General features: G+C 41.8%; 6 protein-coding genes across 9 annotated transcripts; 1 reads left to right on the top strand and 5 right to left on the bottom strand.

The window, feature by feature from the left end:
- Positions 1–3,478: 3,478 nt before the first annotated feature.
- Positions 3,479–6,453, bottom strand: LOC146493603 (C2 calcium-dependent domain-containing protein 4C-like). 2 transcript variants are annotated; one of them, XM_085148129.1, is made up of 3 exons: positions 5,997–6,453; positions 5,344–5,499; positions 3,479–4,191 (listed from the first exon to the last, which is right to left on the bottom strand). In XM_085148129.1, exon 3 carries the CDS (start codon positions 4,142–4,144, stop codon positions 3,569–3,571), a length of 576 nt encoding a protein of 191 aa, XP_085004255.1. In that variant the 5' UTR covers positions 4,145–4,191; positions 5,344–5,499; positions 5,997–6,453; the 3' UTR covers positions 3,479–3,568. The 2 variants fall into 2 exon arrangements, with proteins under 2 accessions (XP_085004255.1, XP_085004254.1); XM_085148128.1 differs by lacking the exon at positions 5,344–5,499 and having other exon boundaries at positions 5,997–6,255.
- A 2,847-nt stretch (positions 6,454–9,300) lies between these two features.
- ints3 (integrator complex subunit 3) lies at positions 9,301–26,619 on the bottom strand. Its single transcript, XM_085148121.1, has 28 exons — positions 26,297–26,619; positions 25,651–25,734; positions 20,980–21,063; positions 20,790–20,903; positions 20,474–20,558; positions 20,319–20,385; positions 20,063–20,204; positions 19,749–19,976; positions 18,199–18,390; positions 18,026–18,113; positions 17,841–17,920; positions 17,658–17,749; positions 17,467–17,573; positions 17,216–17,335; positions 15,861–15,990; positions 15,718–15,772; positions 15,498–15,601; positions 15,244–15,408; positions 15,006–15,159; positions 12,791–12,859; positions 12,636–12,711; positions 12,435–12,548; positions 12,312–12,360; positions 12,043–12,210; positions 10,732–10,832; positions 10,577–10,649; positions 10,345–10,501; positions 9,301–10,269 (listed from the first exon to the last, which is right to left on the bottom strand). Exons 1-28 carry the CDS (start codon positions 26,378–26,380, stop codon positions 10,192–10,194), a joined length of 3,060 nt encoding a protein of 1,019 aa, XP_085004247.1. The 5' UTR covers positions 26,381–26,619; the 3' UTR covers positions 9,301–10,191.
- A 2,635-nt stretch (positions 26,620–29,254) lies between these two features.
- npr1a (natriuretic peptide receptor 1a) lies at positions 29,255–60,741 on the bottom strand. Its single transcript, XM_085148120.1, has 22 exons — positions 60,408–60,741; positions 56,547–57,287; positions 52,671–52,861; positions 52,461–52,574; positions 52,191–52,350; positions 40,667–40,761; positions 39,183–39,318; positions 37,602–37,686; positions 36,368–36,488; positions 35,733–35,807; positions 35,570–35,647; positions 35,180–35,284; positions 34,253–34,324; positions 33,929–34,088; positions 33,688–33,843; positions 31,662–31,830; positions 31,163–31,309; positions 30,955–31,078; positions 30,535–30,603; positions 30,276–30,450; positions 30,063–30,161; positions 29,255–29,602 (listed from the first exon to the last, which is right to left on the bottom strand). The coding sequence occupies exons 2-22, from the start codon at positions 57,253–57,255 to the stop codon at positions 29,457–29,459; spliced, it is 3,186 nt and encodes a 1,061-aa protein (XP_085004246.1). The 5' UTR covers positions 57,256–57,287; positions 60,408–60,741; the 3' UTR covers positions 29,255–29,456.
- A 1,858-nt stretch (positions 60,742–62,599) lies between these two features.
- On the bottom strand, positions 62,600–73,552 carry LOC146493600 (uncharacterized). 2 transcript variants are annotated; one of them, XM_085148123.1, is made up of 2 exons: positions 70,954–73,552; positions 62,600–67,917 (listed from the first exon to the last, which is right to left on the bottom strand). In XM_085148123.1, exons 1-2 carry the CDS (start codon positions 71,246–71,248, stop codon positions 65,810–65,812), a joined length of 2,403 nt encoding a protein of 800 aa, XP_085004249.1. In that variant the 5' UTR covers positions 71,249–73,552; the 3' UTR covers positions 62,600–65,809. The 2 variants fall into 2 exon arrangements, with proteins under 2 accessions (XP_085004249.1, XP_085004250.1); XM_085148124.1 differs by having other exon boundaries at positions 62,600–67,867; positions 70,954–71,054.
- Positions 73,553–77,604: 4,052 nt separating this feature from the next.
- On the bottom strand, positions 77,605–87,885 carry LOC146493599 (uncharacterized). Its single transcript, XM_085148125.1, has 3 exons — positions 85,701–87,885; positions 83,034–83,102; positions 77,605–80,712 (listed from the first exon to the last, which is right to left on the bottom strand). Exons 1-3 carry the CDS (start codon positions 85,984–85,986, stop codon positions 79,244–79,246), a joined length of 1,824 nt encoding a protein of 607 aa, XP_085004251.1. The 5' UTR covers positions 85,987–87,885; the 3' UTR covers positions 77,605–79,243.
- Positions 87,886–88,552: 667 nt separating this feature from the next.
- On the top strand, positions 88,553–101,444 carry LOC146493598 (dynein axonemal intermediate chain 2-like). Of its 2 annotated transcripts, none has more exons than XM_085148127.1 (12): positions 88,553–88,868; positions 90,374–90,535; positions 93,796–93,917; positions 96,369–96,511; positions 96,590–96,703; positions 96,787–96,926; positions 96,998–97,120; positions 99,894–100,117; positions 100,403–100,538; positions 100,618–100,764; positions 100,844–101,056; positions 101,144–101,444. In XM_085148127.1, exons 1-12 carry the CDS (start codon positions 88,686–88,688, stop codon positions 101,204–101,206), a joined length of 1,770 nt encoding a protein of 589 aa, XP_085004253.1. In that variant the 5' UTR covers positions 88,553–88,685; the 3' UTR covers positions 101,207–101,444. The 2 variants fall into 2 exon arrangements, with proteins under 2 accessions (XP_085004253.1, XP_085004252.1); XM_085148126.1 differs by having other exon boundaries at positions 88,555–88,868; positions 100,844–101,065.
- The last annotated feature ends 20,126 nt before the right edge of the window (positions 101,445–121,570 follow it).

The raw sequence follows: 121,570 nt of genomic DNA, 5'->3' as shown, positions 1-121,570 counted from the left end.
GAGTGGATATTATGCTACTGTCCTTAGCACTGCTTTTTCGGGTTTACCTCTGACATGAGACAGAAAGCAGGTGATCTGAGAGGTCCGGATTTCTTATAATGTTGCCAATGATGCTCCATGATGCTCACATTATATGAATGTTAAAACTGCACCTTCATTCAAAGCAGTGTGTGTGTGGGGGGGGGGGGGGGTATTTAATTTTTTTAGGGCAGCTAATGAGACAGATTTCAGGTCTAAAAGCTTCAGATGGGAGTATAAACGTCATAGCTGTGCAGATGTCCCATCTGAAAAAGAAGAAGGATGTGCCAGACCAGTGGCTGGTCAGAGGATCCCTGGGACTTGATTCAATGCATTCAAAGTGCCTTTTAAACAGTCTGTGACCTGGAGAGTTAGGACCTTCACGACTAGGTACTACAAACTGATCGACATCCTGCAGTACATCAAGATCTTCATCAAAGACCACCATGTTCCCTCTGATGCCTCCATCCTGAGCTTCAAATGGGAAGCGAGGCACTTCCTGAATGAGAGCCAGGACAACGACAAGCAGTTCTTATTGAGTTGCATTGGTTACCCATAAAATATCGCATTGAATTTAAAATATTGTTGCTCACCTTTAAAATTATAAATAATTTAGCCCCTCGTTATCTTGTCGATCTTCTTGTCGACTGAAAATCTCCAGTTGCGAATCTTATCCAATTCTTTCTCTTTTCCCAGATATCACATCGGGGTCACCAAGATTTGTAGCGCATTCTTTTTATCTAAGGTGAAAGAGGGTTTCAGTCGCAATCCGAGTTTTCACTCATTTATTGCCTCAAGCAGCAAAATAATTCATGCTCTCGAGTTAGAAAGCCACAGTCTGCTGTAACCAACTTTTGGAAGAGAGATGCCCCTAACTTAGAGGTACACATATTTATAAAAGAGATGTGCTTCTACCCGATTGGTCAAAAACCACTGAGAAGGGCCGTGGTTTAGATTTTAGACCCCCTTATTGGCTCTCTTCTTCTCTTCCATCAAGTGCAGCTTCACCTAGGGATGGACCCCCCCCCCCCCCACACACACACACACACACACACACAGTCCTGCCTTCCCTAACCTGTTACACAGTTTCATGACCCTAAGCCAGCATCTATCTGTGAGAGCTTGTTTCTTGACCTTGCTCTAGTTCACTCCCGCATTTCTGCACACAGCTTTTTTTTTTTTTTTTTGTCAAAAATATAATCATGATTTTTTTTTTTTTTTTTAATTAAAGTTGATTCATCCTGATCACTTTCAGCTTTGTCTTTTAATTTTTGGACTCTCTAGAGGAGCTTTAAAAGGAGGCGCTCATCTGAAACAAGAATTTTCTTCTTTGCTGCCCCTCTCAAAGGCTTGTGTTTATTATCCATTTGACATCTTCTGATCCAAGAGTAGGAGAAACTGTGGTAAACTAAACTGTTCAGGGCAGACTGAAAATTTGGCTCACACGCTGACCTCGTTATTGGGACTGTGCTCATGTTTGATATCAACATCCCTTATTTGCCCTCACCCAGAGGTGGGTAATGGCAAATAAGGAGAACCAGAACTGGTCCACTTTAATACTTCTATCATAAAGGTCATGTGACGTGACCAAAAGCTCCAGAACAGCAGCAGTTTTTTGACTACTGAAAACAAACCCTTGCTGACTTTCTGACATCTACAGGAGAAACTAATGCACGTTGATCAAAAGCAGCATGAATAAAATAGAGTTCAGCTTAACAAAATGGAAAACATCAAAAAATCCCTACCCCTTACTGGAGTTAAAGCCATCACAGCCATTTTTAATCTATCTGGTGAAAATAATGATATAGTATTCCTCCAACACTGTTTTTTCTAGTCACAGAATTTACAATTACCTTTGACAGTAAATGTTTTGTAACTGGTAGTCTGGGATTTTATTACTCTTCCTGTTAAAAGAAAAATCGTACTTTGAGAAAAGAGAAGGTGTGGAAACTATCCAAGTTCAAACCAGATCTGTCCCTTCCTTTATTACCTCCAAATGAAAGAAGTTTAAATTTAAGCCAACAATTTTTATCTGTGTGCTGATTTTTTGACGTTGAAGCTGAACAGTAAAGTCTGCACTTTTAACAAAGGGCTTCTTTACATACTTCAGGGCTTGTTAGAGACTTAGAGCTTTTTGTCATTGTGCAGTTTCTTGCACAGCGAAATTGGGTAGCTGAACCACAAAGGTGCTAAAGTAAGAAGAAGAGAAACCAATATTCAACGAAGGCAGAAAATAAATAATTAAATAAATAGAATTAAATAAAAACAGTGCATATGTATACATATGTGAGTGGAACTATATACATGGTGTATGTGTAGGAAACATTGAAACAGACTGGGACCAAAATAATTGCACATGAGCCAAAAATATTGCACAGAACATGGAAAGACTGAGATGTTGCACATAGATGATCAACAGCAGTGTCAGGGTGGATGTGTTGGGGAAGTCTTTACACACTCTTAGTTTGCATTAAGAGTTCTGACAGCCCACGGGAAGAAGCTGTTCTTTAGTCTGTTGGTTTTGCACCTGATGGATCTGAGCCTTTTTCCAGAGGGCAGGATGTTGAAGAGGTGGTGGTTAGGATGGAGGTGGTCTCTGGAGAGACATCTTGAGCTGGCAATTAAGTCCAGGGAGGGGAGTGGACAGCCGATCACCTTCTCTGCAGTTCTGATGACCCTCTGTAGTCTCTTCTTGTCAGCTGTTGTGCAACCAGCGTACCACACAGGGATAGCGTGCACCAGCACACTCTCAATAGTGGCACGGTAGAAGGACACTAGGAGTTCAGTCTGCAGCCTGTTCCATCTCAGAACCCTCAAGAAATGGAGGCGCTGCTGGGATTTCTTTACTAGGGCTGATGTGTTTGTGGACCAGGATAGGTCCTCAGATATGTGGGTGCCGAGGAACTTAAAGGAGGACACCCTCTCCACATTGTTCAGGTGTTTGTTCTATGTTTGCAGAAATATCAAAGAGACCACCTATAACAACATTTTGGAAGGAAAGCACCATGTCGGCCTTTAAGCCTAGATCTTTGCAGACTCTGGTTCTAACCAGATTTAAAGGAATTTGTTAGAATATGATGATATGGATGTTTGGGTTTTCATACTGAACAAATCAAGAGTGTTTGTAGAATCATTTTGGTTATTGTTCAATTCTGGTTGTTGAATTAGAGGAAAAGGAAGTGTTTTCAATTTTTTTTTCATAAGTACCAGCAGTCCATTTGGAATGAGCCCCAGTAATGTCATTCAGGTTCAATTTAGACACTTTTTGATGGGTTTTTGTAATTTATTATTATCCTTTGCTGCTTGGATCATTTCATGTACACATTTGCCAAGTAAGGCTTGTGTACTCCAAGACAATTAAAAACCTCCACAGGAAGAGGAAATATTTCTCCCTGCTGAGAATTGTCACAATAAAAGCATAGAACAGTCTTCAGTAATCTTGTTCAGACACACAGGAAACTGTAATTCAAACATTTTATTAAAACAGCTTAAAACCAGCAGCAGTTTCAGATCTGCTCCACCTATCGGATGGGTGTGGTTGTATGTGACATCACTTGGGGGTAGTCCTTTGGATTGCAGGACTCAGAGCTTTTAGAGTAGCTACAGGTCTCTGGAGTGCCTTAATGACCTGCAGACCCAGAGTCCTCATTGGATGCAGGGATGCAGTCCTAGCATGCCTGCTAGGACTGGGACCAGGACCAAGGTCTGCTGGGTCAGATACAGTGTGGGGGTCTCCTTTGTTCCGATGAAACAGGGACTCCCGTCGCCGTGTGCAGGGGCTCACAGCCAACACATTGCGGAAACCGTAGGGCGTGGTCACCTTCGGCACGTGACACAGCGACATAGCTGCACGCGTGGTCAGGTCCATGTCTACATCCACAGATACTGCAGCAGCGGTAGTGTGAGGGTGAATGACTGGTAGGGTTGTGTGGAATCTGGGAGAGGACGCAGGGCTAGGTGGGTTCTCAGGGGGGCTCTCACTATCACCATCATGATGAGAAAGTAGTCTGGTCCGCTCCGGGGACACCGGATAAGGCCGCGGAGTGCAGGGTAGGAGAAAGAAACTCGGGATCTTTTCCGGGGTTAGAACCAGAGTCTGCAAAGATCTAGGCTTAAAGGCCGACATGGTGCTTTCCTTCCAAAATGTTGTTATAGGTGGTCTCTTTGATATTTCTGCAAAAATAGAACAAACACCTGAAAATGATTATGATGATCACATCTCCTTCCTGAGGCTGTGGGACAGGAAACTTTAAACTGGATGCATGCATACATTAAAGTTTCAGCTCTAATGTGCAGCCATCACCTTAGAAACAAATGGCAGACCTGAGCATGCTTAGATAAAATCATTCACAGCAATTCAGGTATTCCATTTTACCACTCTGGGGCATTTCCACTATTGGTGCCATTTTACAAAAAAAATTTATTTAAAAATTCTGGTCAAGCAGAAGACATTATGCTTTAGTAATTCTGTCCAGATTTTCCACGTGGGATTTATGCCAAATATCATCTAAGCTTTTTGAATGTACACATTTGGAAAATATTTTTCCAAGAGCTAAACTGTATTTTAAGCAAGTGTCATCGTAAAAAGGAATGCTTTATTTTCAAGTACAATGTAATCTCTATTTTGCATAACAGTGGTGACATCACATTAAATGACTGGCTAAATGACTTTTAACATTTCATGGTTTGGGAAAATAACCCTTTAATAATTTTCTCCCTTCAATCTCATCCCATCATCCATTCACACCATTTGAGAAAATTCTAATCCTGTAAGAGGTTTAAAACTATTAAATAAAATCACTATCAATTTTAGAAAAATGCATACTCAGAGCTGCAAACATTAATTTCTTGCAGAAATTTTTAAGTGTTCATTCACATGGACGGTCTTTCTGACCTTACATGTTTGGTGTACAAAATATTGATTTATGCATGCAGTGGAAAAAAGATTCACGCTTCATGCGATTCACATGAAGACCAGAAAATAATTTAACATGTTTATCAGCCATATGATCAATTTTATGATACAAAGCAGAAAAGTAGAGCCCAGCTTAACAGAGAGAGTTGATAACTGCTTTCACAATACTGTTATTTTCACCTGTGGTTTGGGTTTGTTTAAGCTGCCAGCGCAAAGCAAAGCTGGCTGTGTTAAACTTTGTAGTCACAACCTTCTGATGAACATGTTACTGGGAAAAATCTTAACTAATTCTTGGTCAGAACCATTTCATTTACAGCAGTTGTGTCCAACTCGATGCCTTGAGAGCTACTGTTCTGCAGCTTTTAGATGCATCCCTACTCTAACACAGCTGAATCAAATGGTTGAATTACCTCCTCAGCATGTCATCAAGTTTGGCAAAGGCCTGGTGTCATTCATTTGATTCAGGTGTGTCAGAACAAGGACGTGTCTAAAAGCTGCAGGACAGTAGTTCTCGAGGACTTGAGTTGGACACCCCGATCTACAGCAATTCTGAAGCTGCAGGGACGCTGAAAAAAAAAAAAAGAAAGAAAAAAAAAAAAAAGGGCAGATGTCTTAGCAAGCATCTCCCAATCTTTGGAACCACTAAACTGGACCTGACTGGGTTCACTCACCAAGGACTAAGCACACAAAGTTCATGAAAGCAATTAAACTTTGATTACAAATCATGTGCATTTCCTAGAGTGACTGAGAAGGTTTTAGAGGCACTGAAGGACTAGAATTTAGTTAGCTTTGGGCGCCAAGTGTCTCAAACCGTTTGTGTGATAAGTTAAACCTTTGTGATAACTTGAGCACACGCTCAACTTATCACACAGGAACTATTTAGAGGCTGTACTTCACAAAACGTGGTTGTGGAAGTCCTGCAGTCAAACATTTAAAAGCCTTGTAGACACTAAAGAGGTTTGAAGACTCTATATATACATAAAGTAGCTGAAGTCAAAGTTCTCACTTAGCAGAAACAGTCACATCAGAAGATCTCTGTATTACTCTGCCTGTTGCTGCTCACCTCATGGACAATATAACATTCAGGTGGGGGCAGCACATCCACACCTTCAGGCTTCCAGAACAACCTGAAAGTTTGTCTGCACACGCTCAACTTATCACACAGGGTTCACTCTCAGGTGTATTTCAGCAGCAGCCAATGACACCACACACCTGTTAAAGGTGTAGTCCACCTTAATTACAGTGGAATCATCTGATTTACGTGGCTCTCAATTTATTTATTTTTCTACTTTGTTTTCTTTTGGATGTCTGATGCTTTTAAAAAGACATTTTATTTTGTATCTTTTCTTTCTCACATTTTAGGAACCTTTACATGTTTATAATCTGTTTTCTCCTTCACTGATCTAAGAATTTGATTTTAGGAACAATCTTTTTCACTTTTTTTGTATCAATTAATATATCACAGACCGTTATAACCCTGTGACTTTTTGTTGGATTAAGGAGCTTTTTCCAACATTGATCCCATGTTTATGTTTCATTATTTAAGTTTCTTTCTGATAACACAGGATTTATGTTGCATGGTAAACAACTGCTTAGATATCACAAACAGGGTGGGGCCATGCTGACTTAACCATACTACATTCATATTCTTCAGGTTTCCAGATGAAGACCACCTCCATATTCCTCCTGCTTCATTTCATGTTTTTAAAGACATCTGGACATTTTCACTGACTTTTTTTTATACAGGGTATATCAAAAAGATTTACAATGTTCACAAGTGTTAAATGTGTCCCCTCCAGACACACAGCGTATGTCAATATGACAGTCAAACTCAGCCCATATGGTGAGCAGGTCTGCAGGTTTTTTGGCAAATAAGAAATCACTTTTTAGCGCAACACCAGGAACCATGTGAAACTCCATAATATGTTCTTTCAAGCTGTGTGTGTTTTAATGGTTACCGGTGAATTCAAGTACTTTGAAATCTGATGATTCTTTCTGATACACCCTGTATTTTTTCTTTATTTCAGAGGTCACATAACTTAAAAACCGCTTTAAAGTTTAAAGTAAAAACTTTGAACACTGGAGAATTCATGAAATGTAATGATCAGCTGACCACACCAGGCTTCATATTTAACCTACTCAGGGCAGTTTGTGATATGATGTTTAATCCTCATAATGTCCTCTCGATTTCCATGTACCTGTGGTCCTCAGGGGACAAAAATGTCCCCATTTCATTTGAGTGTTTTTTAAAGTATAAAGTATAAATTGTCAATCAATTCAGTGTTACACTTTAGTTTTACTTAAGACCAACACATTAACACAAAATTTACCCTACATTTTACATTTTAGGGCCACCCGACCTTGTTTACATGAAGTATACTCTGTTTTTGAGCGAAAACAAAATGAGACAATAAAATATTTAAATATTTATATTATTATGACTATCTGAATAACCACAGAGTGCTGTATGTTGATTTTTAGTGAGAATGTTTTTTTTAATCATTTACAAATTTTAAATGGCAGCACATAATCACACCTGTGGTCCTCAGGGGTCAAAAATGTCCCCATCTGGTTTGATTGATACTTAATTAATATGAAGTCGATTTTTCCCCCACTTTTAATTAAAACTTAATTCAAACATTTTGACACTATTTCTTTATTCCATTTCAAATTTATGTCTGATAAAACCTCATTTATACGAAATGTTTCAGGTGTTTTCAGGTAACAAAATAAATAAAACCATCAGTTATTGTGATTATCGTTTCACAACCAGAGTTTGTTGCTTTAACAGATTATCACAGACGGGTTTATGTCGAAGTTAATTTAGAAATCTGTTTTTAAACTACTTCAAGTTTTTTACCGGCAGCAAATAATCACATCTGTTGTCCTTTGGGCTCAAAATTTACCTCAACTGGTTTGACTATTTATAAAGCAGTAAGTATAAAATATCATTCATCTCTGTGTTTCAGTGTCTTATTCAACTTTATTCTGACTCATTACATGATATTTTTCTATGTTTTGGCATGGTAGGAACACCAGGGCATGGGTCTTAGTGAAGGCAAACTTTCATGAGAACAAAGGTGTGTCCATATTTGACACAAGTGCAGGAGGAAGCTCAGGTTTATTCCTCTGCACTGGTCCCATCATGGACAGCTTTCTTTTTCTGCAGTTGCAGGCCAAGGGCATATGAAGTAAACAAGTTGTTACTGGTGATTGTTTTCTTTTGGAAACCTTCTGCAATGTTAGGGACAACTTGCGTGCCCTGTCTGCAGGCCAGACGGTTTGCCATCGTACACTCCAAGTACAGCTGTACCTGGCATCACATACTGCCCATGTTTTTATCTCATTCAGTCTCTGTGTGCTCTAGTCTGGAGTTCTTACCTAGGTGTCCTTGGGCAAGTTACTGAACCCCAACTTGGTCTCTGATGCATCCATTGGCATTTGAAAATTAAAAAGCATAATACAAGCAGAATACATTGTATATAATGCTTTCAGTACTCGAGTAGAAAAGCCACTGAAGGAGTATGGGACCTGGCATATGTGCTTGGACTGTGATAGATTGTCTTTCTCTGTGATGCACGAGAGAGTCATGCATCGTCTGTCACTGGGAAGGATAGAAGACCAGATCAGTGTTTCCTCACATTACTGCAAATATTCCTGTCTCAGCTGACTCCTCTTTCTTGCTTGATCTTCATCATAATTGAAATGGAAGATGTGTAGTCCTCTGACACATCTATTTCAGTTTCACATTCTGAAAATTCAAGAAGCTTTAAGAAGCCCAGTCACTTTCTTTCCAAGCTCCTCAGACTACCATGTCCTGGATTCATGAGAACCTCCTTGAACATAGTTCAGATTCTTCATCACTTCCTTCCCTTCATAGCATTCTTCCACTTCTGCAGGAGGGTGATGTGCTTTTTCAGAGAAAGGGTAGCATGTAATCTAAATATTGGCAATATTTTCTTTATCTTCTAACCCTGGATCTTCCTGAAAGTGGATTATTCCTTCTCATTATACTAGAGGACAATATGTGCTTTGCTCAACATGGTAAAAAAAAAAAAAAAAGTATGCTCACAAGCCTCCAGTGCAATGGAGGCTTGTGAGCATACTTTGTGTATGTATTATTGTAGGGTCTACCTTACAATATGAAGCACCTTGATGCATCTGTTGTTGTGATTTGGCGCTGTAAAAATACAATTGAATTGAATGTGCACCTGCCTCCTCATTGGGCTGCCTGTTGTTGTTGTTGTGGTTGTTATGACCATTAAGCAAGACCATTAACCCCACACATCAGTGATTCAAGATCAAAGATGTTTGAAAGCAGTATGGTGTGAAAATATGGCCCTTTGCAACACTTTGTACTTTGGGCACCCGAGGACAACAGGTGTTGTAAACTCCAATAAAAACCCCATAAATAAAACAAATTACTTACAACTTATTCCAATCATGCATAGCATAGTACTGAATAACTGTTATTTTCAGACCATTTGATGAATAAAAAACACATTTTTGATAGCAAAAGATTTCTGCAGAGGACCAAAAATGTCCCAAGGACAACACATGGGTTAATTCTGTTAACTGTTCTGCTATTGGCTGAGTCCAGCTATAACAGAAACGCAATGACATCACTGCTCCTCACTGGCTGCTCCGTGCACTCACCGTTTTATTACCCAGCTTTAAGTCAGTTCACTTCTGAGCTGCTTCGTCTGTTCTGTTTTTTACCCTCCTGCATCTGATGAACGCCACGAAAAGGTGTTAAAAGGACCTTTGCTGCACACCCCATTCCCCTCCACCCTCTCCACCCCATCGAACTCCCAATAACAGACAGCTGAGTCTGAAACCAACCATCAGTTTTTATACAAAGAACTCATTGACATGACGGAGCTTTTACTGCAGGGAGCCAAACAGGAAGGAGGCGCTAAAAACAGCAAGAAGTGAGGATTTTTCCAAAAAAAAAAAAAAAAGTACAACCCATCCCCCCAAAAAAGGAAAAAAAATCATCATCATCATGTCTGCTGTTAAAATCAGTCTGAGTTCCTCCTTCCCCCAGTGCATTGTGGGAGATCAGCCACACACAGTGACCTTCGACTGCTGGTCTCCATGGAAACAGCACATTAAAAGTCAGTTCATCACATGGAGTTAAAGTTGGCAGCATCTCAGAGCTCCACCTCCCAGCAGCAGTCAGTGCATGTCATCAGGAAGAGACATGGTCTCTCCCAGTACGTGGAGCAGCTGGCATGTGAACTTGTTTGGAGGTTCCTTCAGTCACTGTCAGAGCCAACAGCTGATGATCCTTTCCGTTTCCTCTTTGGAGCTTTGGGCTTTGAGTCCTCCTCCTCCTGCAACAACATAACAAGATCAGAAACAGACCTGAACCAAAACAAGACTTGAACCTGTATAGGGGGGGTACATACAGAGCCGCTGCTGGATGCACTTTCTTCCTCGTTGTTGGTGGGTGGAGCGACTCCCTTCCTGGAACGAGGTGACGAGGCTGGAGCTTTACGGCGCGACTTTGGCGGCTTCGACTGAGAGTCCTCGTATTCCTCCGCCAGGGCGAACAGATCGCTGAACCTGACAGGGAAGATGTGACGTAAACAGCAGTGTTGTGATGTAATCGTTTGTGTGTGTCTGTGGGAGTAAATGTACCTCATCTTGTGGGCCTCATCACAGCTTGCTTGGACGTGCTGCAGAGCCTGAAGTATCGGAGTCTGAGTGAAGACTGACAGAGACATACAGACATTAGCACATTCAGGTCATCAGTAATTGGTTGACAATCGAGAACTGTGTGTGAGGGTACTGACAGTTGTTCTTGGTGTTGCTCAGACTCAGTCTGAGGTTGTCCATGTGCTCCAAGATCTGTTCCAGGGTCAGCTGAGCCAGTTTACTGCTCGAACTGCGCAGACTGAAGACAGAATAAAGTTAACAGAACTGACACTACAGACATAGAAATGAGCCTCAGAAGTACAGATGAACAGAGGAGGGGCATGTCCCAATTCAGGAGCTACATCCTTTAAAAGGCTGCATCTGAAGGCGTACAAGGCTGCCCCAATTCAAAGGTTTCAACAAATGTGTTCTCCTTTTACCTGAATTTGAAAACAAGTTGCAGGGGGGGGAGACAGTTGGACACTGCTAGCACAGGGCGCCCAAACAAACGCAAAGCAGGAGATGAAGCATTGCTGAATATGTTTCCAAACCAACTTTATTCTAAGCTAAAGACTAGAAAATATGGTGAAGCATATCTTCACGATATTATAGTGAACATTTTTCTTGTAAAACAAAGGGGGTCTAGCAAAAACAGTTTGGTTTCACTGACTTAATGCAGCTCAGGTTCCAATTGCTTACAGATATAAAGTATGTACATTTTTATTTTAATTTGTGTTTTAATCCTGCAACTTACCACACATTTGATTTCCTTTGTCTGAAAACGTTTTATATATTTTGAGGTAAGTTCATCAACAGCTGGTTTGTCCAACTTCAGGGCTCAAGGCCCGGTGTCCTGCAGGTTTTAGATATCACCCAGGGTCAACACACCTGAATCAAATGATTAGTTCATTACCAGGCCTCTGGAGAACTTCAAGACATGTTGAGGGGGTAATTTAGCCATTTAAATCAGCTGTGTTGGATCAAGGACACATCTGAAACCTGCAGGACACCGGCCTTCGAGGCCTGGGACTGGACACCCCTGATCTACAGCGTTACATCATATTTTATAAGGATGTTATGTTTTTGTATCATATAGCCACTTACTTGTGGCCTTGTGGTCTTTGAAGAACCCACTCTGCATGGGCCAAGTCCTGCAAGTGTGAAGCCCCTGATATGGGACACAGCTGAGGAGAGCCCCAAGAAGTACAGATGCAAAGAGGGGAGAGCCCGAGGCAGAACTGACAGTCCTCAGCTGTTTTTTTTTATGTCCTTATGTCATCGCCTTCAAATTGTCCTTTTTATCGTAATTTCTGTTTTTACGTTATCCTAACCTCTTTTGTCTTTGTTTCTCTTTCATCTATTTGTGCCCTCATCTGTTTTTCTTTTCTTACCTGTCTTTTTAGAGTTTTTCCCTCAACTCAGTCTCTTTCTACGTTAGTCACTTTTTGTGGTTAACTCTCTGTGCTTACCTCTGTCTCTTGCGGGGTTGGTTGTTGTTCTTGATCAGCTGGGCCTTTATGTTTTCTGCCAGAGTGTCGTCGTATTTGGTAGCCCAGTGTCTCAGGATGCTAGTGGTGAACTGGTCTTCTGGGTGACAGGGACGACTCAGGACCATTTTCACCATCTCTTCGCTGGGCCTGTCACAAAAACATGAAGGGATGTTAACAGGGACACAGAAACACAGCTCAAATGCGGAACAGAAACACATATGAAATGGGGTGTCTGCTATGTGTCATACTTTTCTCTGCGAAGCTGCAGCAGCAGGCAGGACAAGGCCTCGGGGTGCTCTGAACCATAAACAGAAAGGAGGGTTACAATCTTTCCTTTGCTTTGTGTCCCTGTCTATTGAGGATTTATTCACCTTTGTATTTGAGGTGCTGCAAGATGGGGATGATGGTTTCCAGGGGAATGCTGTGGGCCAGAAACAGCTGCCAGGTGCTATATTGCTCGAAGGTCTCCCACTCGAGTGACTGAACTGTGGAGATCGAGGACAAACAAGCAAATGAAGATGGACCATGGCCCGAAAAACTGAAGAGTCAGACTTTTAATCCGAGTTTCTCACTGAGGATGTTGAGCACAGAATCTTTCCGGAACATCACCAGGTTCCCCATCATCACGTGACACATCAGCTCCTGTAACTGCACACACACAAACACACACAGATGAGACATGGTTTCCCAGCCAGAGCAGCGGGCCCGCACCAATCAGGTTTATTACCTGTGTGGAGTCGATAACGGCGACGATCATGTTGAGTAGCTCGCCACTCCGCAGCGTCTCATCTGGAAACTGAACAAGAGCAGGGACCTTCATCAGAGTACTACATTTTCGGTGCTTACACACACAAACTACACCCTTTTTTGGCTCCTACCTTAAAGCACACTGTGTGCTATCGATCTTACGTGCTGCACAATAATGTTTAACATTGAGTATTTACTGTTATATTCCCATAGATCATCATGATGTTGTTTATTCTATTGCTCTCAACAGGTGATTGATATATGTATTTTTTGTCTGCTTATTTTGTTGGTTTTTGTTTTTTGCCCTTTATCCCCGTCCCTCTTCTCCGCTGTTTTTTTCCCCCTCTTTCTTTCTCCCTTTTCTTTTCCTCATTTAAGTCTGTCCCATATCTAGCAAGTGAAAATAAAAAATAAAATAAACAATAAAAGGTGAATCAAATAGACCATTACGGCAAGGCTGGGATGGTCTATTTGGTAAAGTAAATCCGTTGGGCATCTTTCTTTGCCTCTAGACAATAATTCTGATGGCAAAAGAGCCAAACGGGACAGGCAGACAAAAAAAAAAAAAAAGTACTACATTTTCACGTCACATAAAAATGTCATATTGCGATACCATTTCTATAGCGATGCCATACTTTTATGTTCCCTTGTCCCGAGACAAGCCCGGGCACGTCTGAGAACGAGTGACCCAAGACATGATGTTCCAGTTTGATGATGTTTAAGAGTTCAGTTAGTTTAATTATTGTTAAGCTGTTATGTTGTACTTTTACTGGCTAGGCTACTCTTGTATTTATGTTTGTCTTATGCTGGGTCACTACTATCGCACTCCTCTGTTTTAGTGATGGGATTTCCGGCTCGGTTGTTTTGTTGCTTTAATTAATTTATTATTAACAATAATATAAAATTATGCACAAAAGGAATTACTAACGTAAAACAAAGTGGGTTTATTTATATATGTTTATAATAAATATATGCGGTGGCCCCTAGAGACAAAGCACTACAAACTCCAAAACACATTTCTAGCATGAACTGAACTTCCAAAGCAGAGCTACTAGATCACTTAAATTACACAATTGAAAGCATGTGTGTATTGTTTGTGTATTTATACACAGGCACTCATATATATTCAAATAATTTAAAACAAATGTTCATTTACCTGTTATTACCACACACCAAATCCGGTCGTTGGTACTTGCTGGCTTGTGTAGCCACTAGGTAACAAAAGCTCAACACTATCCTGGAGCACTTCTGTTGTCTTTTGTACGTGTTTTGAATTTTTACGTGCTTTTGAGTTTTTACGTGATTTGGAGTTTTTACGTGCTTCGGAGTTTGTACGTGTTTTTACGTGCTTCGGAGTTTGTACGTGATTTGAAGTTTGTATGTGCTTTGTCTGTAGGGGCCACCGTAAACATACTTTTATTTATTCACTCCACATAAAATGTAATAAATAAATCATATAATACAAAAACCAACTATTCACATTTCAACTTTTAACTATTTAAATTTTCAGCTTTTTCCTTTTAAACAAATTTAAAATGAAACAACACAAAACACAGCAAACCACAACACAATTAAATATAAATTAAAATATGAAAACAAAAAGAAGATGCATATTCTCTGTCATATGGGCCTGCATGAATAAACTTTCTACATCCTTTATCATCTGCAACCGAAAATAGTTGTGGATGATTACTTTACCTTTCTAATGTGACGTTGTTGTCCCTGGCTCTCTTTCTCTCTCTCTCCCTCCCGCTCTGTTCCTGTGCTACTGAGTAACTACCGCCCCTCCCCCCTCTGCCCAGCATAAAGCACAAGGCTCGCGTGCGGAGTGAAGCGAAAAAAAGTGCGAGAGAGAGAGAGAGAGAGAAAAAACCCACGTGACGGCTCGCGATAAGGAGCCGGCTCCCGTCGTTCACTTCAAAGAGTCGGCTCTAAGAGCCATTTCGTTCGCGAACGACCCATCACTACTCTGTTTCAGTACAGTCAAACATTAAATCATACAGTGTGTCCCCAATGACAGCAGCTCATTGGAAAAGAAGGATGGAAGTTTCAGGAGCATTTTAAAGGACATGAAGGGAAAAAATAAGTTCCTGGAAGGATGCTCTTAAATCAGTACTTCTACTGTGTGAAGATTTTCTGGCTGGTCTCTTTTTTAGAGACTTTTTGTGGTGCAGGTAAGACTTGGGTAAGCCTACCTCAGAGTAAATTGAGGGTGTGAGGTAGCAGAGTAGCCGGACGTCGTCCTCCTGACAAGCCTTCATGTCCATCATCAGACAAGTGTGGAGGTCACCAAGTGCCGTCGCCTGAGCAAATGACTCGTACAACATCATCTTCCCATTTGCTGCTTTACTGTTGACAGACACAGACATGGAGTTTAACCACGTTTCTCCTATCAACATCTGTGACAGCAGCTTTTTTGTCACACCTGCTCACCTAGCCTTCAGGTAGTACAGCAGGTGATAACCGATCTTTGGCTGCTTCTGGTAAAGTTCAGCAAGCATGTCTAGCAGAACTGAGAAACCGCTGTTGTCCTCTTGCATGGTGACAAGGTTCCTGAAGATCAGACAAACGGGTTTACAAACCGACTCCTCCAGGGACCTACAGAGAAATATAGACGGGTCATCAGAGAGAGCCAGACATGAGTCAATAAGGAGAGAGAGAGGGGGACAGAGTCAGTCTGATCTTACTCCTCCGTGATCTCCTCCGGCAGGACTTCTCCTCTGAAATGATCTTTGAACAGTTCGGCCAAACAGGAAGCCAGAGCTGACATCTGCTCTGTGTCAAAGTCCTCCTGTAGGACAGAACACAACATTGTACCAACATCTCTTAACCCTGAAGCCCTGCAGCTGGCCACACTCTTTTCTGATAAGCCACGAATTACTCATTTAACTCAACAAGATAGCTCACCTCCAGGATGAGATCCACAATCTCCTGCATCACCTCACACTGAGTCTCTGTGTCACTGCAGAGGAAGTGTTGCTGTCAGTTAACAGGAAATGACCTTGATGTAACATCTAACCTGAGGATCTGAAAAAATACTGGACTTTCACCTGGTCTTCTGAATCTGCTGCACCTTCTCCTTCATGGTGTCATCTAATTGGTCAAGCCAGGGTGTGATATCAGCAGGCTCCTCAATCACAGCCTCTTTGATTGGATGAAATCTGAACTCCCTCTTTTTTCCTGAACAGTGATGGGAGGACAGGTGGTCAAATACTCTACTTCCTGTTTGGGGTGAATTGTTAGAAAGTTATAGTAAAACTTCCAAATTATGAATTGGAAATTGAATTTATATTTATAAACTCACAGCTCATATTTCGTCCCCAAACTGGAATACCACACCAGTTAAATCCAGGATAAAACAGGTTATTCTGGTTTCAAGTAGTTTCTAAACCATTTTAAACTATTTTATTCCAGGATACAATTTATTTCAATTAAACTTGTTTCATTGGTCCAACTCGTATTATTTTGTGTTTACTCCACTTTAAAATAATTTCATTCAGTTTTGTTCAGTCATTTTGACTTATTTGCATAGAAAAATATAACTGTTAAATTTAAACCCCATCATCTCTATTTCATGACTTAGTGTAGCTAGGTGGGGCTGCGATGGTAGTCCCAATCACCCCTTCACTGCAAACCGCCTCTCAATTTTACATACATCTTAGACACTGAGGGTTTTGCACGGTGCAAGCATTGATGGAAACTGCTGACAGTCTCTTGTTCATGTTGCATTTCTCTTATTGCTTCACATCTTCATCAGAATTCTAGGGCACGTTTTGAAACACTCCCATCCAAACATGTATGTGCAGTTACACGTTCGCTGTAGACTGAGAGTAGCAACTTCTTGTTGGCAGTTTTCAATGTCTGTATTTTGGCAAAAGTTATAATTACCAGATTCGGATCCACATTTACTTTCCTGATTCTCGTTATGAATTTTTTGTTTTTTAAATTACTTAAATCATAGAAGGTATGCAATACTGTACAACAGATTAATGGGACAGCAGTGGAGAGCCTTCAGAACTTGCCTTAGAGTCCTCTGGTTTAAAATATGTCTTCAACATTAAAGTAATCCAGTGACAATTGTCAGTATTTCTGCTGCACAACAAACAATAACTTAATAATTAATTCAGCAAATGTTATTTTTCAAATTGTAAACAAACACAGTTTAAAGCAGCATTTCTGTCATTGCCAGTGTAACTCAGTTTAACACAATAACCTGAAGTGTCCAACAAAGTGACCAATCCCATTAGGACCCTGTCCTCATTTGAGTTCCGCCTACAAACTGTCAAAAGTAAATTTACTCGCATGAGCAGGATTTTTCCCTGAACGCAGGGAGCTACCAGCGAGAGCGTGAAACTGTAACAGCGCGTGCAATCAAGTCATCTGAAGTTGTTTCTCCAGGTGTTACCTTTGTTGTTGACTTCCTCCTCATCGTCACTGAAAGTTGCTTCTGTGTTGTCGTAGCAACTCTCCTCCTTGTCCAACACATGATTGTCCATCTCCATGGAAACAGACTCCTCCATCTTTACTGCATAATTGAAAAGAATAAAGTGAAAGAGAGGGAAGAGGTTAATGTTTGTGTCTACTCACCTGTGTGTGTGTGTGTGTGTGTGTGTGTGTGTGTGTGTGTGTGTGTGTGTGTGTGTGTGTGTGTGTTACCTTCAGTAGGAGGTGATGGTGGGCTGCAGAACTCGGGGAATCTTTCTCTGAGCATTGACCGGAGCTCTCGGTCCAGCTTTGGGTTATCAAACAGTGGAGCGAGGTGACTGAAAGACAGATCAATAACCAATAATCAAAAATTATCCCTGTGATAGAGTGGTCAATGATCAATAAATATTGATGCCTCTTACGCCAGGACCCTCTTTTCCATAATGAAGTTTAGCGAGTTGAAGACACCCTGACGGACCTGAGACTCCAAAGGAGGGAAGAAATGAGGGATGATCTGAAGAGGGGAGAAAGCAGACCAGCAATAAGAGGAGAGAAATTAAAACCTGGTAAAGTCTGTCGTGTGTGTGTGTGTCTGTGTGTGTTACCCTGCACATGAAGTCCAACAGCGTTGCAGTGATGGCAGGATGAGGTTTCATGGAGTGATGCATCACCAGAATGGCTGGCTCTGAAACACATCATCACAGGTGAGTGCTGTTTTACCTGTCTGCCTAATGACATGATGACATCATCTCTGACCAACACCACTCTGGTGTAGCCTAAATTGTGTTACCTATGTTCATGATGCTGTCCTTCTCAGGGTTGAAGAACAGCCAATCATAAAAGAGAGCCAGCTTAGCATTGGAGGCCGCCACGTTTGACTGCAGTCACACAAATCAATTGATTATTAGTTATTGACCTATAACAATTCCTGCAGATTGACAGCCTGAAATCAGATCTCCTTACCGTGCAAGTGGTTAGCAGCCAGCCAATAATAGCCCAGCGTGGCAGGATATCAGAGCTCAGGACCTCATTGGATGGATGTACTACCCCGCAGATGTAGCGAATCAGATCACAGCGTAGTGATTGGCTCTCTGCTGTGGACAGGTACTGTCTCTGAAACCAGTCCTGGTACCGTTTCTGCTGCCCAAAACGCACCTGAGCAGAGATGGAGAAAGAGTCAAAATCAACTGAGTCACAGGTGGAGAAACACCCAAATCACAGCATTTAATAACGTGGTTGAGGTGAGAGTGCGAATGGCACCTTTGTCTGACCCGTTTACCTGCTGTATTTGTTTTGTTGGAGGCTTTTGCACTAGTGAGTATGACTGTCAGGCTCTAATACACATCTGAGCTTTTAAGAAATATCACAGCTCTTCTTTTGTGTAACCTGGTGAGCCACTCTCTCAGGGCCCTATATATATCCCTTTAGCTGACCTCCTGTGAACGCAGAAGGAGGGGGAAAAAGGCTGGAGTCCAGGTGATATTGGTGATGATGATTTGTTGCAATTGCCAGTGCTATTTGATCAGCATGGTGTTCCCTGATTCATCAGGATACTACATGTTTTTCTCCCTGGATGCTTTTGCAGGACCTGCTGTCTCTGTCAGGTGCTGACAGCCACCGTGCTGGAGGTGAAACGATCCTCCAGCTCCTCGTAGGACAGCACTGATAAATGCATCTCATCTTGAATGATCCAAATCAGACCAGAAACTTGGTTTTCTTGTCTCTGACAGAAACAGATGCTACAGATAAACCTGCAGCTAAACGGACTGTAATGGACTCTTAACTTAACTCGGCATGTGTTCAGGTCCCACTCACAGCAAGGGGCTAACACTGTTGGATCTTTCAGCTGCCTTTGACACAGTCGATTGTGGTATCCTGAGTGACAGCCTGCAATTGTGGGTGGACATCTCTGAGTCAGCTCTGGGCTCGTTCTCTTTCTGTCTCTCTCACAGGAGTTTATTTTCCTAATTTTCCCACTTTACCTTGTGATGTGTCCCAAGGTTTGATCTTAGGGCCCATGTTGCTTTTCCTGTATATGCTTACACAGGGACACATCTGAATGATTTTGAAGGCATCTTAAAGCATTGTTACGCAGATGACAGCTGCAGATGACATCCAGATGACATGCAGTTCAGAACCCAGAATTTAGCCAAGGTCTGTCTCCTTAAGAGCTCTCTTGTGTCTGTGAACTACTACATCATTACATAACTATTACACCTCTGAGGTCACCTGATCAGTGCTTGTCCAGTTTAAAGCTAAAACGAGACAGAGCTTTTCAGCTTTTGAATTCCATATTGTGGTACTAAAAGATCTGGTGGTGATAGTTTCAGTCATTATTAGTGAGACTTGAGAATGAGTGAAGAAGCATTTCTCCCACTGAAAACGTTATGCCCAGATGAACAGAATCAACTTCTGGAAATTAGTTATGTGGAGAACCACTCTAACATAATTAAATACAGAGAGGTACCCTCTTCTTAAAGATCATTACATTTATGAGCTAAAAGAGGCTTTACCCTGGAGGTCATGAACAGTAGTTTGGTCTCCATGTCTGGTGTGAGTCGACAGGCCAGAAACTTCCTGGAGGTCCGAGCCGTCAGTAGTTGGAGGACACCCGTGAACTGAGGGCTCAGGACTTGAGGATTGTGCAGCAGGTCTCTCCACAGCAGCTCCATCTCTGGGATCCGAGCAACATTTTGCAGCAGACGAACCAGATCTCTGCCGATGATTAGACAATCCATGAACTACAGACAGAGAGAGGTCATCAGTGTAAAGAGAAGGCGTTAAATACATAACAGACCACACCATACTTCCTTCCTCTCCTTATTACCTTCTCCCTCAGCATGCTGATGCAGAAGTCCACTTCTTTCTGGCGCAGAGGCAGCAAGTTCGGAGCTCCGTGGTCCACAATCAGGCGAAGGTAAGTGTAGACTGACATTGCTATGAGCATCCCACTCTTCAATACCCACTCTCTGGAGAGACACAAATAATCAGCTGCTGCACTATAAAAACCCACTCTGGGCTCTAACAGAGACAGAAAAAAAGCAGCTGATACTACAGTCTGAAAAAAAAACAGTGAATCATACTTCTGCTCGAGCAGGATGTCCAGGACACTCTCAGCCAGCCACAGGTTTTTGGTGGAGATGTCTCCGCCTGTGCAGAGAGAACAGTGACATTACAGTCAGAGCGAGTGGTGACAGGATTCATGGTTTCAGCTCAGGTAAAAATCCAAGTGTCTCACCTGCAATCTGTTTCAGCAGTGTCATGATGACGCCATCAGCTCCCATCACGCCACTCTTCACCAGCTCTCTGACCAGCCACACTAGCTGCACACACACCAGCACTTCATTAGTAACCACCACAGTCAGGTTCAGGTGAGATCCCACATTTAAGACCAGGACCTGAGGAGGGACGCTGCTGTCCTGTCCTCTCAGGACCTAACCTGGTCTGCCTCTGTTCCTTCACAATGGTAAACACAGGTCCCTGCTACCCAAAACACTTGTATATAACTGTGTGCAGTTGTCTTTGTGTGTGTGTGTCCACCTGTATTGGTTTACCTGTGTTCGGGGGACGTCTTGCAGTTTCAGGAACTTCTCCATCAAGATCTGGTTGATTTTAACCAGCACAACGTTCATCCCATCTCTGTTGACCAGTGCCAGGTCTCTGTAACACTATCACCACACATAGTGATGTTATCGTAATGTCAGAGTCACATCAGACATTACCCACAATGCTGCAGAAACTCACCCTCTGGGCCTGAGTCGGCTCTGTGAGGACCAGTGTGAAGAGACCCAAACACACCTCCTCATGCTGTTGCTGACCTTTACATGCCTACAGAACAGGTAAACAGGAAGTTAGACACAAATTACAAAAATATAGTCTTTTCATTTTCAGGTCTCAGAAAATCAGGAAGGTGTCTGGTTCCAGCTGTTAGACACAGAGTAGACTGAATGAAGTGATTCAGAATTGGAGCACATTAGAGAGACTAGAGATTAGATGTTTCCAGCTCTGACATCCAGAAGTATTTGGACAAGGACACATTTTTGTAGTTTAGTCTCTGCACACTACCACACTGAATTTCAAATCAAACTCTGCTTTAGTTAAAGGAGTATAATAAAAATATTGCAATAAGAAATTCCAGAAATTTTTTATTCACAGTTCCCTATTTTCAATTTCATGGAGAGACCTGTTCTTTTGTTATTCCATTAAGTTAATATAGATCTGGAGTCTATTCCAAGGATTGTATTTGTATTTTATAGTCACTGAAATTTTCTATATGAGGGTCAAAGAGATGTCAGTGTAAGTGAAGGAGGTCATTGTTAGGCTAAAATACCCAAATGAACCAGAGAGTAGGGCTGTGCGATATGACCAAATTCTCATATCCCGATATTAAGACATCTATCGTCCGATAACGATATAAATCACAAAAATGTAACATTTTCTGTAAATTCTGTTAATCTCGGGAAGCTCGACTTGCGTGAAGTGTTTCCAGCTGCGCGTCATGTACCTGGAGTCGAGTGTTTTAACCGACGTATGAAACGATACATTTTTAGACATAAGTTGTAACAGCCGCCGTTTTCTTAGTGAGTATTTATTACACAGCGTGCTGCCGGGAAAAGCCTGTTCTAACGTTTGAGTCTAAGGTTTATTTTTTAGCACCTGACGGCTCTTTTCTACTTCTCATCCGTAAACACTCTGCATCTTTCACGTGATTCAGTTTATTTTGAAAAGTCTCAACAGGATATTGAGCTTTATTGTGAAAGGTTTATGTGGAACAAGCGGACACGCGGTGGTTTTACCGTCGTTGTTGCTAACGACAACGCATAAAAACAAACGCTTGTCTGTCTGTAGTGTGGTTATATTAAATGTAAGAAAAAGAGAGAACTTTAAGAAATCAATATAGCCACTACAGTGGCCATCAAAACAATGAAAAAATATTGCCGTAAACAGTTTATTTTGCGACACCACGAAACAAACGATAGCGTAAAATGAAACGATAGACGTTTTTATATCGTCATCCAATATATATCGTTATATCGAACAGCCCTATCAGAGAGAGCTAAATCTTTAGACGTATCCAACAATCTGGTTCATTCTTAAAAAGACTGAATGCACCAAGCAGCAACAACAAACCAAGACCACGGATACATTAAAGAGCATGGTGATAGAATTATTTCCACAGTTCAGAAAAACCACCTTCTAACTAAGCCAGGAATAGTGTTAAGAAGGCAGGAGCATCATCAAGCATCAAGTCTACATTCAAGAGACAATCAAGAAACACTTTAATAACAGGAAACAAGGTTTGCACCTTGTTGAAAATCAAGAAGGTGTAAACCACTGGTGGTCATCTGATTAGACTTTGCCAGATAGCATCAAATACAGCCAGCACAGTTCTGGAAAAAAAATGAAACCAAGATGAACCTGTACCAGAACAATGGAAGAGAAAAGTTTGAAGAAGGAGAGGAACAGTTGATCTGAATCATCCACACAATCTTTGTGGACTGCTGATAGAAGCAGCAGGATAATGTGTGGAGTGTGGAGTGTGCAGCGCTGTACTCCATCACATTCTCACTGATGCTGCAGAACTGATCACACTTAGCTTCACAGAGGAGCTACAACTTACAATACAACTTTATTTATATAGCAAATATTAAAAACCAGCAGACACCAAAGTGCTTTACAATAGAAATAGGGAGATTAAGACACGATTAAATAAAAGACCATTAACAAAGTACCACATATGTCAGCAGGTTGAAGGCACTAATTATACAGGAATAAAAGGGAATATAAGAACAAACTTACTAAGAACAGATATAACTAAAAGATAAAGTACATAGATAAAAATGGAGCCCAATGTAAAATAGGGACACTAACTAGATGGAAAAGCTAGGTTAAATAAGTGAGTTTTTAAATGAGATTTAAAAGATAGAATGGAGTCTGACGCACGGATAGCGATGGGAAGGTTGTTCCACAGGTTAGGTGCAACAAGGGCAAAAGCAAGGTCACCCCTAGATTTAAGTCTAGATCTAGGCTGAACCAAGAGTAAGTGGGCTGAAAACCTGAGGGCTCACCCAGGGACATATGGACTAAGGAGATCGACAAGATAGCTAGGGGCTAAATTATTTATAATTTTAAAGGTGAGCAGCAATATTTTAAATTTGATACAATATGATGATGAGCCAAAGAAAACTCGAAAAACAAGCCAAGAATCGTGACATTCTTCATGTCCATCAAAGCAGCAGCTTTTCTGTGATTAAATACAAACTTCAATGCAGAGAGCTGAACCAGCAGCAGCAGCTGAAGGAGTTGCATGTTACAACAGCATGGAAGCAGCACATTACTTCTGAACACCACTGAGTACCGTCAGTCAGACTCTTTTCATTACAACTGATTACCACCCATGGTAATCATGCATGGGGTCATTATAGCAAGAGTCATGTCATCAATTGTATGTGACACAAATACAACACCGAAATGGAGGATATCGAGTTGATGGTGTAACTGCTGTTGGTTTTTATATGCAGCCATTTCCCTCTTTGCCAGGTTTCAAAGATGACACTTTCGATTTTTGAGAAAAACGAGGGATGGGTATTGTTTAAGTTTTATCTGATACCGGTGCCAACCCAGTACTTTTGAAACGGTGCCGGTGATTAAACGGTGCTCGGACCAGTGCTTAAAGAATGGAGAACACAAACTTTGCCCAAAAACCTCTCATGTTTAGCTGTTTTTTTGTAAAAAGATAACAATGTTAGCCTTTTCTGCAGCTATAGGGCATATATGGTATCACTTGGCTGGAAGCAGTGCTTAAACAATGGAAAAAACACAAACTTTGCCCAAAAACCTCTCATGTTTAGCTGTTTTTTTGTAAAAAGATAACAATGTTAGCCTTTTCTGCAGCTATAGGGCATATATGGTATCACTTGGCTGGAAGCAGTGCTTAAACAATGGAAAAAACACAAACTTTGTCCAAAAACCTCTCATGTTTAGCTGTTTTCCACTTTTTCTTTGGCCATTTTAGCCTTTTTGGCCAGGGTGAAGGGAGTATCTGCCAGCAAACAAGAAGACAGCCGCATGCAACTACGATGGTGTTTGCTAGTTTACCTTACATGCATTCATTTAATAACGTGGTTAGCCTACTCAAGGTGCAGAGAAGAACGGCTGCTGCTGCCATCATCATTCATCATCATTTCTGCTACACTGGCAGGGCTAGGGGCCAGGACTCTCCTCTTTGGGTTCTTGGAGGATGTTGCTAACTCCGGGTCCGATAACAGGCACCACACCCGCAGTAGATGTGCTCGGTGTGAGGTCTTGCAGCAAGCTATCAAATACGGCGCATTTCTCGGCTTTTAAAAAACGCTATGCGTCGCCAGGTGTTTCATCAAATTTGAGGTGTTACCTCCTTTGCACAGTATCACCTTAAAGCACTTGTTGCAGGCTGCTGAGTTTGCATCTTTTGCTGTGAAGTACAGCCAGACTTTTGACCGCTTCGCCTTGGGCATTTTTAATCTGTAGCTCTGCTCTAAAAGAACGTACGTACCTGGACCCGCCTACTATCCTTGCAAAGGTAAAATGATTGGCTAGAATCCAAAGTGTATGACATCTCAGGAAAAAAAAGCACCGAAATGTACGCTGCTTTTCGGTCTGGTTACTACCGCCGGTACCCATCCCTACTCTTGACTCACTGATTGACACCACTGACTGGCCAGTTGTTGACATGCAATCTGTAGACGTCATATTTTCGGATCACAGCCATCAGCGGCACATCATAACAAAACTAATCCACAGATTACATATCCTGCACATAACCCTAATGAGAGTCTTCAGTCGTTCTTTAGTACAAACTCTGGGTTTTCAGATACAGCAATATTGTTAGGTTTCGCCTACAAACACATCATGCCTAAATACAAGCATAGTCGTTTAATTTGGTGATTGCAGTACTATGTGTGAGTATTAAATGTAATAGTACTGAGAGGTGTGCTACGAATTGTGAAGATAAAGGCATTAGTGAGCTGTGAGGCTAAAGTCAGCGTTTTCTGTGTCATGAAGGACTAAATAACCATGGTAACTGATGCTCAACACATCACCTGCTGGAGATCAGGTTATGTTCAGAGTCTGAGTTAAAAATGAGGTGGATGTGCCATGTTTTCACTGATTCTTTTATTTAGCTCTCTTTTATTTGGCTTTAAAGCGTGATTTAGATTCTTTCCTGGAAAGTAAGTTTATAAATGACACCTGGTGAGTTGTACCTTACAAACCCGCCAAATGCAGCCTGCATGTAAAGCTCCTGCAGCTCAGACTATGCCCCAGGAAGGCTGAATGCACAAAATGTGTTTATGTTAGCTCCAAATACTACTCCGTTTCTTCACATGGGTGGAAGTCATTAGTAGTATCAGCAGTAGTAGTACTGATGTTTCTTACGTTGGCCGTGAGTGCGTCATTGGCCTCCCTCTCTGACAGTCCATTGGTCAGTGCCTGGACGATTCCAACACAGCGCTCCAATCTCTGCACGCAAACACAGCAATCAGTGTAAACAAGACAACAAACACTAAACATACCGACAACACAAGCACAACAAGAATCAATGCAAATACGAGAAACACAAACAGAAAATAGTAAAAACCATAAACGGAAATATAGCATCAACTAGTCGATCAGCTGACGGCGCCCCACAGAAAAACTGAACTTTATCAAACAGCACTCACAGTTAGCGTCTGACCAGTGAGACACTGCGCATGTCACTTTTCATATGTTCGTATGTTTACGTAGAGTTAGCATGCTAAGCTAACTGATTTGGTTTTAATGAGCCCCGCGGTTCGGTCCGCAGCCCTTCACAACGTGAACGAACACAACAGCAGAGACACAAATTCCACACCTCCGGTAGCAGTTCCGAGTCCCGCAACGTACCCTTCTGCTGAGCTAACGCTATGAGCCTGCTGCTAGCCGTGCTAACCGTCTAATAAAATGGTCCCGCGGAGTCTTTATACCAAGGCTGCGCTGTCTGCCCGTAAGCCCGCTCTGTCCTGGTTTAGTCTGCCTTGAGACCAGCTAAACAGCGTCAACCTACCTCCTCCAGCTCGTCTTTGGCGTCCAGTGGGGTGGACACCAGGAGCCGGCCCTGCGGCTTCGCTTTCGCCGGTGCAGGCTCCATCTGCTCCCACTGCGCCTCGCCGGGCCCCGCGGAGTTGAGACGGACTGGGACTACCTGTGCTAGGGGGCGTGATGAGTGTCTGTGTCAGTATAACGGAGGATTTAGGGTCGGTGCCTTGCGGTGAGCCGCTTCGGACCTTTAATGTGTGTTTTCAGAACTTTTTCGGGGTCAGTTCGGACCGTGAGTCCCACTCTGTCCGACACTGTAACATAACGGACATCCGCACTGAGCCAGCAGGGGGAAGAGGCGGGACCGCACACGCCGCCGACCAATCACTTCACTTACACCACAGACTGAAGTGAGCGTGGACCAATAACAGGAGCGAGAACCTGGAGCCAATCCTCGATCGCCTATACTAAAGGCCAACAGCATGGAAAGGGCTTCAGCGTGTTTATAGTGTTGTAGAACAAATATTGAAGAACTGTAAAGTACGCAGTACTTGTCTGCTTACTGCACTTAGACTGCTGTTATACATGAAATATATTGAACCATTCCACATTTTGAGATACTTTTGAAGTATGTACAAAATAATAATAATAAAAAAAACTCGTTTTATTCATCCCAAATGTCAACATCTAACAAGTAAAAACCAGTAACAACATAAACTCAAAAAGAGGAATGTGAAATGGAATGTTTAACAAATGAGCTGCATGGATGACATTAATTCCTAAATGTCTCAAAACCTTTTAGAACCAAGCCGAGAAAAGATAGAAATAGTTGTTGTTGGTCCAAAAACACAGAGACAGAAAATTTGTTCATATTTATCACCCATTGTTGTCTGTTGGTACAACTGAGGAGGATAGTGGGATAGGAGGAAATGGAGATGATGATTCACTGTGGAGACCAGCAAAGAGAACAGTGGGAAGAAGAATAATCCATATTTTTAACCACATTTGACTACTCTGCAGTGGGCTATTTTGGAACTATATGTGCTTTAAAATAAAGCACATATAGTTCAAAACAGGCCAAAACAGGGCAATATAAAGTAAAGTAAAAACAAAAAACAAAAAAATCAATCTCCACACTCTAGGAGAAAGAACTGGACCACCTGCACATTCCACTTCCAGGGTCTACTTCGCCATGAAGCTCCTGGTGCAGTTTTTGAGCAGATGTTAATAACAGAGGAGATTTGGAGCACTGCAGTTACTGAGTCAGCAGAGTGTTGGTGACTTAAACTTGGTCACTTAAACCTCACCACCCAGTGACCCACTTCCATTTTGTAATAACAGCACTTACAGCTGATCCCAGAACATCTAGGAAGGAAGAAAGTGTATAAACTGATTTGTTACAACAGTGGTCGATTTCAAAATACTTTAGGTTTAGAAAAACTGCTGGATTGTCTAAAGTGGACTGTATTGTTTTCATAGACAAATTCATGTTAATTGATGTGGACTTGAATACATGTTACTGACATGAAAAATGATAGAACTATCTGAGTAGCTGCTTTCCTTTAAAAGTCATGTTGAGGAACTAATGAAGACATTGAAACCTGAGGCTCTCTTTTAGAAATCTGTTTAATTGGTAGGTTTCTCATTTTACCTCTAGTGATGCACAATGGTGGGTGGATCCTTATGTGTTTGCCAACTCCTGCATTTATTTATTGTCTTGCATATTTATCACACTTATATGTTTAGATCATTAAACACATTATTATATTAGACAAAGATAACCTAAGTAAATACAAAATAAAGTTACTAACTGATGATTTCATTTAGAAAGGGAAAAAAAATTTCACTGTCTGACAAAGTGAAAGGCTAAAAGATCTCAAAAAACAAGTCATCATGCCACAATCAGGCACATGCTACAAACAGCTGAGAAACAAAGTCACTGACATCTATCAATCTGGAAAGGTTTACAGAGCCATATCTAAGGCTTTATAACTCGAGTGAAAAACCATTATCCAGCTTGGAACAGTGGAAACCTTCACAGGAGTGCCTGGCTTACCAAATTTACTCCAAGAGTGGATTGACAACTCATCCAAGAGGTCACAGAAGAACCCCTAACAACACCCAAAGAACTGCAGTCTTCAGTTGTCTTGTTAAGGTCAGAGTTCATGATTCAACAATCTGTCACATCTGACATCAAACTAGCATCATAGTAACTTTAACATATGGTGGTGTGATGGTCTGGGACTGCTTTGCTGCTTCAGGATGTGGACTACATGCTGTAATTGATAAAACCATGAATTCTGTAAATACAGAAAGAAAAAAGTGCTTGCATGTATGTGTGTGAGATGTAGTATAAAGCACTTTGAGTGCTCAATTTGAGTAGAAAAGGGCTATATTAAAAACCAGTCCTTCTACGAAGTATCGAGCAAAACGCCATCTTTCACAACAGCAGCTTGAAGTTACAATTCACCCTTATAGCTTATTATATTTCACACGAGTGACCATTCATAACCACTGGCAATGGCAGCAAACCTAGAAGCTGTAGTACTGAGAATCATTTTTGTGCTGAAATCACAGTGAACATAAAGTTTTGACAAGGTACAATTAAATCCTGAAAAACTGAAATAAATCACACATTTTTAGGGCCTTTTGCAACCTGAGTAACCCTCATCATTCAGGCCACTCACACATGGACTCTATTCTCAGACCAAGTCCTTTGCACTCTGTCCAAGCACTTGATCCTCTAATGTGTGCCTTTGTCTTGTTTTGTATACATCCCTCTTGATAATATATTTCTCCTGTTTGTTATTTATTCCTGCTGTCTACTATTTATATTTAATCTGGCACAGTTGGTGTGGAGAACCCATAATTTCATTGTACATGTGCAATGACAATAAAAGACTATTCTATAAACTTAAAACATGCAAAATAATCACCTGATGTGGCAAATATGACAATGGATTTATTCACAATAAAGACACACAGGTAGCAAACACAGTTTATTGTTGTATTTACACATTTTCTTCCTTGTGATTAATTTATCTTACAGTAAAACATTTGCCTATCTTTGTTTTTCTCTACAGTTTTTGGTGAAAGTTCACTCAGTCTTTTATCTGTCATCTTAAACAATGTTCTGTCCAATTAGATAGGAAGATGAGGAGGCGGGTTCTTGATGTCCTCCTGATCTTTTAGTTAGTGGCGTTCTCTCCCAGCAACCAGTATGTCCTCATGCGTCCTTTCCCTTTCACTTCAATCTCTCCTCTGAGCTGCAGCTGGAAACAGCTGAACTCCTGCAGAACCTGACGAGTCGCCTCCGACACGTGAATCTTCAGAGCTGCAAAGACACAACAACGCATGACGTCACACCTGGCCGAGCAGGGGATAAAGTGCTCAAGTACAACCACAGCATGACAAATATGAAAGGTCCCAAAATCTGCAGTTCCTCTAATGTCCACCAAAGACAACAACAGCAAATCAGTCAGCATAGACACCCATGTTAAAACTTTAGCAGAAATAAACATGTTTACAGCCTGACACACAAACTGGTTTGGCCTGTGTAAATAATTTCTCCCTTCATAACAACTGTAAGAGTTGAGGCTGAAAGTCACCTCTGGCTTTATAAAAAACCAGTATGTGGCTACATCCATCTTTTAGATTCACTTTATTCCTAGAACATACACTAAATAATGTTTTTGTCTTTCGCCATCAGAGTTGATTAGACTAAAGAACCAATCAAGTTAGACCTGTCCTGGTGGACACAGACATGTGATTACTTAGCAGGAAGCAGGTCCTACCCTCCCCAGTTGACTCCATGCGTGACGCTGTATTGACCGTGTCTCCAAACAGACAGTACCTCGGCATCTTCAACCCAACCACGCCAGCACATACCGGACCTGGTGACACACACACGAACACTAAGTCTGCACTGTTCTTTTACTGTAGTGTAATGATAGTAGTGATAGTAATGCCGTGTATTGTAGTATTTCTGGTTGCAGTGTATGTAGTACCGCTATGGATGCCGATGCGGAGCCGTAGCTGCTGATTGGGTCGGTGTCGGATCTGGAAGCTCTTGACAGCTTCCAGCAGGGCGAGGGACATGCGGGCGACCTCTCGACCGTGAAGTTTACCGTTCCTTGCAGGTAGTCCTGAGACCACCATGTAGGCATCACCGATTGTTTCTACCTAAAAGGTGAAGATGTACACGGTAAACTGATCTGACTCACAGGTGGGATGTAGCTTAGATTAGCTTAGTTTAGCAAATTTTACCTTGTATACATCAAAGTTGTCTATAATGGCATCAAAACAGGTGTACAAGTCGTTTAATAACGTCACAACCTGCAGAAGGAAAACGCAGACACAGAAGGTGAGTGAGATTTCACACCAAAACAATCAGAAATGTACTGCAATAATAGCTCAAACCAGCAGGTGGCAGCCTTAAGTTTGCACGTTGTGATCTGAATGTATAGATCAGGCGTCTCCAACTCCAGTCATCGCGAGCTACTGTCCTGCAGCTTCTTCAGCATGCCATCAATTTTGGCAAAGGCCTGGTCACAAGCCACTCATTTGATTTAGGTGTGTTGGAACAAGGATGCATCTAAAAGCTGCAGGACAGTAGCTCTCTCCAGGACCTGAGTTGGAGAACCCTCATGTGGATGGTTTCCCTGTAGCTTCCTCCGGGTTAACAACCTGCAGTGGCGTGATCTCTGCAGACAGAGTGGTGAAGCCAACGATGTCGCTGAAGTAGATGGTGACAGAGTCAAACGCTTCAGCCTGAACTGTCTCTCCTCGTTTTAACTGCTCTGCTACAGAACTGACACATAAATAGGTTGTTATAGTACTGCAGTATCCAGTATTTAGTGCAGTATTCAGGGCAGTAGTACTGAAGTATAGTTACTGTGGGAGTATCTGGTACAGCAGGGCCTCCGCCTTCCTCTTTTCCTCATGATAGGCCTGCGTTCGTTCCTCCACCAGCTCCTCCAGGTTATTAGCATACTGCTCCATCCGGGAGAGCAGATTGTCCAGGATGTTAGAGCCATATCCTCTGAAGAGACACATGATTGGACAGAGACACGCAGACAGGGTGACAGGTGTTTGGCTTTCTGTTTTGTGAGTGACAATTTTTCTACATATTTCTCTCATTTCTCAGCCTCTATTTTAGTGAAAGAACAACATGAATATTTATATTTCAATATTTCTTTACTGGCTGATTTTACAGAGTTACCGGGGACGCTCTCTGCCAGCTCTGTTTAGTGTCCAAACAGAGAGCTGAATAAAAGTTTTGTACAGCTGAGAGCATACTCGGAGATTTTTTGCATGTCTCCTGCTTCAGCATTAATCAGAGCATCATAAAAACCTGTCTCAGAACAAATGCGGGTCCGTTGCCTCTCGCTCACCTGTGCTGCTTCCTGAGCAAGATCTTGATGGTGTTGAAGTCGGGACGCTCGCTCGGCTCTTCACTCCAGCAGCGCTGCATCAGGACACCAAGCTCCTCACTGTGACTGTGGAAGCAGAGGGAGGGGCGGAGGGGTGGGGTGCCACCATGAATCACCGCCTGCACGATCTCTGTTGGGGGGGGCATAGGTTGCAAAAGCACACACATTCAGCAGTAAGTAGAAATACAAACACTTAAAAACGTTGATGCTCTAATTCTAGAAGACTCAATCCTGTGACTCCTCCTTTGTCTGATCATTTCTTAACATATGCATTTACAATAATGGATTACACAGCATTAATACATTATTGGATGTATTATTGGGAATACATTTAATTACAGCAGATGTCTTTCTAAAAGGGTTGTAACTAAGTTTAAGGATATAATTCCTCCACTGTTATCTTCTTCAATACCATGTGCCAACAGAGTGCAGAGTAGCTACGTGAACTCTACCCCCACAATGGTCGATTATCTTTGAACTTGAAGATGTAAAATTATTACATTTTACAGCTGTGGCTGTCAAATGTGAGGGGGACATCCATCCATCCATCACCATACACAAACCTCATGTCATTGAAGTAAGTCTGAAAGAAATCAGCTGATAAACAAATCTACAGAAGCTCCAAACACAGGCTCAGATCTCTTTCATCCTCACGAGACTGGTTCAGGGTGCTCAGAAAGTCCTGGATGGATTTCCATGAAACAGGATGAACATTTGGAGTCAATCCTAATGTGGATCCAGGAAATTTTGGAGTGATAATTTACCATTGTGAGATAGGTAGGCCTGAGTGCACAAGCAGTGTTCACCTGGAAGTGCTGAAGTATCAAAACAAAGAAATGGTCTTTCTGCTAATTAGACTGGTTCTTATACTTTAGTATGCAAAGCACTTTATACAATATATCCTATTCCCACCTGCTTTCAAACATTCACACTCCGATAAAAACATCACAGAGCAACTTGACGGGTTGTATCTTGCTCAAGGGCAAGTTGTCATGCAGATCAAGCAGTTAGGGATCAAATCACCAATGTTCCAATTAGCAGATGACCTGCTCTACAGCCACTCCAAAAGTGAGCACAAGTAAGAAACTGATGTTTTTAGAACTTCAGCTGTCAGGACAGAGCTCAGGTGAAGCTGAAAAATGGGGGGGGGGGGGGGGGGGATCAGAATGATTATGATTATGATGATGAATGATTATGACCACCTGACTCCAGACGAAAACTTTAATTTTTGTTTCCACATGTTGAAGTGAAATAAAACAACTCTTCTGTCCTTCAGTTGTTCTTACAGTGAAAAAACACTAGCATTGTTAATGCATGCTAATTGGTTTGGGACTTGAGAGAGGTCATTGCCAATGGCACCAATTTAGAGATGATAACTCCATTAGGATTGTAGTTGAACCCGAGCAGAAATATCCATGTGAGCAAAGAAACTGGCTGTGGTGCCTGAAGCTGATGCTGTTATGAGGTTGCTGCTCGATTCATGCCTCAAATTAAAGTGGAAGATGCTGTAAAACGGTTTTTGGTGCTGTGACATCGCTACAAAAGAAAGCTGCCAAGCATCTAAAAATGGAGCTTTGTCTATCAACTCTCCCTTATATATTAGAAGCTCAGCATGCGGACAATTGGTGTGAATGTCAAGTCTCGTTTATTTGTCCTACAGCAGCGACTCAGGTCAGAAGAGCATCTCCAGCCCACTGACCGACTCGGGTCTGTTCCAGGCTTCATGTAAACGTGACACGTGATGACCAAGATTAACAGGTAAATGAACCATTTACCTGTTAATGTGTGTGCGCCCTGAGCAGCATCTCAGGAATGTAAATAAAACTGTCTTCACACACACACACACACACACACACACACACACACACACACACACACACACACACACACACACAGGGTCTTTATCTTACAATATAAAGCACCTTGAGGTGACTGCTGTATAAATAAGGTTGAACTGAATTAATTTAACAGAGAAACACACATTCACCTTTAGGGGAGAGAGAGTGTGAGTCGAGGTAGAAAACTCCTCTGAGCAGAGCCACTTCCTGCAGGATCACCCCAAAACTGTACACATCCCCCTTTTGTGTCCCACAGTTCGGAGGGCAATCTATCCTCACCAGCTCTGGAGCTGTCCACAGCTTCCCTGCCAAGTGATCAAAAACTGATATCAGTGATAACAACATCCTCATAGACAGTCTTTAGTGTAGAGCGTGAGCTTCAATACATACGTGCATAGTAAGCATGTGTGTCCTCGGGGCAGTTTCTGGTCCTAAGACTCTGCAGGCCATAGTCACTGATTTTCAGGACAAAGCGGCTGTCCACCACACAGTTGGATGATTTAAGGTTACCATGGGAGATGATGACGCTGTTGTGGAGAAATGCCATTCCCTGGAGGCAAACAGACAGACAGACAGACAGACAGCTGATTCAGGTGAAAAGTCTGAAGCTCTCTAGAATTGAAACATGAGTCCAACATTGATGTCAGAGACCTCTTTTTCATTTACATGTGTTTTCTGTAACCCCACCCCCAAGCCACAGAGACAAGTTTTTACCTTGACAATGTCATTAATGAGAGAGTATCTGAACATCCAGTCCAGTGTGATGCTGTCACTCTCCATCAGGTCCTGAGGGACAGACACACACACACACGCATGTTGGCCATTCAGTCCAAGTGAGTTCCTCAGTGACAGACACTGAGGACACTTCTGCTCTGCGAGGACATTTCTGTGCATGGTTAAAATTGTGTACTGAATACTGAATCACTCAGCAGAGTAATGGTGTCTTTGCTTGTGACTATCTGCATGCAGCAGCTTCAGCTGATATTTGATATTCATTCTTCCTCCCCACACTAAAAGCATCATCCTCATCTCAGAGCACAAACTCAAAATAACTCAAACCGCCTGAGTTGCTCTGTGTTAGGATGACAGCCCTGACATCCAGCGGTCATCTGACAACAACCCAAACCCCCACACTGCCCACATCAACCTTTGCATGTTGCTAGGTTACTGTGCTGGGAGGTTGCTATGCTACAGTGCTGACAGATAACTGTAGCTGAGAGGAGAGAGAACATCTGAAACACAAAAAACATCTCATATGAAAAAATGTAAGGAATGAACGAGCAGAGGATGGCTGCAGTGCTACCTCCTGACTGTAGAAACCACTGCATCATTTAGGTATCTCAATGCCTAACCAGCTTTCAGCTGCTCCCATATTAACACGAGCTCCACACAGCAGGCATCTTCATGTTTGATGTCAGAGTTTGCATCCAAAGAGCTGTCACGATCTAACCAAAGTAAACTGAGGATGTGGACAAGGTGTGCAGTTATATTATTTGGAAATATTGTTCTGACTTTTTGCAATATTTCTAATCTGTACAAAGTAAAACTGGACCAGGGTTTTGACATGCAAGCTGAAAGTGTAGATGAAAAATAATGCACAGATTTCTAGCAAACAAAAAACATTAGCTGGGTGTGACGTACCTGAAGGCTGCCTCTTGGACAGTACTCTGTGATGATGCACATGTTCGGCGGGTCGATACAGGCGCCAATGAAGCGGGTCAGGTGTTCATTTTGGACATCTCGCATCTACAAAAACACAGAGGCTGCTACTTTAAATCCTATCATGCTCTACAAACAAAATGGGTAGATTGGCAGGTTGAGATCATTTAGGAGGTTAGATCGGATAGGTGTATACATATATATATATATATGCAGGTAGGTAAGGTTTTCAGTCTATAGCAAGTCGCTAGGCTATTATTTCATTTGCTACAAATACAAAAGCTCAACATCCTGCAAGAAGACCTAAAAGCTAGGTCAGTCAGTTACAGTGTTAGCTGGTAGGTTAGTGGGCAGATAGCCTGACGTTCTTACATGCTTCAGTTCAAACAGAACCTTCCGGGTCAGTTCGATGCGTTTCTTGTTGATGTATTTGATAGCTGCCAAGTTTCCCTGCAGGAGACACAGTGAACCAGATTACCACTTGACACCATCTTGTTAGAGGAACATGTGATGGGACTGTCAGCGTCTGTCAGACCTTGTAGTATCCGGTTTTAGTGTAGATCTGAAAGTTTCCCTCCATGGTCATCAGAGAACCATAGTTGGAGCCTTTCTGCAGACAAGCACAAACAATCGAGACACTCGGCTTTTTTTCAATGAAGAGTGTAGATCCTGGATAACATGCAGCACTACCATACGGAGGAAACTTTTTTCCTCATGTTTTGCATGAGTGGTCCAGCCCAGTAGTTACTAATTAATAGAGTAATCAGCATCACAGTTGGTGCACTTATGAATAATTATATAATATATAACATAAGATATATTATTATGGTTTATGGTTTTCTTCAATTATCTTTTTTTTTTTGCACAACTCTACTATACGATGAAGAATTTAGGAAAATGATTTAATTCAATCTGAAAAAAATCAGTCAGTCAGCTGATCCAGGCCCAGAGAGCTTCCGGTGTAGCCGGGAATTCCAGAAAGGGAAAAATAGAAATCCAGTTGAAGGCTTCCTGTTCCATCTGTTAGTCATTGTTTACAAATGCAAACACATTTCAGACTATAAACAGAAACTGAAAATTTCAGGAAGTAAAGGCAGGCACTGTATTAGGTATAATATGTTTCCAGTGAGTACGGATGATTTATTTATAGTATAATAACAGTTGTGTTACCAGAGACATGGTGAGCCTGCTGCACGCTCTCTTCAGGACTTTATCCAGGTTGCTCATCTGGACGTCATCCCAGGAAACTCTCCACAGCTGAGCTGCAAGCTCGCTCTCCAGCTTCAGCTTCCTGTTCAGCAGACAGGAAGAGAGTGTGTATATGTGCATATGTGCAAGTGTGTGTGTTGAAATTTGATGGGAAGGAAAATGGAGAGAAAGCTGATGGAAAGGATAAACAGGCTGAATGAGTTACACAGAGATCTGGTGGGGCGGCTGTGACTCTGGTGTTAGAACCACTGGAGCACTGGCGTGTGAGCGTGTGTGAAAGTATTAGGTACGGATAAAAGCATTGGATGAATGTCTGCGATTGGGTGGATGAAATTTGTAGTAGAAAGTGCTTTGAGTGTGCTTTGAGGATCTCAGTCAGAGATGCTTGGCTTTACACTAGCGTTTGTTCCAGTTAGGATTATGCTCTATAAGTGGGAAAGCAGCCAGACCAGAGCAAGGGAATGACTTCAGCTTATGAACTGATGATAACAAACCTCCGTAACAGTAGAGGCTGACCTGCCTGTATGGAGTCAGTTTTTGAATTTGAGTGCATGAGTGAGCTTCTTGTCAGTTTTATGCTTTGCTCATTTTCACTTTCAATGACTCAAATTGTAAAGAAATCAGGGTTTTCTTTGTTGAAGTCAGATGAGGATTTCTCCTTCGAGCCTTTCTTTCTGGGCCTGATGTGCAGCATGAGTGTAATGATTTAAACTGAGATCTGCCGGCGTCGCAATGGAAAGAGGGGCCATATGTACTTGCTGTAACCTTGGTCCGTCTGTGTATTTGGACTCGTGTTTTGGTAACAGCTCTGTTCTGTCTGGTGTCCTGTTTGGTTTGTTTTTTCGTGTATTTAAAAAAAAAGTTAATTTTTTTTGAGAACTCAATAAAAACATTTGATGAAAAGCAAAAGAGAATTTAAGAATCAGCATTCAGAAACAGAAGCGAGATTGAAGGATACTCAGAGATAATGCAAAGACCATATTAGAAGGAAAAAACAACAACATTTAGAGCTGTATTTATGGTTTTTAATCTAAATTCATTCTTCATCATTCACTCTAGGCCTGGCTGTGATCTCTCTATGAATGGAAAGAGGAGGGAAGAGGAATAAAACAGAAAGAGAGCTCAGACTGCCAAGAGTCTCCTCATACGTCCAGTTTTCATACTCAGTACAGAGATACAATCATGTGTGGCTCACCTGTAGATGAAGATGGTGACAGTAACGATGATGACAAAGACAAAGCAGATCACCATTGCAACCATCTGATGCATAGCAACTGTACCTAAAAGATGAGACAGGAAGAAAATCCATTACTGTTTGCAGGAGTGAGGACCAGTTTGAGCTCTTTTGCTCTAGGTGAAGCAGTTTTCAGTCCATGGGGCTTAACATGTGTTATAAGCAAAGATGGGCAGTAAGGCATACTTTTTTAAAGTAACAAGTAAAGTAAGGGATTACTATTGCAAAAAAGTAATTCGATTACTCTTACTTCTTTCCCATAAGCATGCTGCATTACTAAACAGTGATTTTGTTTGTGACAGTGTCTCATGACAATGACGTACAAGTGTGTGACGCCTGTGGCAGCCACAGACGTGTGTAGATCAACAATGGATAATATGGAGTGTGGGAGAGAGTATGTGCAGCGTTTAAAGCTTGGAAGTACTGACATTACTTTGAGTTTGATTCCATAAAAAGTGACCAAAACATTAGCGTCTGCTGTGCACTCTGCGTGGGAATAAAACTTCTTTCTACAGTGAAAAATTAAACTTCAAAATTTCAGCAAGCACCTAGAACGCTGCCACGGGAACGTAAAATTCACAGAGAAACCCCCGGATCCCCCCACTGACATGACCGCTGTGGCACCAGGCAAACCTCCACCGGCCCTGCTCCGGCTAATCAGCTGAAAATAGATTTAGTGCTGCTGATTTCATTTATTTTTTGCTGTGTTTTACTTGCATCTATTTGAAAGAGCAAGTGTAATATGCTGGAATATGCAGAAAACAGGTTTAAATGTTCAAATAAATTAAATTTCTTCAAGCCAAAGACTGTTGCATATAATTTCATTTTTAACTTTAGGCACATTGCATCAAGCAAAAGATAAATACTAATAAAACAAGTTTTAAAAAGAGACTTTTTCATTTGATTCAATTGTATAGGATGGATTATGCAGAAAAAAATAGAACTGGGCTGAAAGTTCTATTGATTTATTACGTATTCAGGTTTTGTATGTATAACTAAGCGACCATTGCAGCTGATAACTCCAACCTCGCTTCAAAATATGGTCACTAATGGTTCCAAAACCCCAATACGGCCATAATGCTGATGTTTAGGCTTCAAAATGTGATGTTTTTGTGACGTAGCCTGTGATCTGCAGTTTAGCAATGTCACAATACCAGAAATGTCAGTACGAATCATTAAAATTATATGATTATTAATAGGAAAAAAATTATCATCCCATGTACTTAAAGATAAACTACTTTAATGAATCAATGGCATCCTGGCAGCAAGCTGTTTCTTTAAAATGTTAACTATATTTTTTGACAGCACAGAGGCTGAAATGACTGAGTATCCTGTTAGTGTTACTTTAAAGTTTGTTATTTCCATTAAGTTACCTTAAGGATGTATAACGTTAGCCATTGCAAAGACTTTACCCTTTCGAACATATCAAACTTCACTATAAGCACTATATACAAATGCACTATATAAGAACCAGTCCATGCATTGGTTCTCGTGACATCCTTTGTGCAGTTTGCTCTGTAGTCTGTAGTTGTGCGTTCGTACTTGTGAGACATGCTGGGTTGTTGTTCTTGAAGCCACACTTGGGGATGTCTGGTGGCGGAGAACCTTTGGGCCACTGGAAGTTTAGACCATTTTGCAGGATGAGCTGCTTTATGCTGCTGTTATACACGCACACCACCTGAGAACATACACACACCACAACTCTTTGGTTTCTTCAATTTGTTCAAAGCCTGCCATCTCACTTACTCCCTAACAGTATCGAATAGGGCAGGAGTGGCCAACTCCAGGCCTCGAGGGCTGGTGTCCTGCAGGTTTCAGATGTGTCCTTGATCCATCACAGCTGATTTAAATGGCTAAATTACCTCCTCAACATTTCTTGAAGTTCTCCAGAGGCCTGGTAATGAACTAATCATTTAATTCAGTTGTGAGGACCCAGAGTGATATCTAAAACCTGCAGGACACTGGCTCTCAAGGCCTGGAGTTGGCCACCCCTGGAATAGGGTTTATTGGTGTGTCAGGGCCGTGGGTTGGGGACGCAGGGTTTAGAATTTGAACTCTGGTTTGGGGTTAAAGGATGTTCTAAGTTTAATTCTCTGGTGCTGCTACACCAGGCCTGGAAAGTTTTCCTGCCTTGGAGCCAGTGACAACTGGAGTAATTACACTCACCTGCTGCTGATCAGCCTCGTCAAGTGAGTACTACTAACTGGGCGACAGTCAGCACAGGACCGTTGTACGATCAGTTCTCCTGCTAGTGAGGTGAAAGTGTTTCTGTTGGCCAGTTGTTTGGAATGTACTTACAGCAGTGTCTCTTGTTTCCAGGTGGATTGAGGAAATGGGTGGAGGGTGCTGGGCACAAGTGTACATAGACACCGAAGAGGGAGCTGGGAACTGACACACGAAGAGAACACGCACTGGGGATTATTGGCACTTTTATATTTATTTTATTTTTTGTAGGGCTGTCCTGGTTCACACGCCTCTACAATGTTGCGTGGAGATCAGGGCCAGTACCCCAGGACTGGCAGACCGGGGTGGTGGTCCCCATCTTTAAGAAGGGGGACCGGAGGGTGTGTTCCAACTACAGGGGGATCACACTCCTCAGCCTCCCTGGGAAAGTCTATGCCAGGGTGCTGGAAAAGAGAGTTCATCCGCTAGTCAAACCTCGGATACAGGAGGAACAATGCGGTTTTCGTCCTGGTCGCGGAACACTGGACCAGCTCTTTATCCTCTCAAGGATACTTGAGGGTGCATTGGAGTTTTCCCAACCAGTCTACATGTGTTTTGTGGACTTGGAGAAGGCATTCAACCGTGTCCCTCAGGGTGTCCTGTGGGAGCTGTTGGGGGAGTATAGGGTGTCTGGCCCGTTACTACGGGGTATTCGATCCCTTTACAACCGTTGCAAGAGCTTGGTTCGCTCGCTCGTCTCCCTTGACACACTGAACTTTACTCCAGTCGGTTTTACGGTAGCTCTGCAGCCTTTATCGTACCTCTAAGGTGTTACATGACAATGATGACATCAATAGTCTTACCTGAAATTCTCCAGACTCAACATCGGTCATGTCCCACACAGCAAAGTCCATCTCTCTGTCCCCGAACTCGTCCATCTCCACAGGGCCCATCATGCCTGCAGAGACGCCACAGAGCAGATGTTATCCGTTTGTGATCTTGGAGAACACTAACTCTTTTCTCTGAGTGTTTGCTTTGCAGCGATGGGGAAAAATATTTTCAATCAGCTCGGGCACAGTTTGAACTGACGTGAGGTCACGTTAATCTATTTTTACCATGTTCTGAGAAATGTTTTCTTTCACATTCAAATTTATTTATTTGACATATTTTATTGGCACCCTGAATGATGGCAGTCTTTATCTCGCATACCCAAAAGGTCAAAGGTCAAGCTTAGACAAACACAAATGTGAACTGCAGCCTGACAGGTTGGTGATGTAATTCTCACATTTCTGCTCCAACATGGAAAAATACTGCGGCCACTCTGCAGTCTTCTCAGATCCCTTGACAAACACCAACAACAATAAAAAAAAAAAAAAGGTGGAATGATCACTGACAGAGTGGCTTGTTTACAGGAATAATTCTCCACACTGATTTTGGCTCCTCAGTCAGTCAAACATCTGTCACTTTTTATTATGCCTGTAGTAATATGTATAAATGCACACAATTGTGTGGAAATCAATCTGCACATTGAAGCATGGCCTCCTCGGGCTCGTGGCTAGTGAAGCAGCTTGGGGCTAGTGAAGTCTCTGAGCCAATTAAACTGCATACAGCTCAACAGCCTGCAGGATTTAAACTCGGGTTCACCTTCAATTTAAGGAATCAGTGAAACAGGAGCTTGTTTTCTTCCTGACCATTATCAGGAATGGAGACACTGTGTCACAGCAAACAACAGCAATATACAAGCTCGAGCGGGGAGGGATCTCAAAGAATCAGCCGACCGACCAACCTTTATCAAATAAAAGCTGTCAGATTTTACTGGTTTTACAGTGGTATCGTCATGGTTACTGCAGCCTGCTCCACCCCACTGTTCTGTTTGGACATGGAGGGACAAATGAGGGTTTTTAAGCTGAAAAGGTTCCTCATTTAAAGCCATGTGGTTCTCCACCCTGTTTGTAATACCACCAAGCAGAGAGAAGAGAGTATTGTAAATAAAGTGTCATTGTCAACTTTTTTTTCTCTTACTCAACAGTTTTGTAATAACTGAATATTTTCTGATTAGCTAGAAACAACAATGCTTCTAGTGAAGCACAACAAAGTTAAACACAGTGAAGCTAGACTCCAGCACAGCCTGATTTAATGAGTAACTGAGACACAACAAATGTCCATCAGAATTCCCTCATACTCGCTGCATTTTGGCAAAGCTCAGTTACCTGAGACTGTCCTTTAGTGGGCGCGTTATGGTGAAATGCTCTGAAATTTAAAGAAATGTGAATAAACTCACTGAGATGCTTTTATGTCTTTCTGTCTGCAAACATGATGAAGGTTAATTTAATGTTTTCTTTGTTCACAATTGACAAAAAGCCTTAGAACATAAGCTGCACAATGGAAACTCCAAACAGAAAATCCAACTAAATACAACACATGAGACAAGGGACTAACAAAATAAAACAGGAAGTAACTAAAAGGGGCTATCTCATGCAGCAAAGAGGACTTAACAAGATGCAAGGAACACAGGAGGCAGGATAGAATAGCCCTTTGTTGTCATTGAAAATGTACAATGAAATTGTGGGTGCTCCACATCAACCATGCTGGAGTAAAATATGAATAGTAGACAGCAGGAATAAATAGCAAACAGCTTAAATACATATAATTATGAGGGGTATACACAAAAGGCACACATTACAGAAGAAATTGCAAAAGGCAGGGCAATAATGCAAATTACTCGGTCTGAAAAGAGTCCATGTGCGAGTGGTCTGAGTGGTGATGGTTACTCAGATGAAGGCTCTGATTGGTGAGGTGGGTGGGCAGGGGTGTAATGTGGGTGATAGTGTTTGTTGACAGTCCGAACAGCCCAGGGGAACACACTGTTTTTAAGTCTGGAGGTGTGGGACCTGATTGACCTGAAGCAACAACCAGAGGGCAGCAGGTCAAACATGTGGTGGGTGGGATGCAAGGCAAGTCATCATGGCCCTGGTTTTTCTGAGACAGGAGGATCTGGCGATGACCTCCAGGGGTGGCAGAAGGCAGCCAATGATTTTTTTGAGCGGTGTTCATTACCTTCTGCGCAGCCTTACTGTTCTCAGTAGTGGCCCAAGCATACCAAATGCCCAGGCATCAGGCGAGCACGCTCTCCAGTGAGGCATGCTAGGCTAGCAGCAGTTTCTGGTCCAGCTTTTTCTTCCTCGGGACACAGATGAAGTGCAGTTGCTGTTAGGCCTTCTTTACCAGGGTGTTGGTGTTGTGGGTCCAGGTGAAATCGGCGGAGATGTGGATGCCCAGAAACCTGAAGGTGGAGAAAGATTCCACCCGTTCTTCATTTATAATGAGAGGGCAGTAGACCTGTCTGAGCCTCCTGGAGTCCATTATGACTTCTTTGGGATATTCAGCTTCAAGGTATTTTCTGAGCACCAGCGCAAAAAAAGGACAGGGGGATATTGAGGTGGTCGAGTTTGTTGGTAAGGATGTCTGGGATCATGGTGAGATGTAGTCCATGAAAAGTCCTCATATAGTCCTCGGGTAGTTCTTACTATTCCTAGATGTTTCAGTGCTCTTTGACAAGTGATGGTTAACAATAATTGATAACTATTAGGGTTGTGCGGAACTAGTCAACTAATAGTTATGTTGTTATTAGTCGGTACCAAACATACTAGTCGTTTAATCTAATTGTTTACATTTTCTTTGATGCTTAATGCCAGTAAATTGTTGTATCTTAATGTTTTGCAGCCATCTGCCACCAGATGGAAATTTGTTGGTGAGAAACACCAAAACTCAGTTAATCTCGGCCTGATGTTTTTCTTAACATTATCATTAGAATGAGATCACCGATCAAAACGGCAGAAATTAGCTTTCTGTGGGGTGGAAGGGTTGTCTCTCGGTATAGAGTGAAGAATTCAGTCATTAAGGAGGGACTACAGGTGCTGATCCTCCACATTGAAAGGAGCCAGCTGAGGCAGGCATCTCCAGGACAGGGTGTTGTAGGCAGAAATGTCCTGCCATAAGGATAGCATACCAGCATAGAACTGGGACACGCTGGAGAGATTACACCTAGGCTGGCCTGAGAAAGGCTCAATGTTTCCCAAGAGGAAGGGGTGGTGGCGAAGAGATCTGGGCTTCCCTGCTGGCCTAACGTAAAGGCTAAACTCAAGGTACAATGTACAAAAGTATCAGTTTCTGGAAAACAAATTTGAGATTAAAAACCTCTTTTCAACTTGATATTTTTTACTAAACGTTTGGATGAATTTTATTAAACGATGAAATTAATGTTACATGTACTATATAGGGGCGATCGTGGAAGGTTGCCGGTTCGAGCCCCGGCTCGGACAGTCTCGGTCGTTGTGTCCTTGGGCAAGACACTTCACCTACCGCCTACTGGTGTTGGCCAGAGGGGCCGATGGCGCGATATGGCAGCCTCGCCTCTGTCAGTCTGCCCCAGGGCAGCTGTGGCTACAACTGTAGCTTGCCTCCACCAGTGTGTGAATGGGTGGATGACTGGGTGTGTAAAGCGCTTTGGGGTCCCTAGGTGGGACTAGTAAAAGCGCTATACAAATACAGGCCATTTACCATTTATATGCGCATAAATAAAAAATAATAATATTATATCTGTTGTCAAAATGATGTCAGTTAAATTTAAATGAATTTCAGCCAGGCAAGTATCAAAAGACTGCACTTAGCACTTTGTTTTTACTGCTCTACAAACCTCTTAAAGTGTGTTTCAAGAGAAAAAAAATGAATATACAGTGGGGCAAAAAAGTATTTAGTCAGCCACCGATTGTGCAAGTTCCCCCACTTAAAATGATGACAGAGGTCAGTAATTTGCACCAGAGGTACACTTCAACTGTGAGAGACAGAATGTGAAAAAAAAATCCATGAATTCACATGGTAGGATTTGTAAAGAATTTATTCGTAAATCAGGGTGGAAAATAAGTATTTGCTCACCTCAAACAAGGAAAATCCCTGGCTCTCACAGACCTGTAACGTCTTCTGTAAGAAGCTTTTCTGTCCCCCACTCGTTACCTGTATGAATGGCACCTGTTTGACCTCATCATCTGTATAAAAGACACCTGTCCACAGCCTCAACCAGTCAGACTCCAAACTCCGCCATGGCCAAGACCAAAGAGCTTTCGAAGGACACCAGGAAAAGAATTGTAGACCTGCACCAGACTGGGAAGAGTGAATCTACAATAGGCAAGCAGCTTGGTGTGAAAAAATCAACTGTGGGAGCAATCATCAGAAAATGGAAGACATACAAGACCACTGATAATCTCCCTCGATCTGGGGCTCCACGCAAGATCTCATCCCGTGGGGTCAAAATGATCATGAGAACGGTGAGCAAAGATCCCAGAACCACACGGGGGGACCTGGTGAATGACCTGCAGAGAGCTGGGACCAAAGTAATAAAGGTCACCATCAGTAACACACTACAACGGCAGGGAATCAAATCCCGCAGTGCCAGACGTGTTCCGCTGCTGAAGCCAGTGCATGTCCAGGCCCGTCTGAAGTTTGCCAGAGAGCACATGGATGATACAGCAGAGGATTGGGAGAATGTCATGTGGTCAGATGAAACCAAAGTAGAACTTTTTGGTATAAACTCAACTCGTCGTGTTTGGAGGAAGAAGAATACTGAGTTGCATCCCAAGAACACCATCCCTACTGTGAAGCATGGGGGTGGAAACATCATGCTATGGGGCTGTTTTTCTGCCAAGGGGACAGGACGACTGATCCGTGTTAAGGACAGAATGAATGGGCCAAGTATCGTGAGATTTTGAGCCAAAACCTCCTTCCATCAGTGAGAACTTTGAAGATGAAACGAGGCTGGGTCTTCCAACATGACAATGATCCAAAACACACCGCCCGGGCAACAAAGGAGTGGCTCCGTAAGAAGCATTTGAAAGTCCTGGAGTGGCCTAGCCAGTCTCCAGACCTCAACCCCATAGAAAATCTGTGGCGGGAGTTGAAAGTCCGTGTTGCTCGGCGACAGCCCCAAAACATCACTGCTCTTGAGAAGATCTGCATGGAGGAATGGGCCAAAATACCAGCTACTGTGTGTGCAAACCTGGTAAAGACCTATAGTAAAAGTTTGACCTCTGTTATTGCCAACAAAGGTTATGTTACAAAGTATTGAGTTGTATTTTTGTTATTGACCAAATACTTATTATATTATATTATACAATACAGATGATGAGGTCAAACAGGTGCCATTCATACAGGTAACGAGTGGGGGACAGAAAAGCTTCTTACAGAAGACGTTACAGGTCTGTGAGAGCCAGGGATTTTCCTTGTTTGAGGTGACCAAATACTTATTTTCCACCCTGATTTACGAATAAATTCTTTACAAATCCTACCATGTGAATTCATGGATTTTTTTTTTTCACATTCTGTCTCTCACAGTTGAAGTGTACCTCTGGTGCAAATTACTGACCTCTGTCATCATTTTAAGTGGGGGAACTTGCACAATCGGTGGCTGACTAAATACTTTTTTGCCCCACTGTAATATATAGAGAACACAATATTATTCTTTTAATGGCAAATACTACATAGGCTTGGTGAAGGTTTGCTTTTTGTTAAAGGTTTATATTCATTTCTCCTGTTGTCCTCCTTTCATCTATTAGGATTGTTTACTACCACCCCCTCATTTCCCCTCCCCTTCTCCTGTACCCCCATCCACCATCTCACACACCTCTGACGCAAATGCCCACTGATTGATGGCCGCTGACGGTGTTTCAGTGTATGTTGTGGATAAAAGCTGTTCAATCTAATAAAGAGCACACAGAGCAGCCTGTTTATCAGCACCATCAACACACTCGCATACACACTGAAGAAACACACACCGAAATCAAAGTGGGACCTGGGCGTCCCGGTCCTGAGTCTGACTCTGGTTTTGATTATATTAGTGCTGGTTGACATATACGTGATAAATATAAGGACATATCTGTTTCTAATGTACAGCCCTGTTTCCAAAAAATGCTCATTCCAAACATTAATGAAGCAGATGGTGATCCTTACACATTATTTATAGTCCACACAAAGCACGAGATTAACAGGCCCAGAAAAATAAAACACTACACAGATTTGGCTGTTTAGTTCCTTAAAAATGTTTTATCTTATGGTTACAGATGCATGTGTTGGATTCCATTGGGGTTTTTTTTGTTTGTTTGTTTGTTTGTTTTGGGGGGGGGGGGGATAAGTGTTTTTATTTTGATTGATTTATTTACTTACTCTGAACAATCTTTTTAATGTTTTTATTATTCTATGTATATATGTATCATTTTTGTGATTGTGTGGAGGAGTGCAAGGGGTCTGTGTGGTGTAACTGAAAAAATATCTCCCAAGGCAAATAGTACGGAGCCCCTCTGATGACATGGTCCCAAAAAATTAATAAATTGTGGCCACAAAATACTAATTCGTGCCCCCGAAATAGTACACCGTGCCCACAGAAATACTTAATTGTGGCCACGAAATACTATTTCGAGGGCACGAAATAGGTATAACGTGCGCACGAAATGCTAATTTGTGGGCACAAATTGGGTATAACGTGGCAATGAATTACGCATTTGTGGCAACGAAATAGATAACGTGCGCACATCATATTGATACAATTCCTGGACAGCTGCGTAGAGACATAAGCATAAGAGTAGGCTAAACCTATACACCATGGACAGACAGTATGATTGAGTTTTATTTTAGGCTGGGAAATGAGCTACAGATGCATTTTGGAAAGCCTGGCAATGCAAGGAACCATTATTACGGAGAAACATTTAAACAGGATTTTGAGAGCCCAGTTGCGACCTGGACGCCAGGATAGATTTTATTGTCAACCAACTGCAAGGGCCTGGGAAGGATCACGGTTATCGGTCAAGTGTTTCGTGCCCACAAATTAGCATTTCTTGCGCACGTTATACCTATTTCATGCCCTCGAAATAGTATTTCATGGGCACAAATAAGTATTTTGTGGCCACAATTTATTTATTTTTTGGACCATGTCATCAGAGGCGCTCCATAAAATAGAGAGACTTTGACTTGTAACAGAAAACAGCACATGGGCCGAAGTTTAGCTCGTTTTCCTCTGAGGCTGTATCAGCTCATCTTTACCTCTCTGAAGAGACGGACTGTTGCAGAGTAAAGCAATGGGTTTTTATTGTCTTTTCTTTTTGATAAAGCATATTGTTATGGTTGGATCACGTGACCCATTAGTTATGCTGCTGGTGCCTTCCCCTGTGTTTCTACGTCAGTCACCTTTTTCACTCACTGTGTTTTTATACACCTCTCTGCATTTAATCATTAGTTATTAATCAGTCTCTGGCTGTCTTCCACAGCATGTCTTGTCCTGTCTTCTGGTTTCTGCCTGTTAAAAGGGAGTTTTAAAACTTTCCGTCTTTCATGAAATTCAACATGATAAGTCTTTGGACTTGTTTCGATTAAATTTGAGACCTGACAGAGTGTAAATGATTACATTGTTTTTAGCAGTTGGCCAAGTCTTTTGGAAACAGGGTTACAAAAATACTACAACAGAAATAGCACTGCGAGGAAACCAGGCTCGAGCTGTTCCATTTTGAGAATGCAGTTGTAATTTATCCCAGTTTAGACTAGTTTTCAGGACTGACCTAACTGGTTCTTCATGGCAATTAGGAATAGAATAGAAAAACATTTAATTCCACTCCCTCCAACAGACGCTCTGACAGCCGAGTCATTATGGGACATGAAAGCTTGATCCTAAACTGGCTGGACCATTGATGGATGTCCTTCCCTGATCCACACCAATCGGCACCACAGGATGGTAACCCAGTCCCCACTGGAGAGTTTACGCTGCACATGGACCAACACGTGTGGGTGTGGTTGTGGGTCAGAGTGCACCAGTGACATGGAAAGAGAACACTGGAGATCAGTGTGTTCACACTGTATATTAAAATAGGATCTAACCATGTTAGCTGATGAAGTGCTAATCTGCTGTGTTCTTTTCCTTTAAGCAGTTTTATTGTTTTTATGTAATTTTTTAAAAATCAATGTCATGTTCGGTGTGTGCTGTAAATGAATGATAAACCAGGTGGAGATTTTTCCTGCCACCATGTTTGCTTGCTTAAAAAAGTCATCCTGAGAGATTCAGGTGTAGCGTTGTCTGCACCAGTCAGCAGGCTCACACTGTGCTTCACATCTGACTCACAGCTGCAGACAGTGTTGGGGAGTAATGGAATACATGTACCACCGTTACGTATTTAAAATACAAAATATGAGTAACTGTATTCCATTACAGTTACCGTTTAAAAAGGTGGTATTCCAGAATACAGTTACTTTGCTGAATAAATGATTACACGGCGGTCTTTTCCTGTTTCATATGTTAGGCTGTCCCCTCTCTATTTTTGGTAATTCCACGCCGGTGGAAACCCAAACAAAACACACATTAAGAGGCTCTAATGTCTGTGTCTCAATCTAGCGTCTCATAATGACGTGAGGAAATATTTTAAAATGATTAATATTGTAGGCATAAGAGAGTGTTACAGGCATCGCCCTAAAGAATGTAGCCTCTCATGAGCAGTGTAGTCCGTGCTGCAGGGAGAATGGACTGCCATACCCGTTATGTTTCTGTGAGCGTGAGGAGGGAGAAAAAGGAGAGTGGAAAAGTACGAGCTGTCACCGAGCAGAAACGGGAGCTGGAAGCATGTAAATAATCAATAAAACCACTGCAGCCAAAAAGAGTGGCCTGATGAGCCAGTTGTAAGTAAGTTATTAAGACTCGACTGTACACTATGTTCGGTTGTTTTCCTCTGAAACAGTAAGTTCCGTTGGAGCAGCCTTTTCAACGCCTCTCTCTGTCTCTCGCTAGCAGTCGACCCAGACAACAAAGTGAAAGCTAGTTTCAGCTACGAGCCCGACACGGAGCCCGACACGGAGCCCGACGTATTAGCTAGAGGCCCCTTTACTACGGTTTGGAGCCCGCGGACCCTGTTTTTAAATACGTACGGAATAGTTTTCTATACGAGATCGCTGCAAAAAGTGCAGCCTCACCTAATGTCCACCCTACTGTTACTCATTTTATATTAAGACTTAAAAATCTAGTAGGTATTGGTATGGGGAATAACCTTCAGTAATAGTAATAAATCACACAGCAATAGTACATTCATGTAGTTGTAAAAAAGCATGATAATATATGAAGCAATCCAAAGTATTCAGAGTACGTTACTCTCATCGAGTAACGTAACGGAATACGTTACAAAATACATTTTGGGGCATGTATTCTGTATTCTGTAATGGAATACATTTTAAAAGTAACATTCACAACACTGACTGCAGATGAACAGGTTGGCCAGGTCTGTGAAGCCTTTCGTCCTCATTTCTTATGCATTATGAAACTTTATTATACATGACGAACTACACTCTCTCTTATACACACAAATATACACACACAGATCGGATTAGCGCTCATCTCCAGCTGAGTCCTCCTGTTATATCCTGTGGTGGACATTCGTTTTCTACACCTGGACACCCCCCCAATCGTGTTTGTAATCTTCTCCTCTCCTTCCTGTCTGCCCTGCTATCTTTTGCCCAGTCTGTTCTTCTGTTTGAATAGAATAGAATAGAATAGAATAGAATAGAAATAGAGAATAGAATAGAATAGAATAGAATAGCCCTTTATTGTCACTGTACATGGTACAACGAAATTGTAAGTGCTTCAAATCAACTATGCCGGAATAAAATATAAATTGAAGACAGCAGGAATAAACAGCAAATAGGAGAAATATATACAATCAAGAGCAAAATATACAAAAATAAGAAGACACATTGCAGACTGTTAAAAACACTGCTGGCTTCCTCCAGTAGGTGCATCTGTGGTATCAGTTTAAAAATCCTAAAATCTTCAGGAAAGTTGATCTTTGGCCTTCAGGTGACCAGAATTTGACCTCCTCTGAGATTTTTAATAGATGCACCTATGGTACCAATTTCAAAATTATTTTGTCACCTTGTTCTTGAGTCATTGCATTCACAAAATCTTTGGTGTCCACGCCGCCTGTCCTGCATGATGTCAATAATACCCCATCAAATGCTGGCATTTTCTTAAAATGAGCTCTCAACTAAGATCTTTCAGATGTTAGAGAATAATATGAAAATCTTTTCTTTTTTTAAAATTGTTTTTGTTAACAAGCTTAGAAGAAGAAGCGCACAAAAGAACAACAGGACATTAACGTGCTTTACCCCTGCAAATTCTTAGATAAGTGTTCTGTGCACTCAAAGGCCCCGCTTTCTCTATACATAATTCTGCGAGCACCAAGTTTAACTAAAAACTTTTACAAACTTTAGATATATGTATACCATACAGCTCCCCCCCCCCCCCCAATAAGTCTGAAGCTTCTGCCATGCAGGACATTCACGGCATTTTTACCATGGGTTCCACACTCAGCATCATGCTGTGTAATTAGTGGGCGTTCTCTAACATCATTTATACACAAGCAAATAACAGTGCTGTGCAGGGTGGGACAGTGGTGCAGCTTCACAGCACTGCAGACTATGTTCAAACCCAGCTGACCACCGTGTTCCTCTGCATGGAGTTTGTCTCCTGTGTGCGGGGTTCTCTCTGGGTGTTGCCCCCACGGTCCAATCGCATGCATGTTAGAAGAAGAGGTGATTCTAGATCAACTGCAGGTGTGAATGTCTCTGTGTGTCAGCCCAGTGACGGACCGGTTATCTGTCCAGGTGCAACCTGTCTCTCGCATTGTGACAGCAGTGTTTTAACTTGAACGACCACTGGAGCCTCAGGCTGGACTTCAGTGACCTGAATCAACTTCTGTTGTCATTGTCGACTTTAGCAACATGCATCCACCAACCACAGCTCATAAGGTATTGACAGGGTGATGAGGTGTGTGAAAGTTGTGCAGTTGCGTTTAGCCAGTGGGTGAGCAGGTGACCATATAGCAAGGAGAGCAGCCGACCAGGTTCGAGTCCAATCCTCTCTGTGTCTCCCCACGTTCCTGCCTATCTCCACTGCCACTATCCAATAAAGGCAAATCTAAAACCCAAAGCTTTAGTGTCGGTGTTTCTTTTCACTTGCATTTGATCTGATGTGTTCCTATGTTTCTTCGGCTTTTTCCTACAGGATTGATTGGATTCCTATTCATGTCCAATCTTCAGTCTAAATGAATCCTAATTAAAACTCCAAAATGAGATTTTACTGGGACCCAGTACTGGGTGTCCATGACCTCTACTCTGAGTCCAACAATGACTCCGCCATAAAAACAGCATCACACACAGGCAGCCAATCAGAGAGCCACGCATGGTTTTCCAGTTAGTTAGAGAAGTCTACACCTGTGCTACTTTACTCAGTTACTTGTAGTGCACATGTGATTTTCAGCCCAGTGCTGTGCTGTGATTAGTCACCCGCTGACAAATATCTGTGCTCACCTTTGATTGTCCTGTTCCACATCCTCTGGGTCACCTCATCTCCTCTGGGCCTCTGGACTCGTCCCAGTCCCGGTCCCGGTCCTTGCAAATTCAGGGTCTCGTTCAGAGCCTGAGCGTACAGTATCACCCCGTCGTAGAACCCTCCGGCAATCAGGTTGTACTGAGGGGACAAAGCATGTGATTGTTATAGATGAATATCAGTCTCTCACATATTTGAATAAAAATTTGAAATATCAGATTCAGTTAATCAATAAGGATTGTTATTTGTACCATAGAGTCTCTGATGGTGAAGTTGAACATCGCCTTTGCGTCTTTTTTCAGAGTTTTAACAAACTGAAGATATTCGGGATTCTGGGGCTGCAGATACGTCAGCACTTTCACACTCTGACGAAATCAATAACAAGCTAATCAATTGACCGGATCACTTTACATCAGTGAGCATCCTTTAAAATTTAACAGTGAAAGAGCATCTTGTCTCACCCTGAAAGCGTTGCGAGCCGCATAGTCCTCCTGGTCTCCTCTGAACCAGGGCCTGATGGGAGCGCTCCCGTCCAGACCCTCAGCAAAAAGATCAATGAAGAAGAAGACATAGTCCTCCAGCTCCACCCCTTCCTTCCAGAATTGGACCATCAACGTCCTGAAGATGTCCCAGGAGCAGCACATGTACACAACTGAAGACAAAGAAGCAGCAATGTTATTCCATAAAGGAAAGGAACAGAGACAGCTGCCAACGCTTGATGGTAAATCTTTATTACACACACCATGTGTGCTTCATGGTGTGACCTGCGTGGAAGCCTGGATAACAAAAGCCCCATTCCAGCCCATCAACAAGACTTCTCAATTTCCATGACCAATACTTTTCATCAATGACCATTTTTCTGATGAAACAAAATAAATGTAATGGCAACCACCAGTGCTACCCCTCAGTCTCATAGTACACACACCTGTGCTGTAAGTTCGATACTCCAGAAGAGTCCTTCTCGAGGGTTGGGAATCAAGAACTGGTTCTTGTAGGAAACTGGTTCCTAGTAGTCCAATTCTTTGGAACTGTTAGATTCGCTGCCTATCGATCCTGCGTATCTGTTCTTGCACTCACACTACAATCAGCTGATTTCAGTTAAGGTGTCAGAGATTTGTAAATCCCAAATCAATATATAAAAAACTGTGTTAACTAATTATTGTGGATAGCTAAAATCATGGTGTTCATTAAAACGTGTTCAGAATTTGGCAAATGTACAATGATTCAGTTCATAAATGATTATCAGCTAGCACTGGCTGATAACTTAGCATGCCACTCTCTCCTGGTCATTTCCTGAAATAATAAACCAACATGGATGGTGCTTAGTGAAATCTTGGTTGGCTATCCGTCGTTTATATACTTCTTTCTCACCACTCCCACACTGTTGCGGGATATTGTTGGGGTTCCTGATAAAAACTGATGAGAACTTCATGGTCTGAATTTATTTTTTTCTCCAGAGAAATCAAGAATAAATGTGGGATGAGAAAAACAAAAACACCCCCATCCCCCACCTTGCTATAACAGAGCCTGAAAATAATCAACTGTCAGAGAAAAAAGACAAATACCACCACCACCCAACCCCCTTCTGTCCACACAGTCCCCAAGGTGGACAAAAAAATGTGAATGCTGAGAATTTCACATGCGAAAGGCAGAAAGTCACATGTTGGTTTGTCTGCAGCCAAAAGTGCTTTTAATGGAAGCAGAAAAGAAAACAGGACTGACTGATTAATGCTGACGCACACGCACACACACACACACTGAGGACTTACTTTATCCAGTGTTAATCTTAAAGTGTGATTTATCCTGTGAGCATTATGACCATGTGAACATGGAAATAGATTCAAGCCCCAACTAAATGATACCTGATGATACCCTAGTAACAACGTTACTAACAGTTCTAATAACACAGTGGTTCCCAAACTTTTTTTGCTGGGCCCCCCTTATTTTACAAGAAAAATGTTTTCGCCCCCCCCGCCCCCCCCCCCCGCCCCCTACTTCTTGCGCGTGCACGGGCTCACGCACCGCACACGCACAAACACATCCTCCAACCACACACACCCATATTTTGCTCCATTGCAGTTTATTTCACACCTCGAACATTTAGTAAACAATTAAGCAAATACAAGTAATCTGCAATAAATGACAGGTAGTAATAAAATAAACTAACTCTTTTACGCTGCGTCCACACCTACACGGGTATTTTTGAAAACGCAGTTGTTTCGTCCACACGTAAACGGCGTTTCAAATCACCGAGAACGGAGATTTTTTAAAACTCCTTTTTTGCGTTCATCACGCAATGTCAAAGGTATGTGCCTTTTTTCACGTCACGCTGTGCACCACGTTATTGTTTACATGAGATGAATTGCAGAATGGCAGATAGAGACAAATACTGTTAATCTTCAGGTTTTACACGCTTACACGTACACATGCAATTACTGTCCCTCCATTTAGAAAGGCAGAGGCCTCACGTGTAGTTTTTTTTTCATGTGTAATAATGTTCAACATTGCATCAATACATTTTTCAAAAAATGCCTCTCTGTGCAAAATGGGTTTAAAAACATAAACAACTGTGGGATCCTGTTTGTCCGTGATTTAAACAGCCCAGCGCTGCTCCCTACGAAGGTAAAACCAATTCTGCAGGGAGACCTACCTCGGCACTTGTGCAGGTGAAGCCAAAGGGAAGATTTGCTTCACCATATTTTCTAGTCTTTGGCTTAGAATGAAGTTGGTTTGGAAACATATTCAGCGATGCTTCATCTCCTGCTTTGCGTTTCTGTGGGCGCCCCGTGCTAGCAGTGTCCAAGTGTTTTGTGTTTTTCCCCCCCCCTTTTCATTCCGCGCCCCCCCTGCAATGGCTCTGCGCCCCCCCTAGGGGGCGGGCCCCACGCTTTGGGAAGGTCTGTAGTAACACAAGATATTTTTAGAGGCAGCAGCAGCACAAGATGGTGTGTTTCTGTGTGTACACACCTGTGTGTATGAGCACGCTTGTGTTCATAAGGTTTCTCCATGTAGTGTCCAATGGTGGGTGTGGGTTTAGAGGTAATTACTAGGACGTCCATGTTGCTGGGTGCAGCAGCTGGCGTTGGTTAAAGGACGATAGTGTGTCTGTGATGATGTCATCATGTCACACAGCTCTGATCTCATGATCTAATTCACACTGTGACATCAGCGGGCGATGCAGGTCACTGCAAACATTTTCAGACCATCAGAGCAGCGTTTCAGTGATGCTTACAATAAAATCGCGCTGCGGCGAGGAGCAGAAACACAGCAAACAGGCTCACTTCTGCTTCTTCTTCTGTACCTAATTACAGACTGATTGTTTACATGTGTGTTCAGCAAACACACACACAGACACACATTTGTTTTCTGTACTTGTATACCCTCACTCACATCATTACCCACAAACTGAACCTGATATCATGCAAAGCATTTCCAGCTCCAGCTGTGTTTCAGTCACCTTCAGCAGTCAGTGCTGCCCAAACACCATGAACACGCTTGTCATTGATTGAAGACTAAGCTAAATGACTAACACTTCCAGTCTGACGCTGACCACCGCTGACTGCAAATCAAAGTCCAAAGCAGCGATCTGCATGTATCGCTCATGAACTAATTTCCATTAAAAAGTTGTCACGCTGAGGTCCAACTAAGTGTCCCCATAATACAGGACTGTCCCCACTCCTAGGTCTTAAAATGAAATTACTCCTCACAAACATGTAGGAGCACCCAAACACACAGAGGTGAAGTCAGTCATTAACCAGTGAGGATAAAAATCTCAGAATAATTAACCATCATTTAACAAGGAGAACAACAATAAGGCAGGGAGGAAAGGAAAGGAAAGGAGGAAGGAGGAGAGTCATGAAGGAAAAACAATCAGTGACACGAGAGCAAATGAAGCTTCTGACCAAAGCTTTTCATCTGATGAAAGAATGAAAGAACAAAGAATGAAAAGAAAAAAACTCAGTTAAGGAAGGAAGCAAAAAGGAAAACCGGAAAATAAAAGAACAAAATGAATTAAGAAAATAATGCTAAATCAGTTGAAGTGTCTGAAGAAGAAAAGAAAAAGAAGCAAGGCTGGAGGAGTTGAAACTAGGCAACCAAAGCAGCTGAAAAGCCATCTTCCCCAAGATCATGGATCACCTCGGCTAAAAGGAATGGCATGAAGAAGAGAACGTAAAAGAATAAGTAACCTTGAGATGTCTGCTTCTAAAGAGTGAGCAGAAACAGCGTAGCTTTTAAGCAGTTAATTTTAGAGAAAAGGACGAACAGAAAGCAGTGGGATGAGGACAACAACACCTGTTAAAACATGAGGAATGAAAGCAGCAGAAGAAGAATATGACCTCGGCCATTGTCACGGATATCCTGGACCATCGACTTGTAGTTGACGTCGCCCTGGATGACGTGGTCGTGGACAGTGATGTTACGTTTGCCCAGCAGCTCATACAGCCCCTCCACAGCGAAGTAGCACAGCCGATCATCATTGGCGTCCTTGTTGTCACTGAAGATGACCGTGGCGTGCCGCTGCCAGCCAAACATCTCCTGGATCCTGACACCAAACTCGCCCAGCTTTTTGTGAGTGGGGCCCGTATTGGTGACCGCAGCGTACAGATTGAAGCCGATTGCTCGGGCACCAGCTGTCACCATGGGAACATCCCAGTGGGTGGTAAAGCGGGCAACAGGTGAGGATGAGTAGTCGCAGCCGGGTCCAATGAAGGCCCAGGGGTCGTGGGACAGCTTGAGGTCGACGGCTACAAGCGGCGCTATGGAGTCTGAGCAAAAGCCGTCGCGGCTCTCTGAGCTGCCATGAACTAGCCGCAGCTTCAGACCTGGTAGCAACCAGGGGTCAGAGTTCACCTGCTGTAATGCCTGGTAGATGGCGGGCGCAACCCGAGGCCATGCCCATGCATAGTTAGTGTTAGTCAGAGGCAAGATGGCTGCCAGGATGACCTCCTGAAGATCCTCCGTTCTGTTGTCAGCAGTTAGAGAGGTTGCAGCTGATTGGGCAGGAAGAAGGACCAGGAAGAGCAAGGGACAGGCCCAGGACAGCATGATGAAGAGGCGTTAATAACCTGTCAGACGAGCTGTGGGGAAAATATAACACAGTGTTAATCAGCGTGTCCTGTAGAGAAAATTCAAAACAAACCTTTATTCATCAGAACAGCTACTGAAACTTGAAGCTGCTGGGAATTCTGGAAAGTCTGTGCGAGTTTCCGTGTGGGATCATTGAGTGGGATCTATCCATCCTTCACGTGACCATGTGTTTGCAGACATGAAGCTGAAGTCCTCCACTGGGCCGGTCCAAGATAATTGCTTGTTAAACAGCAGCCTGACCATGTTTACCGTTTGATTAATGAGTAATGTGAGTGACAATTAGATCTAATCTGCTGCTGTGAGAGTCAGTGAAGCAGTCACACTCTTACAGTCCATCTGTTCCTGGTAACACAGAGCCGTAAAACCGAACAGAGGTGAATGATAAGAGTGAGGTGTGAGGGAAAGGCCAACTAAAGAGTGAAGAGAGAACACATCAGAGTTCAGGGTCCTGTGAATAAAATGAGTTGTTGTCTTTAAAAGCTAAACGAATGCATGGGAGAAGTCTGACTGCGTGTTAGGGTTAGGGTTTCATCAAACTCTAAATCCTCCCCGGCTTCCTAGTCCCTTTTAATCAGAGCTGCAGAGCTATGTGACTCCTTTCAACAGACCACGGAGTTAATCTGAACATCTTCATCAGCTTCTTCCTCACATTTTTCTGCTCTACCTGGGTTTCCTTTGTCATCTTTCTCTGTACCATATTTGCGTGAGGAAGCAGATGTGCACGGTTTATCCACTTATGTCCCGAAGTTCATCAAATAAAAGCAGCCTGAGTTTCCATAATAAAAGCCTCACTGACATATGGACATACAGTTTCTGTACTGCAAAGCTAACAGGGCTTTTAATTTGAAATAAATGCAGAAAATGTTGCGTTGAGTCACTTTAACAAGGTAGGAGAGAATTAAAAATACTAAAACAGGTCTAATTCATCCCATAAAATACAAGGGATGAGGTAAGCAGAGGTCAAAGACAACACAATGTTAATGGTGTCAGCGTTAGTTCGTCAGCTGTTCCAAACAACGAGAGGATCCTTTTCTCGTCTTCTCATCTTTAACAGTTAGCGAACAAAGAAGAGAGAAACAAAACTGAGGTCACGGTGAAGTTTGAAGCCAGGTGGTGCGGCTCCATGACTTGAATCAGTCCACTCGCATTATAGCAACTTGACAGCTCGGATCATTTCATTTGACTTAATTGGCTCTCTTTCATCAAATGCACTCCAGGGATGACTGAATTTCAAGGAGAATGAATAAATAAGCTCCAAAATATGTACCTGATGTTTTATTCAGTAAGAATTGAAACCAGGTCTGCCAGTCCAGGGTGAAAGAAAATGGATGGATGAATGGATGGATTTAAAACTAGGGATTGAGATCATGAACTCATCAGGAAAGTGTGCACTGAGCTTGGAGATCAAGTGAGGAATGGCGTCATGCTTCAGATGCAGTACCAGTATCTGCACCAGGGATGTCAAACCCTTCGTTCCTGAGCCACTTACCATTCAAATTCATCAGCTGTGCTGGTTGAGTAAAACCACTCCCTAATAACTCTTGATGCATACTCAATCATCTGGACATAGTTTTTTTTAGTGGGAGAAACGTTTCATCACTCATCCAAGTGACTTCTTCAGTCTCAGCTGTAGGTTTCCCCAATCTTTTAAACAGTACATTTGCATAATGACTCAAACTAACTCCACTGGTGAACAATGGGCTGTAAGGTCAGTTTCTTGACGAGCTGAACAAGAGTGACAAAATGTTTCTCCCACTGAAAATGCTACGCCCAGATCAACAGAATTGGGCTCTCCCTAATAACTTTGAAATCTCCTTTATTTTGTTTTCTTTAAGTAAAGGGTTATGGGTGTTATGGTCATGTTAATTTGTCTATGATTCCACACATTTAGAGTACAGATGATCTGGTCTCTTCGGCTTTCAGCCTACATGACTCACACCTGTTGTTGAGCTGTTGACCAAAATGTAGGTCCCACTTTAAACTCAAGAATCCATCAAAATGCCCTCATATCCCAGTTTTCAAATGCAGCGTGTGTTTCTGGGTCTGTCCAAATGGTGTGAGGTAACGCAAAGAAATATGATGTGTGGTGTTGAAATGCGTGCATAGCTTCTCTGTATGTGGAAACACAAAATCAGATTTTAATCACCACATTTCTCCATACATATGAGCACATGAATAAATCTGACAGCAGGCTGCTGTGAAAAAAGGCAGCAGGAAATCTGACAGGCTGAAGAAGTATAGGCCAGCTTCAGTCAGGCTGACGTGTCTTTAACACATCAGGATTTTTGATGCTGATTAAAACTTTACTGTCCAGAGATGGAGGTAAAACACACTCAGCCACCTGGTCTGTGTGTGTGTGCCATTGTTCTGAACCGTCTTCAGTCTTATATAAGTGTTGTTGCAACATCAATGAGACTCAAACACATCACTCACAGAACAAAGAGCTGTCAGCATTCAGGTCTGTTTCTAAGCTTTCAGCTTCTTTAGGTTCAGGATCTGTGCACACATCAAACCTCATATAAAAAAATACACTTTCTCACTTTCATTCTGAGGTGACTGTCCATCTGACCATTGAGTGTCTGTGTGTCCGTCTGTGTGCTTCACATATCATTTTTATTATTAATAATAATACTATTGTTATGTAAAACATTAATGATATCGTGGATGTCAAATGCATCATTCTCGCGATCGATTATGAATATGTTGTCCCCTCATGCGCATCCAGTCTCTCAGATGATCGCCCTTCCCTCAGCCTGGTTCTACCGGAGGTTTCTTTCTGTTCAAAGGGAGGTTTTCCTTTCCAGTGTCGCCAAGTGCTTAATGACTGCTGGCTTTCACTGTTTTATTGCTGTTGTGATTTGGCGATGTATAAATCAAGTTGAACTGAATGTATTCTTAATGGTGGGCTGTTTTGTCTGAAGGCAGATAGACTTCGGTTAAGATGAAGAAGGAAAATCAGAGTCTTCGTTCATTTGAAAGCGTAACCAGGACAGAGACTAAGAAAAGAACTAAAAATAACTTTCTGCTCGATTAACTGCTTGGTCGCTAAACGCGCGGCGCCTTTCTCCTGTGTAAGTTCATCAATAGAGGAGCGGCTGACGTTGTTTTACCTGTTCGGCGCTCAGCGCAGCTCCGTGTGTCCGCGGAACGACATCCAGCTGTTTTCAGCGGCAGCTCGTGCGGAGGAGGAAGCCTCGTGAACACTCGGTGGGAACTCTGTCTCACCGGAGGCTCACCGGAGGCTCGCGCCCCGCTGCTGCCGGCGCGTTTCCGCTTCTCCGCGCTCACAAACCATCCCGGTGATAATCCAGCCTCCCGCCGTGCGCGCACACTTAGAGGGCAGTCCTGAAAACTCGAACTGAAGCAGGTGCTTGAACCTACGTGTATTCAGTTACCAAAGTGACACAGGCTATATGTGTGCTCGCAGTACTCCCTCCTTGCCGTGTTCTGCGCATAGGTAGGCCTGATAGGCTGAAATATTACTTTTAATCAAAAACTTTATATAAATAAGCTGCTCTGCGACGTGAGCATGTGGATATAGAGCCCCCTGGTGGCTGCCTGCAGCTATGACAAAACGTCCGTCTGTTGGTTTTATTGATTGGATACCGGCACTAGTCAGTTGATTAGTTAGATTGAACCCCGAGTAAAATGACTGAGGTTGAGGGTGATTATGGATTATAGACAGATGATTGTGATCCTGCCTTCCGCTCAGTAAAAGTTCATCTTTCATAGAATTATCTAACATCAGTTAACAAGTTAAATGATTGATCAGTTTCTCATCAAACTTCCAGCATCTCTGAACTCACTGCTGACCTTTGACCTCTTTGCAAGGAGAGATTTCAGATTAAAGTTCATTAACAGCCACACATGACGTCACACTGCAAGTCTGTTATTGTCCATAAAGTTCATGCACAACACATATATAGAGAACCAAAGAATGTGTGTGTGTGTGTGTGTGTGTTTTAACAGGATACACCCGGTATACCAGGAAGTCGCTTGGAAACACACAAACTCTCCCTCTCTGTACCTCTTCCTGGAAATGATCACCACCCACCCTCATACTCAGACTCTCTTGCTCTCTTTCTCACATGTGTCCTGCCTTCCTCCCACTCTCTCCTGTTAATGAAAACACACATTAATGTTTCTCTTATTTGACTGTAAAGGTCACACTTGAATACAGCAAGTCGACTCCAAAGGAAGTCAGTAAATACAGTTAAGGTGAGCTGTTTCCTCCTTTTATTCTTCTGATTCTGTTAGAGAAGCTTTGCATGATTCCGTATTCAGAATAATCCTTCTGTGTCTGATGTCTGATTCTGGGTTATAGTGCAGCCTCTTCCTCTCTTTTGATTGGTTGTTCTCTGCCAACAGAACCTTGTAAGTATTATCTTGTGCTGTGTCTACTGGAGAAAAAAGACAACGTGAAGCTACTGAAAACATGATTTGTGGTTGTTGGTTTGGACTGACCTGGTACAGCTGAAGGCTCAGCTTCATACTGGGATCTTGTGATTCCTGTATGAAGTGAACGCTGATCTGAAAATAGAAACTTTATCTTTTATTTTCTTCCTTCATACAGGTAAACAAACTATGATGAGATGACTGTGAGGATATCCTCTCTGTGTGATATCATACAGCCAGGGTCGCCACAATGAGGGGCCAGGGGAGGGGGGGGCACTGGTCCACCCTAGCAAGGCTGTTGTATGTTGGTATTATTTTAATAAACATGAGGTTAGAGAGAGAGGAAGACACCCTACAGTGAGTTGAAACATTAACCGTTATTTATTCCTCCATATACTATTTTGCCATTTGTATTGTGTCACTTTGCATGACCCTCACGATTTCCTGCTACACCCCTGTGCTGTTTTGAATTGGTGTGCTACCCCAATATTTTTAGTGGTCGCCATATGGCTGTCCATTGAAAAAATTCAGGAGGCACCCCTGCACAGAGCTTGCTGAATGTAAGATGCTGGCAGTGGTTGGAGGAGCATGAGGTAGAAACATATTTAATATGAACATCGAACCTTGGAACAGGAGACAGCAGACAGCAAGTCGAGAGGAGCACTCAATCACCATTAACGGTTCTTTAGTGTCATAAACGAGTCATAGTGGCTGGTAAAACTTGGGGGTAAATTTGATATGAGCAGCCATGTCTTGTGAATCCATCCGCGGGAGGATCCAGTCGGCACACAAAGTTGTGCCAAGGCTCAGGTCTGACTCTGCTGTGAGGATGAATGAGGAGATCTGAAAACCAAACTGAGCATAAACAGATGAATGAATTCAAACTTTATGAAGGGCTTTTTAAAAAAAAAAAAAAAAAAATAGAACAACTAACTCTTTTTCCAGGCTAAATGAAGATCTTCTAAATTAGTGACACACCATTTCCTCTCCAGCTTATGGGCTATCTGATTTGTTCAGCAGGTGATGGTTTTGTACCTCTGCAGACTATTTTATCATTTATTTATTTTTAAGGGATTCGTGTTTTTTTAAACCCTGTAAATAGTGCCTGAAATAAAAGCCATTATTATTTATAGAAATTGTGGAAATTCTTTGTCTGCTGAGATATAATCACACAGAATTAATCTCACAGGGAACACTTGTCACAGGAAACTGATTACACCTCCACAACAACAAAGCCCACAAAGCGGAAACAGTGTGACGTCTGGACGTTTGCATACTGTGTGCAGTCTTTTCACCGCTTCTGTGCAAAACCAATCCTAAACACATCAAGCACTCAAACGATAGCAGAAAATGCAAAAGGCACTAAAGCAAAAACTGCTTTAAAAGGTGAGACACTACAAAGAAAAATATGAGTGGCATCTGAAGAGCTTCTGTGACAACCAGAGGAGACCACATCTTTTTCACACAGAGCTGCTACCAGCCCAATGTTGTTTGTTAATAAAGTTTTTCAGCTGAAAGGTTTTGTGGAATCTTTTGTTCGTGGAGTCCAGAAAAAATGAAGTCAGATGCTGACCGTGGTTTGGAGCCGAAGCAGGACACAGTTGAGTTATATAACGGCACAAAGCTTCTGGAATTATTGAAGAAGTTAAGAGTCAGTTTGTGACTGAACGGTGTGGACAAGAGGATTTTTGCAGCCTTATGTCAGATGGATTTGTAAGTTTTACTTTCCGGAGGAAAATATTTGTAAATCACAATTGCGTGATCTAAAGTCTGTGGTACACAATTTACTGCAAACTGCATGAAATCTAACGCAGAAAAAAATCTTCTTCTGCCTGTTGTGGTTGTGATAGCTGCTACTAGGAAGGTTTATGAGGGGGACATGTCTTGAGAACAAGTGTGTAATTGGCTCAAAGCTGTGAGCTCGTCACCAAAACTCTGTCACAAACGTCTTCACTCAGTTCTCATGCTGTGTTAGAGGCAAATACACTTATTTCTGCTCCCCAGTAATACTGTATTTTACTGAAACAGTGCAGAAATGAACTGAACTCTGAGGGGCACGTTTCTCTACTGAATCTGTAACAGATAAATGCAGAAAATCCATCTTTTAATGAATTGTGTAAATGTGTTAGATTATTGTCTGAATGTTGCAGTGTGCTATAAAAAAAACTAAAAACGTGGTGTGGCAAAGTAACATTAACTGTGACAGCTCGTGATCTGACAGTAAATAATGTTTTTTTATACATTGTGGAGGCCAGCTGTTCACACAGAAATCAGGTTTATGGTGAAACAGTTTACAACATTTAATTTTTTTAACAACTAATATAGAGACTAGTGTTCTGCTCTTGGTAGATTGCAGTTATTACTGAAGTGAAGTGGCTCTGTCTTTGTAAATAAATCACAGCACATTATTAGTACATCATGCTGTGACTGAACACATCACAGTAATTTGCCTCACTTAGTTATTCTGTCTGATAGCCTATAAAATTTAATCCATCTTATTTTCTTATATTTACCTGCTGTGTTCTGCTCTGCTTAGAATTTCTATGACTGCAGTAAAATTGCATCACCTATCTCAACTCCTCCCTCTTCACAAAGGATGCTCCAGTGTGGCCTTTGCTAAAGAAAACAATAAAGGAACTCCTTTCCTTAGTGTTTGGAAACTGGAACAGCTCTGATTATGGCTCCCACACAGATACACAGACAGGGTCATGTCTCTCAGTGAGGAAACTTCATCAGAAACATGGACTACTCAAACGCACTTTCACACAATGAACAGTAGCAGCTATATGCATAAGAGCAGAAAGCTCTAAAGGTGAGCAGAAGCAAAGAAATGTAAGTAAGCACTGAGACAAGAGCAGACTCCTTCACTGGCTGCTGGCAGGGACGAGACAACTCATCAGCTCAGGTTAGAGCTGCAAAGCTGCAGATCTCCTCTCAGACTGAAATGAAGATCCTCATTCTGAAGGTCACCACCAGGTTTCTCATTGCTGATGTTCTACAGATACTATGATCAGACCGAAGGCAGGGTATCTGATATGGGTCCGTGTTTCTACAGTCATTGGTCCGTATGTTTCTCTGAGCTAAACTCAAATCACCAGCAGATTCTGGTCCAAGTCCATGAGGAGCTCTGGAGACCCAGGATGAATCTGATATTTGGTGATGGTGGCAGTCATCCCCAAAAAACAGTAACTCCAGTGCAGTAAAAGTCGAGGTCAGGGGTACTTTTACAGCAGTAATTGAGTGAGTATTAACAGAAAAGCACTGATTGACAAGTTTTAATGATGTTATTTTACTTCCTTTTGTTCGTCTTCAAATTTCCAATTTAAAAAAACAAAAAACAGACATGAGAAAGTGTTTCTGGTTTACTCGTGTTTGCAGTTTTTAACGGACAGTAAAACCATTTGTCATGTACACACTCATTCTGCTGCTCTTCTCTGAGGTCACTACATTACATCAATCAAAGTAGTCAGACTGAGCCATGAAAACAACAAAACATGGCAGCAGTTTGATATAAAAGTTTTAAATTCACCCCACTGCTACAATAATGAACAGCACTGGCTACTGTTAATGTAATAACTGAAGAACTTTGTACTCAGTAGCTTCATTAGCGTGGGAGGAAAACTGGAAAATGAAATTAAAAAATAGAATTTTCTTTTATGAACTAAATTTTTATTTTTCATTTAAACGAAGTTTCTGTAGTTTTTCATTTTCTTATGAGAACATTTTATCAAACCAAATTATTTATTTCTGAATTTTTAAATGTTTTGGGAAGAGTAAAATGCTGGAAAAAATCAGAAATGTGTCCTGTGGTCTCAAACATGTTTTGAGCTCATTAGCTAAAAACTCTTAATGAAAGTAGTTGACTCATTCACCCCAGGATTATTTTAGCACATTACCAGGAACTCAGGACTCAGTGGAACTCAGAATAAACAATCCTGAGTTAAAGAACTGGATCCTTTCAGTCCCTCTGTTTTCAAAGCCCTGCAGGAGCTTTTTTTTTTTTTATTGCAAACACCAAAAAACATACATATTCAGGAAGATTTTATTTGGTCTTGTGAAAATATTTTCTGTCTCTGATCAGTTAGTAAAACCAGTACAAACTGGTCTGGACTGGTCTCTACAACTGCAGCAGCTGTGGCTGCAAAGTGTCCTGCTCCCCGATTGGGTCGTCACTGGCGTCTGCGTGGATCTTCATGTGCACGTCCCGGGAGCGCTTTTCCTGGTAGCTCTTGCCGCAGAGCCGGCAGCTGTATGGCTTCTCCCCACTGTGCGTCAGCAGGTGCTTTTTCAGGTCATTCTTGGTGACGAAGGCCTTCCAGCACAGGTGGCAGCTAAACGCGCGTTCCTTCCTGTGGAAGCGGAGGTGTGTCTCCAGGTAACCTTTGGTGCTGAAGCTCTTAGTGCATAGGCTGCAGCTGAATGGCTTCTCACCTGTGTGTGTCAGCTTGTGGGCATTCAGCCCTCCCACCTGCCTGAAGGCTTTCCCGCAGATGCAGCACTGGAAGGGTTTCTCGCCTGTGTGGATCCTCCTGTGAACCTCGAGGACGTGGATGGAGGCGAGGCTCTTCCCGCATGTCTCGCAGGAGATGCGGTTGGATGGTTTGTCTCTGGTGTGGTTCCTGATGTGCAAGGTGAGAGCGCCGTTATCAATGAACGTCTTGCCACAGAACTCGCAGATATATGGTCGCTCCCCACTGTGGATTCTCTTGTGGCGCCGCAGAGCACCAGATCGCGGAAAGGACTTCCCACAGACACTGCAGTGGTACGGTTTGATGCCGGTGTGACTCCTCATGTGAGTCTCAATATTCTGGTAGGTTTTCCCGCATATGTGACAGATTTTGCCAGCGTCTCTGTGACTCTGCAGGTGCTCTGTGAGCGTTTTTGATGGCGGCATACTTTCACCGCAGACCCCACAGACAGACTCTGCCGAGTGATTTTTGGCATGTGTTCTCAAACTTACTTTACTCTGAAAAGACTCACCGCAAACTTTACAGCGTGGCGGCATTCTGGCATTCTCTATGTCAGATGTCCTGGTCTGAGAGTGCGCCGGTGACTCTCCATCTTGACCCTCTAATGAGTGACTCTTTCTGTGAGTTTTCAAAGCGCTGCTCTCTATGAAGGTCTTGCCACACCGGTTGCAAACATGCGGGCGCTCACCACTGTGGATCTTATTGTGGCGCCTAAGCGCACCTGGCCGGGGGAAGTGTTTGCCACAGACCAAGCAGTGGTACGGTTTGAGGCCCGTGTGGCTCCTCATGTGCGTCTCCATGTTCTGGAAAGTCTTTCCGCAGACACCACAGGTCCCACCAGTCTCTCTGTGTGACTGCAAATGTGTTAGAAGAACATCTGGTGAGTCGAGCTGCTGTCCGCAGATGCCACACATGCTCTTTGACTCCCTGCAGTGCATTTGGGCATGTTTCCTAAGGAAGCCTTGACTGTGGAACGAATCACCACAGACTCTGCAGTAGAGCACTGCCGACTTCAGATCTGGCATTGGTCCCCCCCGCTTTGGCTTCAGTGAGTCCAGCTGACTGTCCTCACTCCCGCTGTCTTTCTCATTTTGGTCTCCACCGTGCTCGTGGATCTTCAGGTGCTCTTGGAGAAGTTCACTCTGAGCAAAGCTGAGTCCACAGACGGGGCAAGGGTCAGTGCTCCTTCTGCTGTGAATCTTTTTGTGGCGCCTCAATGCTCCGGATCGGGGAAAGCTCTTCTGGCAGAGGACGCAGCTGAAAGGTTTAACTCCAGTGTGGCTCCTCATGTGTGTCTCCATGTTCTGAAACATTTTCCCGCAGACCCCGCAGGTCCCGCCTCCACCACTCACGGTTTCCATGTGAGATCTCAGGTGGTCTGACAAACTGTCTGATGACTCAAAGCGCTGCTTGCAGACCCCACAGAGATGCTCGGGGGAGTCTGAGTGCAATTTCACATGTTTCAACAGATTCCCTCGATGGCGGAAAACCTTTCCACAGAGGACACAAGGCTGATTTGTCGGGCGCACCAACAATGCCGTCCGCTGTCTCTGCCCACTGGACTTCCTGTCTGTGGTTCTCCTATCTGTCCCTTTAATGCAGAGTGAGTTTTGGCTGCCTCTCCAGTGGTCATCCCTTTTAGCTGCACAGGTGATGTCTGAGGAGGCAGGGCTGGGCAGAGGTGAAGGCATGTGGATGGAGTTTGCCTGTGGGCAGAGACTTTCATTAGCAGCGACCTTACAAAGAACAGATGTGTCTGAAAGAAAAACAAGAAAAAACCGTCAACAGTTCATAAAAGCAATTGCGGCATGAAAGACACAGAAAGTAACAGTGAAACAACATGAAATACAGATGTTCAGTGTTTCCACTAGCACCTGAATGCACCACACATCTGTAGCTCCATTCATAATTTATTTATATAGCACTTTAAAAACAACACATGGCCGACCAAAGTGCTGCACAGCAGAAATATTTTTAGATTTTTATTTTTAGATGTATTTTTTGGAGCCATCCATGACTTCAATGACTTTGCTAAGACAAACAAGCAGGAGTCCAATTGAGGAGAAATCAGAGTGATTGAAAGGTAGATAGAGCTGGCAAATGTCAGCATATAGATGAAATTAAATATCGTGTTTTCTGAAAAATCGTACCCAGTGGCAGGAGAAACAATGAAAACAGTAGTGGCCCAGGATTAGAGCCCTGCGGTACCCCCCATTGTAAAGGGGCCACAGAGGATGAAGCCGAACCCAACTTAAAACAAAAGTTCTGTTAGAAAAGCCGGAAATTCCCACACAGTGTTGTAGTCCAGAGATTAAAGTTGGGCGATATGTAAAAATTTTCCAACCGACAATAGTCAGTCCAATAACCGACGATAGACGATATATTCATGGATGCACAGACTTTTCGATGGGCAGTGTGATGTAATAATGCACGGACTGATTTGCTCGTTTAGAACACAGAAGAAGTCCAAACATGGACGAACTAATTGCCAACTTGCACACTGCAGGAGAAGGCGCAGATAGAAATGGACTGTTACCTCACCGAGGAGGTCGTGGACAGAGAAGACGATCCACTGGTTTGGTGGAAAATTCATGTTAAACATATCCTATTGATGCCACACATGGCACGGATATATCTGTGTATACCAGCCACAAGCACACCTTCAGAACGCATCTTCAACACTGCTGGTAATATTGTTAACCACCTGCGCACACTACTAAAACCGGATAAAGTAAAAATGCTTGTTTTCCTGTCAAAGAATTTATACGTTTTGTTTGGAGGGAATATTTTACCTTCTTTTCTTCTTTGTTTCAGCATTAATATTTGGATTATTCATTCATTTATTTGAGATGCGCCGAATCGCACAAAAGACTAAACTTTACATTGGGGATTTTTTTTTTTTATGTTCGCTGGAAGAGACATTTTGATTTTTCACTTATCTGTTGTTTGGTCGAGTGTGTAAGACAGATAAACACTGGAACGGCCTGTAAACACAGTTATAATGGAAAAAAGAGGCCAGTTTCTCTTTGTTTCCTCCCAACCATTGTGTTTTTTAATTAAATAAAATGCTTTTCTTTTCTGAACATAGGCTACTGCGGTTCTTTCTTTCTGTTATGAGTTTGAGTAAATGAATCGCTGCTGCATTTGGGTGCACTCTGAGGAGGGTGCATTTGTTCGCAGTTAAAGGAGGGTGCTGTTAAAACAACGCTATTATTTATTTCTGTTGACTGCCTCTGTTAGTTTTAACCGACACTATTAGCAACTTACTCATGGACAAATAAATAAATAAATGGCCCTTGTAAAAACTTTCGACAATAGGCTGCCCTGTTGTCAATAGTTGATATATTTGTCCAATCGCCCAACCTTACCAGAGATAAGCACAATCGTGATCCATCGTGTCAAATGCAGCAGTCAGATTCAACTAAACAAGCAATGCATATTTGCCACAGTCGATCGCCAACAAAATGTCATCACAGGAAGCAGATATTAGTTTTTTTGTTTCACATTTGTTGAGACTGATTCTAAAAGACACATACATTAAACTGCAGCATGTGTTAACAGGCCAATCACAGCTCTCACTTGCTCTCTCTAATTTTCATGTTGCTGTTGCTGAACAAAGCAAAATTCATACTAGTACTACAGTGTGCCAGGACCACAGAAGTTAAAGACAGTAACAAAAAAGGTGGATGAGGTGAAGTGAAAGCCTTAAATTTATGAGAAAAGAAAAATTATTATTATTATTTAGCAGATAGACTTATGGTATCAGTTTGAAAGTTCTAGGTGATCTTGTTCTCAGGTTATCACATTTACAAACTTGTTCATGCTGCCCGCCACCTGAATGATTTTCACATCATGTTATGCACATGTGCTAAAGACTTGTCCACCATATAGGACACATAGCAACCAACAGTTGCTGTGCAATTGACAGTGTTTACGCAAATCCATCACTTCCATTCAAACTATGAAGCAGTGATGTTTTAGCAAACAAAGAAATCAGAGGGAAGTAACCAGCAACCTTTCACATCCTGTGGTTGCTAGACGGTCTCAGACCAGTCAGTAGATCTGTGAGATTGAGACGTTTTTATCCCGATCCTAACCACTTGTCAGGTTAACCTCAAAAACCACTTTTGACTACGTGTCTATAAGACCTCAGAAGAAGCCTTTGTAAAACAACGTGGTTTTTGTACATTTGTGCCATAGCATTTCTAAGACTTGGCAATTACAAGTTATTAGCCAATGAGAAAATAGTTTCAGTCAGACTTGCCTCTCCATCTCAAATATGGTTTCTTGAGTACAGAGACCTGATCTGAAGGCTTGAGAGCAGGATGTGCCACACCAGCAGCCACCATCATGGTACCTACTGTCTCTGCTCTGCAGTGTGCCTGTATAAAGCTATGATGTTCCTCTGAGTATGTGCAGTAGGAGAATAGCCAGCAAGGAAAAAAAGCTTTCAAACTTTCTGTTTTGTTTTGTTTTGTTTTGTTTTGATAAAGTTGGTGTTTTAAAGTAGCTGCCCAGTGGCATTACAAGGATTGGTTCCTGAGCAGTCAGACTTTGAGGTTTTCTACGAGATAATGACTCTTTTAAACAGTTCATGAAGAAACTGTCTTTGTTTGTCTCTCTGCCATGTGTGAGGCTGATAATCCGCCCTTTTCCTTTTACTCTCCGGTGCTGTTCCTGAACTACAGTAATGCTCTTGTGATGTCACCTCTTCCCGATCAATATCGATTTCTGATTGAACAGCTCCGGTCCTGTTTGCCCGCAGAGCCACGGCAGCAGACACGGAGCTCACCTGTCCGGTTCAGCAGGACCACCGGGCTCAGCAGCGCCTCCAGCCGCCGCAGCTGCCGTCGGGACTCCTCCACCTCCCGCTCCAGCAACCCGACGATCTGCTGCGCTGCCGCCGCGAGCCGCTCGGCGAGCAGCGGCCGCAGCAGACCGCCGGGTCCTCCGGAGGACCCAGAACCGCCGCTCTGCGTCTCCAACGCGCCCAGAACCTCCTCCGCAACCCGTGCCAGCAGCTCTGACACAGACTCCGCCAAAGCCCGGAGTCCGCAGCAGCTTGGCGGGGATTCTGTCAGAGACATCCCGGCTCAGAGCTCTGCGGCCACAGGAAGGTAAACAGCCCGTAAACCCGCTATGCTCAGTATCGACGAGCCAGAGCACGACCCTGCTGGAGTGGAGGACGCATCGCTTCCCGAGAGAGACCGGACCGTAACGCAGGAACTATTCTTTGTGGAAAAAGTGTGCTAGTGTTTTTATATTAAGGCGGATAAATGTACCAGCTGAGCTGCTTTAAGTGTGAACCCTGTCTTTAACTGTCCAGACCTCTGCTGTCAATCAAAATTTAGGTAAAAGTACCAAATCAAGAAACAAACGAACAGGAAATGAGAAGTTAGATCAGAAATATCAGCCTGTATTTGGTTTCTTATACGTGTTTTTCTACTATATCTGTTGTATTTAGTTTTCTGTTTTCTTTCGGATTTGTTTAAAAATAAACATTTTACACACACACACACACACACACACACACACACCAGTTTAGAGGCATAGAAAAATGAATTTTCAGCTGTGATGACTTCAGTTTCCTCTTCTGGTTATAAAACCTCCAGCTCATTATCAAAGCCACTTCTTTACGTGAAGGTCCGTTTTGTGTGTTAAACATGAACAGAAAGCATAATCAAGTCTTCCTTTCCTGTCACAATGATGGATTTAAAGCCAAACCAAAGAGGACAACTTTATCCCTGTGGGGGGAAAACTTGGGTTATGAGGTCAGAGTAATAGTAACAGTAATGTGATTACTCTGAGACACTCACAGTTATGTTCTCGCATTAATATGTTCCTCAGAACAGAAGATGAAGGTCGTCTGAGTGAAGGAAGCAACTGTACAGACAGGAAGTACTCTGAGCTAGTATTTTGGAAACTCCAATATTTAAACCACACTAAAGGACAGAGATCAGGATGTCACGTGTTATCATCATTGTGTGGTGGACCACTGGAGGGCTCCACTCACACCCAGTTCTCAGGAAGTGTTGTTTTGTTGCTGTGTTTTGGAGGGAAAAGTATTCAGTTGTGTGGTGATGAGTAATAAACGAGGAGTGCTCTCGTGTTGTCTGTGTTTACCTCCACAATTGGAATAATTTCATCTTTAAATACTTTGAGGCCATCACCTTGGTTGAAACATTAACACAACACACATCAGCTCACTCTCAGTCTCAGACACACACACACACACAGAGCATGATGTGAAACAGCATCTGTGTTTAAACAGATGCACACAGACTCAGTGTGACACTTAGTTTCAGCTTTGAGCTGCATGGTTTTCAGTCTCTCTCCTTTTTATCAGACTGAAGAGTCAAGCGTCACCTGCTCACAGAGAGAAGCTGCACCTGCTCTCTCTCAGTGGCCTGTAAACAGTTTGCTGACCGAGGCCAGGCCTCCTCTTTGCGAACCTCAACCAGAACCAATCCACAGAAGAAAGGTCAGCACTGTACACTGACTCTTCACACACATTTATTTGACAATAAAAGTCTTGAAACTTATTAAATCCTTCTGATTACTCATCACTCCAACATAAAATTGTTTTTTTTTAAATCAGCTACAAAAAAAACTTGAAGCCACAAAGACTGTGGATCAGTTTGAACAAACTCACCTGGTCACCTGTGGTGTTCTTCAAACATCATGTTTTTCCTTCTTCAAATGACTTCAGAGCGACAGCACTGGGTTCCCTTCAGACTCTCCTGACCTGCTGGAGGCATGAACGTGCTGCAAAGATTTTACTGATGCAACAGAGTCAATGTCAAATGTCAAATCAATGTTACCACCAGCACTCTGTTTACATACTCCCTGTTCTATTTTTTAAATCACAATGAGTCGACCTTTAAAAATAGAAACCATTAACCTCCTAAGACCCGAACTCTTCCATGGCATGCATTTTTAATTTCTCTTTGATATTTGGGCTGATTGGGACCCGGTGAATGTAAAAACGAAGAATTACCAGATTTTTTTTTTTAACCTAATTTTTCTTTCTAAGAAAAATGAGAGCCACATATGAGGATATTGATTTAAAATTTCAATAGAACAGTAGCAGTATAATGTCCTCGTAAGTGGATATCAGGCGCTTGTAGAGCAAAATTGAGTATTTTGGTCTAAATAACCCAAAATGTGATGTCCACATATGTGGATGCCAGGTCCTGGGAGGTTAATATCATACGCATAAATGGATCTTTTCAGCTTTCAGTGTTTCACATATCCCTAAATTTCATTTACAGGACTTTTTGGAAATAAGGTTGTATAAAAACATACAAAATTTAAAATGCTCAGTTCTCTCCAAAGTTAAAGCAGATTATCGTGAGTTTAGGACAATGGTTAAATATTGAAGGTTAAACCAAAAATCATAACTAGAATTGATGTCTGTGAAGGTTCTCAGTCATCCAGGTCATTGTAGTCAAAGGAGCTTGCAAAGAAAAGCGTCTGGACTTCTTTAAGTTGTTTAAGTTTCACCTCTCATCCGAGAAGCTACTTCAGTTCTATTTGACCATTTGACCTTAGAACTGAAGAAGCTTCTCGGATGAGAGGTGAAACGTCTTCAAGCAACTTAAAGAAGTCCAGACGCTTTTCTTTGCAAGCTCCTTTAACTAGAATTGATCCCACTCAGGGCTGTGGGGCTGGAGCCTATCCCAGCTGCCACAGGGTGAGAAGAAGGGCACACCTGAACAGGTAACCAGGCTGACGCAAGGCTAACACAGAGACACAGACAACCTTCACACTCATGTCAGCGGACTCTCCACCAGCTGCTGAAGCAAAAACCAATTGTGGCACCTTGACGGAAAATACATGTCACTTAAAGGGAGGAGGAGTGCTTGATTTATGACAAGAAAAAAAACCTCCATAGTTGAAATAAAGCAGTGTAATAAATGTAATACAGTATCCTCATTAACTTCTTTTCCTGGTTCACACACCGATGCTCAGAGCTGAGAAGATTCAAATGGAAGATATCTGACATTTTATTTGAATAAACTAATCTTTAAACTGACTGTTACAGATTTCATGGAGGAAAAAAGGGGAAAAAAAGAAGGTGAAAACACAAATTGGGAAAAATATAGCTACAACATTTGTGTATATGGAATTCCTGAAGACACTGTAAGGGACAAACTATGGGACTTTTTTAGAAACGTTTATTAAATTGGAGTTGTCCCTAAGTGATACGGAGCTGTGAATGCAAAGAAGTCACAGAGCTCTCGGCCGAAGCCACCACCGAATGCCAGCCCCCGGTCAATAGTAACTTACTTTCTAGAACACAGAATTAAGAGAACTGGTGCTCCAGTCTGCTTGGGAAAATGAATGGAAAAGAAGGGCTTACACACCCAACAGGAAAGTCCTTAAAGAAAAACAAATTTGCTCCGTGTCTTCTTCAGCGATGGCACCGTAACTTATTACAGCCAGCAGAGGCCACAGAGAATCTGAAGAGGAGGAAGGTTCTGGGAGCTTCACAGGAGAAGAGACCCAATCCACAGAATCCAGAGAAATTCAGTTTCTCCGTCGATTTGACTTTCCCTGGGTAAGGCTTGACACTTTAGTTTAACAACACTAAATATAATTTAGTGTAACCATTTCAGTTTAATTTTACACTAGAAGTTACAAATGTCTCCCTCAGAGAACTTGGAGAATAAGCCACTGTTCTGGGAGCTTGTTTTCCTGTTTATTTTGACTACTAACTATTTTGTAATACTTTGATTATTCATAACCTTACCGAGGAGAGGCCCCTCGTAATGCAAGAGCTTTCCTCTCCAAAAGATTTTTGGGAAATTCTGATTTTGAGTAGAAACCACCATTCTCTCATTTGTTCTGTTTCAGTTAAAGTTCCAGGTTTTGTCAGATGTGTGTTGTGTTTTTTGTCACCCAAGGCTTACAATGTAAATGCTGTTTCTTATACAAGACATCTCCTTTCAGTAGTATAGTTTACTAACACTTAATGTCAATGAGTTACAAAACCCAGTTAAAAGATGTAAACTTATTGCTGGAATGAAAGAGGAAAGCCATCATATAATTCTTTGGCAGGAGACCCGCTTTACCAAAAAAGGGCACAAAAACCTAAACACCCCAGATTTAAATACATATTTTATTTATCAAACACAAAGGGACCCAATAGGGGAGTTGCAATTCTAATTTTAAAACAAATTCCTTCCAGCTGAGGAAGGACTGTATATTTTGGTATGAGGAATTCTAGACTCTAAAGTAGTGATGCTACTTAACATCTACAGACCTCCTGGAAAACACAAATCATTATTAAGGACCATGTTTGATTTAGTTGCTACAGTGACATCAGGTGTTCTGATATGTGGTGGAGACTGAAATGTACAATTACACCCTACCTTGGACTCCTCAAACTTATCAAAAAATAAAAATCCTGAATCTCTTAGTACTAAAACAATTTGAATTCAAAGAACAGATCATAGGTTGTTTGAAATTGCTGTACAGTCGTCCAACTGCCCAGATAAAAATTAATGGAAATCTGTCTAGGACTATTACGCTTGAGAGAGGATGTCTTCAGGGGTGTCCCCTAAGCTTTACTTTGTCTGTACTCTTTATAGAGCCCTGGTTCAATAGATTAGAGAAGACAAGGAAATCGAGGAGTGGAGTATAAAATATGCTTATATGCAGATGATGTACTTTTGACCTTGTCCAATCCGGACTCTAGCCTCCCTAAATTGATGACTCGTCTTAAACAATTTAGCCAATACTCAGGTTGCAAATTAAATATACAAAAAACCCAAACTCTAACTTACATCTATGTACCAAAAGAAAACATACGTAAAATGTATAATTTCAAATGGAATACTAACAAACTGACGTATCTTGGAGTCACCATAACAAAGGATTTGACAGAAATTTATAACTTAAATTATAACGCTATCACACAAAATATAAAAGTGGACTCAGGAAGATGGGCACCTTTGACAGTTTGTCTGTATGGCAGAATAGAAATTGTGACCATTTTTTTCTTCACAATTTTACCCCGTGTGTTCTTTCTTTTTCAGTCCCTGCGAATTCCCCCGAAACAACTTAATGAGTGGAAAAGAATGATCTCACAACTTATTTGGCAAGATAAAAACCCAGGGTACAACTTGAGACTCTACAGTTACCAAAAGACTGTCGATTGTCTTTACCTAACCTGGAGGACAATTACGATTACAGCTTCAGTACTTGGTTAGACTTTGTGATACTAGATACGAAGCAAAATGAAAAGATTTTGAACTTACCCAATTAGACAGGTTTTACAGTCTTTATTGGGTGATATAAGCCTACAGGAAAAACACGTGTACACTAAAGTAGCTTTAAATATAGGGATTAAAGAATCCAAATCCAATCCAATCCAATCCAAATCTAAGGCCATGGTTCTCAGCCGGAAAAAGGTGGAGTGCCCACTCCGGGTCGGGGATGAGTTCCTGCCCCAAGTGGAGGAATTCAAGTATCTCGGGGTCTTGTTCGCGAGTGATGGGAGAAGGGAGCCGGAGATTGACAGACGGATTGGGGCTGCAGCTGCAGTAATGCAGACGCTGCACCGGTCCATCGTGGTGAAGAGGGCGCTGAGTGTAAAAGCGAAGCTCTCAGTTTACCGGTCGATCTACGTCCCTACCCTCACCTATGGCCACGAGCTGTGGGTAGTGACCGAAAGAACGAGATCGCGGATACAAGCGGCGGAAATGAGCTTCCTCCGAAGGGTGGCTGGCCTCTCCCTTAGCGATAGGGTGAGAAGTTCGGCCATCCGGGAGGGGCTCAGAGTAGAGCCGCTGCTGCTCCACATCGAAAGGAGCCAGCTGAGGTGGTTTGGGCATCTGACAAGGATGCCCCCTGGGCGCCTCCTGGGTGAGGTGTTCCAGGCATGTCCCACCGGGAGGAGGCCCCGGGGCAGACCCAGGACACGCTGGAGAGATTATATCTCTCGGCTGGCCTGGGAACGCCTTGGTGTTCCCCCGGATAAGCTGGAGGAGGTGGCTGGGGAGAGGGAGGTCTGGGCCTCTTTGCTTAGGCTGCTGCCCCCGCGACCCGGCCTCGGATAAAGCGGATGAAGATGGATGGATGGATGGATGGAAGGTAAAAACTAATAATTTAGAAAGGAAAGTGTGAATACTAAGATGGGCAGGATATGATACAGACTTTACACTAGCACATTTGGAATGTGGTGTTTAGAGAAAGGACTTGGAAGGGTATTACAGCATACTGTAAAATCTCAGCCAAAACAGATAGGGGCAGATTCTTACCACTCAGTGAAACTTACAGGTTAAATAAAACTGCTTTTTATAGACAATTGAGACACCACTTTAATAAAAATAATAATGTTGTAAGGGAGTGGGTGCCTCATTGACATATTTGTGAACACCTAGATAGGTAAAGTACATAAAAGGCTGATCTCTAAACTGTATTCATATTTACAATCATTCAGGAAGCACTACACCCAATATGTTAAGACCAAATGGGAGAAAGAAGACAAACAATAGCACGTCAAGGTCCCCTCTTTGGAGGGAATATTCCTGGAAGAATAACATTAGATTTTTCATTAACCCTAAAATTAAACCACTTCAGAATAGCAAACCTGAATCTAGTAACTGCTGGAGACAATGTGGCAACACCATGGCTGATCACTATCACATATTGTGGACCTGTCCTGCTATTAAATCTGATTGGAGAGAGAAAACTACGATTAAAAAGATAAAAGATATTTTTGAAATGGAAAACATTTACCTTTTCTCTAAGACTCTGTAAAGAAGAAATTCAAAGATATGGTCATACAAAATGATTTTCCCATCTCAATCTCTTTTCATTTAACTTTATTTCCTGGACCTTGTTTAGTGCTCAACTGGACTTTTCTCCATTTTGTGCTGAATGGGCACTTGTGTAGACACATACAACAATATGCAAAGTTTGTATGCATGTAGGTATTTGAAGGTGTGTGTATATGTATGTAGGTGTGGGTGTATGTGTACAGTATGTGTGTATATATGCACATGTATAAAGGAGCAAGATGCACTGTGTATTTCTAAAGAAAAAAAATAAAGTTTGAAAAAACAAGCAGTGGAATTGAGCAAAGGTAGAGGCAAAGATTAAATGGTGGAAGTTGTAGAAAAATAAATGTTGTACAGAGGTGAAACAAGCTTTCGGTGGCAGGTAGAGTTAACAGAGAACTGAGTAGTGAGAGGAAAGAGGACAAGGAGACTTAGTGGAAGAATGAGGAACTACAGGAGAGGTTAGCAAAGAAAAAGTGGGATGATTGAAAAAAAGTAGACAGAAGTACACAGGCTCAGTGGACAGCAATGGTAGAAAAAGCTTATTGTGACCTGTATGTGAGACTGGACACCAAGGAAGGAGACTGGCTAGACATAGAGACCAAGCTGTTTTGAGGTAATAACAAGTGAAGAGGGTGTGATGTGATGTAAGCAGTACATTGAGGACATGATGAATGAAGAAAATGAGAAAGGATGACAGTTAGTGAATGTGATGTTTGCCTTGAGAGTGTTGATGAGGAAGTTTAAAGAAGGTCAAAAGGAGCTTCACTGTGTCTTTGTGGGTCAGAGGGATCAGATGATTAGCTGTTCAGAGAGGAACTGCGATAAGTAAGGAGTGGCAGAGAAGTATATGATGGTGGTGCAGGACATGTATGAGGACAGAGACATTGGTGAATTCAGTGGTAGGAGTGACAGGGCGGTTCAAGGTGGAGGTGGGATTACATCAGGTATGCTCTGAGCCCCTCTTGTTTACTGTGGTGAAGGACCGACTGAGAAATGAGGTCTGTGGACTGCAATGTTTACAGATGACGCCGTGATCTGTAGTGAGTAGGTGGGGGAGAGCATGGAGAGGTGGAGGTATGCTCTGGAGAAAAGGGGAGCCAGTAAGAGGAAAACAGAATGCATGTGTGTGAATGAGAGGGAGACAGATGGACACGAAAGGAGTACAGTCAGTGAAAGTGGTACAACTACCATTATGAAAACATGACCAACTTTATAGAGATTCCATTTTGTCAGACACTTCCTGCCACCTGTAGTTTTCTGTGTTATTAGGAATAATGGGGAGGTGCTGTGGTACTACAACTGCGTGAATCCTGAGTAGAAGCTGTCCTCTGCTGTCCTCTGCGGCTCTGGCCTCGAGTCCTCCTGGCCAGCTAAATGCACTTTAAGGTGCCCATTAAGCGAGCGTTTGGCCTGGAAACTTTTCCCACAGACCCTACAGGTGTATGGTTTCTCCCCGGTATGGATCAGCATATGTCTCTTAAGGTCCACATCCTGCATGAAGCCCTTCCCGCATACCTGGCACAGGAAGCGGCGCTCCTTGTTGTGAAAGCGGACATGTGTGTCCAGGGTCTGTTTTTGGGTGAAGCCTTTCCCACACAGGCTGCAGGAGAACGCCCGCTCACCCGTGTGGATTTTCAGGTGTGTCTTCAGGTTGCCACTCTGGTTGAAAGCCTTCCCACAGAAGCTGCAGCTGTAGGGTTTCTCCCCAGTGTGGATCCTCAGGTGCATCTGCAGCGCTGATTGGCCCGGGAAGCACTTCCCGCAGATGCTGCAGGTGCCACCAGCCTCGCGGTGGGAGCGCAGGTGGGCAGCAAGGCTGTCAGAGGACTCATAATGGTGTCCGCAGAGTCCACAGCGGCAGTCCGTGTCTTGCAGGTGAGTTGCCACGTGTTTCACTAACAGGGTCTTCCTATCAAAGGTGTCACTGCAAACTTTGCAGCGGAAGGATGGTATTGAAGTGCGGTTCGTCTTAATTCTGAGGCCGTCGTTCTTCTGATGAGTTGCCATGTGTTGCCGCAGACTGTTCCGTTTACTGAACTCCTCACCGCAGACACTGCAGGTGTGCACTGCTGAGCTGCTGTGCTCCTCCATGTGGCGCTCCAAAGAGCTCATGTGACAGAAGGCACGGCTGCACTCTTTACATTTGAAGGCTTTCTCTTCTGCGTGGACACGCAGGTGTGACGTCAAGTTGCCCTTCTGACTGAACTTCTTGCCGCAGAAGTTGCAGCTGTACGGTTTCTCTCCTGTGTGCAACCGCACATGCATTTCCTGCGCCAGGATGGAATGGAAGGTTTTTCCGCAGAAGGAGCATGTTTTGCTTTTGTCCTGGTGCATCTGCAGGTGAGCCTTCAGGCCATCGGCAGAGTCCAGGCACTCCCCACAGTAACCACAGCGAGAGTCTGGGTTGCTGGCACAGGTGTGCAGGACGTGTTTGAGTAGGAAGCCTTTCCCTTGCAGTGCCCGGTCACACACGTGGCAGCTGAAGCTCTGAGCCAGACTCGAGCGCCTCCGGTTGCTTGTGACACTGAGCGCCGGACGGCTATGCTTCTTCCTCCTCAGAGGTCTGAGAGTCCGCCTATGTTCAATCCAGTCACTGTCCGGGTCTCCATCGCTGCTCTCAGAGAGGGGTGGGTGGTAGGATGGCGAGGGCGAAGGAGGTGATGATGGACAGGAAACGTTGCTGCCATCGTGCTCCTCTGGATCGGAGGGATCCTGGTCTGTGGGGTCGTTTGGGTCGTACAGCGTCACTGACTGCAGAGGATCTGAGGAGGAAAACAACAGTTGTCAGCATCAATCAGATCAGAACACCTGAGATGCACCTAGTGATGGCTGAGTTATTGCAGCTAAGGCTGGGCAATATGAGGAAAATCTAATATCACGTTTTTTGGGGGGGCTACATCACGATACACAATATATATCATGATATGTTAAATAACCTCCAAAAACAAATGCTATTTTCATATAGTGCCCAAAGTTGCACTGGTATACTCATTCGAATCGACAATTAATTTCTTTTTTTTTATTTTAACACAAAAAATCTGAATAAATTGAAATATTTTATTTTAACCAGTCAAAGGTTTGTCACAAGTGACTATACATTACAGTATAGGTATGTCCCAATTCATAGGCCGAATAGGACCTGGCCTTCGCGGTCTATGTGGGCCAGGTCCTTTGAAAGCCAAGTAAGCCAGAAGTGAGAGGCTGTTAAATGGGATGGTCTAGCTTTCAGATTTGCGTCACCAGGTGTCGCGGTGGAGTTTAATAAACTCAGCCGTCTGCTCCTTGTTGTCTAATATATAACATGACATTGGAGTAAATTCTCAACCATCTCACATTTCTGTTTAACCATTTCCTGTTTGACGTTTATTCAGCTGTGTGAAAACTATAACTTTAATCTCAGCTAAACCGATTTACTCAGAAACAAATAAAACACTGAAAAAAGGACCCGACCCATCCTTAAAATCTGGGGAAATGAAGGACACAGTTGTTGGCCGCATTTGGAGCAGCCTTCAAATTATGACAGCCTTCGTCGCCTGGCCGTGAGGTAATTGGCCTTCAAATGCGGCCTCTGAAGGATGCGGCCTATGAATTGGGACATACCTTATGTCTCTTTCTGTGGTCAACAATAGACTTTTAACAAGCAAAAGATCATAGAAACAAAAAAGTACATCAAGCAATAAATTAACGAGACAGTAAAACAATTGAGATGAAAAAGGTGCTCTTTTGTGCTTATAACATATAAAAACTGTAAAATAGAAAACGTGATGACCTCAAATTACAGAAATAAAAGTCTAGAGAGCGACCAAGAACCTTTATAGGTAATTGCAGCTGGTTTATTTAACATTTTCTTTAGTGTGTGGGGAGACGCTGACATGTGGAGTTTAAAACGTTCTTAATTTTGCAGTGGATGACGTTTCAGCTGGTAGAATAAATTTGTGGTACTGCTACCTTTTGCGGCAATATTTTTACGGCATGTTTTGCAAATTGCCGCATTTTATTCAGCATCGTCCTTGTGAAATCCAAATGACAGCGACTCTCATTCCCTCACTCATCTGAAACTCCCGCTGTCGCCATATTTTTTCCTATCTGTATTTTTTCCAACTGGTTTTCCAGTTAGGAGTGGGGATTAATGTTGCATTTACAGCATGTAAAAACTTACAGTGAGTTACATGCAGCCACTCTAATATTTCCATAGCAATTTATACCCGATGATTATGATTAAGTCATTTTTACCATCATACGTGGAAAAACTTGCGATACATTGAGTATATTCGATATATCACCCACCCTCATTACAGCATTGAGCATTTTGAGATATGTTTTGATCCATTTCCTCAGAGGCCGCTTTCAAAAATCAAAACATGTACTGAATGAGTGAGCTTGTTAGATGAAAGTTAGACTGACTCAATGCTCCACCCTGTGGTGGAAACCGGTATTACAGTAACTACAGTAACTCTGACCCCAATGGTTCTTTCTTCATATTCTGTTTTAGTTACATTTACAAGGTTTTCAACTCCTTTTAAAAACTGGAATTTTAATTCCTTTACTCTGATTTTATTTAGGATAGGTCCTGACATCAGCTGGATGAATGCTTTCAGATGTAATGCAGATCGAAGCACCTTTATTTCCAGGTGTTACTCAGTCCAATCCAACAGGTATGATAATGCCGAAATGCCAAGTGTTTGGTCTAGAGGGTCTTTGAATTTGAAAAAAAAAATAAACGGGATTTTCTGTGCTCTTCCCGCCCTCCTCATCTACTTGGTGCAGATCAATGCAATTTACATTAACATGTGGACCATTTTCACCCCAGAGCCCCGAGAATCACCAGCTTTGGTCTGAGCATATGCGATCCGATTCCTTTATTTGGAAAAAATGAACACAGAATCAGTCTGCGTGGTTTGTGTTAACCTGATGCAGAAGCATCTTTAATTTCTGACTTAACCTGCTAAGATTTCCGGGCTGCTTGGAGCATCAAACATACATCGTACCCGCAGAGCAGTGAACAGTTTAATGTATATTTAATGTATATTTTTAAGATTAATATTGTCATGGTGATGATTCTGAAATACTTTAATGCACATACCTGCACACTGCACAGTCACTTTAATCTCAGCTGTCCTCTGACTGGCTGTTTGCACAATGGAGGTATTTCCTGTGTGTAGAAGAACCTTAGAGTTAAACCAGAGGAGAAACAAAACACAACAACAAATACACTGGATAATAATATAACAATATGTACATGCAAATCCTAAAATCTGTCCCACCAGCAAAACAAACACATTTTAAATCCCATCTATAAGATGACTGACTCATGAGTGACCATAAAAATCCACATAGGAAAGCTTAAAATAATCTATAGAATGTTTTTCCATGAAAAGCAAAGACATGAAAACATGTTTTAACCTGATGGAGACCTCCTGTTCTTTAAGGTGGGCCCCTTTTAAAGAATTTCAAACTCCCCACGCAGCTCAAAGCTGCTCTGCTCACAACAAAGCTGTTGGACCTTTTTAAAAGTGACGCAACAGCATCGAAGCAGCATCGAAAAAAATCCAAGTATGTAAATATCGCTGAATCGTCATTGTCATGCTCACGATTTCCACATAGATTTGTGCGTGTGCACTGTTGGTAAATGAGGACCACAGCCTGTGAACACACCTCACCATGCTATCAGCTCTGTTACACAAAGCGGAAGAAGCATGAACATGCTCCAGAAACAGCGCCGTCTCTTCGGAACCAAAAAAGCATTTAAAGTGGACTGAAAAGTGGAGGGAACAGCTGATGACCCTCAAATGGAGAGTGTGTGTTACACAGGGCGGATCTAGAGAAATTTTCTTAGGGTGGCAAAGAAATCAAATGGGGTGGCAAAATCAAAGCCTTTTTTTTTTCCAAACACATATGTAGGTGGTTACATATGGTTAAAATAATTCAAATGCAGTAAGTATACACGTTTTTCATGTAAATATAGTCTATAACTTGATTATTGTCTGTAGCCCAGATAATTACACACTTTAGTTACATAAAACATGTGAGTTTTGATCTTATGTACTGTATAGCCTGTATAATAAATAAATATGTAGCCCAATAAGTATAAAATCCAGAAAGCTACACAACATGGGGCGGTTCATTTACAAACACAAGTCTAACTTAAATTTCACACTGTTTTTTGTTAGAAAACAATCACATTATTACAGCTTAAATTACACAAAATGTCAGAAATCTGCACTGTCATGAACAAAAATTTGATTTGTTGGATTAACCCAGTGAGGTCTGAAATACAACCGGCCATTTTTGACTCCTTTTGAGTTTACGTTTGTATTTCACCCTCAAACATTTTGTAAACACAAACAACTTTTACATAAACAACAAATTTATCTAAAAATGCGGCCAATACATCTGCCGTTTTTTGGGGTTTTTTTTGTACAACCATTTAAAAATATTACTAAAGCTAAAATGAGAGAACAATCAGGTGTTGCAATAAGATGCCCCACAAATGATCTGTGCCAGTAAAAAAAAAAAAAAGTTTGTCCACCAAAAGACAGAGGAGAACAGCACAGGGATAAACCTGCAGGCCTGACATCAAGAGGTGTATCATTCCGCTGGTTTTCTACTTAGTGACAGTGTTTACGTTGCAAATGTGCCTTTGTGACATTCACTAGTGCCCTCACTGACACACAAAACAAAACAACGACTACACAACAGAACAACTACACAAGACAACACAACACACTAAGTAAACACTCCACACTAAACGTCATAAATCTCCCACATCTAAAAACTCTCGCTCGCTCTCTCGCTCGCTCTGTCTCGCTGCCGTTACCGTCACTCCCAAAACTCTCAGTCAGTATTTAGAAAAAAGCATGGCTTATATATATTATCATAACTCTGGCTTTACTGGCCTGTAATTAAAATATAAAACCTTTGAAGTCCGAACTTTCAATGTGGGCTGAAATAGAGACTCAGCGTGGCTGCAGCTTGTTGCTATGTCAGCTTACATCAGTCATGTAATTTGGAGGTGCAGCGAGTCCGTGGACCACGGAGGGTTAATAACACTCACCTACCTTCCATTTCAACAGTGTAACATCCAACCACCTGTGTAAAAAGCGAAATTCCCATGGTGTTGTTCAAAATGTGCTCTGGCACAATCATAAACATCGCTTGCTACTGAAAACAAGAAAAAAGCCGGTCCTGCTATGGGCTGAACCATTTGTTAATGGTGGAGGGGGGGAACACTTTGCAATATATTCAGTTTTAGCATTTATATTTACTGTTGACTGTAACTACACTCAAACTGTTAATGCTATCTTATTTTAATAAACAACACTGTCATATGCAAAACTGGGGTGGCAAGGGATCATTTTAGGTTGGCATTTGCCACCACATGCCACCCTTCTAGATCCGCCCCTGGTGTTACACGTGCTGGAAAGCAGTGTGAGTAAAAGCATCGGCCCCAACAGACTGAAATAGTGCCAACCGCCAGTAAACCCTATGCAGAAGAAGAAGAAGAAGACTGAAATAGTATTTCTGCGGTGGCGCTTACACTGAACCTTTATGACCGATGAGACTGCAAAAGCTTATTAATTCGAAGATCAAATATTTCACATTTCTGCTGACTGGAAAAAGAGAACGATCAGCTATGTCTCCGTGGAGCCAGTAACTCATTAATCGGTGACAATAACCAGCTGGTTAGCCCATACCGAGGGTCCTGTTTGTGTTCTACTTGGGTCCTGCTTGCGTTTAGCGCGACACTGACCTGCCGCTTGCAGCCGGATTTCGGGCTTGAGCACGGCATCGAGCAGCCTCCTCTGACGGCAGATTTCCCGCTCCGAGCGCTCTACTCTGTCCTGGTACTCCGCCACGGTCTCCTCCAACAGAGCGACGATCTCCTCTGCGGCCGCCGTCAGCCGCTCGGTCAGCAGCGCTCTCATCGTCGGGAGCTCGGCTGCTTCTTCTCCCTTCTCCAGCCGCAGCAACAAGTCTTCGGCGGCGGCGCTGATCCGCTCGTGGACCGACACTCGCAGCAGCTGCACGGTGCACATTCTGCGGCTTCTCCCTGCCGGGAGCCTCCGGGACAAAGAGAGCCAGCGGGAATGTAAACACGCTGCGAGTTCCGCGTCGAGGAGCGCAGTGCGGAGAGAGCGAACAGCGCCCCTGCTGAAGCGGAGGCTTTCGGAGTCAGAGGAGAGTTCCGGAGTCTCCTTGCTACTTTCTGGTTGTGCGGGACATTTTTAGCCAGAAGTTAACGGCATGTGAGTCAGGAGCTGAAGCTGGAACAGATCAGAAAGCCCTGAGAAAAAGGTTTCACATTCAGTGATAGCAAACCATGGTTTACTCCGAATCTCAGCAAGGTCATTCTGGTGATCCACTGACAGGTGCCCCTTCACCTGTCAGTGGATCACCAGCTTGCTGACTGACAGGCAGCAGCTGCTGAGGCTGAGGAGCATCACAATGCCACACACAGACCATCAGCACCGACCTGCCCCAGGGGTGTGTTCTCTCCCTACTGCACTTCTTCCTCTACTCTGATGACTGCATCTCAGGAGAACCATCTGTGAAACTCCTGATCCAGAACAATGACAAGTACACATGCAGACAGGAGGTGATGCAGTCAGAGCCTGGAGCTGAACCCACTGAAGCCTGTGAAGATGACAGTAGACCTTTTGGAGAGAGTCTATAAACTACAAACTATTTTTAGTTTTCTTTGCTCTTTTTTTCCATTTTCTGTGTCCTCCTGCAAGTCTTTTGGCCTTTTTTCAATCAGCCATTTCCTCCTCTCGTCAGACTCCAGCTCTGTCTCTGTGGGGCTGCCTTCTTCCTACAGCCTTGTGAAGAACAGGTTCAAAGTATTTGAATTTCGGACTGATGTACTGCAGTTGAGTAGAACTACTTACTTACATTTCTCCGCTGTTACTCTCAGTAAATCCACCAGAACAATAGATTAAAATGTTCTTATACACAATAGAAAATTCAAGCAAAACATTAATGGAATAATGCAACATGATACCAGCTTTAGAGTTAAAAAAAAAACAAAAACAAAAAAAACACACACACACACACACTGGGCTGAACATAAGACCCTCCACAGAATGTCACATCACCCTCAACTCTTTGTTTCTAGTATATTTTTGTTTGTTTTTCAAAGAGAAACTTCCTTTTTAAACTTTAGCTAATTGATCATGCTTTTTAAGTTAATGAATAATAATGACTGAAGGCAGCTCAGGTCTGAAACCAGTACATCAGCTGCCCTTCTGTGGGTCCACCAGCTATAGGAGTTTGGTGCTCTGTGGATAGATACCGGTTAGGATGGAGACTCAGCGAGGCTCAGGGTGGGGCAGCTATCTGCTGCAACCAGATGGGGTGAGGGGTTGTTACTGAATGGCATGTTTATTTCTGTTGTAACTTACAATTGCTTTTCAGCAATAAAGCTATGTTGTATCCTGGAACTCTGGCAGTTTTTACCTTCAGGTTTAGATTTGGCCAGGACACACATGCAAAGTAAGATATGTGTAGCTCCTTTGGGCCTGAAGAAGAACAGCCCAACTCCACACTCAGAAAGATAAATAAAATGTCAGTATCCTCAGCATTCATTGAAATTTGTGTTATTTTCTGCTGAGCCACAAACAGTCATGTTTCTTACCATCACTGACTAGCTTTGCTCTGTCTGCCTCTACTTTACAAAGCCATCTAACCACGACTAACCCTGACTTTGGCAGAAGTCGCCTCTCTTTATGCAGCACCCCCTGGTGATGAATAAACGAAGAGGATTGGCTTTCATGTGTTACTTTTTAGGCTCAAATCCGTTTGATGCTTAGAGGCTCACAGTGACATGAATTAATAACTCCTCCGAAATGCATTAGACCAGGGGTGTGCAACTCGGATGATCTGATATCGTCACAACAATGTGGTTGATCCTGGAACAACAGGATCAACCACATTGTTGTGACGTTATTCTTTGGCGCGCCAAGCCATTGGTGCATTTATGAAATTCCAATGTTGCAAGGACAATATCAATTCTGCTTAGTGTTTATTAAAGTTTATTAAAGGGTTAGGGTTTTACGGCGGTTTTTCCCGAAGTCGCAAAAGTATGACGTCACAACATTCTGATTGGTCACTTGCAATGTTGATCCTGGAACAACATTTACTATGTTGATCTGGGAACAACACCAACACGACGATATCAAATCGTGCGTCCAACTCCAGGCCTCAAGGGCCGGTTTCGTGCAGGTTTTAGACGTGTCCTGGATCCAACACAGCTGAATTACTGGCTAAATTGCCTCCTCAACATGTCTCGAAGTTCTCCAGAGGCCTGTAATGAACTAATCCTTTGATTCAGGTGTGTTGACCTGCAGGACACTGGCCCTTGAAGCCTGGAGTTGGACACCCTGCGTTAGACCAAAAGAGGCTTTATTGAAAATTTAAGGAGCAGAAAGTACAGATATTTGCTTAAAATATATATGGAGTAAAAGTAAAAAGTATTCAGAAAAAACCCTCAATACTCAATTAAATTACAGATATTTTTAAAATTCTACTTAAGTACAGAAACGAAATATTTGCACTTCTGTATACTGTATATTTCCCACCCCTGTCCTTGTTGCTAGGATGCTGTCTTTTTCACAGCGTTGCTAGGAAACAACAAACTGAACCGAGTTTGTTTCCGGTTTACAGAGCGAAATTGAGATTACTGTAACGGACGATTGGAGCTGGCTCTTCGGTGAGTTCTCGGTGTTTTAGCGGCAGTATGGAGATCGTTCATGTTTACTCGAAGCTCCGCAGCGAGTTCGGCCGTCAGTGTCTTTTTTCGGATCGGCCTGCTGAGCTGCTGCTGGATCTCCCCCCGGACCCGAGCCTGACCCTCAGCTTCATCCAGAAGAGCCCCCGGGACCAGGCGGTGCAGGCATGTTGGGAGACGTCAGAGCACCAGGTGAGCCTCATCCCAGGGACACATGACCTGCAGCCACACGCGTGGAAACCAGCTTTAGCTCATTTTTACCTACTGTCTCAAGTGTGCGTTTGATTTCCAAGTGAAGCCGTAACACTTAAAGTTTAATAAATATAGTTTAATAATAAAAAAGTTGATTTCTGAGGGAGCTGTGCTTTTGACTATTGGTGCTGCACAGCAGGTCAGAGCTTTGAACTCCTCTAGTACTTTATTATCCATGTTAAGTGGACTGGCATTCCTTCTACTCAGTTTGAACATTCAGAGCGCTTCCTGCTACAAGTGTCTGCCTCGTAGTCACGCATTCATGCAGCATGTTCATCTAAACCTAAGCACTACTTTATAGCTATTCATGCACATTAAATAAAGAGCATGATCAATTCACTTACACACTCACTCTCCAGCGATGCATCGACTCAGGGTTCAGAATCTTGCCCAAGGGTACTTTGACAGGAGTAGGACTGGAGGAGTGACATAGAAAAATCACTATAATATTAGTGAAGATATGTTTTTCTTCACTTTCATCAAGTGCATTTGAGGGGGGGTTGGAGCTATTTGTTAAAATGTTGCTTAATTTTTTGTTTTGTTCTTGTTGTTTGTCTTTGCAAGACAGCCAGGACGAACTGTAGGGTTGTTTTCTATAAGCAACAAGCATGCACTGAGGTGGGCCTTTGGATTGTTGTTTTTTTTTTTTTTTACCAGTGCACGAGCAGCAGCAGGAAACAAAACTTTAAAAAAGTCACTTATTACTTCATTCCAAAAAGTTTGAATAGAGGTACAAGACCACAATATGTTACCGTGATCTGCCAGAACTTCCCAGTCCCAGTTTGTTATGTGGCCCCTTGGGAGAATTAATTTCCTGCCCCATCACAGACTGTGAGCACGATGCTGATGGTTTCCTCTCATTTTCTACTGCAGTGTTTCTTTGTAGGTTGTAAAAATGGAGATGTTCTATTTTTCTGAAAACATCTCAGGCTATTGATGAGTTTTAGAAATTATTTATTAATTGTGGACACTGTCAGATTATCCTTCTTTACACAGAGAAATGTGAATAGTCTAGAGTTATCTTGTTAGTATTGGGCTATTATGGAACAGTTAGAGTGCTCCAACCACTCTTGAGAATAACTAAAATGAGTGTTACGAGTGCGAGTCTGCAGTAATTGATCACCTACACACATCTTGAACTGGATTGCCAGATGGGTTGAAATTATATACACAGTAAATGGACTGGTTCTTATATACACAATATGTCTCATTCATCGATTCATAAAAGCACCTTTTTTTCATCTAACATCTAAAGATGTTCACATGCAATGAATATATCAGAAAGCAATTCAGGGTTAAGTATCTTGCCCAAGAGATGCAGCCTGGAGTAGCCTGGGATTGAACAACCAATCTTCTGATTAGTGACCTGCTTTACCTACTGGGCAACAGTACACCATGTGAATTGCCTGTTTGTGTGAAGCTCAGGTGTTACTTGTTGTTTTCAGGTGAACACAGAGCGCTTTGAGACCGGAAGCTGTGGAATAAACCACATGGAGGGGGGATGGCCCAAAGACATCAATCCTGCTGAGATGGAACAAACGATCCGTGTAAGAAAGAAGGTGGAAAAGGACGAGAGCTACATCAACAGTGTTCTGCAGCTGGGCAGGGTAAGTTTCAAATGAATCACAGCAGTCTACCGCAGTCTTACTATTATGCACGTTGGTTGGATGGATGTTTAGGTTAATGCATGTTGGTTGGCTGGATCGATATTGAATGGATGCATGTTGTTTATGGATGTTGTGTAGCCCACAGTAACAAACAGATAAAAGTAGAAACCTTTTGTTGGAATTATTACTCAAGTGGTAAATGCATTTAGATGGAAAAACCTTTAAACTCTAAAGCAAAACTCAAATTAAATAATTGTATAAAATTAAGTTATTGTTGTGTTTAAAACACTTTATTGTTTGTTGTTTATTCATTTTTGTTTAACAATTTTTATATTCTAATAATGTAATAATGCCTAATAATGTAATTTAATTTTTAATCAGTGAGACTTGTTGTCCTGCCTTTAACTTTTTCCTGTTCAGTTATACAGGTTGGGCGATATGTAAAAATTTTCCAACTATCATCAGTCTAGTAACTGATGATAGGCGATATATTCGCATGGGCACAGACTTTTTGTTAGGCAGAGCAAAGAAATCATGCACCGACTGATCTGCGCTTACCAACAAACTCCTCAACATACACTCAAATCAGTTGTCGGTTGAAAAACTTTTCCCACCGGATTGTTCAAATTATCTTCTCCTTCTAAACATTGCTGGAAATTCCTATTTGGCTTATGAGCGCCACTGGTGTTTGGACTTGGATTTATATCCACCTGTAATGTGATTGTTGTTTTTGTCAAAAGGACAGATTAGTGACAGGAAAGGGGCACTTCAGGGGGCCAATCAAATTTCAGCTTGGTCCAGTGCCTCTGTGGCCCTACCCCTAGAACCATCCCTGGGTCTAGAACATATTGAATTAAATTTTTTCCTGGGCATGGACCTTCTTCCCAGTTTTCCTTAATTACGTCCAACACTTCCTGGGACTTCCTGCCAAACAGCAACTCAAAGGGAGAAAATCCTGTGGAGCCCTGGGGCAGTCTGTACAATCTGAACAACAGATGGTCTAACCTGGGATCCCAATTGCTTTCATCCTTGTGATTAAACTTTCAAATAAGTCTTTTTCGTATACTAATTCATACAGGGTTTTTTTTATTGTGCAAGACATGGACATAGTGCCCTTGTATGTCTTTCGGGATGCTGTCTCAGGAGATGAGAGTCTGAAACAGCGCTTGCGCCACACTCTTGCAGAAATGGTCAGTGCTTTGGGATATTGCATTGCATAATCCACCAGAACTAATACAAAGCAATACCCACATGAACTCTACTGAAATGGTTTGACAGGGTCCATCCCAATGTGCTCAAATGAAACCTTCATTAATAGTAAGGTGCAAAGATGCTCTCAGAATGGCTGGCTGGTTTACCAGCAGATATTCCGGGCAGGAAGTTTTTTTTTCATATCCCATGTAACCAGTCATTGGTTTGTAATGAGTAGAGTTGGATGTCTAGAGACCACTTTTACGTGGTCTTGGTCTTGTCTTGGTCTCGATGGACTTCAGTCTTGGTCTTGTCTTGGTCTCGGATCCCTCGGTCTTGTCTTGGTCTTGCTGTCTCGGTCTTGCTGTCTCAGATCGACATAGTGGTCGGGAAATTTGGAGTCAACAGTATCCATGACACAACGTAACGTTCGATAATGTGTCATGTGCAAAAGCATCAGCTCTAAGAGCTGTGCTTAGAGAGTGCTTTGCAGAGAGGGTGAGAGACGCGACAGTCAAGTGGAGCGTGCGTCTGTCCTCTCAGTAAGTGAGTGAGACAGTAGACAGTGGTGAGGAGGGCTGTGCGAGTGCATCGCAAAAACACATAAATATGCCTGACACCCGTAAACGAAGCAGCATCTGGCTGCAGTTTAAAGACTTTTTTTGTCTCGGTCTCGTCTCGACTTTGTCTTGGTCTTGACTTGGTCTGTCTTGGTCTTGGTCTTGTCTTGGTCTCGATACCCTGTGGTCTTGATATTGTCTTGGTTTAGGCGGTCTTGACTACAAGTCTAGTAATGAGCCACCTGGAAAATAGAATAGAATAGAATTCAACTTTATTGTCATTGCACATGTCACAGGTACAGGGCAACGAAATGCAGTTTGCATCCATCCAGAAGTGCTTTAGCCATGATATAGATATATTTCAATATATATTAGCAATAATATAGATATGTAAGTATATTACAGAAATGGGTCTATTATGATATGTTATAATGTACACGGTATGAAGTATGTTATGAATATTCTATAACTATAAGTATGTACAGGCTGTAGTGAGTACAAGCTATGTACAGGCTATGAACAGGATATAAATATGAAAAAAAAACTATACAGAAATCTGAGATATACAGTTATACAGAAATGTGAACTATGCAGGTTATAAACAGTTGTAGGATTAAAAATTATCGTATGTACAGAATGATTAAATGCCAGCCCACTGGCCATCACAATTATTTACACAGAACTATACAGTAGTGGGAAAATAATTTCCCACCAGTTTTTTGGCACCATCAACTGGGAGTGTGCTTGCTCTGTGCAAGCCTTACAATTCAGTTGGTATAATCTATCCCTGATAATCACAAAATAAAATGTTAGTGCTTTGTCAGGACGCACCATTAATTTTTATCACTTGGTCAAAATCTGAGCGAAGAGTATCGTCATGGGACTTCTCTGGTGAAAATTCTTCTATGGAGCAAATTACAGGAACCGGCAAAATCAGTAAAGGCCCAGTTGTGTCCTCCTTCCAATGGTCAGCGTTGGATGACCTCATGTCACCACTGAGCGCAGCACAGACATCATGCACCAATCTGTTCCCAAAATCAAGGTGTGGCTTACGCAGAAGCCATTTGCAGCCTTTAGTGTATATATTTTGCCCCTTTGTTTAATTTCCACTGGTCTTTGGCCAGTGTTATAGAAAGTTTGAGGCCCACGCATCGATATCAGTGGACCCACTCCGCTGTTCCTGCCGGGAGCCCCTTCACAAATTGTTGCAGTACAAGGAGGTTTGCAGCTGTCGTCTCCTGGTCCCAGCTTGCTACTGAAGTAGGTGGGGCATGATTAGAAAATGACTGCCAGCCATGCTGGCCAGTCTTCCCCAGAACCGTCCCCTGAACCCACAGCCTCACCCCTGGATTTTGCCTTGCACAGCAGAAGAGTACATAACAGACTGTGACATTTGGGATTTGATTAGCTGAATGTCTGTGTATGATGATAGCGACAAACCAATAAACCGATCAGTGAGTGTTTCTGGCTCATTCTATGATCTCATTCTAATGGTATCATGTTGTCCAGGTCATGGAGCACTGCATCAGACAGAACAATTCTGTGGACATCTATCGGGAGTGTTTCGAGGATGAGGAGGTGGTGGAGGAAATTCAGGAGCCACCATCAGCCAAGACCGTTAATATCTTCAGGTATGGCTGACACAAGGGTTACATTTTCACTCTAGTGACTGATTCCAATAAGAGAAGTAATAAAAATTAATGACAGTCATATTTTTTAATGAAAATCATAAAATTATAATAATTCATAATTGTGTGTGTGTGTGTGTTAAACCATAATAGAAAGGTGATGGGGGTGGCCTGGAGGCTGCATTCCCTACTATTTTTTTTTTATTCTTAAAACTCTGTAATGTTAAAACTGTGTATATACTATATATTCTGTGTATTTATTATCTCATTCTTATTTCCTGTTTATCCCCTGTCCTTATTTTCAACGTCATGCTGCTCTGTTGCATGTAAATTGCCCCTTGGGGATAAATAAAGTCTCACTGATTCTGATTTATTTGTTTGTTTAATTCAAAAAAGGAAAATCATAATCAAAGTCATTGGTAAAGGGTTGGGCCACCTCTATTTTAAATGGCTTTATTGGTGGAGCAGGGAAGAGCCCCAGCTTGGGGTTGGCACCGTGAGTCAGAGAGAATTTAATCTTTGCTCACACTGGCTGATGTGTGAAGACACACCTGACTCTCTTGGGGGGTCCTTGATCCGATACAATCACCTCGTGTTGTGGTGGAGCGTGTGTAAGTCTGACTTTGATTCCAATTTTCCAAACACAAATAAATCAATGCTTTCAGCGGAGCATGCAGCCTCCAGCTCCCCCCTTCCTCAGAGCTCTCTATTGTTCCAAAAATGCCCTTTTTATTGTGATAGAACACACACACACACACTGTTGTCATTTTTGTTTAAAATGACAACAGCCCACCAATATGAAATATTATTCCGGAACTTTAATTTCTATCTCAAACATCCTATTCATCAGCCTTTTCCATCGCCATATTTTCATGATCAAATTTTTGGGCATATCATAATTGATTATTCCTGAGTGATCAGATGTCATAATTTTATGATTTTCATAAAAATTATGACTGTCATTAACTTTGCTATTTCTCTTATGTCCTCAGTTATAAATCACTGGGTTGACATAAGGTACATAATATCCCTCCTGATGTGCCATCTTGCAGTGTCCGGTGGGGAAGTAGCTGAAAACTAAATGAATCTTAACTAAAAAAGAAAAAAGACAAAACCTAGAAGATAATTGCTAAACAAATGTCAAAAGTGTTAAATGAAAGCAAATACACTCCTCTCCACAGAGCATGAGTAAATCATCAAAACGTATACAGCCACCACACTGCAAAGGGACGCTAACACTGGAGCTTTCGTGAACACAAAGTTTCATTTCATCTATATGCTGATGATTGCCAGCTTTATTTTTCTTTCAGTCAGTTTGATAGCTCCCCAATTAGACTCCTGCTTGATTGCCTTACTGATGTTAAGTCATGGATGGCTCAAAACCTTTTAAATTTTAATGAACGTAAAATGGAAGCAATTCTGTTTGGCCCGAATCGTTCCTCTGATATCCCTGATGTTGACCTTGCTGCTCTGACCCCTCACCTGAAAAGCTCGATTACCAATCTTGGGTTAAAAATCGACTCTTCACTTACCTTTGATGGTCACGTGAATGGGGTGGTGAAATCGTCATTCTATCAACTCAGGCGTCTGTCGAAGGTTAAACCTTTTCTTTCAAGGCGTGACTTGGAGACTGTTGTCCATGCTTTTATAACCTCACGCTTGGATTATTGCAACTCCCTTTTAATAGGGGTTGGACTGGGCACTCTAACACGCCTGCAACTAGTACAGAATGCTGCGGCACGGTTTTTATCTGGTAAAAGGAAATTTGAGCACATTACTCCGGTCCTGGCCTCCCTGCACAGGCTTCCAATTGAATTTAGGATTCATTTTAAAGTTCTTTTATTGGTTTTTAAATTTAGACTTTAAATGGTCTGGCACCTGCATATTTGTCTGATTTGCTGAAGCCCTATGTCCCCACTCGTTCGCTCCGGTCAGCTGAGCAGCTGTTGCTCTCAGTCCCCAAATCACGGCTGACACTAAGAGGAGACCGAGCGTTCTCTATGGTGGCTGCTAAGCTTTGGAATAATCTTCCTCTACACATTAGGCAATCGACATCAGTGCTGGTTTTTAAATCCAGATTGAAAACACATTTTTATTCACTGGCTTTTGACTCAGTGGTTGACTGACTTGTATTTACTTATATTTTATTGTTTTCGCTATGTTTATTATTTTATCGTATTTATTATTCTTATGGTATCTATTATGTTTCTATTGTTCAGCCTTGTGTGTTTTTAAAGTGCTATATAAATAAACGATGATGATGATGATGATGAGCTCTGCTGTCCCAGCCTAAATGCAGAGGACAAACAGCTGCACACAAAGGCAGGAGAGAGATCAAAAACATGCACTGGGTCAAAATCACAGCATGTCGTGCTAGGCCTATAACCCACACACATCTGATCCTTGGTCAATCAGCAATCTGGTTGGTAATTGTTGTACTTTCTGTGTCCTCAGAGATCCTAATGAGATCAAACGTACTGTCACCAGCCTGTCCTGGCAACCTGATGGGGGCAGGAAGCTGGCGGTCGCCTACTCATGCCTTGAGTTCCAGAAATCATCCAAAGACATAAGCCTAGACTCCTACATCTGGGACATTGGTGGGTCAGGGAGGCCACAAATTGACTTAACACCACATTAGGATCAATATGTTCACTGCACAATGTTTTCTGTTTCAGAAAACCCGAACAGGCCGGAGATGATGCTGAAGCCAGCGTCTCCACTTGTCTGTCTGGACTACAACCCCAAAGACTCCCACACTCTGGTGGGGGGAAGCTATAACGGACAGATTGGTGGGTTCAGGTCTACACATAGTCAGAGAGGTGAGCTTCTCTCTGTCACCAGGTTTATTTACCTACACGTGTGTTTTGTTTAGCGTTCTGGGATACCCGGAAAGGGAATCAGCCAGTGGAGTTTTCTTCTTTGGAGCACAGCCACAGAGACCCAGTGTACAAGGTCATATGGCTGCAGTCCAAGACTGGAACTGATGCCTTCTCTGCCTCCACCGATGGACAGGTAGACTGATAGATGGTTTGGCAAACCCTTTGAAACCCTTTAAAATAACCCTTTATCTGTCTGTCTGTCAGGTTTTGTGGTGGGATGTCCGCAAGCTAGCTGAGCCCACAGAGTGTCTAGTCCTGGACCCAAGCCGGGAGGGGAACCTGGACCAAGCTTTAGGGGCTATATCTCTGGAGTTTGAGCCCACCATGGTGAGAGCTGTTTCCGTTTTAAGTATTTAACAGTTCTCTACTAATGTGGCTTCAACTTCATCATTCTTACTGAATGCGTTTGGTTCTGTTTGGTAAGCTCCAACAGTGGACTTGTGGGTATCCCCACTGCTGCCTGCTGCCTTTCACACTGGATATCTTCGTTCTGGTAGTTCGGTTTCAGTGATGGCGCTATGTGTAGGGTGATCCTAGATACATCCAGTCCGGATCACTCCACTTCCTGCACCATGATAACATTTAAAATGATGTGAGGAATCCTATTATCATTTAAACAAAGAGGAAGATCTGTTCGCTGATTATAGAAAATGTTCTGATACATAGATAGTTGCATCCATTCAGGGTTGGACAGTGGGATGTGTTCACTCTGTGGATAGTTACTGATTCAAAGTTGAACTTCGAAGCAGACTAAAGTCGTGAGTAAAAACAGCTGAAGCCATAATGGCTGTACAGCAGACAGTTTATAGCAGTGAGGTGGATCAAGTTTACCTGAGCACTCACTCCTTTTGTATAGTCAGTTTCACTTTCTTATTCTGGACAAAATCCAAGAGTACAGAAGAACAGGCAGTAGAAACAGCTTGGGTTCAGCAGCATCACTCTGTAGAACAAACCACAGCTTTGATATCCTACATGATGCTGTGTGGAGCTTCAGTGTGGTGTGTTATGTTCATCTGCTGTCTGTGTTTGTTTGGAAACTATGCATGTGAGGATTGGTACCTAATCTACTACATTTCATTTCATTTATTTATTTATTTCACACTTGGTACAACAATTCAAACAAACCAACCACACTTTCTATCAAAAAGCACTACAACCATGTGTGAAAAGGAGCAGGAAGAAGAAAATATACTTATTAAACTCTGCCCCCTATCTACAATCCAATTTATATTACAAGTGGGCACCAAAAATCAGGGAACAAACTAACATTAACATTTATCTCCGGTCCTAACCCAAACCAAACAACATATTTACAATCAGAATATACCACTCCACATAGTAACAAAGAGAAAAATACAATTAAAATAAATAAAACAAAAAATTATAATGGATCCTTTTTCAATGAACTCCAATTTCATTCACATTCTTCATATTGAGTTAGCGTTTTAAGCATGTAACACTACAGACCAAATCTACAGGTCTGCAGTAGATGGGTTTCTTTCAGGATTTTCTTTGTTCAGTCATGAACTGCCAATATAGATAAACTTGCAATTCAGTTTCAATTATATAGAGCCAAATCACAACAACTGTTGCCTTACGGCACTTTCCTTGAAGATTGTGGGCCAACATGGTTTAATTTTTCTTCAACTCAGACTCCGAGATATTCCAAATCATTCCTTTTAATTGCTCAGTTAAGAAATCTTTAGTAGAATCTGCTACTGTAGGAAAATGTTTTGTAGCACTGTGCTGTCATACTTTTATTAGCTCAGTTCAATTCAGCTTTATTTCTATGGAGCTAATTAACAACATTTGATTTTAATCAACCTGCTGTATAGTGTTGGATACATTATGGCACAGAGACACTCCAGGAAATCCACGTGGCATTTCTGCTGCAGGAAACATGGTGGTGGAAGTATAACTCCCAATACTAAAACCTCTTTAAATAATTACTTTGAGAAAGTAGATGATAAGCTCCTGAAAGAGGAACTGTGATGGACAGCTCAGCGTCAGATAGGCTGGTTTGAACATGTGCAGAGGAGGGAGAGTAAAAAATCTGGACAAAGGATGAAGAAGATGGAGCTGCCAGGCAGGAGGAAAATAGAAAGACCTCAGAGGAGGTTCATGGATGTAGTGATTGAGAACATGCACAGGGTTGGTGTGACAGACAAGGATGCTGGGATAGGAGGAGATGGAGGCAGGTGACCTGTCGTGGAGACCCCTAAAGGGTGCAGCTGGAAGAAGAGTAGTAGGCAAACGTTTCAGAATTTTTAAAACCATATTCGCCTGGTGACTTCAAACATGCAGGTTTTATGTCTGTCACGGATTCAAATATTGGGGATGGATACACGAGGAAAAACCAAAATAACAACACTGGTCCGGCCGGGTTGAGTCAAACGATGATTTAATGAATACACGTGTGGGAGATGGACACCATACAGCAGACAGCATCAGATCTCAAAATGGTGGAGCCTTGATCAAACTCTTATAGCCTCTAGTGGCCCCCACCTAATCATAAAAGCCTAAACATTCACATTCTTTCTCTCACACAGCGCCTAAGCTACGACCTTGGCTCCCTGTTTATCTGCTCCTGCTGAGATGGGGCAGTATGCTCTGTTCGCTTCTAATCAGACAAATAAGGCGATGACTTTCTGCGAACAGTATTTCTTCTAACTCAGAAGTATAATGCATCATAAAACAATATCATTCATTCACAATAAATCAGCAGTCTAATGTAATGCAAATCAGTTTAACAAATGTAATAGTTATCACCTTCTTCTAATTCAGGAGAATAATGCAAACTAAAACTACATAATAATTCACAATCTTTAATTAGGGGTCTAACATGGCATAAAATAATATTAGAATCCAACATGTCCTGGTGACCATTTAAATAAAAGTTAATTTCAATAATGCCCAAATAGTTGCCCAGAGCAATAAAGAGTTGTCTGTGAAGTTGCGAGAGCTGCTTCTTTAAGACTGTGTATAGCATGTCCTAGAGGCTCATTGTTGTCTCACAATGTTTTGTCCTAAAGTGAGCCTCCCAGGATCATGGCTTCACCAGTTTTAGGTGTTTCAGTCTCTGTCATTGATGTCTCTGCAGCCAACTAAGTTCATGGTGGGGACGGAGCAGGGCCTGGTCATCTCCTGTAACAGGAAGGCGAAGACCCCAGCTGAGAAGATTGTCTGTACATACGACAGCCACCACGGACCCGTCTACGCCCTGCAGAGAAACCCTTTCTTCCCCAAAAACTTCCTCACTGTCGGGGACTGGACTGCTCGCATTTGGTCTGAGGACATCAAAGAGTCATCCATCATGTGGACCAAGTAGGAATCAGTGATTGCAAACCTCTGATAATAATTCAAAACAAACTTCCCCAAAAGTTGATTCTGTTCATCTGGACGTAGAGTTTTCAGTGGGAGAAATGTTTCGTCACTTGGATGTCACAATGATGCCATAAAGTTTCACAAAATAATATGCAACAAAGCATTAATGCAACACTGATGCATTGTTGCTCTTTGATCTTTTCTTATGACCTCCAGGTCTTCCTTCCAGATGGTCATCCTGCTCAGACTCAGCTATATCTTTCTCTATGTCTCTTTGATACACAGGTATCAGATGTCGTACCTGACAGATGGCTGCTGGAGTCCAGTCAGACCTTCTGTCTTCTTCACAGTGAAGATGGATGGCGTGCTGGATGTGTGGGACATCCTGTTCAAACAGAGCGACCCCACACTGAGTCTGAAGGTGCTCCGACGTGTCCTACAGCTGGCTGATGTTGCCGTTTCTTGCTGTTTCTGATGTTAGTGTGTGTTTTGGGCTCCAGGTGTGTGACAAATCTCTGTACAGCCTCAGTGTTCAGGACAACGGGCGCTTGGTGGCCTGTGGCTCTCAGCTGGGTGAGGCCACGCTGCTGGAGATCTGCTCTGGGCTGTCGAACCTGCAGAAGAATGAAAAGAGTCTGCTGGCTGCTGTAAGGAGACACAATGACAAACTGACCTGAGGTCTTCTGACTGCATGACGAGCAGCTGTGTTTCTCAACACTTCTACAGATGTTTGAGCGGGAGTCTAAGCGCGAGAAGATCCTGGAGGCACGGCAGAGGGAGGTCCGTCTAAAGGAGAGGAGTCGCTCGGAGCAGAGCAGAGAAGAGGAGGCGGGCCGTGAGGAGGGAGAGGAGGACCCCAAGCAACTGATTGCCAGAGCTGAAAGTGATTTCTACAGCCTGGTAGAGGCAGAGGTGAAGAGGAGGGAGAAGAAGGACGAGGTGATGAAGGTTAGAAGGAAGAAGAAGAGTTTTTCATTTGGTTCCTTTAACTCTGTTCTGACTGCTTTTTGGTCATTTGTTTTCCAGGAAAAAGATATCTGTGAAGAGAAAGATGTGAAAGATGAAGAACAAAGAGGAACATCAGAATGAAGGAAAACACATTTCTTTTTTAAAGTTAGCAACTGTTTTCAAGCAGATTCTGTCACCGTTTTACATTTAGTTCAATAAATGGTGATGTGTTTAATGAGCACTTTGTAAGTAAGTAAAGTTTATTTATTAAGCGCTTTTCATAGACAGGTAGTCACAAAGTGCTGCACACAAAGATTAAAATAAACAGTAAGATAAATAGCAAAATGCACAATATACACAATATAGAGTTTAAATGTAAATTAAAAATATAAAAATTTAAAAAGCATTGGGTGTGTTGGACTGTTTTATACCAGTATTGATAATATTTTGCCTGTCTTCTGTGTTCATGGGGTGTCTAAATTTCCATGAAATGAAGTCTCAGATTTTAAATAATTAACTTAGTGGTGCTGTTGAAGCTTATCAGAGTGAGAACAGTCCACATGTAGTCATGAAAACCATCTCATACCCAGTGCTGTGGACACCCTGAGACTTGGATATGTCTCAGCTTTGGCAGGTGGAGAATCATCTTGTTATGTTTACAAGTTCTGATCCTATACGCAACTTCTTGCAGATCATTATCACATTCAGTCTTTTTATATCTGACTGCACTTCGTTTCTTATTCCAGAATTTACTTTGGGTTCCTATATAAACCAGCTGCTGGATGGGCAGTTTCTTTGTAAAAGCCACATTAATTAAAACACAAGCTGCAGTTTCATAAAGGATCTTAGCTGCTGAGAACACTAAAGGGTTATCAACAATGAATGAATATCAAGGATCAGATTAAGCTGAATACTTTAACCAGATCAAATCTTCACAAGAATTTCTGTAACCTGTAAATGAGAGTTTAAAAGCTGCAGAACTTGTTGAATGATGTTTATGATATTTTGACGTCCACTTTTTGTTACCCCTGGGCTGTAAACGGTTGATGGGGTATTTTCATCATCCTGCAGGGCAGCCGGCTGGCCGGCAATGTCACCATGTTTGAGACTGAAGTGGTTTCCATCCCTCCACCCATCCATCCATCAGTTCTCTTCTGCTTTTCCTGGACCAGCAATCACAGGGCAAGGCAGGGTTAACCCTGGGTAGATCGCCAATCTGACACAGAACCAAGTGGTGTAGGAGCTTCAAATTGATACCGTAGGTGTCAATTTGAAGTTTTCTGACAGTCAAGGTCAAGTTTTCTGACAGTCTTGTGACTGTGATAACTTGGGAACGAGGTGACATGTGCCCTGATAAATAATAGGGCAGTAAGCCAGAAATGGATTTATAGATAAAGTGATACCAATGAACCATCATGCGTAAGGCCAGTGAGGACCAGCCAGAGAATATAAAGTACAGTGGTGATTAGAGCCAGTTATAAATCTTAATGCCCCTTGATAGACAGATTCCAACAGATGAAGAGAGTGAGCAGAGGCATTAATTTAATTATGTCACCGTAATCCAGGAGAGGCAAAAAAAAAAAAAAGCGGCAGCAACGGTAAAAGAGAAACATGATCTGTTTCTGAAAAAGAGCACGAACTTCGGCCTCGGTTTCTTTAATATATGGTCAATGTGTGACTTAAAGAAAAGATTGGAATCAAAAGTCAAAAGCTTTTTATAGATCAATAAAAACAGGTGGCTTCATAGACGTCATTCAAAAGTTTTAAGGAAGCAGTTACAGTACTGTGCAGTTTCCCAAAATCAGATTGGAAAGGAGATAAAATACTATTTTCATACAGATAGCTTTTAAGTTAATTATTTACCAGCCTGTCAAGAACCTTAGTTAAGATAGGGAGTTTGAAATTTTACCTGTAATTATTAACTATTGAAGAATTACCACCTTTCAGTAGGGTAAGTTTGGTAAGATCGAACAGTGGACTTGTGGGTATCCCCACTGCTGCCTGCTGCCTTTCACACTGCATATCTTCATTCTGTAGTTTGGTTTCAGTGATGGAGCTATATGTAGGGTGATCCTAGATACATCCAATCCGGATCACTCCACTTCCTGCACCATGATAACATTTAAAATGTGAGGAATCCTATTATCATTTAAACAAAGAGGAAGATCTGTTCGCTGATTATAGAAAATGTTCTGAAACAAAACAGCTGAAGCCAGAATGGCTGTACAGCAGACAGTTTACAGCAGTGAGGTGGATCAAGTTTACCTGAGCACTCACTCCTTTTGTATAGTTAGTTTCACTTTCTTATTCTGGACAAAATCCCAGAGTACCGGGAGGAGCCCCCCGAGTAGACCTGGGACACGCTGGAGAAATGAAACCTATTGGCTGGCGTAGGAACAACTCAACATTTCCGTAGATAAGTTGGAGGAGGCAGTGACAAAGAAGTCAAATCCTTCCTGCTGCTGCCCCTGTGACCCGAATTCAGATAAGCAGAAGAAAATAGCCCAATGTTTTATTGTTTTGTTATTTTAAATTTGAACTTTTATTGACCTTGTTGTCATGAATTTTTCAAACAGCATGCATCATTCACAATGCATGGCACAATAATGGATTGCATTTATATAGCGCTTTTCTAGGCACCCAAAGTGCTTTACAATTCCACTATTCATTCACTCTCACATTCACACACTGGTACAGGCAGACCACAGCTGTAGCCACAGCTGCCCTGGGGCAGACTGACAGAAGCGAGGCTGCCATATCGCGCCATCGGCCCCTCTGGCCAACACCAGGAGGCGGCAGGTGAAGTGTCTTGCTCATCTGTAACGAACATCCCAACTCCCTGAACCACAGTCGCCCTAGCACCACACCTTTCAGCCACAGTTTATTAGTTTTTTGGTTATTAATTTGGCTTATTTTAATAATATGCCCACATCTTGTGTAGTAACATGTTTTCGTATTATATTGGTTTATTTTCAGTATATTTCTTTGTTGTTGACTATTTGGAATACAACCTGTAATGTTGATAATGGATCATGAGAGGTACTGCACAGCATCATGATTCATTATTGAAGAATGTGATAAATAAATGCTTTGGTTTAGCGTTTTTGAGATTAAACAGTTCTCAGATTTAATTTATCTGAGTGTTTCTTAATTTTAGACTAGTCAGCTAGCATGTTTCCTGTTTATTTTTTATTTCTTTATTTTTAAACTAAAATTCTAATAAGCACGGTTATATAAGATAATATCGACACACCTATGCATTTCCATGAAGTGGAGTTAACAACCTTCTTTTCCTGTGAGGTCTTTAATCTGTCAGACCTATGATGAACTCACAGAAATGGACAACTCTCCAAATGGAGGATCTGGAACATGGAGAGTGGAATACGGAAACAAATCTAAACAGTTTACCTAGAACAACAGAATTTGAGATACAAGAGAAGGTGAAACTAGCATCACACCCAGCTGTTGCTTCTACAATAACAAAGTGTGGAGGGAGGACTTGACATTTGTTGTTGTTTCAGGTTATTTTACAGAGTAACATGAAAATTAAGTATTAACAAATTACTTTTTCCTGGGAGTAATTAAGTACCGTACTGCAGATTGATTGCAATGTGTTGGTGATATGCCTGCATTTCTAAATTAGACAGCAATTATTTGCAAACCTTCATGAATCAGCCTTCCAACCGGAAATCTCTGTCTTAAAAATGGTCGTCACAACTTCTTGCAGTTGATCACTGACAGCAAAAAAAATGAAATCCACGGGAAACACCGAGTTTGCATGCTGTAACCTAGAAGTATGCTTTTGTTTGACCCAACATCCTGAAAATGCTGCATGTCCCCAGTTGGAATCACGGTAACTTTCTCATTCTAGTTCACTATCACTTCCTGTAACAGCACATCCACAATAAGCCATGCTACATGCATAAGTCCACTATTTTAAGATGAACTACACTACAATTATTAAAGCAAATCGTGATAGTTGACAAATAATATCAGTCCTATTCTCCAAACCCAAGGTGATATATGGAGCAAATACAGCACACCAAAGAACAAATCAAACGGTACTAAACAAATACACATTTCTGTCACTATGCAGCAGTATGAATAAAATGAAATAAATCACTGTAGCTGCTCCTTTCAGACAACTCCTGTTTGTAAACTCAAGAAGACAGGACAGTTGGTGTGTTGCATCAGTGGCCTCACTTCAGTTATTTTTGTAGTTTAGTTTATTTGTCATTCACAGAAAGTTCCATTTGTCAAAGATCCTTGCATGCACTGAACAACTGAGAAACATAACTATTATTGACTTACTAAACTTGATAATGATATACAAGTAGTAAAGTTTATGCCTAAATATAAACAGTTACTGCTGTACCCATGCACCCATTTCAGTGTTCTGGGTGTTAATTATGCATGTGAATACAGCTGGCTAATTCAATTTAAATTCTCAAAACAAACTTCAGGATGACTGTAACAGAACACGTGTTCAGAGAATCTGATGCAGGCAATAACATCTGAATGTCAGTCTGCCTTTTGAATTAATGATGCAAGTCTGCAAACTCAAGAAAAGAATATCAATGTACCAGTTCAGGAACTGATATGAAGCATTTTTGCCAAGGCAATTTCACTGGTCACTGAAATCTAACAAGGAAAACATTGCATCATCGTTCATCGTGATTCACCCACTCTCTTGAAATAGTAATAAGACTTCATTTCTTAACCAAAAACCCTCTTTCAGGTTCTGGACGCCACACAGTTAGGAAGCCATACAAACACCAGTGCCATCAAGCACCAGTAATGCCTAACATTCAATGCAATTATCACATTGTTGTTCAGACTGCCAGTTGGGTAAAATGAAATAACATGTCAAATTAGGCACATAATGGAAGTACAAGTGCATGCCCATATTTAAACTTCTTAATCAATCAAAAGAAATAAAAAATAAGTGAACTCAGTGACAACAATAGTGCCCTTTGCGCTACACGTTTGCACTTAAAAACAACACACCGATTTAAAGGCATGATTCAAAATAGAGGGCTCTTTACTGCAAATTGCGAAGAGACAACTAAGTAGTGAGGGAATTTCTTACTACAAACTCTCCGTCCCAAGAGACTGCAGCCATAATCTAAAGGTTCTCAGATCTTTTTAACGTTATGAACCTAGGGCTGTGCGATATGACCAAAATCACATATCCCATAACGATATAAATCACAAAAATTTAACATTTTCTGTAAATTCTGTGAATCTCGGCTAGCAGAAGTGTGTCCAGCTGGGCGTCATATACCTGGAGTCCAGTGTTTTAACCGATGCCTGAAACTACACATTTTTAGACATAAGTTGCAACACCCACCGTTTTCTTTGTGAGTATTTATTACACGGTGTGCTGCGGGGAAAAGCCTGTTCTAACGTTTGAGTCTAAGGTTTATTTTTTAGCACCTGACGGCTCTTTTTTGCTTCTCATCCGTAAACACTCTGCATACTCTTTCAAGTGTTTTCATATCATCATCTGATATATATCATTATATCGAACAGCCCTATACGAACCTTTAGAGGATAGGAACATCTATGTGATTATAAATGGAAAAACAAACAAACATCCCCACAGCAGTCTATTAACATTGGGGAACTGGGAGCTTTCACAGTACTGTACATTAATGAATTTTTGGTTTAAGCGAACACAAATGACAAGCTTTTGCTGACCAGCAAACAGTTTTCCACTTTGCCTCAGTTTTTTTTTAAATGCCATGGCAAAACGATGCTAAAGCATTAGCAGCTCTGCTAGCTAAACAGCTGAACCAGTCAAACACAGGAGAACAAGTTTTCACTTCATTTCAAAAGGGAGAGACAGTATAACACTTATTAAACTGTCAAAGCTTCCCATCCAATAAATAAATACATAAAACAGGCAGCGTACACAATAGCAGCTGAGGGCAAGGCCAGCTCCATAGTATACAGCTGGATGCTTCACACTTGGTATTGCTTGCCCTTGTAAAGGCAGGATGTGTGAAATGGGTGCCATGTCTTTGTTGATACATATGCCAACATGTTTGTCATGAGAAGACATCACAATACTGAAAAATAAAGTAAAGCTTTTTACTGGCTGTTTTAGAAGTTTGGACAGGGGAGACAGAGATGCTTTTATTGCTTTTATAACTTTGAATGAATCTAATTGGTTTAATTTATCACTCTGTCCAGTTTCACTCCATTTAAAAGTACAGTTTAGTGACTTTGATGATGATGATGCACCGAACATGTGCTCAGGAATCAAACTTGGAGTGAGAACATTGTAAACTGCTGTCCTAATATGACATATGTGCACACATCAAAAGGGACTTATTTCACAAGACCTCGCTTCTTCCTGGTACTTTTAATATCACACTGCTGACGGGAGTAAAGGCAATCAAAGGGAGGGCACCAAAACTCCACCCGACAGCGCTCTGAGCCCAAAAAGTTACAAAGTAAATATGAAATGGTATTTTAGTGCAGCAGAAAGCACTGCTGAAGAACTCGGCTTACAAGGTCACTTTCTTCAGGGAGAAAATACCCGCTCACTTCTTGTGATACAACAACAAAGTAGTAATTACATCACACGGCTTTTCTGCCCTTTGATGTGTGTAAAGCTGTAGACTGACATTTTTTTTCCAGCAGAGCTGTTTCTAAGAAGGCTTGTCCCAGCAACACCCTAGGCAGAGCTGCAGAAGTCCCTTTGCTAACATTTAATATTTTATACTGTGAGTCTGCTTCATCTTGTTCCCACCTCATCTCCCTTATTCTCCCTCCCACCATCCATTCTCATAGTAGCCAACCAGGGATTACGCTGGCCTCTTTTGTGTGGCCAGTGAAGAGTCTGGCTTGCACAGCTTCATCTCCTGGCTGCTGCCGCAGGATTTCTGGTCAGAGCACAATGTTGCACTCCGGCCAAGAAAAAGCTGGCTTTGTTGTGTATCGCATACGATTAAAACTCGTGGTATTATGCTGCAATCACCAGGGGACAGATTGGCTGCGTCTAGATTTTTTTTTAAAGGCGGGGCATGGACCACGCAGGTTTTCAATTCTGCAATGAAACATTAGTGCGTTCTGCTTAATTTCAAGTTTCCTCCTGACTGTTTTTTGTGAGCTGACCTTGATCAGACAGGAAATCCAGCATGGTCTGCAGCAGGAAGGACAGGTGGCGCACAGACAGGGCCGGGTTGCCCATGCGACGGGAGGCGTAAACCAGTTCATGCAGGAGGCGCATCTGTACAGCAGCCCAGCCTCTGTGGGTACCTGGGGGAGAGGGAGAGAGATGACAAAATAAAAGTCAGATTTACAAGGCTGACAAAGCTCATTGCTGACATCTAATGTTATGCAGATATCAAATCAGATTAGTCCACATGCATCGGAGACATATTCTGCCTGACGCAGATCAGCTAAATCTTTGTTGTCCCATGTCAGACATTCACATTATCATCTCCCATATTGTTTTCAAATTGTATTGAGATCTTTATGCTGATATCTGTCTGCACGGTGTTGAGTTTTATTATGCTGATGCTAATTCGTTAATCTTTATCTTTTAACACATTTCCCACCCTGTCTGTATAAACTCTTTGTAAACATATTCAATAAGATCTCTCCCTGTTACTCAATAAAAGCTGTTTTTCAATCTTTGGATGATCAGCTTTAAACACAAAAGGTAAATGTCATAAAGTCAGCTAGAGTTAGGTCATAACACTGAATCCTTTTGTCGGAATAATATCAAACATATCTTGTTATCATATTCCTGTTGAAATTAAGGATTTCACTGGCTATAACTCAATCAATTCATTTTCTCCCGTTGTCCAACTCGGGATTGTGGTTTGGATGGAGGAGTATACCAGGAGGACAGTACACCCTGGATTGGTTTTTGTTTCTAACGCATTAAATCTTAATTTCCCCCTCATATTTTTCCACCTGCTAAGAGGTACCATGATGAAGAGATAATCAGGGTTATTCACTTCAAGAAAAATTCAAAGTCACGGGAAACAAAAGACCAAAAAGCAAGAAATATTCAGTGATTTATTTTATTTTTTTTAATTGTCAAGCTATGTTAGAAATATTTTTTTAAGTTATTTTTTCATAATCCCGTAAAGGCTCGTTTTGGGTAACAATCAGAAAGACAGAGAAAAACATGCCTGTGTGTGTGTGTATATGTACAGTGGAGCATCTACCAGTCAGTCAGCAACTGGGGAAGCACAAGAACAACTACGCCAACATCTGACAACCAATCATCCAAACAAACTTTACACTTTACACTTCCTCGCATCCCAGAAATACACCTGGCAAGTTTCAAGCAGATTAGTCAGTTGTCGAGATACATGAGGAACAGATGGTCACGCTGACCTACTGAGATGTCTGGAATAATTAGTAATTAGCATTCATTTTGAGCCAAATTCCTCCAACTCTGATCTGATCACAAACGTCTTGTACAAGCACAAAATTAGCTTAAACTAATTCGCTGAGGCCATCAATTCAAAGTATTCATGTGTAAACTTTGGCTTGCTAACTTAGCTGCCGGTGTTTTGTTTCTGCAGAGCACCACAGGACATCTTAATAGCATTCTATCTTGACACCAACAGTTACATAAGGCCCTCAAGCCCCCCACGAGATGCCCTGCTCCACTCCCAGCTGTCTACTGTTGACTCACTGAGTGGGAAAGAAAAACTAGAGGGTAGATGCACTGGAGAGGCTGTGGGGGCCAGAGGGAAGGAAGGAGGATATTTGGTAAACACTCTGATGTTTCCTCGGCTTAAATACCACTTCCAGTAACATCAAATCGTGCCCATGACGCTTTTCACTTATCAGCATTTTTCTACCACAGCTGTTATTCATCCTGACTTCTTCTACCATCTGAAAAAACTGCAAATGCCATTCCTTTATAAGGGATTTTTTTTTCTGTCATGAAAACTGCACCCACTAAGCAGTCTAAAAATAGCTGACTTCCATCTGTCTGCCAAAAAACGGCGCTTATCTGGAGGACAGTAATCCAAAGGACACATTGGATTTTCTGAGCATGTCGCTCTCGCTCAAACACGAAAAACGTGTTCATTTGTGGTATTTTCAGTGCTGAACTGGAGGTGTCTGGCAATCCAATTAACACACCACCAAGATAATGAGTGTGGTGCCACGGCCAAGCAGTCACACTGTCATGTAGTAAACCTGACTCAAAAGGCACTGTACCCTCAAGCTGCCTCAGATCTACTGTGTAGGGTGATGAGATGGCACATAGAGCCATTGTTCTCCTCAATTATAAGCATCCAAATTATTACAAACAGAAAGAACTCCAAAAATTCATTCAACAGAATGACAACAGAGCAACGAGAGGACAAAAGATGACAGAAAAATGCAGTGTCCCCATTACTGCCAGCAGAAAGGCGTGGTGAGAAAGGGCATATGAACCACTTACAAAGCCATTTGCTCCACTGTGTCTCTGGGCACAGCAGCCTTATTGCAATGCACTATTGATCCCCATTTTCTTTCTCTTTTGAACTTGCAGCTCTACTGTATTGCCTTATAAACTCTCATCTGATCCCTTCTGCTAAAAGGCTTACTTCCATCATTTCCTACTTTCCCATCAGCCTTGTGGGAATTGGTACGTCAGCTGGGAGAGTATAGCTAGAATATGTAACGGTACTTCAACAAATCCGGCATCCAATCTGTGTGTTCAGCCGTCAGCCTGCAGCAGTGGCAAATCGTCTTGAGGTGGTGATATCTACTCAAAGTTATGCGAGATCAGAGCGTCATCAAACGTACTAACAAAGACACTTATGTTATGTTATGAATAACCAAATTATTGCATGTTACATTTTAAGCAATGCCACTTTTAGTTACCAGAATTGCTGAACTTGCCCTTTCCACCGTGTTTGTGCTATCGGTGGTTTTAGGAGGATTTTGATGAAACCGTCCTTGATGAAATTATCTGATAAATAATGTAGCCTGCAGCGTGATAGGGCTAACCCAAAAAGTTCTAATACACGTCACTACTCCCAAAAGTTTTAGTACTTACTACTTTAGTATTAGTTCGATACTTAAAACAAATTATAGATATCTATGTCCTACTACATTTGTTGCATGTATTTATTCATTGTATAAAATGATTACATCAATAATATCATTAGAAGCCCATGCTGCATCACGATCAATAAATTAATCTTAAATGTTAAAGTAGGCAGCTGCACACTACCATAGACTTTGTATAAAACGTAAAGTGCCCTCCATAATTTTGGGGACAAAGGCACAATTTTTGTAGTTTTGCCACCATATTGTAAATCAAACGGATTGTAAATCAAACAATCAAGATGATTTAAGTGCAGACTTTAAGCTTTAATTCAAGTGGGACAAACCAGAACTCAGCGCTGGCACATCACCAAATATTGTTCTCTTCAATTTCTCCACTAGACCTTCGGTTGCTGTTTTCGTGTCTTTAAATGCAAGATAGTTCCTTCTTCCACAGGGAAAAAATTAATCCTGAATGTACAGAAGTACTAATTAGCAGCACAACATTTTTGTTAATTTCACCAGTTACACACATTAATTCTACTTTCACAGTTGATTCTAAGAGAAGTTAAATAACCATGTTTCTAAGTATTTTCCCATTTACAAGAAATCCTAATTACTCCCATTATACCTGTCCTCCTGGCTCTGTGTGTAAACAAAATGAAGGACATTTTCCATTCTTTTCTTTTAATGAGTTACTGTTATTGATGACAGACTACCTAATTCAAAGTATGACTTTAGTGCCAAGCAGCAGCGTTGCAGTGCAAGAGGTGTGACACATGAGAAGTCAAATTTAAGCACAAAAGTAACTTAGGTGGTGTTTTTCCTAGGAAATGTTAAAAGTAGAACCATAGATGGTATAAAAAGTGTACATAGCTGTTGTGACATCTCCAGGTGGTTTGCAATCTGTTATTTTGAAGCCTCCAGGTGAGCATTTCCACCAATTCCATCTTGGTTTAAAAAAACTTGAATATTACTAGAAAAGCTGTTTACAAGTTACAGCTCTTTGTTTAATGTGTTTAAGCCCGAAGTCTGGAGAGTAGCTAGTTCAAGTTCATTGATAATGTTGAAACACAGCCATAGGTTGATTTAATGTTTTACAAATATAATGTCTCAAGCCCAAAATATAAATGTATCTAATGCAGTCCAGTTGCTCATACAAACTTCTGATGGTGGACACAGATGTTATTAAAACAATTTATTTGTCAGTGAGATCATTTTTTGTTTTTAGGCTTTGCAAAAAACATTCTTATTTAACAATCAGCCATCTTCATACTTGCAAATGGGATGGTCAAAGCATTCAAAACAAACATAGGGGTCAAACTATTGAAGTCTGAATTCATGGGTCATGGATTGCACTAGACTGTACAAGTTTAACCAACAGGGTAGCCACAGTGTTTATGTATCCATGAAATTCATAGATATAAAATCAATAATGAAACTAAATGAGAAAAAAAAGTCCTTGTTGTGTTGGCGTAATGAAACATAGACGAGACTTTATTTGCAAGACCTGTGTAGTTTGATCCTAATTTCAAGACTTTTTATAACATTTTGTAAAACCTTCCAAGGTATTTTGTTTTGTGATATTTTATTTATTCTACTGTATTAAGATGTTTTCCAAGTTTTGGCTGGTGTAACAAAGTAATATGCCAACGTTTAGGATAAGTTCTTATCGCATTTGGTAACACTATGAAGTAATGGATCTGTGACTCAAATTTCTTTGATCAAATGTCTCGATGGCGACATACCCCATCAATACTGCTGTCAGGATTAGAAGATTATTCTGTCTTTATCCTTTATGCATTGGAAAACATGTCTGATCTGAATTAGTTTATGTTGTTTTCTTGAAAACAAAGAAAATCCTTTCAAATTATTCCCATTTCATTTTCAATTTTACATCTGTTTATAAAGATCTTGTGATTGTAAAGAACCCTTAATTTGTTTCCCCACTTTTATTAAATTTTTTTTTATCAAATTAAATTTCTGTTGGAATAATTTTGCTAGCAAACAAGCCAAACAAATTACGTTACTCTTTGGCACTTATTAGCAATCTCCGCAGCCTGTACTACCTGGTGGTGATCACAACAGGATGTGAAATTAACTGTCAATAGGAGTCTGAAGGGAAAAATCCCAGCTTGTGCCCACTTGGCTGGAGTGGAAGAAAAAAATCCTCTAAGTTTCAATTCTAGTCAGTAAATCTGTGGCTTTCAAGTTTTCTTATAAATGCTTAATCGTGTCCCCTTGAGTAACTATTTACATTCCCAGTACACTCAGCCTTGTTTAACAAGGCAGACTGAGGTGACGTAATGACTGCATCAATCCCTAAAAGCAGACACTACCTCACTAGAGAGAAGGCTGCCTAAGAGCTGAGCCACTGAGGTGCCACTGCTGTGATTTAAGTGCTTACTGCTTTCACTTCATGACATTACAAGTTTTTTTTAATAGCAGAAGCATCAGTGATAAGCTACTCGAAACAGCTGATCTGTTTTCTGATGGTGACCCCTCTGAAAATGAAAAGCTGGCGGTTGTAGTAAAAAGCACCACTTTAACGGAAAATCGATAAAGCACAAAGCAAAGCTGTGTGTTAGCGCTGAAGTCGTGTGGTGACTGAGAAGGAGAAGCTGCCTCGCCAACCTAAAGGGTCACCTTGATGAGAGAAGAAGGAAAAGTGACCCTGTGTGTTTGTGTGTTTCAGAGAGCTGGTTTTGTACAGTGGATAAATGGTTGTTCTAGTGTACCGACAGTCACTTTGTCTGGGTTACAGGGGCGCTCTTGGCAGCTTACGTCATTCTGTCTGTCTACTGGCGTGACTCTACAACACCACCTAAGGTTCCCAGCTGCCATGGAGATGTGAAAGCTTCAGTCTCCATCTGTGAACTGATCAGTTTACCTGTAGGTGGGGAGGAGATGGTGGCATATCTGACCTTGTCTGTGTGACTAATTCACCTTACAACATACTGGCATAGTAGCATCTTAAACCTCTTCCCTTGGGCTTTACACAGCTTTTTGACATTATAGAGTAGGTAAACACAGGTGTTACCAATCACATTAATGCAGAACCCTAATTAATATGATTAGTAACAACTGTGTTTACCTAATATTTCATGTTAGACCTAATGGCTCAACACAGCTCCATAACCATTTATTGAAAAAGTAAAATAAGCACTTACAAAACATTTTTGACACTTCTATAAATAAACTGAAAACTAAACAGTGTTAAAACAATGAATTTAGCCAGGTATCATTATGCAACAGTAGTTTGCGGCAGGAAACTTCAAATGCAGAGTTTCCGAGCTCAACAAACATCAGCAAACACACAAACTGTTTATGTGCAGTTTGTCTCATAGTGTGTTGCTTAGTTAAAGCTACAGCAGCTCGTCTGTTGCCTCGGAGCCTGCCTTCGCTCTCCATGTGCATTTGCCTTTGCTGCCCATGATCTGTGTCTGGTTTACCTCTGCTTCTTTCTTGGACCACTTTTGATAGACACTGACCACTGCCCATTTTTTCTGCATTCAACACAACCCTCTGAGGACAAAGGTTTTAGTTCAACTTGAATATATCCCACCCCCTAACAGAGACCACGATATAAATATATAATAACAACTAGGCTTCTTGGCACATGATGATTTGGTATTGCACTGCAGTATACAGTTCAAATTTCAAACAGACTACAAAATAACCAACGCACAATAGCACACCATAAAGTGAACACAGAGTGGTCAGTTCAAACACAATACATAGTACTTAGTGTGCACAAAAACACTCATGCTATTAAAATTATTGTGCTTGTTTGACTCTAAGCACACAATTTAACAATTTAGCCCACAATTCTGACTGAAACTGTGACTTTTTTCTCCTTTGTTCTTCCAGTTTATCTTTAATATACCATCATTATACTTCACTGAGGAGGTTTGAGGGTTTAGGAATCATCTATTGGATGATAACATAAGTGTATAATGTTTTCTCATATTCCAGAGTGATGCTGTCTTTCCAGATATTTGAATATGGATTCCTCCAGGAATCAGCAGAAAGACAAAATGATTATTATTGTGATAATAATCATTTTTTTCATATGTTTTTTACAAATGCACACAACTTTGCATTTACTGTGAAAGATTATATAAAACTGGGGGCAACAAGTTTTATATAATCTTGTTGCCCCCAGTTTGGTGGCTGAACATTTAGTTCAGCCACCAAATGTTAATGAGCTCTAACTTTAAAGTTGTTTTCAACAGTATGGTATATCTTAAAAGTCGGTGTAGAGAAATGATATTTCTCAGACAAATATTTGGCTTGTTACACATAGAAATGCAAATTCAGGGACAAGTGGACTGTGACTATTCCTTGAGTTACCAGATGTTCCAAACTGCAGGTTGTCTGCGTCTCCTGTAACAGCATGTGCCATTATGTGTTGATGCAGCATGGCTAAATCAACCAGCAAGACTTGTCCAAGTCTGTTTGGCACCAGCTCTGAGATGACCTCCGCAATTAGGAGTCCACTGTCACTGCTTACGCTCTGTCACAAAACTTTCACGGTAATTTGTTCTCGACTTTCCAAATAATTAAAGCAACATCACTTTTGACATGTAATGCATTGTGTACACTCCTATATGCCACTGCTATCTAACAGCATAAAGCAAGGCTTTCCGCTGCTGGCCTTTTATCGAGCCTTGGGATTGCTTTGCATTTCAAGGAGGTCCCACATCACTGCATTCATGAACAGAGACAGCAGTGAGCAGGAAGAAAAGCAATTTATTGGGAAATGTTTTCCACCCCTTGACTTGATAAAGTGGCTTAACATGTGTGCATGAAAAAAAGCAAGAGTGACAACGTTTGTAAGTTAGAAATGGATGTTGAAGACAAAGAGATCTATGCATGAGCTGGAGATACATTGACTATTAAATATTAAACAATCTGGTTAAAATGGTCTCTTTTAAAGTAGAAATGAAACCCTGTCTGTATAAAGACATCATGGTGTCTTGCTCTCTAAAACATACACATATTTAACGCTGCCTGTGAAGCTGCATTTAAGAAATAAGTGCCTAAAGTTAGACTTACATTACTTTAAGCACTATTAGCATCAACCAGCCAATAAACACAATAGTTGGCTGGTTGACTGTGCTGGTTGGTTAAAACCTTGAGCACTGATTTCTTAAATCCAGCTTCACAGGCAGCGTTAAATATGTGTACGTTTTAGAGAGTATGGCTCTATAGTGTAAATTAGCCTTTATATATGATATGTGTTTCATGTCCACTTTAAAATATGTTTTTCTCTCAGTACAGAAAAGGAAAGGGAACGGTCGACCTCTGAAAGGATGGTGAATAAAGCAATACAAGCATCATGAGATGGATCTCTCACTGGAGGAAGAAGAGCTCTCACAATCAAATGCAATCATTCCCAAACTCATTTAGAAACTGTCAGAAAAAAGAAAGATTTTAAGGTAGGATAACTAAGCAAACAAGAATAACTGAAAACCAGTATTATTAGGAACTTATTACTATAGCAACTACTTTCTGTGCTTTGATATTTACCATGATTATGGTACACTTGTTAAGGTTAAGTGTCATAAATCAACCTACCATGTTTTCTACACGCAGTTCATAAGGCATTGGGTTGTAGACCATGAGCTGCACTTCACAAACATCCCCTTGAACCCACTGGAAATCTAGGGAAAGATGGACATAAAAACATTAGATTTTAGCGGTATTAAAACCCAGGTGCACTTAATGGTAAAATCCACCATAACACTATGAACACCATTCATGATCAAAGGCAACAATCCCTGTTTTAAAAAAAAGCCAAACAACCAAGACTTTTCCATTCCTGCTTGATATACGTTTTCAGCTGTTCAAGCAGTTTGTTACATCTAGGGATGCAACAATACCAATTTTTTCAAACCGATACGATACCGATACTTGGATCTGAGTACTTGCCAATACAGAGTACAAAAACCGATACTTCTACCACACACACACACACACACACACACCCGCATTGGCTGGTCATCCAGAGCGATAAAATGAGTCAGAGCCTCTGTTATTTTAACTGCCCGTGGATTTTCTCTTGACATTTTTCATCGCTTTTCCAAAACCTGAGTTAAAGTTGGCTGTTCCGGTCCACACTGCTGACATTTTGTTTAGCCTAGCTACAGCAGCCTCCAGTTTCTCTTTTTTATCTGGAGCCGCCAGTCTCACTCGCCTAACCCTGTGCCTGTTTAGCGCGGGATGTCCCCCTAGTGACCAATCTAAAAAAGTACAACAGAAATGACAATCCACCCTCTGATTAATGAAATAAGTTGGTATCGGTTCATGGTATCGGTTAACTTTTATGAGTATGAGTACACACATATTTTACAGTATCGGCCCCGATACCCGATACCAGTATCGGTATCGGTGCATCCTTAGTTGCATCTTTTTCTTTCATTACCAAACAGGAAGTTAATTAAAAAAAACTTCCTGGATTTTTCAGCTAAGCAGTGATGACGTATACAATGCCACACAAAACACTTTTTTGATTAGATGACAGATTACAAAAGGAACTTGTTTTCTTTTCATATGCTGTTAAAACCTGTGATTCCCCAACAGTAAGCAATCTGTGCCTAAAACTAGCTTGTACGCATTTGCTTGGATCTAATGGTTCAACTAATTTCCATGACCTCTCAGTAAAAGGGGGAGAAAACCTGTAAGAGGCTGACAATCGGTCACACTAACCATGACAAATGGGCAACAGCTACGCACTGACACATTCCAATAGACAAGAAACAGGACAGAGCAGAAGACCAGATCCTCTTGTTGAGCTTTTAACACACACCTTTAAGTGTACAAGGACCCAGAGTGACTCTAAAAAGGCTGTAAATTTGATTCCTGTGGCCGTCAAAGCGGCACAGATTTCCTGTTCTTCCCTTGACCTTCTGAGTGACCAGTGATGCTCCAACCACACTTCTACATTTTCAAACATAATGATAGCGAGTTTGGTAAACTACAGTTTTGCAAATATTGACAGTATAAACTTTAATTCATAGGTTTCCATTTCTAAAAGCAATTAATTCTGTTTACTTACTGGTTTGTGAGTTATCAACATCATTCTGATGGTTACTTAAGCTGCAAGTAATGTTTCAAAAGCTTTGGTAATGCTTGTACTGTGTGGCACACAGTATTGTAAACATCATTATGAAAATGATGTTTACAATACTTAACATGAAGCACTAAACTCAATAACTTGAGTTTATTATATAATATTACACTACAGAATATTTCTAATTAACTAGGCAGCCCGTTCTCTTGATGATACTTTAATTCTGAGGTCAAGTTGAAAGAAAGGCAGTTGTGAAATGTAAAAATGAGGTGACCAAATATGGCATTAAATTTCAATGCAAACTATAATGTCATATTTAGAATCCCCATATAGCATTCCTCTATATACCTCAATGTTATATAAACAATAGCAGTAAGAAACAGCATGTAGCATTATTATATTTTTGACCTTTTTATTAGTCTATTGACTTTAAAGTAGACTTTAAAGGAGAGGTCAGAGGTAAATGTGTCATCAAATCAAAGTGTTTTTAGAGTACTTTCTATATTCTGACAACATGCACCACACTAGGAATCATAGTTTTAAAGTTACAAGGCTTTTTGTCAGCAACCAATCAGTCAACCAATAAATCATTAAGTCCTTGGTGGAGGTAATAATGGACAATGATGTTGCAGATGGGCTAATGTCAGAGGAAATTTAGGTCTTTTTTTTTTTCAAATCAATATTATGATTAAATTTAATCTGACTTGCTAGTATATTTTGACATGAATCCATATGGCACAAATACGAATGACAAACAGGTCGCAGGACAACGGCACGGCTGGACTGGGTACCTGTCAGCCCCAACATTAACTGGAAATGTTTAGCATTGACCACAATAATTTGCTAAGTTATGATGATTTATGAGTGAGAGCTTCTTCCCGTTGCTGCAATATACACAAGTGTCTCTGAGATACCAGCAGCTTTGACTAGACTACAGTATTTGAAAGAAACAAGAAAAGAAATCCTTGTGTGTTAATGTTATCAGCGTGGACCTGTTAAGGACTCTTTTCAGAAACCGCTACAGCTGTGTAACACACAACAGTAAACACACTGTGGGCCATGTTATGAATACAGATTGTGTGGCACAAAATCCACAGTAATTTGAATTGATGCACGCGCTCTTTAAGGCTTGATGGATTTCTTTTTCTTTTGTTTTAAATGGATCATTGTTAATTCACAGAAAGAAATTTGTTAAGCTGTTGTGATGAGCTACCAGCAGTGACATTGACATCAAATTATACTAGAACTTAATTAAAAAGATTCAAGAGAAAAGGGTTTTTAAAGGGCAGGGTAAAAGGTGTGCTTGCATTATGGTTTCTGAAAAAGATTTAGTACAACAAAGTAACAAAGAGTCAGGAAATGATCAGAGAAATTGATCAGGCACTGAGAACCTGACAGAAAACATTTCTCCAACTTTGAGAGAAAAGTATCCATGATTCCTGAATAAGATATTTAAAGTATTGGGGGTGGGGGGTTAAACGCATTGAAATGCTGCTGCAGTAGTCCCATCTCCATTTTGAAATGTAACACATTCTAGTCCATTTGGAGAGCCCTTTGCTGTAAATAGACTTGCAAAAGAGGGCCTTAAAATCCTACCTCAGACCCTGGCAGGAAAAGGGATTTATGGAAGGCAAACTGCAGCCATGCACCCTGGGAAATTAAGCTAGTCAAAAGAAAGATATCTATAATATGAATGTCTGGAAAGTCCCACACAACCTCAGGTCTGGCTCACAGGCATACACTCATAGCCAGCCAATTAAGTGTGAAATACACCTCAGAAAACAGAAAAAAAAAAAAAAAGTGGATTGCTTCCATCTTATTTGTGTTGCTTCAGTCTTAGCTCCTCAAGTGACCATTGATATTCAGCACATATCTCTTTCAAAACTCTTTTTACTTCCCACCTCAGCTGCTTGTAATGAAGTACAAATACTTCATATTACTGTACTGAAGTAGAGTTTTTAGGCATCTGTACTTTTCTTAAGTATTTATTTTTGTCAACTTTCTACTTTTACTCCCTACATTTTTAAACACATCTGTGATTTTTACTCATTACATTTTCAAAACAGACTTACTTGAGGGAAAGTTTTATTTCCTATCACTGAAACATCAAACCAATTTGAGACTAAGTGGAGGGGGCAATAGCCCCCCCGCTTTTTCTGGGAGAATCCCGAATTTCAGTGCCCCTCCCGAAAATCTCTTGGAGCCACCATTCTCTCGAATTTCTCCTGACTTTCCTCCCAGACAACAAAAATGTAAAACCATATCCCAGAATTCATATCGCGGCCTAGCCAATTCCAGTTTCCAAAAATGGCAGCAGCTATTTAATTTTAATATTACTCTTATTACTCTTTCTGGGTCGCAAAATAAACTTTTAGCATATTTTCAGGCGAGAATGTAGGTGTGTAAACTTCAAATGTAGCTGAGCCGACGAGAACAGCGAACTCCTGGCACATCCTTTTCAAACCCCCGCGGTCTTTCGCTACTCAGGTTAAACATGATAAGTCACTTAGATAACCTAAAAATGTTATTGTTTGACTTTTTTCAGTTTATTAGTTCCTGAGTAAATTGCTGTGGCTGAGATTAAAGTTATTAGATTAGATTAAATAAAACTTTATTAATCCCTCTGGAGGGTTCCTCCGGGGGTTTTCACACAGCTGAATAAACGTCAAACAGAAAACTGATTAAACAGAAGTGTGAGACGGTCGAAAATTTACGCCAGCGTCCGGTTATATATTTTGTTTTTTGTAAGGTGACCTTGGGTTTCTGAAAGGCGCCCTCAAATATGCAAATATAATAAATGCATTATTATTATTATTATATGTTAGGATGCCTGGGTCGTTGAACCAGGGTTTTTGAGTTTATTATATTATTTATAATTTCTAGTCTTTGGGTTTTCGTTAGAGTCATGTCTTATGGTTTGTTTCTGTGTAATCCTTGGTTGCTGTCTCCCCTGTCTGCTATATCCCCGTGTCCAGTCTGTGTCCGTGTCTGCCCTGGTCCCACATCTCTGTTCCCTCTGTTGTAGTGCCTACATGTGAGTCTGTGTCTTTTGTTCAGTCTGTGTTATGTGTTTCCTGTTTTACTTTGAAGATCTCTGTCTTATCTCAGTGTGTTCAGTTTACGCTTCCTTGTCTCGTCAGTTCTGATTTGCCCCAGCTGTGTTTCCCTCCTGTTGTCCATTCCCTGATTGCTCCCTCTATGTATTTAAGCCCTGTGTTTCAGTTTGTCATTGTCGCGATCTACCGTTTATTTAGCTGTGTGTTTTTTCTCAGTCCTCTGGTGTAAGTCTATTTTGTTATTTTCAGTTATGTTACATTTGAGTTTAAAATTAAAACTGTTTTGAGTTACTTTCTGTCTCCGGAGTCTGCACTTTGGGTCCTTCTCCTGTCTGCACGCAGCCATCACATAACAGAAGATCG

This window comes from Neolamprologus multifasciatus, chromosome 22 (genome assembly GCF_963576455.1).
Source record: "Neolamprologus multifasciatus chromosome 22, fNeoMul1.2, whole genome shotgun sequence".
Classification (NCBI taxonomy): domain Eukaryota; kingdom Metazoa; phylum Chordata; class Actinopteri; order Cichliformes; family Cichlidae; genus Neolamprologus; species Neolamprologus multifasciatus.
The sequence above is the reverse complement of the archived record's forward strand: the minus strand, read 5'-3'. Positions and strand labels throughout refer to the sequence as shown.

What these genes read in the sequence shown, in the direction of transcription:
- LOC146493599 (XM_085148125.1), bottom strand. Translation starts at nt 85,986, where the DNA reads ATGTGCACCGTGCAGCTGCTGCGAGTGTCGGTCCACGAGCGGATCAGC. An exon ending in AATCCGGCTGCAAGCGGCAG is followed by an intron (nt 83,103 to 85,700) that starts GTCAGTGTCGCG and finishes TTCTACACACAG; the next exon opens with GAAATACCTCCATTGTGCAA. An exon ending in AGTGACTGTGCAGTGTGCAG is followed by an intron (nt 80,713 to 83,033) that starts GTATGTGCATTA and finishes TTTCCTCCTCAG; the next exon opens with ATCCTCTGCAGTCAGTGACG.
- LOC146493603 (XM_085148129.1), bottom strand. Translation starts at nt 4,144, where the DNA reads ATGTCGGCCTTTAAGCCTAGATCTTTGCAGACTCTGGTTCTAACCCCG.
- npr1a (XM_085148120.1), bottom strand. Translation starts at nt 57,255, where the DNA reads ATGCTGTCCTGGGCCTGTCCCTTGCTCTTCCTGGTCCTTCTTCCTGCC. An exon ending in TATCCGTGACAATGGCCGAG is followed by an intron (nt 52,862 to 56,546) that starts GTCATATTCTTC and finishes CTTTGTCTTCAG; the next exon opens with TTGTGTACATGTGCTGCTCC. An exon ending in CTAAAACCGGATACTACAAG is followed by an intron (nt 35,648 to 35,732) that starts GTCTGACAGACG and finishes TGTCTCCTGCAG; the next exon opens with GGAAACTTGGCAGCTATCAA.
- LOC146493598 (XM_085148126.1), top strand. Translation starts at nt 88,686, where the DNA reads ATGGAGATCGTTCATGTTTACTCGAAGCTCCGCAGCGAGTTCGGCCGT. An exon ending in GTGTTCTGCAGCTGGGCAGG is followed by an intron (nt 90,536 to 93,795) that starts GTAAGTTTCAAA and finishes CATGTTGTCCAG; the next exon opens with GTCATGGAGCACTGCATCAG. An exon ending in AGAAGGACGAGGTGATGAAG is followed by an intron (nt 101,066 to 101,143) that starts GTTAGAAGGAAG and finishes TTTGTTTTCCAG; the next exon opens with GAAAAAGATATCTGTGAAGA.
- ints3 (XM_085148121.1), bottom strand. Translation starts at nt 26,380, where the DNA reads ATGGAGCCTGCACCGGCGAAAGCGAAGCCGCAGGGCCGGCTCCTGGTG. An exon ending in TCAGCATGCTGAGGGAGAAG is followed by an intron (nt 19,977 to 20,062) that starts GTAATAAGGAGA and finishes CTCTGTCTGTAG; the next exon opens with TTCATGGATTGTCTAATCAT. An exon ending in TACTGTTCATGACCTCCAGG is followed by an intron (nt 18,391 to 19,748) that starts GTAAAGCCTCTT and finishes ATCTCTGCTCAG; the next exon opens with GTGCGTTTTGGGCAGCAGAA.
- LOC146493600 (XM_085148123.1), bottom strand. Translation starts at nt 71,248, where the DNA reads ATGTCTCTGACAGAATCCCCGCCAAGCTGCTGCGGACTCCGGGCTTTG. An exon ending in GGTCCTGCTGAACCGGACAG is followed by an intron (nt 67,918 to 70,953) that starts GTGAGCTCCGTG and finishes TTTTTCTTTCAG; the next exon opens with ACACATCTGTTCTTTGTAAG.